The sequence below is a fragment of the Bos mutus genome, chromosome 9 (assembly GCF_027580195.1).
Source record: "Bos mutus isolate GX-2022 chromosome 9, NWIPB_WYAK_1.1, whole genome shotgun sequence".
Classification (NCBI taxonomy): domain Eukaryota; kingdom Metazoa; phylum Chordata; class Mammalia; order Artiodactyla; family Bovidae; genus Bos; species Bos mutus.
In genome coordinates, this window is record NC_091625.1 from 69,906,488 (window position 1) to 70,050,666 (window position 144,179).

The 144,179-nt window shown below is 39.2% G+C and overlaps 1 protein-coding gene across 1 annotated transcript; it reads left to right on the top strand.

Annotated features, from left to right (window-relative positions):
* The first annotated feature begins 14,470 nt into the window (after positions 1–14,470).
* ENPP1 (ectonucleotide pyrophosphatase/phosphodiesterase 1) lies at positions 14,471–88,392 on the top strand. Its single transcript, XM_005907293.3, has 25 exons — positions 14,471–14,729; positions 48,190–48,262; positions 50,908–51,024; positions 52,086–52,211; positions 53,092–53,152; positions 54,150–54,247; positions 56,110–56,189; positions 57,044–57,163; positions 59,574–59,683; positions 62,198–62,263; positions 62,568–62,640; positions 64,780–64,888; positions 66,084–66,215; positions 67,683–67,714; positions 68,484–68,611; positions 69,580–69,649; positions 70,584–70,671; positions 72,838–73,007; positions 73,836–73,887; positions 75,165–75,316; positions 77,809–77,938; positions 78,985–79,065; positions 79,968–80,100; positions 82,224–82,386; positions 84,591–88,392. Exons 1-25 carry the CDS (start codon positions 14,490–14,492, stop codon positions 84,759–84,761), a joined length of 2,775 nt encoding a protein of 924 aa, XP_005907355.2. The 5' UTR covers positions 14,471–14,489; the 3' UTR covers positions 84,762–88,392.
* The last annotated feature ends 55,787 nt before the right edge of the window (positions 88,393–144,179 follow it).

The following is a 144,179-nucleotide window of genomic DNA, read 5'->3' on the forward strand; positions in this document are numbered from 1 at the left end:
AGAAATGCAAACAAACACTACAATGAGGTACCCCTTTTCACCCAACAAATAGGCATTAGAAACCTGAATCACGAAATGCGGGAATTAAAAGTATGGGTCCTGGAAATCAAAGCTGACTGACTGACCTTGGGCAAATTTGTTAATTTTTGCCTGACTCAGTTTTCTTATCTATAAAATGGTTATGATAACAATCATACTTATAACTCATGGTTTGTGAGGATTAAGTGATTTAATGTATGTAAGCCATTTATGATCTCTGTTCGTTTCCAAGGCAAACCATTCAATATCACAGTAATCCAAGTCTATGCCCCAACCGGTAATGCTGAGGAAGCTGAAGTTGAATGGTTCTATGAAAATCTATAAGACCTTGTAGAACTAACACTCAAAAAAGATGTCCTTTTCATTATAGGGGACCGGAATGCAAAAGTAGGAAGTCAAGAAACACCTGGAGTAAAGGCAAATTTGGCCTTGGAGTACGGAATGAAGCAGGGCAAAGACTAATAGAGTTTTGCCAAGAGAACACACTGGTCATAGCAAACACCATCTTCCAACAACACAAGAGAAGACTCTACACATGGATATCACCACATGGTCAACACCGAAATCAGATTGATTACATTCTTTGCAGCCAAAGATGGAGAAGCTCTATACAGTCAGCAAAAACAAGACCGGGAGCTGACTGTGGCTCATGTCATGAACTCCTTATTGCCAAATTCAGACTTAAATTGAAGAAAGTAGGGAAAACCACTAGATTATTCAGGTCTGACCTAAATCAAATCCCTTATGATTATACAGTGGAAGTGAGAAATAGATTTAAGGGACTAGATCTGATAGATAGAGTGCCTGATGAACTATGGAATGAGGTTCGTGACATCGTACAGGAGACAGAGATCAACACCATCCCCATGGAAAAGAAATGCAAAAAAGCAAAATGGCTGTCTGGGGAGGCCTTACAAATAGCTGTGAAAAGAAGAGAAGCAAAAAGCAAAGGAGAAAAGGAAAGATATAAGCATCTGAATGCAGAGTTTCAAAGACTAGCAAGTAGAGATAAGAAAGCCTTCCTCAGCGATCAATGCAAAGAAATAGAGGAAAATAGCAGAATGGGAAAGATGGGAGATCTCTTCAAGAAAATTGGAGATACCAAGGGAACATTTCATGCAAAGATGGGCTTGATAAAGGACAGAAATGGTATGGACCTAACAGCAGCAGAAGATATTAAGAAGAGGTGCCAAGAATACACAGAACTGTATGAAAAGATCTTCATGACCAAGATAATCACGATGGTATGATCACACTCACCTAGAGCCAGACATCCTGGAATGTGAAGTCAAGTGGGCCTTAGAAAGCATCACTATGAACAAAGCTAGTGAAGGTGATGGAATTCCAGTTAAGCTCTTTCAAATCCTGAAAGATGATGCTGTGAAAGTGCTGCACTCAATATGCCAGCACATTTGGAAAACTCAGCAGTGGCCACAGGACTGGAAAAGGTCAGTTTTCATTCCAATTCCAAAGAAAGGCAATGCCAAAGAATGCTCAAACTACCGCACAATTGCACTCATCTCACACGCTAGTAAAGTAATGCTCAAAATTCTCCAAGCCAGGCTTCAGCAATACGTGAACCGTGAACTTCCTGTTGTTCAAGCTGGTTTTAGAAAAGGCAGAGGAACCAGAGATCAAATTGCCAACATCCGCTGGATCATGGAAAAAGCAAGAGAGTTCCAGAAAAGCATCTATTTCTGCTTTATTGACTATGCTAAAGCCTTTGATGTGTGGAACACAATAAACTGTGGAAAATTCTGAAAGAGATGGGAATACCAGACCACCTGATCTGCCTCTTGAGAAACATGTATGCAGGTCAGGAAGCAACAGTTAGAACTGGACATGGAACAACAGACTGGTTCCAAATAGGAAAAGGAGTACGTCAAGGCTGTATATTGTCACCCTGCTTATTTAACTTCTATGCAGAGTACATCATGAGAAACGCTGGACTGGAAGAAACACAAGCTGGAATCAAGATTGCCGGGAGAAATATCAATAACCTCAGATATGCAGATGACACCACCCTTATGGCAGAAAGTGAAGAGGAACTAAATAGCCTCTTGATGAAAGTGAAAGAGGAGAGTGAAAAAGTTGGCTTAAAGCTCAACATTCAGAAAACGAAGATCATGGCATCTGGTCCCATCACTTCATGGGAAATAGATGGGGAAACAGTGGAAACAGTGTCAGACTTCATTTTTTGGGGCTCCAAAATCAGTGCAGATGGTGATTGCAGCCATGAAATTAAAAGACGCTTACTCCTTGGAAGGAAGGTTATGACCAACCTAAACAGCATATTCAAAAGCAGAGACATTACTCTGCCAACAAAGGTCCGTCTAGTCAAGGCTATGGTTTTTCCAGTGGTCATGTATGGGTGCGAGAGTTGGACTGTAAAGAAAGCTGAGCACCAAAGAACTGATGTTTTTGAACTGTGGTGTTGGAGAAGACTCTTGAGAGTCCCTTGGACTTCCAGGAGATCCAACCAGTCCATTCTAAAGGAGATCAGTCCTGGGTGTTCTTTGGAAGGAATGATGCTAAAGCTGAAACTCCAGTACTTTGGCCACCTCATGCGAAATGTTGACTCATTGGAAAAAACTCTGATGCTGGGAGGGATTGGGGCAGGAGGAAAAGGGGACGACAGAGGATGAGATGGCTGGATGGCATCACCAACTCAATGGACGTGAGTTTGAGTGAACTCCGGGAGATGGTGATGGACAGGGAGGCCTGTCGTGCTGCTATTCATAGGGTCACAAAGAGTCGGACACGACTAAGCGACTGAACTGAACTGAAGCCATTTATGACAGTGTCCAGAATTATAGTAGGCTATTATTACTGTTAAATTGAGAGGTTAGGGTTGGGAACTGGGACACTTATGTACTGCTTAAGTCAGAGCAGATTCATTTACTCTAGGTAAAGGTCCGTTTGCCAGGATTTTTAGAAACTAAAGAGCTTCCCTGGTGTCTCAGATGGTGAAGAATCTGCCTGCAATGCAGGAGACCTTGGTTTGATCCCTGGGTTGGGAAGATCCCCTGGAGAAGGGAATGGCTACCCACTCTGGTATTCTTGCCTGGAGAATTCCATGGACAGAGGAACCTGGTGGGCTATAGTCCATGAGATTGCAAAGAGTCAGACACAACTGAGCAAATAACACTGGACTTGTATCTATGTCTATTAGAGATATCAGTAGCTTGAAGCTTTTGCTCAAACAAAGCATCTCTCAACTGTTTGCCAGACAGGTCTGTTACCAGCAGCTGTTTCCCAGCCAGTCCCAGTCATGGCTTACAGCCAGGGAGTGGGAGAGCATGCTTGAGTGAATCCTTAAAGTTCTTTTCATCTCTGCTTGCGAGTACTATCCCGTGTTTCCAGAACAGCACCTGCTACAGCACAGGGCCATCCATTCTGCTCACCTGGCAGCCTCTGCTCCAAGCTTCCCTGTGTATAGACAGACCAAGGCTAACCTTGTGACCCACAGAGTCCTCGTACCCCGTCTTGAAAGACATAACATTTACGGACATAAAATTATGATACATTTTATAATTTGTGACTTAAAAGGTTCAAATATCTCTACTCTGAAGAAAGTGTAAAAATAACCAGGATGAATATTTATGCAGTATTTTTTCGTTTTGTAAACTTGCATTCTGACAAAATGTCTTTGCAAGTGTAACTGTATATGATTGAGGAGAAAAGACATGACATTCATAAGCTATTATAGATCACTTGCTATTTACAGTGTCTCAGAAGTTAAAACAAAAAATATACTTCCTCAGCATCATTCTGTGACTTGCTTTCTTCTTGGCTATCCTTTCAGATGTATTCCTTCATATATAATGGGATATCCCTTATTTTCAAAAAATACATTGAATCTATTTCCTAATTTACCATTTCCTATGTTCAAAATGTACATACCTGAATTACATTTCAAATGTATATTATTGTTATTATCCCTTTTAAGCTTTTTTTTTTTAACCTTGTCAATTCCAGTGCTTCCCAAAAAGTTTCTGGCAATATTGGGGGATCTTGGTTTATTCTCATGTATAGAAGAGAATCCACAAAACTGGTGGATTAGGAACTGATGTCCAAATAGTTTCCAGTTTATGACTCATAGTCAATCTATCTCATTTTTTCCTATACACAGATCTTACACAACCAACAAAAGCCATGTTTCAAAGTCATCTAGATCTGTGGTCTCCTCTCTATTAATACCTCTTCCTTATCTTTCAAACCTTGGTGCAAGCATTTCTTCCTCAGGGAATCCTTTGCTGACTACAAGCTGCTACAGATTGATCCATTCCTACTGCAGACTGAGTCAGACATTCCAGTTATATATTCTGCCCTCTTATACTATATATTTTTTTTACCACAGTGTTTATTATCATTTTTTCTTCCAGTTCTCAGCACTAACTTGATTAATATCTATCTCCCTTCTCTAGACTCAAATTCTTTGAGAAGGCTGATAGACTCTTCCCCATATATCCTGAGCCTAGAATAACTCTTGACTCAGAGAGATTCAACAAATATTCTGTGGGTAAATGAATAAATAGGTAAAAAAGTGAATGAATGACTAAAGTCTCCAGAACTGTGACCAGTATGTGACAGCATTTAATAAAATGATAGTTAACATTATTATTGCTGGTTTCCATTCCAGAGCAGATCTATTTGCTGATTATTTCCAGTTTGTTGCAAACTTGATTGTGACTTAAGAAATTAAAAGTTACTTGCTCCTTCAAATATGTTCTTTCTTATAGTTGAATTCTTGCCTATAGTTGTGCAATATACAAATATGAAGATATAAAGATACATGTGTGTATGTGGACATGTGAATGTGTATCAATAAAGAATAAATCAACAAATTTTCAGATGCAAAAATATGTAAATAATCTTTCTAGTTAGTAATCATGCATATTAAACATATATTCACTTTGATTTTGTTAATAAAATTTTAGTATAAATTTTACCAATTCTTATCAGGGTTTCCAAAATTAAGAATATATGACTAGAAGTAAGCAAAGTTAATTATTCATACATTTTTGGGGAAAAGTTTGATTTTGTTCTTTTTAATTTGAACACTTTAATAGAAATTACAAGTTCAAGGCTTTCATTTTTCTTTAGAATAAAGTATGATAATCTCAATAATATAGGGATCTCTGGATAATTAATTATTTTTCTGCTAGAGTAAAGTTGATTTCCATTTTGATTCTCAATTTGGTAACCGCAAGGACTCAAATTACTTGATATTAGATCCACATAGAAAGTTTGAGATTTGTGACTGAATACCATTCCATTGTTACATTTAATTTCTTAAAATGAATTTGGACAATGAAGATTTTGAAAGCACCCTTTCCCCATTGAAATAATTTTCTAAACAGAATATTTACACACAACAATGCTTTTACAAATTTTTCTATTGGAACCATAATGTCACAGTTCATTCTGTCTTTTAATTGGCTTGTTAAACTTTCCAGTACGCTTATTTAGCATTCTTTGAGTTGCAGAAATACAGTTTGAAGATATGGCTGGACTTTTATTTCACCCCATCACTTTGTTTATTCAGTTCCTAGAAGCCAGCTGTACATCCCTGGTCTCTTTCTCTTTCGCTGCCATGGGCTTCAGTACATACTCCAGAGCTTGCATTGCAAGTACGCTTTCTTGTGCCTGTGGGTTTCATGTGGATGGTGCCTTAATCCTGAAATATCATCCTTCTCATTTTTTGTCTGACTAACTCTTTCCTTGGATGTTATAGACTAATAAAAGAAGTTTCCATGATCCCTGTTCTAGCCTTTATGTATGAGAGTAGAGGAACCCATTAAAATCAGATTATGGCCCAAACGAGGGGCATTCTTGAGAACAGAGCCACAGGTAAGATCCAAAGACAATATATAAAGTAAAGCTGGGTCACAGAGGTCATGGGAGGGGGTGCTGAAAATAAGGAAGTCACTTCATGGTTTTTCCTGACTCTGCTTCTTTCCAAGTGCCCACTCCATGCTTCCCTTTCTGTCTCTACCACAGTCCCCTGCTGACTCACCTTGCAGTGTTCAATGTGGTCGCTGTCAGCTGCTCTTTCAGCATCATGACTTTTCAGCTCTGATTGCAAAATTCTCAAGTGATAACAAACCTCAGCGCTCAAGACAGAGAAAGCCCCAGTCGCAGCAGAGTGAATGGACAGGCTGGATTTCTGTGAGGCATCTGGTCAAATCAGTTGTGACCACTTTCAGGTGAACAGGTTTTCTAAAGTGGACTACAGAACGTATAAGCGATAATAATCATTAGGACTATAACCCTTCAGTTTGGGATTGGTCTTTCTATGGGCTCCCAACTGACTGTGCCACCCTTTGGTAGCTCTCAACATACTATATTACAGTTACAGTTAGTGAATATTTCTGGCTTCCACACTTGGCTAGGAGCTTCTCATGAGGATGGACCATTCTTGTTTTTCTTCTTTATCCAATGCTTCTTGTACCGTCCTTAGTATACAGTAAGTAATCAGTAAATGCGTGTTCCAGGGGGTTGATGGATTAGCATTCAGTATGCACAGTTGCTCCAGTACTTTGGCCACCTGATGGGAATAGCTGACGTATTGGAAAAGACCCTGATGCTGGGAAAGATTGAAAAACAGGAGGAGAAGGAGACAGCAGAGGATGAGATGGTTGGATGGCATCACCCACTCAATGGACATGAGTTTGAGCAAACTCTGGGAGATGGTGAAGGATAGGGAGGCCTGGCGTGCTGCATTCCATGGGGTCGGGAAGAGTTGGACACGACTAAGCAACTGAACAGCAACAACACCAATGCACAGTGGCGATCTATCTTTCATACTAAGTATATTTTTTGTGATTAGTAATTAACCAAATATGTGAATATGGTAATTCCATGCCTTTTTGTTCTGGAGTCCTAGAGTCCAAAGGCTGTGTTTTATTTTCTCCACAGAACAAACCTCCGGTTTTCTGCTGACAAAGTGGAAAGAGATAGTCACCACTGCCTGAACTGGGGAGAGGATCTGGCCCTCTAACTATTCCTCAAACAGACTTTGAACCAATTCGTCCATTGTTTCAGTCCTACCTTCACATCCTCTAACAGAAGTACCTGGTGTAGCCCATTTTACATATAAATCTGCTTACGTCTTGGTTTTCTTTACTTCTGGTTTAAATTTTCCTTGGTCTGTTAAAGCATTTATCAAGTGTCCATCTGTGTTTCCATCCAATTATTGTATAATTCTAATCATGTCTTGCCAATTTTCTTTGTCCCTGAGGATGTATGCCTTAAAAAACAAACAAACAGATTCTCTTTTGGCTTAGTGTAGTTTTAGGAGAAAAGTGGAAGTAAATGTATATGTTTGACCCGTCATCTTTTTCCAGATGTCCCTGTTTGCATTATTTTTAAAAAGAAATTTTAAATATCAGCTTTATTGAGGTACACTTCATATAGTAGAACGCTTTGATTTTAGGTCTGTTGTTCAAAGAGTTTTGATAGATATTTGCAGTCAGGTAAGCCCCAAAATCATGACGGAGAGCACTTCTGTCACTCCAGAGAGCCCCTGTGTGCCTGTTTCTAGTCAGTTTCCTCCTCCCATCCTGATCCTGGCAGACACAGACCTGCTTTCTGTCACCACAGTTTAGCCCTTCTAGAATTTCCAGAAAACTGTTTATAATATTCTCTTATCATTTTGATACTTGTAGAATCTGTAGTATTCGTGTCATCTGCTTCCCAATATTGGGAATTTGTGACTTTTCTCTTTTTCCTTCTGATAAGTCTAACTAGAGGCTTATCAATTTTATTAAGCTTTTCAGAGACATCTTCTGGTATCATTGAGATTCTTCATTTATTTCTGGTTTTTATTTCATTAATTTCTATCCTTCACTTTGTTTCTCTTACTTATAACAGTCCTTAGCTGCCTGTTATCAATATGATGAAGAAACACTTTTAATATGTTTTGTCTAATTTTATTATATTGGTAATATAAGATTCCTTTGATTGCCAGTTCTCCTATTATTAGTTAGGGCATTGCTTTGAATGTTTTCTTGGTCATATGCTTTTTCATTTCTTGTAAGTAGCTGGTAACATTTTTTTTTTTTAATAGAAAGAATTGAGTTGTCATTTTTTAACTGTCTGCAATTTTCAAAATATCATTAACTTTAAATGATTATAAAGTTTCTTACAAATTAAGAAAGATCATACTTTATCTCTCATTTATTCAATCTTCTAAAAAATGTTTGTTTGAAAGACCAGGAGCTATGAGGTAATTTTTTACAATCACCTATATTTTTTCATATGCATTTATGAGGGTTTTTATACATGTGTGTATATTTACATTTTTATCTTTTAGAAGTTTATATTGGAATAAAATAAAATGCCCCATTTTTATACAGTTTTTCCAATATTTTGGTTTCAGGTATCTTAAGGTATAAAGAGGAAAAGCTTTTCCCTCTCACTGTTCTCCGTGAGAGTTAACGGATCTTTCCTTCACCGGGCCAGACCTAAGCATCTGACAAATTGGTTGATGTTACCAGCACAGTGAGGAAGAAAAGTGAAAGAAAAGAAAGTGAAGTCATTCAGTCATGTCCGACTCTTTGGGACCCCATGGACTGTAGCCCACCAGGCTCTTCCATCCATGGGATTCTCCAGGCAAGAATACTGGAGTGGGTTGCCATTTCCTCCAGGGGATCTTTCCGACCCAGGGATCAAACCCAGGTCTCCCGCACTGCAGGCAGACGCTTTAAGCTCTGAGCCACCAGGGAAGCCAGTGAGGAAGAGGACATTCTTATTCTTTGGGGCCCACAGCTACAACATTCCTCCTGTCTCCCAGATTTTAGGCTGTCCTTCAATGGTGGTATCTTTGTAGCAAATGTTCTCTCAGATGAAAGAGAAGGAAGGCCATGTGTTTGTCTCAGACTTAGTCCTCTGTTTTCCACAATCACACTTAAATAAGCTTTGCTGACCACATTAACAGAAAAAGTGAGATGCCCTTATTAATGAATCAAAAAAATGTCAATATCTTTCCTATATACATGTTATATGTGTTATATGACTTGTAGGGGTTAAAACGGATAATAGCTTTGAAAAGAATGATGAATTAAATGATTTTTTTCCCTCTGTGAAGGATCAGATACCTGGCCACTAAAATTCTCCACCTGCCTCAGAGATGGGAGAGGAAGATAAAGCCAAGCCAGGCAGCCTTGGCTTTATTATGCTAATATACAAATATATACATATTTTATACAAATAATATACAAAGATAAAGGATTTTTTTATCAGTTTTCAACTGCAAAAATATAGTTATAATACCTACTTCAAAGATATATATTGCAAAACCTATTTTAAAGACAGATATTGTTAAGAGAGAAAACAATTTCTAAATTTCTTAAGCTCCCACAAACAAATTAAGAATGAGGCCTGAAAGAATTGAAAGTTCAGTGTACTGTAAACTAGCGGAATATAGAACTCAGGAGATGATGCATAAAAAGTCCCTGCTATCCTGCAATGAGAGAAAGTTGACTCGGATTCTGTGAAGAATGGAAACAGAAGGGGGAGAGGGAAGTGCTCAGGTAGACACCTTCATGACATTTTGACCTTTTGGGAGCTGAAATCCTGGATGGGAAGATAAACATTAGGTAGGCTGAGTAGAATCCCGGAAGCAGAAATGCTTCCACCCTACTTTCTGATTGGGCCTCTGTTGGCAGAATGTTCCCCTCATCCACATGGAAAGGGCTTCTTCCAAATGAAAAACAGTTACACATCGTGGCCAGTCAGAATCTGAGGTAGCACTCTGAGCCTTCACTGGCTCTCCTGTAGGAAAGGAGCAATACTGAACGTCTCACATGCCTTTGGGGATGCTGAAGTTGCCTCAGTTGAGAGCCAGTAGAGTTACCCAGTGGGCGTTATAGTCAAAGACATTTACTTGTCACTTGTGCTCAGTCGTTCAGTTGTATCTGACTCTTTGCGACCCCATGGACTGTAGTCCACCAGGCTCCTCTGTTCATGAGATTTTTCAGGCAAGAATACTGGAGTGGGTTGCCATTTTCTTCTCTAGGGGATCTTCCTCACCCAGGGATTGAACCTGTGTCTCCTGTGTTGGCAGGTGGATTCATTACCACTGAGCCACCTGGGAAGCCCTAGTCAGAGATAAGATGACCCTAACTCAGAAAGCCAACTGTTTACATCATGTTTAGATGGAAGATGTGGCTGTACTCAGAAGTGGTTGCAGCCCTACTATGAGTTGAGGTAGAATTTAATCAACTCTGAAGGATTCCTGAGCCTTGTTGGAACAAGAAGATGAGTCAGGCATTTACCAACCGCACTCTAAAGCAGCAGTCTATTATAACCGCTAGAGCAACTGTCCACGCGTGCCTGCTCAGTCGCTTCAGTCAGTCATGTCCGACTCTTTGTGATCCTATGGACTGTAGCCCACTGGGCTCCTCTGTCCATGGGATTTCCCGGGCAAGAATACTGGAGTGGGTTGCCATGCCCTCCTTGAGGGGATCTTCCTGACCCAGAGATCGAACCTGCGTCTCCTGCATTGCAGGCAGATTCTTTACCCACTGAGCCACCTGGGAAGCCTCCCCTAGAGCAACTACCAAGAAAATAACTTTAGAAAAGCTAAAATTCAACAGAAGAATTACCATGATATAATAAAACACATTTAAAACAGAAGTTTAAAGAAGTGAAGAAGAAACAGAAAGACAAAAAAAAGATATGAGGCATAGAGAAAAGAAGTAGCAGAGTGCTGTTGCTGTTAAGTTGCTTCAGTCGTGTCCGACTCTGTGTCACCACCAGGCTCCACCGTCCCTGGGATTCTCCAGGCAAGAACACTGGAGTGGCAGGCATGAATTCAGATTATTTGGCAACCCCAGGTTTTGTTCAAAATGAGGTACAAAAGAGACAATGGAGTGGGGAACAGGGGTAGCAGAGACCGTAGACAACCAGAAAGTGAGGACTGTACTGCAGTTCCCTTTAGATGGGGTCTGCACTTGCCATTTTCCCACAGCTTCTATGACTTAATTGCATTCACTTTCTAATTTTGTTACCTGACTGACAATGAGGTGTTTTTCCTCCATCCCAGAGGAGTCAGTATCTCTTCCTGATACCCTGGGTTCTCCCTTCATAGATGCATATCCAGTAGGGGCTCTCAAATCTTCCCAGAAATTATGCTTAGATTATATTTAAATCATTTGCAGTTAAATCATATTTAAGTATTTTAATCATGCATAATTTATGTAAAATTAAAGCATTTAATTCTCTCTCTTACAGGGGTAGGGATTGGGTGATTTAAATATGGAAAGGATCCATTTAAATTTAATGTAAAGTTGGAGAAATGTAAAATATTTTATTGACATTTAGAGATACTGTGGTTTTATGTATTATTTGTAACTCCAGTTTATAAGTGAGGAAACCAAGGCACAGAGAGTTCTTGTACTCTGTACAATGTCATGTTGTCATCCAAGCTTCTTCCAGGGGGAATATTTTCACGTTTACAAAAAAGGAAGAGAAACCAGGATGTCACACAAAGCTTTAAAAATGAATTAATGTCATGGAAAAAAATTTTTTCTACATCTCATAAAGATGAAAGAGACTTGTGGGTTTTTTTCATTTTCGACTGGCCTAGATGTCTTCCATGTTTCCCCGGAGAACTGGAGGGATTTCAGCTGGAGAAGCTTTGGAGCAGCTGCTAAAATAATTACTCTATCGTATATTTCATTTTTGAAAAACTGAGAAAAGTTGCTCCTCAATTTCTAGAGGCCTTAGTTCCAAACACAGACAACAAGTTGGTTGTGCTAGGTGTTCTGGTCTTACTCACATCCCAGAGTTCCAGGCACCCAGGGGAGTGTTCACATATTTTTGTACAATACAACCTAAGGAATCATCAAATCTTACCCTCTCATCTCTACTGCCAGTCTAGACTAGAATCCTCAGTCATTCAAGGCAGAATGGTTTAGGACTAAGGACGACACATTGATTGCCCACCGTTACGCTAACTGGAGAAGTTTTGTTACAGTTTTATGTCTCTTGACCTTATTGTACTTCAGGCGTGTGGAGTGTTCACATATTTTTGTACAGTACAACCTGAGGAATCATCATATTTTATCCTCTCATCCTTACTGCCATCTTAGATTAGAGTCTTCATTCAAGGAAGAATGGTTTAGGACTAAGGATGACATATTGTTTGTTCACTTTCACACTAACTGGAGGCGTTTTGTTGCAGTTTTATGTCTCTTGACCTTATTGCACTTTGGTGTGTGAGGCTATCCCTCATATCATGTTGAATATAAACGAGATAGAGGCATGACTTGTCTATCGCTCAGTTTGTGGCTAAACAACATGAGTGGCCTGCTCAATCCAGTTTTATTCTGATTTTAGAGTTTCAATTGGATTTTTTATAGTTACCCATAAAAGTCCCAGTTGGCATTAGGCGAGGCCTGAGCATAAGGCAAAGGCCACATCCTGGTGGCCTGTGTGCCAGGCCCACCCTGCAGATGTGTTTTTACGTTTTGTTTGGCCTTGAAAGTGGTTGAAAGAAATTGTTTTTCTGAATTTCATAGACAAAATTTTGCAATCTGGAGAATTCACATAAACATCTAAATTTCCTGTTTCTCCTGAAAACTGACTATCTGGCCACAGTGGGCACTAGCCTGCTGAGTAAATGCCACCACCTTTAACAGGGCACAAACTCACATTCAGGGGGCTGCCTCACTCTTTTATGTTCCTGCTGGTCCTGGATGTTTGAATCCATGACCATGCAGTCCCCTCCACCAATGGGCCTAGTCTTTAAAATGATTTGTTGACTTGGGATGCAGACAATACACCTACTTCATTTGTTTTCCCAAGTTCAAAGCCACTGGGAATGTTTCTGTTGTGGTGCTTTTAGAAGATCTGAGACTCATTTGACCAGTCTCCATGGAGTAAATCTTTGACCTTGAATTTGACTTTTGGGAACAGTCAAAGGAAAATTTAGAGCCAAGTTTTTGGGGTGAAAAATATGTGTGACCATGTAATAGTGAAACCTGTTTCTCTTGGGTGGTTTGGTTTGTAAGCTGACTCAAAGGTAATTAAGGGAAAAAAAGAGCTCAATCATGCTTTGAGGGCTTTACTTCTTCCAGATGTCCATTACCCTTTCCACTGAGCTGTCATAATATCCTATGTGTGTCTCTATTATGCATCTATGATTTGAGTTTTAGTTTTTTGTTTACTGCCCTCTCCTCTTGGATCAGACTGGGAGCCACTTGGGAAAGATACACTTTTGTTCATCTTCGATCTTGTTGGAGGCCATCGGCACTGTTGAAAGCCAAGAGACTGAACTGAAGGATTCATTATTGAATGAATGAATGAATCAAAGGACCTAAATGGAAAGCGTCCCAAGATAATTATTTTAAAGGGGACAACAAACACTTTATATCGTAGGCATCCATTCTTATTTAAAAATATATTTGCATATATTCCTGAAATCAAAATGAATTGAAAAATTAATTGATATTGGATTGTATGACTTTCCTTGTTCCCTAACGTCAGCTCCGGTGTTGAAAGTCACTGTTTTCCACTTGACAAGCAAAACTCATTTGTCTGCACACTTGTTGTCTCCCTAACTGATGAGCAAGGAAGTGTAAAAGCTGTAGAATCAAAGGTGAATAAAAATCCACCAAGAATGATAGCCTACTGCTCGTGTCCTAGTTTGAAACAAAATATCAAAGTATTTCAGATATTAAATTTTTTGGTAGCAGCAGCAACCTCAGGATAGCGCAGCGCCGACACTTTGAAGCTTTCGATGTAGAAAGTCACCAATAAATATTTCACAAGAGCAGCAGCCCCACCCCCAATGCCGAAAATCCCAGAAAATTAAATCTCTTATATGTTGTTGCATTTGTAAAATCAGGTGTTTTAAGGTTGGATAGTCCTAAGCAGCGTTAAGTATTCAAGGAATTCTTGAGTGTTTCTACGTAGAAGTGTCTCTTCCCACCCCCCGCGCTGTACCCGATAGCCTCTCTGCTTGTCCATCCAGAAACAGAGGTCCGTCCCGACTCCACTCTCCCGCCTTTGAGAAGCCGCACAGGCTGGCCGCATCCTCCCTGTCCACCCGCTCTATTTTGGGGCCCCATGATCTCATGCCCTCTGCAGACCACACGCTGCAATTCCAGACCAGCCTGCGCCGCGAGGCCACGCAAGGCGATTCCTGCAAGTGTTCGGACGCTGCCTGAGGCGCGAGGTAGGCAAGGCTTGGAGGGGGAGGTTAAAGACACGCCCACGTAAAGGACCCAAAATAACCGACACGCTGAGTGCCCGAAATCAGACAGGAAGCCAAATAATCCGGGGCGTTGAGTTGCTTTCCCCTCACTCGCAGCGCTGGGCGGGCGCCCAGCCAAGGGTCTGGCGGCGAGGGCGGGCGCGGCGGCGGGCGGGATGGGGCGGGGCCGGCGCGGAGCCTATTAAAGGCGCGGCGGGGCGGCGGGGCCCGAGCGCCCGGGGCCACGATGGAGCGGGACAGTTGCGCTGGGGGCGGGAGCCGCGGCGGCGAGGGCGGGCGCGGCCCCCGAGAGGGCCTGGCGGGGAACGGCCGAGACCCGGGTCCGGGCCGCGCCGCCGAAGCGTCCGGGGAGCCGCAGGCGGCTGCGTCGCTGCTGGCCCCCATGGACCTGGGGGAGGAGCCGCTGGAGAGGGCGGCGCGCGCCCGCCCGGCCAAGGACCCTAACACCTATAAAGTGCTCTCGCTGGTAGGTCCCCGCTGGCCCAGCGCGCGGGAGGGCGGGGAGGGCGGCGCCCGCTCCTGCGCTGCGAGCTTGCGGTCAGCACCCGGGGCCCGGAGAGAGACAGTTGTGTGCCGCTCTTCGTCCCCTTTTGGCTCTCCTCTGCGGGTTTTTATCCGTGCTCATCACCACCGAGCCTTCTCTTCCTCTCGGGGAAATAGCTCACTCTCGCTGGTGTTAATGATGCTCCGAAGGAACCTGTTTATGAAACCAGGCTGTTAAAAATCGTGATCTTTGGAAATCCCACCGCTTTGCCCCAGAGAGTACAAGGCCGTTCGTGGGGAAAGATGACCAACCTGAAAGGTGTTGGTTTTAGGATGATCGACAAAGTTAGGGTTAGGGTTTTTTTTTTTTTTTTTTTTTTAATTTAATTTTCTACCTCTTTGGGGATATGCTTTCCTTGTATTAACCGATTTCACTTGAAAGATGTAACAGAGCTCTTTAAGTTGTATCAGGAACTTTAGAAAGTACGCACTTTTTCTCTTGGCTCTGCTTAGGAATTTCTTTGCAGCTGTTCAGAAACCCCATCAATATTCATGTTACGTGAATGTGAAGAGGTGTTTATGATTCGTCGTGCATTCTTCCAACCACGTTTTTTGTTGTTGCAAAAGTACCCACTCGCCCTCTGCCACTTCGCTGGTAAACTTGCAGGATCCACAATCAATTTCAGGAAATGTGGGGGTGGTTTTCCCTTCTACATCTATGGCAGGAAGTACTGGACCCAGAATTCTGGGTTCTTGCTTTCATGGCCTTTATTAATTGCTGGGGCCTCCTATAACGTTCCCCAAACCTCACTTTCTTTAATGTTAAAATGAGGACATCATCTCCATGTGCATCACGTAGGATTATTGTGAGGGTCAGGTGGAACAATGTATGTGGGGAAGTAAATTTGAAAACCACAAGGAGATGTAGTCATTTTATTGTATTATGTGGAAGTGACATTTCCACGTAGAGTGTGCCTTAAACTATATTGTCATTTAACGTTTTATGATTGGACAATGCAGTGTGGAGGACATCTTTTCTGATATTTGAAATCTTTCCTTTCATAAACTTTCCTTTTTCACTGTGTTTTGAGTGTCATGGAGATGATACAGTGCTTTGAGGAACCAACTTTCCTAAAGAGATAGTGTCATATAATTAGTACCTAAAAATAAGCCTAAGATTCAAAGAGTAAGTGTCCCAAACCACATAATGTTTGTATCTCAAGATATATTTTGCATCATATCTCACTATTTAAGAACACCTGATACTTACAAGAACTTAGTCTTTTGAGTCACCATTTTTGTTTTTGTCAGAGGGAAACCTTAGCTTTTGCAGCACTGTTACTTAATATTTTTCAGTTTGGCTCAGGCATTCAATAATTGTACATTGAATCTGTATGTAACTCCCATGTGAAATCACTTCTAAATGCCTATCTGCAGTCTTAAAAGTTTGCTAAATTTTCCAGTTGCTAAATTCAGTTTTAGAATCTTTCCTATTCATTTACCTATAAATCCATAGTAGGTATCAGCAGAGATCTACCTTTGGAACATGAATTTCAGTCTTTGACACCTGCAATCAGCTGGTCAAACAGCATTTGGTTTTACTCTGTTGATACAACTCTGGGCTTTGACATGGAAATTTCTTTAATATTGCTACAAGTAGGACAATCATGAGAATTTTTAACACCATTAGGTGGGGTATTTTGTTGTAACACGTATTGAATTGAAAATAATTCTTACTTCATGCCTTTTGATGAAATACAATGGGCCATTAATATATACCCAAACTCACTGATGTGTTTTTGAAACTCTTAATTAATGGTTTCAGGTGAAAATGAAACCCTGGTGGCTCAGTGGTAAAGAATCCACCTGCCAGTGCAGGAGACGGTTGTTTGATTCCTGGGTTGGGAGGATCCCCTGGAGGAGGGCATACGGCAACCCACTCCAGTATTCTTGCCTAGGAAATCCCGCAGACAGAAGAGCCTGGAGGGCTGCAGTCCATAGGGTCCCAAAGAGTCAGACACGACTGAAGTGACTTGGCACACATGCATGCACGCATCCATTCTTTCCCTTCCCTACTTCCATATCCTTCTTCCTCTAGACTTTCCCAAATGATGCACTTCTAAAGGGAAAAGTCTCCAAAAGGAGCTTGACAGTTGTCACCAAAGAGCTCTGGGGCATGTATTCTAGAGAGAAGCTGCAATTATATCAAGTGGAACATCTGCACACTTTTCATAAAGCTGAAGAAATGGGTTGACTAATTGCATCTGAGGTTGGGATTACGAGAGCCCAACCAGTGAAGGGGTCTTTGGTTTTCATCTAGCAGGATTAACATAAGAATTACCTTCCGGAGAGATAAGCAGGGGCCACGGGACTGTCACATTCTTTCTGAAAGTGCTTCAGATACACTTAAATGCTGGAGGGAAGAGGGAGTGAATGCAGAAGGCACAGTCCTGCCCTGCCTTGGCTTCTCCTCATATGATCCCTAGGCAGACCACAGGCTCTGCTCTGGAGACGCTGGCCCTGGTCTGTGGATGTCCTCATGCCTAGGCACTGAGCCAGGCTGTGGGAAACTCCAGGAGGTCAAACAAATATATGCTTCAGTAGATATGTTAGATCTGAATGCTTTTCCAGGTTCCACATTAAGTTCTGAACTGAAATGCCTGCTTCCACTAAGGTTGTTCCTGGACATTAATTTGAAATAGCTTTCCTGTTCTCTGGTAGGGTTTTCAACCACATTGCAATACACTTCTCTATTCTTCAGTTAGCTCTTCCACAGCATCATTTTGTGTTTGTCACCTTTTGCTGTCCTTATGAATACATATACCTGTGTGTGTTCGTAGGTGGCCTTGTGTGTGGGTGGTGGTGAATGAAGACAACTTTCACCTTTTGATGAAAGAGTTCTTTGTAAGTGGCAGAAGTTTCCCTTGTTTATCAGAAATTTGAGTGTGAAAGTTATTAATTCTGTTAGCTTCTCTCTCCCTTCTTGTAACACATCATCTTATTTCCAGACTACCACCTGGAGAAGAGCTCTGCTGTTAATCCAACTTGAAATTGACATTGCTTTTTGGTTTGTAAAATTTTATATCTGCCCAGCCATAGTTGAGCATTTTATTTCAGAAATGACCAGCACATCTTAGGGTCTAGAAATGTCTCCTGTTTTCCCTTTATGGTGTTTTGTTTCACATGTTCTAATAAAATGTACTCAAGGTTTCTAGGAACTCAGCAAGACATTTGTGTTTACTGCTGGGCCTACGGTACCTCACTGTCAGTGTAAGCTTTTGGTTGAATGAATGCAGTACGTTTTTACTTAGACTGAGTAACACTTTGACTTGGAAGAGGGTAAGCTAGGAAGACTGAACACACAACTATGTACTCATATAGTCAACTGAAAGTCAGGAATCCAAATATAAATGCACTAATTGGGCTTCCTGGTGGCTCAGATGGCAAACAGTCTGCCTGCAATACAGGAGACCTGGGTTTGATCTCTGGGTTGGAAACATCCCCTGGAGAAGGAAATAACTACCCACTCCAGTATTCTTGCCTATAGAATCTCATGGACAGAGGAGCCTGGCGAGCTGCCGTCTATGGGGTTACAAAGAGTCAGACACGACTGAGTGACTTCTGCTGCTAAGTCGCTTCAGTCATGTCTGACTCTGTGCACACCAGGCTCCCCCGTCCCTGGGATTCTCCAGGCAAGAACACTGGGGTGGGTTGCCATTTCCTTCTCCAATATATGAAAGTGAAAAGTGAAAGTGAAGTTGCTCAGTCGTGTCCTACTCTTAGTGACCCCATGGACTTCAGCCTACCAGGTTCCTCCGTCCATGGGATTTTCCAGGCAAGAGTACTGCAGTGGGTTGCCATTGCCTTCTCCAGACTGAGTGACTAAGCACGCAATAAGCACACAATAGAGATGACACTTATATCAATTCAGGGGTAGGATCAAAATGGGAATGTCATTATTTAGCGCATCGCAAGATGGAAGAAGCAGTGAATGAACCACAAACAAAAGTTCCCAACTAAAGTCAGCATACCTAAGAGGCCAGAGGGCCTTCATGATAACTTGGATTCAGAATCAAGATCTAGTCACTGGCCATGCCCTGAGAAAGAAACAGCCCAGGTATGGTGCTCCTGCAGGCACAAGTAAGGTCATCCTTCAGGTACAAATGAATCTCCTTTGCTTATGCCAAGGCCTCTTCTGTGACTTTGCTGTCACATCCCAAATTCCATTTTTGTGTGGTTCTTTTAGGGATCTGTTATCTTCAGCATTGCTTTATATGACTTCCTTTCCTTCTGATTTGAGTCAGATTCTAGTCTTACTCTCTCTCATCATTTATATTTCAGCTGTTTCTACTTCATGTGGCCTCTTAGGAATACACAGGTGCCCTTTCAACCTTTTTGTGTTTTTCCAATCTATTCCCTCTACTTTTTTGTTGCCTCTAGGCTCTCAGTTTTGCCATCTCCTGCCACATCACATCCTAATCATGACTCTGAAGAGAATCTCTGGAACTATATTGATAGACCTCATGCATTTTCTATAATAAAGAACTGGGGACCAATAACCTTTTTAGAATATTTATAGATTTTTTTTTAATCAGCTTCTTATCTTCCTCCAGGTAATTCTTTTTTTCCCCTCCGATTTAAGTATTAAAGGCAAATGAAAGTAGTTTTAAATTCAGTTTTGTTTTTGAGTCTGATAAATTTCATTGCCAACTATCTGTGTCACTGTTAAGACACAGAAAATGTATTTCATCTATATAATGGACATTTTAGAGAAGCCAAATAACTTATTCATGATTCACGGCTTTTTAGAGTAGAGAGAAGGGGGAAAGCCACTTCAACTTTTAAACAACTTAGGAACAAAAACCTTTTGAAATACAACTTGTAATTAGAGATCTGCCTGTGGTTAAGATAAACATGCTTCCATCAACCATGAACTATACCCCAAACAACAAAAAATAAACAAGAAACCTTTTAGCAAATGAGACCAAGCAGAACATAGATTACCCTTGTTAGTCTAAGCTCTGTGCAACAAGAACTGATATTCAGAAGGCTGACCAATATGAAAACCCTTTGACATCAAACAAAAGGTAAGTTATGTATTTACCAAGGAAAGAAAGCATCAGTTCAGTTCAATGGCTCAGTTGGATCTGACTCTTTGCAACCCAATGGACTGCAGCACCCCAGTCCTCCCTGTCCATCACCAACTCCTAGGGTTTACTCAAACTCATGTCCATTGAGTCGGTGATGCCATACAGCTATCTCATCCTCTTTTGTCCCCTTATCCACCCGCCTTCAATCTTTCCCAGCATTAGGGTCTTTTCCACTGAGGCAGTTCTTCGCATGAGGTGGCCAAAGTACTGGAGTTTCAGCTTCAACATCAGTCCTTCCAGTGAATATTCAGGACTGATTTCCTTTAGGATGGATTGGTTGGATCTCCTTGGAGTGCAAGGGACTCTCAATTGTCTTCTGCAACACCACAGTTCAAAAGCATCCATTCTTCGGCACTCAGCTTTCTTCATAGTCCAACTCTCACATCCATACATGACTACTAGAAAAACCATAGCTTTGACTAGATGGACCTTTGTTGGCAAAGTAATGTCTCTGCTTTTTAATGTTTTGTCTAGGTTGGTCATAACTTTTCTTCCAAGGAGTAAGCATTTTTAAATTTCATAGCTGCAGTCACCATCTGCAGTGATTTTGGAGTCCAAAAAAGTAAAGTCTGTCACTGTTTCCACTGTTTCCCCATCTCTTTGCCATGAAGTGATGGGACTGGATGCCATGATCTTAGTTTTCTGAATGTCGAGTTTTAAGCCAACTTTTTTACTCTTCTCTTTTACTTTCATCAAGAAGCTATTTAATTCTTCTTCTCTTTCTGCCATAGGGTGGTGTCATCTGCGTATCTGAGGTTATTGATATTTCTCCTGGCAATCTTGATTCCAGCTTGTGCTTCATCCAGCCCAATGTTTCTCATGATGTACTCTGCATTTAAGTTAAAAAAGCAGGGTGACAATATACAGCCTTGACCTACTCCTTTTCCTATTTGGAAGCTGTCTGTTGTTCCATGTCCAGTTACAACTTGCTTCCTGACCTACATATAGGTTTCTCAAGAGGCAGGTCAGGTGGTCTGGTATTCCCATCTCTTTCAGAATTTTCCACACTTTATTGTGATCCACACAGGCAAAGGCTTTGGCATAGTCGATAAAGCAGAAATAGATGTTTTTCTGGAACTCGCTTGCTTTTTAGATGATCCAGTGGATGTTGGCAATTGATCTCTAGTTCTCTGCCTTTTCTAAATCTAGCTTGAACGTTGGGATGTTCACAGTTCATGTACTATTGAAGCCTGGCTTGAAGAATTTTGAGCATTACTTTACCAGCATGTGAGATGAGTGCACTTGTGTGGTATTTAGAGCATTCTTTGACATTGCCTTTCTTTGGGACTGGAATGAAAACTGACCTTTTCCAGTTCTGTGGCCACAGCTGAGTTTTCCAATTTGCTGGCATGTTGAGTGCAGCACTTTCACAGCACCATTAAACTTTCAGGATTTGAAATAGCTCAACTGGAATTCTATCACCTCCACTAGATTTGTTCATAGTGATGCTTTCTAAGGCCCACTTGACTTCACATTCCAGGATGTCTGGCTCTAGGTGAGTGTATCTTGGTTGTGAAGATCTTTTTTGTACAGTTCTTCTGTGTATTCTTGACACCTTTTCTTAATATCTTCTGCTTCTGTTAGGTCCATACCATTTCTGTTCTTTATTGTGCCCATCTTTGCATGAAATGTTCCCTTGGTATCTCTAATTTTCTTGAAGAGATCCCTAGTCTTTCTAGGGATTCTATTGTTTTCCTCTATTTCTTTGCCTTGATCACTGAGGAAGGCTTTCTTATTTCTCCTTGCTTTTCTTTGGAACTCTGCATTCAAATGGATATATCTTTCCTTTTTTCCTTTGCCTTTCGCTTCTCTTCTTCTCACAGCTATTTGCAAGCCCTCCCCAGACAGCCATTTTTCTTTTTTGCCTTTCTTTTTCTTGGGGATGGTCTTGTTCCCTGCCTCCTGTACAATGTCATGAACCTCTGTCCATAGTTCTTCAGGCACTCTGTCTATCAGATCTAATCCCTTGAATCTATTTCTCACTTCCACTGTATAATCATAAGGGATTTGATTTAGATCATACCTGAATGGTCTAGTGGTTTTCCCTATTTTCTTCAATTTAAGTCTGAATTTGGCAATAATGAGTTCATGATCTGAGCCACAGTCAGCTCCCAGTCTTGTTTTTGCTGACTGTGTAGAGCTTTTCCATCTTTTATAATAATATATTTAAAAGAGCTTTTCAAAAGAATGACCAGAATGTTCTGATAAATTTTAACTGGAACATTCTGTTTCCTGAGTATTTTAGTTATTTCATATTCTGTGACAAGAATTAAGATAGCATCAATAGTACTTTTCCTTTTATCCTCCCGCTTTGGGAATAATGTTTGGTGGAAGAGTAGGTGGTAAAAGTTCAGATGATTATGTTCACATAGAACCTTGCACTTTCAGAAGCATTTTCTTGTTTCTTTTTAATTGACCCTTGTCATATCAGCCACTCTGAAATAGCAAAGTATGGTTACAGATAAGGAAACTGAGGCTCCCAGAAGTGAATGAATTCTTTATTAGGGTGCGTAGGTTCCAGCTGGGAAGTGTTAGGACCATAGACTCGTGGGCTGCATTCCCAGACATTGATTTTTATGAGGTCATGAGGGTGAAACTCTGATGATGGGATTAGTGGCCTTGTTAAAAGGGAGAGAGAAAGAGGAGATCTGAGCAAACATGCCCATCCATAGAGGAAAGACCGTGTGAAGACACAGTGAGAAGACAACCATCTGCAAGCCAGGAAAATAGCCCCACCAGCAAACTAATCTATCACCTCCTTAATCTTGGACTTCTGGTGCCGAAGAATTTATGCTTTTGAGCTGTGGTTTTGGAGAAGACTCTTGAGAGTCCCTTGGACTGCAAGGAGATCCAACCAGTCCATTCTGAAGGAGATCAGCCCTGGGATTTCTTTGGAAGGAATGATGCTAAAGCTGAAACTCCAGTACTTTGGCCACCTCATGCTAAGAGTTGACTCATCAGAAAAGACTCTGATGCTGGGAGGGATTGGGGGCAGGAGGAGAAGGGGACGACAGAGGATGAGATGGCTGGATGGCATCACTGACTCGATGGACGTGAGTCTGAGTGAACTCCGGGAGTTGGTGATGGACAGGGAGGCCTGGCGTGCTGCGATTCATGTGGTTGCAAAGAGTCGGATACGACTGAGCAACTGAACTGAACTGAACTGAGCCTCTACAGCTGTGAGAAGTGCATTTCTGTCACTTAAGGCACCCAACCTGTGGCACTTTGTTTTAGCAATTTGAACAGATTAAGATAGGAAGGGACCCAAGAAATCTTTTAGACAAGTACCTCAAGTTATTCAGATGTAGTTGGTTCATTTACTCCACGTATAGAAACAGTGGGTTACCTTTATAGGCAAAAGTCACATCATTTGTGAGTAGAGGACTATGATAACTGAAAGGACATTTAACCACAGATTTTTATGCTGGACTAATGACACACCCCCTCTCCCCCATTCATTTTCCTTTTATCAGTGGGAAGTCAATAATCATGTTATTGTGAGCCTCCAATGTATACCAATTTTGGGGAAAGTGACTTTCCTCTTCTTAATTTGAATTTTCTTCTTAATACATCTTTAGATGTGCTAGAACAGGGAAGTAGGGTCATGGTAGTCATTTTGGAGTGAGTGAATTTTCGCTAGCTCATCTCATTTTGGGTCAGTTATTTTCTCACCATTTCTTAGGAATTGACACAGCTTTAGGTGCAAATATCCTACCGCTGTGGTTTGAGTCCTAAAGATCATTCTATCTTGGTTTTCAGGAAATAGTCCTGAGAAAGTAGCTTGTTCTCAGAGCTGGTATCTTCTTTTGATACACTTTTTGGTGTTAATAAGCATCTGGAGCCTTTTGTCTCTCTGAAGACAGAGGGAGAACTGAAAAACTCAACAGCTTTGTAAATGATGCTGTGATACAATAAATAAATTTAACCATCATTATGAGACTTTTTTTCCCCAAATAGTTTCATATTACTCCAGATTACCTGTAAGTGATTTTGGATAAAATTTCGAGGCAAAAGGCAACACAGGTAGAACAGTTTCAGCCAAAATATTTCAAGCAGCAGTTCTCAAAATGTGGTCTGTAGATCTCTGAGGAGCCCTGAGAGTCTTTCAGAGGGACTGTGTGTCTAAACCATTTGAACAATGATGGACATTATTTGGGCTTCCCCGGTGGCTCAAATGGTAAAGAATCTGCCTGCGATGTGGGAGACCTGGGTTTGATCCCTGGGTCGGGAAGACCCCCCAGAGGAGGGCTTGGCCACCCAAGTACTATTGCCTGGAGAATTCCCATGGACAGAGGAGCCTGGCAGGCTGCAGTCCATGGGGTTGCGGAGAGTCGGACACGACTAAGCGACTAAGCACAGACATTATTTGCGCTTTGCACTGTGCTGCCGTTTACACCGCGTGAAAACCGCTTGCACCTCAGTGGGAATGAGGGCAGTGGCACCAATTGTACATGTCCTCTTGCATTTGCAACTAAAACCAGAAAAGCCAGTTTCATGTAATGAAGCCATAAAAATGTCCTCAATAGAGCAGATTTCATTATATCAACCTAAATTGCCTGCCTTGTTAGTATTCTGTGTGACACAATTGGAAGTCTGCCGTTAGCATGTCTGCTGCAGACTGAAGTATTGTTGTTTCTGGAGGAAAAGCAGTCGTGTTGTTATTTGAGTTGTGAGCTGAACCAGCTGCCTTTTTTGACGAGAGGGAAATATCATTTTTATTTGAAAGAGCAACTGACAAACTGGTTATTCAGACTTGGGTATTTGGCCCACATTTTCTCAAAAACGAATAGTGTCAGCTTGTCACTTCCAGGGAAACAAGGTACCTGCCACCTGTAATAAAATCCAGCCTTTTAGGTAAAAATTGAAATTTTGGAGAATTTGATTCTGCCATTGTAAGTTTGACAGCATCAAAATCCTTAAAGACTTTTCTGATGAAACCGATGGAGATAGTAAGGGATATGACTTTTTTCATAGGCTATAATGATATGTGTCAATGCTTGGAAGAATACATAGCTCAGTGGACCAATATTTTCCAAGGGACCAATGGATGATTTACAAAAATATGTATGGGTGTAATTTCTAATCAAAGTACAAGATAGTATAATGGGTTTTAATGTAACAATTAATATTATTTCAAGTTTGATGTTGCGTTTTTCCTTTAAGAAATTACAGCCCATCAATAGATGAACAGATACAGAAATTGTGGTACGTGTGTAAAATGGAATATTACTCAGCTATAAAAACGAACATATTTGAGTCAGTCCTAATGAGGTGGATCAACCTAGAGCCTATTATACAGAGTGTAGTAAGTCAGAAAGAGAAAGACAGTTATTGTATATTAATACATGCATGTGGACTCTAGAATCTAGAAAGATGGTACTGATGAATCTGTTTGTAGGGCAGTAGTGGAGACGCAAACATGGAGAATAGACTGTGGACACAGTGGGAGTAGGAGTGGGTGAGATGAGAGAATAGCATGGAAATATGCATTGCCATGTGTAAAATAGATAGGAGGTGGGGACTTGTTGTGTGACACAGGGAGCTCAACTCAGTGCTCTGTGACAGCCTAGATGGGAAAGGGATTCAGGAGGGAGGGGACATATGTATGCCTGTGGCTGATTCATGTTGATGTGTGGCAGAAACAAACACAATATTGTAAAGCAATTATCCTTCAATAAAAACAAATATATTCAAAAACAAGAAATTATAGGCCATAAAATTTTGGTGTCATTTTAAAGAAGGATGTGCACAATTATCTGAGAAGGCTTTTTAGGGTCCTCAGTAATTTGTAAGAATATAAAGTGATTCTGAGATCAAAAGTTTTGAGAATATTTACTTTAAGGAAAGGTGTACATTCAGTACTATTTTGAGAACTAGGGAAAGAGGGAAAGGAAATTAAGACATATAAAAAGAATCAGCTATGTACAATAATTTTATCTTTATTTAGGTAAGGTCCTTTATTGATTTCAAAATATTGATACTTTTTTATGTCTTTTTTTAAATTTTTTTTAATTTTATTTTATTTTTAAACTTTACATAATTGTAGTAGTTTTGCCAAATATCAAAATGAATCCATCACAGGTATACAGGTGCTCCCCATCCTGAACCCTCCTCCCTCCTCCCTCCTCCCTCCCCATACCATCCCTCTGGGTTGTCCCAGTGCACTAGCCCCAAGCATCCAGTATCGTGCATTGAACCTGGACTGGCATCTCGTTTCATACATGATATTTTACATGTTTCAGTGCCATTCTCCCAAATCTTCCCACCCTCTCCCTCTCCCACAGAGTCCATAAGACTGTTCCATACATCTGTGTCTCTTTTGCTGTCTCGTACACAGGGTTATTGTTATCATCTTTCTAAATTCCATATATATGCGTTAGTATACTGTATTGGTGTTTACTTTTTCATCTACTACCTGGTTTGGTCCAAACCACAGCTCTGTCATTATCTTCATGTTAGAGATGAAAAAGATCATACTTAGAGAAAGTTGGGGAGCTTTCCAAGATCACAAAACTAATAATTCTGTTAATCTCATTGCTATAGCTTATTGACAAATGAAGTTAGACAAAATTGGATTTAAAGTATTGTTATTAGCTGTTTGAAGGTATGGAAACAACTTAAATTTCCTGAATATCAGCTTCCATAATCATTAGGTAGACTTCATAAAACTCTGTTAGGTGTTAGGAGAATTAAGTTAGATACAGTTTACAAAGTGGCACATAGTATGACTTGAATAAATAGTCATTTTTCATGTTATTATTGAAAGCTGCAGTATTACTGATTTTTGTTTTCTTACTCAGAAGATACTTACATCTTTGCAAGTGTGGTCTGCAGACTAGCATATCAGAGTCATCTCCTTGGAACTTATACAAAATGCAGAATTTTGGGGCCCACCCTAGACCTACCATACTAGAATCTGCATTTTCACAACCTCCAGGGGTCTCTCTGCACATTGAAGTTTGAGGGGCTGAACTCCATAGGTATACCAACCTGAATTTCTTTAGCTGGGGGTTCCAAACAACCCTTGTCCTGCCATTGACTTCACACATAATGTTCTGATTAAAAAACAACTAAATGTTCTTTAATGACCTCAACTGTGTTGGCATTGGGTGGAAGTGGTGGTGCTGCTGGTGACATTTGTCCCTTTCCTTTTTTGAAGTTAAGAGGCACATTGATTAAAGTTGCCCCATTGCCTGTCATGCGTACAGAACATTGCATGCAGTCTCTTACTGTCCTTCCTGTGCGTGTTTTCCCTCTCCTAGGAGTCTACCTCTGCTCCTATTGGTTTCTTTAATTGTGTTTCCTTACTGTACCCTGGGCTTGTCCTTTAATTGTTCTTTAATTCTCTAAGCTACCAGTCTTCTGGCCTTGCTGTGGTCTGATAACATGCCCATGTTCTTTCCAGTTCAGCTCTTCATCTATCAGAATTTCAAGTAGATTTCACTTTACATTGCTCCATCAGTAGAACTCTTTAATTCAAAGTTTCCACTGCAGTGCCTTCTCAACAATCCACAATATACTTGACACAATACCAAAACAAAGGAATCTTAGATCAGGGCTTTTTCAGGTGGTGTTGAATCAGGTTCAACATTCTTGGCACAGAGTTTATTCCATAATACTTCATCTTTCAAACACATATGCTTTTTATAAAGTGCCACCCAACACCATTTAGATTAGAATCTTTTGGAGACCAGGAGAAACAGGTGAATGAAGTATATTCAGGTGGGAAGGTGGAAAGGGTGTGGATTAAGAGCATTGTAAATAGACTATGTTATTCTTATCTGTTTTTGGATTAACTAGAGAAATAAGTACAGAACAACTCTGCTTGTACGGTATTTATTTAAATACCTTACTGATCGGCTCACGGGAAGTAAATGTTAAGAATGTTGACAGAGGAAGGTGTAATTATGCCTGTGTCATTTTGGGGAAACTTTCAAAGAAAAAGAGAACATTGATTTTTCTGGGAAGACAGTCAAAGATCTTGAGAGACAGGCATCATGTAAAGAGTCCTAGACTCAGAGTCACGAGAATAATTTGCTGTGTGACCTTTGAGCAGTTGTTCTGCTCTCTCTGACCATAGCTGAGTGTTTTGGATTAGGTGGGTTTCTTCTAGGTTTAAAAATCTTTGTATGGACAGCTTATAATATTTTCCTTTTGTTATAAGGATACTACATACTGCAGGAAGTTCAGAAAGTACAAAAAAGTATAAAGGAGAAAATAAAAATTGTGTATGTGCTATTATCTGGTGTTAATGTTTTGTTCCCTCAGAACTTTTCTGTGTGTGTATTATTTTTTTTAAACAAAAATGGAATCATGCTGCTGCATATACTCTTCTATATGTGTTTTAAGCTTGTATTTCCCTTATGAGATTTTCCTATTGCTAGATAGCTTTTTACTGCACCTTTCATGAATGGAATTTTGAGAATTTTATCAACTTTAGTTCATGGGGTAATCTTTGAAAGCATCTCTGCTCATACCTCAGACATAATCATTCTGCAAGAATTTAAATATTTTTTAAGACACAGTTTTTTCTTTTTAATGAATTTATTTAGTTGGAGGCTAATTACTTTACAATATTGTAGTGTTTTTTTGCCATACATTGACATAAATCAACCATGGGTGTACATGTGTCACCCACCCTGAACCCCCTCCCACCTCCCTCCCCATGCCCTCCCTCTGGGTTGTCCCAGTGTGCTGGCTTTGAGTGCCCTGTTTCATGCATCGAATTTGGACTGGTGATCTATTTCACATATGGTAATATACATGTTTCAATGCTATTCTCTCAAATCATCCCACCCTTGCCTTCTCCCACAGAGTCCAAAAGTCTGTTCTTTATATCTGTGTCTCTTTCGCTGTCTTGCATATAGGGTCATTGTTACCATTTTTCTAAATTCCATATATATGCATTAATACACTGTATCGGTGTTTTTCTTTCTGACTTACTTCGCTCTGTATAATAGGCTCCAGTTTCATCCACCTAATTAGAACTGATACAAATGCATTCTTTTTAATAGCTGAGTAATATTCCATTGTGTATATGTACCACAACTTTCTTATCCTTTCCTCTGCCAATGGACATCTAGGTAGCTATTATAAACAGTGCTGCAGTGAACATTGGGGTACACGAGGACACGGTTTTTGTTTAATTCATCCCTCAACTCCATCTCCATTGTCTTTGTTTCTTCTTATGGTTTGATTATTAGTTTTCTGAAAATAATGACTTCTTTGAACTGTATTTCCACTCTGAATTTCCCAGGTACTGCCACAGCACATGTGGGAAAATGTGTGCTCCTAAATGCAGTGGTCTTTTTAGCCTTATTTTTCATTACTCCAGTAACAGTGTTACCACTCGAGGGTTTAGCTTATACCTTCATGGATTCAGAGCAGTCCTGTACAGACCTGAGACAAATGTATGTAGCCATTTATCAGTCAATATTTGTCGAGCATGCAGATCAGACTCATCACATGGTATGTGTTTGTTGAATTCCTGCATGACTTTACTGAGTTTACTCTTTGTCTGACCCTAGGTTAAGCCCTTTATCTCCTTACTTGGTGTAGTTGTGTAAGGCAGGAGGGAGCAAATGTGTTGGCTGGTGAGTGAGCCTAGTCTGGGACTCACATCTCAAGGGACTCTGTGTCTCATATGTTATTAGGGGACTTGCACATCTTATAGGCATAACTTGGATTTAGGGATTCAAAGGGTTCAGGTTATTTTTCAGCTTCTGCTCTGGTGGTATTTTACCAATTTTAAAGAATCATAGAGGACCTCAAGATGCCTATCTCATAAATGTCCAGCTCTGTTGCAAAAAAAAAAAAAAAAAAACCCAGAAACCTACATTACAGCTCAGACGTGTACTGTTCTCCAGATGCACTTTGTAGAGATCATTTCTGTTTTTCACCCCAGAAGTGGCCTTTCACCTGCTTTTTTCTCATCCAACACCAGGCACCCCCTGGAATCCAGCTCATCTTCCCAGAGGAAACACTCTTTTACTGCTCTTTGGCCTGTGTCCCTTGTCCCTGAATGACTCAATTTCCGTTCAAAGGGCCATAGAGCTTAGTGGTTAAGGCCCAGATTGCTGGAGTTGAATCGTTTCTCTGTCCATAACTGCTGTGTATGCCTGGGCATAGGGTTTCCCAGATGCCGCTAGTGGTAAAGAATCTGCCTGCTAGTGCAAGAGACATAAGAAACACGGGTTCAGTCTCTGGGTCGGGAAGATCCTCTGGAGGAGGAAATGGCAACCCACTCCAGTATTCTTGCCTGGAGAATCCCATGGTTAGAGGAGCCTGGCGGGCTACAGTCCATAGGGTTGCAGAGAGTCAGACGTGATTGAAATGACTTGGCATCCTTGGGCACAGTCCCTTAATTTCTTTGTGCTTTAGTCACCTCACCTGTAAATTGGAAATAGGAATTGTAGTTACCTTGCAGATTTGTTTTGAGGATTAAGTGAATTAACCTATGTAAACTAGTTAGAAAAGTGCCTGAAAGATAGTAGATGCTAGATTAGGGGTTATTATGATGACAGCTAATAACTTATTCAACAAATAATTAGAGTTCCTATTGTGTGAGCAGTAATGGTTAAAAGGCTAGGAGCTAATTGGTAGTGAGGGGAGAGGAGAGACTTACTCCTTGTTCTCAGGGCCATCCCCGTAGGACTGGATGTTTATGAAAGAATCCTCCAGGATTGTTTCTCACCGCACCTATGACTGGTGCTGCCTAGAATATGCAGGCCTGTGAAACGAGATAGTCAGAGAGGTGTAAGAAGGTGTCCAGGAGGAAGTGATGGGCAAACAGCAATGGGTTCTGAGAGGCAACGGCAGCATGTACAAAGGGGCTGAGGTAACAAGGATGTGGTGTGACCCAGAATCGGGAGCTGACCAGGTTGCTGGTGGACAGAAAGATATGTGGTGGATAAAGAGACAGGAAGGGTAGTCAGGGGCCAGGTCCAGGCAGGGCCTTGCAAACCATCTCAGGGCTTTGGAGTTTTGCTTTTAAGAGCAATTGGGAATCACTGAAATGTTTTTTTCTGTTTGGTTTTGTTTCTATTTTTGCTCATAGTAACAAAGTCTCATTTATGTTTTGGAAAGGTCATTTTAGCTTTAAGTGGCAGGAACAAATTAAAGAGAGTATGTTGCCTGTAGAAAGAGCACTATCTTCTTTTTTTACTTGGCTATTTCATAACTATTTACTTTCTCTTTCCTACTGGATTTTTAAGTTTTACATGTGGCTATGCAAGTTAAAATTTGCACAAATTAAAGTTAAATAGCGTAAAAAATAATTCAGTCCTTCGTCACACTGGCCACTTTTCAAGTGCTAGCAGTGATGTGCGGGTACCACCCTGAAGGTCAGCACAGACAAAGGCAACACTTTATCATCTTAAAAAATTATATTGCATAATGTTGACGATTGTAATATCATAGGGCTTCCCCCCGCCACTATTATGGTCTTTTCCCAGGAAGTAATAATGAAAATGTACATAGAACAAATGTTCTTTGCTGAAGAAATGTTTGTTAGAACAAAATTAATTGCTTAAGAGGGGTATGTTGTGAATGTTCTTACAAGTATAATTTTAAGATTCCTTATCCAATGAATGCATGTAATTGAGTTGACTTAAGCCAGGATATACATGTTAAAAGGCGACCTTTCTGAAATTCTGGTTGCCTCCGAAATTATAAGCCCATGTATCCATTACCAGATTTTAAGCTCTGCCTTTAATTTGTCACTGTAATTGCGATTGAGTGTGATTGTGATAGAGTGTTATGATTGAGTGCCACTGGGTCTTCACAGAAAGTGAGGGGTCACTTTTAAGCTCTCTGTTAACCCCATTCTCTGTCCTCAGGAGGAATGACCAAAAATCTTCTGGAAGTTATCTTTTTGTTATCTATTTCCACTGCTCATTTTTCAAGAATAAATGCAGGGAATGCTAGTCATTCCAAAAAATAGTTCCGAAAAAAGCTAGAAATAAATCACATAAACTGAACATGATGTTCTGTCTGCTTTATTTTATTTCTTCATCTCTGACCCACCACCTGAATTGGCAGGTACCTGCCTAGGCTATGGCACCCCACTCCAGTACTGTTGCCTGGAAAATCCCATGGACGGAGGAGCCTGGTAGGCTGCAGTCCATGGGGTCGCCAAGAGTCAGACACGACTGAGCGACTTCACTTTCACTTTTCACTCTCATGCATTGGAGAAGGAAATGGCAACCCACTCCAGTGTTCTTGCCTGGAGAATCCCAGGGACGGGGGAGCCTGGTGGGCTGCTGTCTATGGGGTCGCACAGAGTCGGACACGACTGAAGTGACTTAGCAGCAGCAGCAGCACAGCACTTCACCTCTTAGTCCATCCCCTGCCTAAGGGTGGGAGGGGCTGTCCTGTACCATTAATAAGCTAGTTTGTTCTCTTTCCTGTCTCATGAACTTAACAACACTAAAATCACTTAATACTACTTTTATTTAGTGAGTCATGTCTTTCTTGATTGTAAGTTCTAAAGAAACAAATCATTTTCAGGATTATTTTAACAATGCTTTTTTCCCCCCTGCCTCCTTGAATCCAGCTGAAGCAAGATCTAATTAAAATATGTTCTGCATCTAGGAAACTGAGAATTAAAAACAAGTGAACTGTCAAAATGGGAAGTTCTTTGCCTGTATTAAATGTAACTTCATTTATGCCTTGGGGTGTGTGTATGTGTGTGTCCGATGTCTAATTATTTACTATGCAGCTAGGGTCCAATTAGAAAAATTAAATCCATACCTGGTAATTGAATCTAGAGAATTTAGTATAAGAAACCAGTTACAGAGGTGTTGGAAGAGCTGAAAGCTGAGCAGGATGGTGTGGCAATGAGGCAACCCACGGAAGAGTAACAGAAGGAAGCTTATACTACCTTGAAGGCAAGAAAGACAAAGGGAAAAGCTGATGAAACATGGAGCTGGCAGCCAGGAGAGAATCGGAAACCCTGGAGAGATGAAGCCTCTGCTGAGCGGTCCTGTCTGAGGCAAGGAGAACAGGGAACGTGTATTCTGACTGTATTTCCAACCATCCCCTCTCCCCCGCACCCCACATCTTCTGTCGGTTTCCCTGGTGTGATGCTGGAGTCAGGGAGCCCAGGTAATATAATTAGTTAAGATGTCTTTTCTCTGAGGTAGAAGCACAGGAAAAAGGCAGGGTCAGAGTTTGGGTTTCTCAGGAAACAGAGATGGAGGCTTGCACACCAGGGGTTTCATCGGGTTTGCTCTTGAGATCAGCTCCTGGGGAAGGGAAGGGACTGTGGGGAAGGTGAGGTGAGCTGTGATGCGGTCTCTCCATGGAGGCAGTTCTTTCTGGCCTGAACCCTTAGAGCCATTGAAGAGGGAGCAGTCTTTCCTGGGGGAGGGGTGTGGCCTTGGGTAAATGCTCTCTTTAGCTGAGACAGTTCTTGTCCGGTGGTACCCCCAGCTCCCAGAGGAGTAATTCCTTCTTATTTGAAGGGGAATCCAGGCAGCTTATCACAGTCTCTGCTACTGACAGGGGGCAGATATGAAACCATGTTTGCACATTGTTTATTTTTTTAAATCATATGGTACTGAAATGTATGAAGTGGAAGTACAGCTTTCTCACTTAACAATATCATATATTGTTTAAATATTTCCATGTCCCAACCTATCACTCTATTAAAAAAAATATATACTTTAACGATTTATTGATAAAATAAGAAATGCTTATCAAATAGTATTACATGTGAAAGAAAAAGTCACTTTATATATAAAGTGACTTTTCAATTGAAAAAATTATAGAATAATTTCTCAAGTATGTAAATATATACATTTGTGTGTGTATATATATATAATATGTGCATATATATAAATACATGTGTAAAAATGCACGCATATATATATGTATATATACGTGCATTTTTTAAAAAGTAAAGGAAAATAGATCAATGTTTTTAAGTAGTGGAAATTTTGTAGTGGAATAATATGGATTCTTGCATATTTCTTTTTTCAATAAACTTTTTAGTTTTAGAATAGTTTTGGATTTACTTAAAAGTTGCAAAGCTAGTACAGAGTTTTCACATGTCACACACCAGTTTCCCTGTCTTTAGCATCTTATACTAGTATAGTGCATTTGTCACAACTACTGAACTAATATGGATGTGGCCCTATTAACTAAAGTACAAACTTTGTTCGTATTTCCTTAGTTTTTTTGTGATGTCCTTGTTTGTCGTTCCGGTGTCCCATCCAGGAATACCAGGTTATGTTTCGATGTTATGTCTAGTTAGGTTCCTTTTGGCTAGGTTTCTCAGACATTCTCAGACTTTCTTTGTTTTTGATTAACTGGACAGTTTCAAGGAGAACTGGTCATGTATTTTGGGGAATGTCTAATGTTTTTCTCATGATGAGATTGGGATTATGTGCTTTTGGGAGGCAGACCACAGAAGTGAAGTGTCATGCTGAACACATCATATCAAGATTCTATGCTATTAATATGACTTCATCGTTGATGATGTTAACTTTAATTACCTGACTGAGGTAGTGTTTATGAGAGTTTTCCACCTCAAAAATACTCTCTTGTGTCTTTCCGTTCTGTACTCTTTGGAAGGAAGTCACTATGTCCAGCCCACACTTAAAAAGTAGAGAGTTAGATTTCACTCTCAGGGTGGAGTATCTGCATAAATTGTTTGGAATTCTTCTGTACTGGAGATTTGTTTATTCTTCCCCACATATTTATCTATTCAATCATTTATTTGTATCAGTATGAACTCATTAATATTTATTTTATACTTTGTATCATAACCTAATAATGCAGTGGCTATACTTTTGCTCAAACTGTTCCAGCTTTGGCCTTTGAGAGTTGGCTTCCATGTCCCTCTGACACACCCACATGGTTGTGTGTGTGTGTCTTTAGTACTCCCTTACTTTCTGGTGCTAAAAGATGAGTCTAAAAGTCTGAAGCTTCATCACACATAGTTACAATTTTTTTTCTTGTGATGAGAATTTTCAAGACTGACTGTCTTAGCAACTTTCAAATATACATTTTAGTATTCTCAATTATGGTCATGATTTTTCTTTTTCTTTTCCAGCACTTATTACTTATTTTAGAAATGGAAGTTTATACCTTTTGTCATACCCAATGATTTGTGTGTGTGTGTGTGTGTATAGCCTTCCCTTACTTTCTAGTACAAGAGCCTGAGTTTTAGGCTCCTCTTGTCCTATTTTTTCCCCCTAAATGTTTACTAATCTCTTGATACTCTAAAACTCATGAATATAACCCACTTCTTCACCTGAAAATTAGAAGTGGACTTGTGTAACTGTGTATACCTGAGCTCTCTGTGCATTTACCAAAGGAAGAAAAGTATACATCATACCACTCACATCTCCATATCACTCTAGGGAGTAGTTTGTAGACATTTCTCTTCCTCTGCGAGGTGATGAAGACCCAGGTCACTACTTCTGAATGAAGCTGGCCAGTTGTGTACTTTTGGCAGAGTCAGCTCTTAGATTCCTTCACTGACCATTTTATTATGGGAATTTAGGCATAAAATCTGGGGGAAAGAAAAGCAAGCATTTTCCCTCAGATGGTCAGGAAGCCATATTGGTTAGTACTACCAACTTTGATAAATTCATCTCTGGTCAGCATCTGGTCATCAGCTCTATAGACTCAAAAGCACCTCATGGTTTTTGATGGATTAAGGATTCAGGAAAGGCTTGGCTTGGCAGGTGTGGCTCATAGTCACCCATTTGCAGTTAGCTGCAGCAGGAAGGAATGGAGTACCTTGATGTTGGCCAGGCATCTCCCACTTCAGGTAATTTCAGAACCTCCCAACTGGTCTCTGTGCTGAGATAGTCTGGGCTTACACCATGATAATCTGAGTATAATGCTTGCATTGGGGCTGATGGCTTTAAGAGTAAGTATTTCAGAAATAGATTTACATAATTTTAAAGTAATTAGATTGTGTTTTATATTATTTGGGTTTTAGTTCATTTCAGTTGCTCAGTCGTGTCCAACTCTTTGTGACCCCATGGACTGCAGCACGCCAGGCTTCCCTATCCATCACCAACTCCCAGAGCTTGATCAAACTCCTGTCCATCAAGTCAGTGATGCAATCCAACCATCTCATCCTCTGTTGTCCCCCTCTCCTCCCACCTTCAATCTTACCCAACATCAGGGTCTTTTCAAATGAGTCAGTTCTTTGCATCAGGTAGCCAAAATATTGGAGTTTCAGCTAATGTATTATATTAACTCAATTGTTTATTAACAGAAATTTATGTTATTTGCATATCTTTGCTATTACAAATAATGCTACAGTAAATAAATATCTGTGCAAATCCTTATCTGCTAATGTGAACCATTCTATCAGATAAATTAAGAGATTTGAAATTGCAAGAGTTAGTCAGTCAGTCAGTTCAGTCGTTCAGTGGTGTCTGACTCTTTGAGACACCATGGATTGTATAGTCCGTGGAATTCTCCAGGCCAGAATACTGGAATGGGTAGCCTTTTCCTTCTCCAGGGGATCTTCCCAACCCAGGGATCGAACCCAGGACTCCTATGTTGCAGGTGGATTCTTTATCAGCTGAACCACAAGGAAGCCCAAGAATACTGGAGTGGGTAGCCTATCTCTTCTCCAGCAGATCTTCCTGACCCAGGAATCGAACTGGGGTCTCCTGCATTGCAAGCAGATTCTTTACCAACTGAGCTATAAGGGAAGCCACTTTTCTTAAGAAGCTACAGTAATTCTGAAGATTAAAGAGAGGCCACAAAAGTGTATTCTTCAACATTGAAAGCAGAAGACAGTTAAATAAGCCATAGACCAAAATCAGTGTTGATATTTAATAATTTTGTGATTCCATGTGGGCATTACCCACTCTTGGATGTAAATAGAAACTCTGGTTACCTGCCAGGTTTTTAAGAGGATCCTGCTTTGTGTTGAGGTGTTTCCTGTTACTAATCTTGTTGATTAGGTGCTTACATCTCAAGATTCAGTGAGGGTATAGCAGTCATTGAGCGAAGGTGGCCATCAAAGCTGAATCTCTCCTGAGACCATTACTTTATACACCAGATGGACATTTTATGCTTTGACCTTTAACTTCAGAGGGAAATAGTCTGTGAAAGCTATCCCTGAAATCTGGGAGAAGTGATTTGCTCACTCAGGCAGAAGTTTAAAAAGTAGGGGGATATTATTTTCCTTTGAAAATGCTTGCTACTTTTAGAAACAAAAATAAATGATCATGTTTTTCTTTTTATTGTATCTATATGATAGGATGGATGTTAGCTGAGCCTATTGTAATCATTTCACTATGTATGCAAATCAGACCATCATACTGTATGCCTGAAACATACATAGTGATGTGATGTATGTCAGTTATTTCTTAATAAAACTGGGGAAAGAAATCAGTGAACATGATAGGAAAGGAGAATTACCAGCCTAGATAAATCAGTTCTCTGGAAACCTTGCAGGGTCCCAGGAAAAATTTCCAGTATGAAGAATATGGCTCAGGTGAGTGTCTGACTCCTCTTTTGCTCCACCTGGGGAAGTAAGGCTTCAGGGATACTGTTTCAGGTACTTCTCATGACAGGCCTAGGAGTTTATTCCAATGGCCTGCATTCAGGAAGAAATCTTAATATATGTATGGATTTGGAGTAGTAGTCCATAAGAGAGGAGGGTATAGGATATGGGGTTGGGGTGATCCAAATAAAGATAAGATCAAATATCAAGGGAAAGTAGACTCATAGATATTATATATTTATTAGGGAGCATAGAAAATATACAATCCAAACCAATAAAGGGACTGTAGATGACATGATTTTCTCAGTGTCACAAAACTCCCAAAGGCTGCAGCTTTGTTATAGTTATATGTTTAATTGAAAATGGATACAGTTTTAAAAATAATTTCCCTACAATTTATGGTATGGTAACAGACTAACCTTGTTTTTGTTTTCTTAAGCTAGGATTCTCATTTGATATTTCATCTTAACATGTTCTCCTAAAAAAAAATATTTTTCAGTTATCATTACTAGCTCTTGTAGGCTACTGATTTGAACTTTCCTTGAAACGTTTCTTCAAATGCTTATTTTACAGGCATAATTCATTGAAAATTAGGAAAATGATTAAATGACTATTTGCTTAAATATCAAAGGTATAAAATCCTTTTTTAGACTATTATAGTTTAGACAAGACTCTCACATTTTTATCTGACCAAGAGACTAGCGAAACCAAGTGTGTGCTGTGCTTATTCAAAAATAATTGTTTTGAAGTGTGCTTTCTATTATCAGTAACTCCTAACAGACTGTTGGTATCATCTTCTCTTTCATGTGTATAGTGTCACGTCTGAATGTTAAAACATATCTTCTATTATCTTTCTTTCTCACTTAGGAAAACAGTTAAAAGCTCAGAGTAAACATGGAGGGGGAGCCATTAAGAGTCAATATTTCATAATAATATAAATATTATATAAATATTTAAATATTTAGTTAATTAAATAACTCATATTTAATTAAATATCACCTTCTGACTTTATTTTTCCTTTATTATTTTTTAAAGGGGTATGAGAAAAAGAATCCCAAAGAAGAGTGTGTAGTTTTTTGATGTGAATATTATTTCTTTTTACTCATGACTAGAATTGACTTTGGTAAAAATCTGTTGTACTCAGCGTGCTACTGATTTCTCTTATTCACTAAATATGAAAAGTAGTTGGAATTTTAAGAAATGTACCAGATTTCATAGTAATATGTCTGAATAAATTAGAAGTGAGTGCTGTTGGGAATCATGGTATACATCCAGCAATTCTATTAATCCTTATTGTAAAAAAAATGCATTGATGGTACGTTCTTGGAAAGTCAACCAAAAATCTCTGTGATATGTCATTGAAGCTTGTTTTTGTGAACTCCTATCTTAGCATCTCTCATTTTAAAGGCAATATTTTCCCTTCTATGTTTGTGGAAATTGTTGGTATCCACAGAGCAGAGATTCTTTCTGTCCATAAAAGTAAGAGTCTCTCTGAGGGAACTGCTATGGCTGGTGATCTTAGATTGCTTGTAACTCATACAGAGGTCTTAGATGTGCTTTAGTAGCTGGGTTTGAGAAGGTAATGACACACCCTATCCACATCCTGGGCTTGAGCAGGTGATGACCCCACATGCAAGGATCTGTGCCGAGTCAAAGGAACCTACCATGGTGTTCCTTTCTGTTATACTCTCAGTAGCCTTCTGATTTGTCCTTCTGGTTATTCTTATAAGCAGTGGTTTGGTGGCCTTGATCACCAAGATATGTTTGGGGTTTTGCTGTCATTTTTTGTGTGTGTGTGTGTAGTATAGTTTAAGAAATTACAAGTTATTACTTGAAAGTTCATAAAGTAATTCTCCACTATACTTTTATTTTAGCACCTCTTCTCAGTCATCATAATCTTCAGCCTATGCTAGTCATAAGCTGATAGATATTGTGATAATGACTTCCGTGACTTCTAATTGAGACTTGTCAATGAGAGAATAAATACTGTCATTGTTTCCATAATTGCCAAAGCTGGCATAATGGTAAGGGTAAAGGACATTCAGTTTAATACAGTTATCATATGAGATGTTCCCTTGTATAGTACTGGCAGATACTAACATTTCTTAAATTGATTTTGATTAGGTTTAACATGGGTCAGAGAGACAGAGATATAAAAGATATGTTTTTGGAAGCTATCAGAAATTGAAATACAATTTTGAAGTCATAAACTTAATTTTATAAAGAAATTCTGCCTGTTTATATATTATATGCTGTGTGTTATATTATAAATATATTAAATTATGTTGTATTAAAGTTAGAACATCCTCTGAAGAACCATAGCTATTGTGTAATTTGTGGTGTATTTCCCATATGTAAAGATACATACAAGTTAATCTCCCTTCAGCTTCCCTGGTGGTTCAGCTGGTGAAGAATCCGCCTGCAATGAGGGTGACCTGGGTTCGATCCCTGGGTTGGGAAGATCCCCTTGAGAAGGGAATAGCTACCCACTCCAGTATTCTGGCCTAGAGAATTCCATGGACTGTATAGTCCATGGGGTCACAAAGAGTTGAACATGACTGAGTGACATTCACTTTCACTTCACTTAATCTTACTTTATCCACCTCAAGTGATCTCAAACTTGATGATTCTTCCATGTTTTTGGCAGAAGCAAACATAAATGCTTTCTTGAGGAAAACACCTTCATCCTAGGCTTCAAAGAATCCTGGAAATTTTTAACATAAGTGAACAGAATACATTTAGAAACAATCAAGCACACACCGGGAGCAAAAACCAGCAGAAACATCACACAGCAGAAGAAGACAAGCAACAACTTCAGATGATGGTGTTATCAGATGATAAAATTCTTGACCATTTTTTAAAGAAAATATGGGAGAAATAATAGGGAATTGAATTAGGGTATCTTGTGATCTTTCTTTGTGATGCTGCTGCTGCTGCTAAGTCGCTTCAGTCATGTCCAACTCTGTGCGACCCCATAGACGGCAGCCCACCAGGCTCCCCTGTCCCTGGGATTCTCCAGGCAAGAACACTGGGGTGGGGTTGCCATTTCCTTCTCCAATGCATGAAAGTGAAAAGTGAAAGTGAAGTCGCTCAGTCATGTCCGACTCTTAGCGACCCCATGGACTGCAGCCTACCAGGCTCCTCCATCCATGGGATTTTCCAGGCAAGAATACTGGAGTGGGTTGCCATTGCCTTCTTTGTGATACAAACTAGTTAATGTCTTCTGAACTACCTTTCAGCTCACAAATTCTGTCTTCCATACTCTACCTCTCTTCTAATGTGAAGCCTAATCCCTTAATTTTGTTCATTTTATTTTTAGAAATTTTATTTGGTTATTTAAAAAACTTTGTAGGTTTACTGATTTCTGATAACATTATCCATTTTCCTTTCATTTGGGGCACTATTTGAAGAAATGATAATTTTCTCAAACCAATGAAAGACCTAATCCATAAAAGAACTATATACCAAAAAAACAAACAGAATAACATGGCAGAATATAAAGGTCAAAATTAAAATCACTGAAGGTATAGAAGAAACATATCAGATTTTTCTTCAGTGTGACAACAACTGAACTCTCAATAGCAATGATTAAAAACATGAAATAGTGTAAAGAGATGAGATCTTCACTGTGCCAAAAGAAAATAGTTGCCAGGCTAGAATTGTGTACCCCTGCAGAAATATCTTTCAAGAATCAGAACAAAATAAAGACATGTTTATGCAAAAATTACTGACAGACTCTGCCATCAGGAAAATTTTAAAAGATTTTTTTAAGCAGAAGGTAACTGATTCCCCAGATGAAAGGTGTAAAGGAAAAAAAAATGCATTAAAATGCATAAAGTTGTAAATATTTGGGTATGCCTGAATAAACTTATAAAATAACAAGGTCTTAGGGGTTTAAAAGTTAGAATAAAAGTAATATTAAAAGAGAAGGAAGTCTAAAACCTATGAACTAGACATCCATATCAACAACTTAGCAAAAGAAAACCCACTAATATAGAAAAAAGGAAAACCCAGAAAATTAGACCTGGGACATGGAAGAAAAAAATAAGGAGACCAGAAATCAGTAAAATAAACAAATAAACATATTAAAGAGACTGACAAAGTAAAAGACAGTTTATTTGAAAAAGTAATATTACCCCTGCTGCTGCTGCTGCTAAGTCACTTCATTTGTGTCCGACTCTGTGCGACCCCATAGACGGCAGCCCATCAGGTTCCCCCGTCCCTGGGATTCTCCAGGCAAGAACACTGGAGTGGGTTGCCATTTCCTTCTCCAATGCAGGAAAGTGAACCCCTAGTGAACCTGCTTAAGCAAAAAAAAGAAAGCACAAATTATATCAGGAATGAAAAAAAGGAACACAAATCCAATGCTACAGATACTGAAAAGATAACAGTTTGTTATTGTAAATCATTTATATCAAAATATTCAAAAATGTAGATGAGATGAAAAATTCCAAGAAGAGAAGGCACTTTATCAAAACCGAGTCAAGAAAAATTAGAAAATCTAAATAATTCTGTAACCCATGAAGAAATTGAACTGAAAATCAATAAACTTACACAGATGTTTCTAGGTTCAGATCTCCCCATTAGTTCTATCCTCCAAGGAAGAACTAACTCTGATCTTACACATCTTTACTGCTTATTTTATGAAGTTGGCATGGCCTTTTACTTTAAGATCTTTTTATTGTTAGCATCCTGGTATTTTACAGTGATGTGATTAAGTACAAGCCTTTGATTTATTTTTATGGATGCTTGATATTAGGACCTTTTGATGTCAAGATTTGTTCATATCTTCTTAAATGCCATTATAACAGTACTATTTAGATGGGTTTGTTTGTTTTTTTAAATTTTATTTTATTTTTAAACTTTACATAATTGTATTAGTTTTGCCAAATATCAAAATGAATCCGCCACAGATGGGTTTGTTTTAAATATTTTTTTCCTCTTCTCCCTTTTTTTCCTTTGTTGTTTATCTTAGATCTTTTCTTTTTGTTCATTTTATACTGTAAATTTATCTCAAATGATGGGTGAATCACGGTGGTTCATTGATGTTTAGGATTGAGGGATTAGGTAGGTTGAATGGAAGCAGAATTTGTTGATTAGAGTTTGCTTAGAGTAAGTCGGCAGGGAGGAGCTTCCTGTTATGCTGAAGATCCCTAAAATGCCAGAATGAGGTAAACTTTACTCTGGATCACTGATATCCATGCTAGCTTCTGGGTTCTCCAGTATACTGATCCTAAATGTATATGGGTTTGTTGTGGAAGCTTTGAGCCCTTGCCATTTTGAAACTGAACCCCTTTCTGCCAGGCAGATGTCAACTTCTTCAGAGTTATAGGTTTCACTGAGTGGTTGGGTATGAGGTTTGCCCCTAAGTGATGTGCTTGCCCCAGGCTGAGTTAAGTCTTCTTTCCCCATTTTCGTTTGACCAGTTGTATAAGATCTCACTGCCATTTGGGGGAATCTTCATTGAGGTCAAAGGTAACTAAAATGATGCTGTGTGTAAGAGGCTATACAAAAGTTAGAACTTTGTCTTTAGAAAGCTCCTCCATCCACTCAAGCAGTTCTAACTTTTGTATTGAACTTTGTAACACTTGAAAGTTGTTCAAGAACAAGACATTATCTTTGAGTCTCCAGTGGGTGTTTCTTGGCACCAGATTTTTTGCATTAGGATCTAATCCTCATCCTCTAGGAAAGGAAATCCCCTGAAAACTCCAGCAGTGTCTTGGTCGGAGTTCTTTCAGAATGTTTTCCAGAAGTATGCAGCTTTGGTCAAAGGCCAGAAGACTGATAGGCAATGTGGTCAGATAATTAATTCATCTTCAAGTTGGGGGGGGGGTCTGTCACATTTGAATACCAAATCCAGCCATCTTCCATCTCCTTAAAAAAATTGCTTTTTGCCTTTATTCATTATAGGCGCCCTTTATGTAAAGCAGACACAAAGGCACTTAACAAACTGATTGACTTTGTCAACTCACATGAAAAAAAGGGGGGAGGTTTATAGTTTCCCTCCAAGTTGTGTTTAATTAGTTTGCTGATTTTTCAGGTCAGCAGTTATTGAACGTCTGTGTGTTAGGCCCTGTGCTAGGCCTGGAAAATACCAAGATGAGTAAATAAATCCAGGCCTTCCTGGAGCTCACAGTCCAGTCAGAGGCAGACAGATAAACAGATCTCTCAGAGCATGGTCAGGTTGCAGTAACTGGGAGTGAGGAAGGGACCAGAGGAGGACTCAGAGGATCTCCCGAGAGAAAGCAGGCAGATGAGTGACTTATAGCACAGACTTCCACAGTGTCGCCAGATCTTTCTAGAATTTATAAATCCAGTCATGTTACTTCCATGTTCAAATGCCTCAACAGCTTCTAACTGACTGCCCCAAAGGCCACCTTTCAGCCTCTCCATTGGCCTTCCCCCCCCGCCCCCACCAACTGCCCACTCCCTTTACAACCTGACTGCTTAAGTTCGAATCTTGCTCCTGTCAGTTATGAACTGTGATCCTTGGCAAGTTGCTAACCTCTCTGCAGCTATTTCTTTAAACTTAGTAAACACAATCATTTGTGTCTCAGTGTTACTGTAAGGATTAAATGATTTGATATAAAACTCTTAGAATAGTGCCTAGCACGTAGTAAGTACCACAGAAGGGATGATTACTACTGTTCTGTACAAGTGGTGGCTCTTACTGCCATCACTGTTGTTCCTCTTTCCCAGACTGGTATGATTTCCTTCCCTGGCATTGCACAAAGCACCATTGCATAGATCTGTTACCAAATTAGACACCAGGCCTCTCTGTTGGGGCTCTAGCTGAACCAAAGCTCTCCCCATGCCCCTGTTGCTCAAGGAGTTCTTTCCCACTCAGGTCTGTGCTGCTAATAATGAAACAGAGTTTGGTGCAGGCAAAACAGGCTTTTACTCAGTGACCAGAGAACTGAGAAGGGGTGTTCATGCTTTAAAGGTACGTTCTCCCCGAAGGAAGGGGAGTAAGGGAATTTTAAGGGTCAGGAGGCAGACAGGACATCAGGGCTCTAGGAAAGGGGTGGAGACTTCTGGGGCAGCAGGGGCATGCAGTCTCCCATGCTCCTTTGCACACAGCACCAATTGTGCCTAGCAGAGTACAAATCCCCCTCTTCCCGCCAGGTAGAGATGAAGCATGGTGATGAAGCAAAGGTAACTCTTGGACATCTCCAGGTTTCATCTACACAGGCGAGATCCTGTGGTCAAGTCAAGGCCAGTTCAGAGTGGTTGACCACTGTGTGTCTCTCAAAGCACATAGCTGTCTCAGTAAAACTTCAAAGCATCTGCCCAACATCAGGTGCTTTTGAAACACAGAGATGAGTCAAGGCCAGGCTCCAGCTCTCAAGGGTTGGTATGGAAACACAGAGATAAATCAAAGTATGGAAAGTGGTGACATTTATCCTACTTTATCTGCCATCTTGGAGCTGGCTGGTTCAGTCTAGTTTTGCTGCAGGACTTCGTGGCATCATGTTGATAAACCACAACTAGCCTGTACAGTTAAAAAATAGTTTCTGCACCTTTGCGTGGGTGACACATCATTATGTACGTTAATTCTTAGGCTGCTTTTCACTATCTCATGTCTTTATCATCAACAAATTCTAGAGTTGTTTCCCTGAGTAGATTATCAACTCAGATTAGAGATTTTACCACAAATTCTTTTTTGTTTTAATTTTGTACTTCTCCACAGAATTGAAATGCAATGCATATTGCAGGCACTCAGACATAGTTTATTGATTGAAAGGGAAATCCTTTTTTGTCCAGCTCTCTCTTCGTGATGTCTTTTTATAACCGTTCTCTCCACTATACTGTTAGCATGTTAACATTTTTTAAAATATAAATTTATTTATTTTATTTGGAGGCTAATTACTTTACAATATTGTATTGGTTTTGCCATACATCAACATGAATCTGCCACGGGTGTACACGTGTTCTCCATCCTGAACCCCCCTCCCATGTCCCTCCCTGTACCATCCTTCTGGGTCGTCCCAGTGCACCAGCCCCAAGCATCCTGTATTCTGCATCGAACCTGGACTGGTGCTTCATTTCATATGTGATATTATACATGTTTCAATGCCATTCTCCCAAATCATCCCCCTCTTCCTCTCCCACAGAGTCCAAAAGACTGTTCTAAACATCTGTGTCTCTTTTGCTGTCTCGCTTACAGGGTTATCGTTACCATCTTTCTAAATTCCATATATATGCGTTAGTATACTGTATTGGTGTTTTTCTTTCTGGCTTACTTCACTCTGTATAATAGGCTCCAGTTTCATCCACCTCATTAGAACTGATTCAAATGTATTCTTTTTAATGGCTGAGTAATACTCCATTGTGTATATGTACCACAGCTTTCTTTTTTTTACATATTTCTACTGTAGCTCTTGTCCAATTCTATTGTAATCTTTCATTTTAATGTCCACATGCTTTGTTTCTCTGGCAGGATAGGAATTGCTTTCATTTGCATCTCTAGCCTTTAGCAAAAGGATTTCACACAGTAGCCACATATTTAGATGAGCACTTGATAAAGAGAATAATATGCATTATGTTAATACCACTGTATTTGAGGGAATTGGTGAGAACAAAAAAAAGATGGAGTGATTTCTTTGTACCTATTTTGGTTCAATAAATATCTAAGAAATAATTCAGATCCTCTAAACAAGCAGGAAACTCCAAATAAATATTCTTCTAGCATAGAGGCAAAACATTCCAAAAACTTTTCTTATGTCTCCAAGCTTCATGGTTTTTAAGATAAAATGTAGATACGGCATTGTTCACACTATTCTTGATAGGTTTATTACAAAGAAATAAAACTTCAATTCTCATGGTTTAAGTTGTTGTCATTGTTTAGTTGCCAAGTTATGTCTGACTCTTTTGTAACCCCGTGAACTATAGCCCTTCAGGCTCTTCTGTCCATGGGATTTTATTACAGGATGCTAAATGTAGATTAGTTTGACTATTTTTTCATTCCCCTATATATTTAATGTTGACAATAAGAGAGTTTTTGTTGTTTTTGATAGATCCTTTAGAATCATCCCTCCATAAGCTTGTGTCGCTTTATAACATCAAGGCTTAAGAACACTTATTAGTATTCTCTATTGATACCTTGTTCTGTTTGCTATTCTTGTTCAAGCTCTTCTTCTGATGGCTATTTCTTTTAATGGACATATATACATTTAGGTTTTTGATTTCCCAAAAAGGAAACTGACCTAAACCCTGTTGCATTTTAGGCCTACTATTCTTTTACTCTTCTTTCCTTTACCCTCATTTTCTTTTGAAATGAGTTAGACCTGCTTCCTTAGTTTTCTTGCCACTCCGTTTCTCTTTAGTTCTGCAGGCCCTTGACAGTAGGCATCCTGAGGACAGAGGTCATGTGTCCTTTTTCAAAGTACCTAGTACTTAGTCTACAGACCAGCATATGGTCAATACACAGTATATTTTATTTGAGGGGATGAGTTCAGAAAACATAAAAGCCTTTGCCCACCATCCACCCTGTGCCATTCCCCCATTCCTCCTGGCTCTGTTATCTCTTCACTTTGGTTTTTGGGAAATGCCACACCACCTTTCCATACTACATCTCTTCCCCTTTTCATATTCTTGTTCCTGCAAAAGGAGGCTACTCATTATTCATCTGCTGCCTCCCATATACCTTCCATCCTGAAGGCCTTGCTTTATACTAGGTTCCTCTACTCTGTCCTCTCTAACCTTCCATCAGCTCTGCCTGGCAGTAACACACCATCATTTCCCCTTTGCAGAGCCCAGCTGAGAGGCTTCTTTGGTGAAACCTTTTCTGATCCCCTTCTCACTAAACACCTTAGCCTTTCTTCTTTAAACACTATAGAATTCTGCAACCAAACATGAGCCATTTGTGACTTTGCTTTTTCCCAAAAAAGCAGAAGCTCCCTGGGGTATCTCTTACTCTTTTTTTCAGTGCATAACATAATCTTTACACATAGTTGGTGCTCAGTGAAGAATTTGTTGGATTGTCCAGAAATGTAACATTCCAGAGAACTGCCACGGGAGCTCCATTCCACTGAGAAATATTGAAGACAATTTTGTAGATTTTTCTGCTCCTTTTTTTTTTTTTTCTAACTCACAAACTTCTGTCATTGTTCTTGGGAGTTATATGGTGTAACCACTTATATTAAAATGTTAAAGTCCAGAGTATTGGAGAATGAGAAGGTAGCAAAATATTAGAACTGGAAAGATTTTTAGGGATCCAGGGAGTCCAGCCCTTTAATTTTATAAGTGAATAAATTGGTGTCTGGAATGTTAAAGTCACCTGCCCCAAATCTATACATAGTTTATGGTAACATTTGGGTCTTGGATGTAATCTTTCAACCCTGTCTGTTGCTCATTCTTACAAGCTGTCACAGTGTACATGAGGATACTGTTTAGGTTTGTGTAACACAACTGTTAAAAGAGGCATCTGATATTATCATATTACCTTTTATGGATTAAAAAGTAGAAAATTGAATCTCTTTTTAGGTTTTCCTTTCCTCTTCTTTAATTATAAGTTTTTGGATTGAATTCACTTGCATCAACTGGGAAATTCCTGACTATATTAACCTAGGAGGGCATTGATTTGTTTGCTAATCTTTAAGTAATCTTTTGTTTGAAGTAGAACATACATACAGAAAAGTACATGAAGCGTAAATGTGCAGTTTCAGTTTTTACAAAGCGTACACGTCGTGTGACCAACACCCAGATCAGGAAACAGAGCAGCATCGACATGTTTGGAAGCATTTAAAGAAATGAAACATTTGAAGAAATAAAAGGGCTTTGAAACTACATCATTTTCTTTTTTCTCCTGACAGGTATTGTCAGTCTGTGTGTTAACAACAATCCTTGGTTGTATATTTGGGTTGAAACCAAGCTGTGCCAAAGAAAGTAAGTAGTATACTAATTCATGTGTGCATGGGTGTGATGTATGTGCCCCGCGCAGGTGTGGGTAATGGCCTTCTTGAGAATGTGATTGAGACAATAGTTACGTCCTCATCCCTTGAGTACTCCATGCATATGTGTGCATGCTCAGTTGTGTCCAACCTTTTGGCGATCCCATGGACTGTAGCCCACCAGGCTCCTCTGTCCATGGGATTTTCCTGGCAAGAATACTGGAGTGGGTTGCCATTTCTACCTCTAGAGGTGAGTGCTCCATAGATATTGCAAATTTGATGCCAGTTTGAACATTTATCTTGAAGATCTTTTATTATTTTAGCTGTATACTATCTACTTGCAAAACTTCATCCCAAAACAACAGAGAGGGGCTATGACCAAAAAAAAAAAAAAAAAAAGTAAAAAACCTCAAAACAACAAAAAAGAACAAAGATACAAACAAGAAGACATGGATGACAGGTTCTTGTGCTGGGCTCTGTGAGCCTCTCTCCCTGACTTCCTCCAGGGACTCCTACTTTTTGTCCCTAAGGCATTAGGTGCTGGAGCAGTCCTGAGGTTACTAGGTAAACAGCATGCCTGGGCAGCTGGAAACATCCTTACATGCTTGTAAGTCTTTTAGAAGTGCAGTCATTTCAAAACAATAGTGATATTTTTAAGCTGTTACTTACATTTTTCATTTTATGAAGTTCAGAAATCTCGCCAGCATGGAAAGATCACTATAAATAATAAAACTTTGAATCATAATACATTGTAGCAGTCATATTTTGGATTTGAAGTAGTTTTTTATTTTTGCTCCTTTTAAATCATTGATGGTCTTCCTTTTAAATCACTGATGAATTCCTAAGGAATTCAGTTTTGAAAACTGAACAAATCCTTCTATTCAGTTATTCCATAATTATACTATTAGTCATTTTTTGAAAAAATTTAGTGATTGTTAAGCTGTCATTTATTTTTAAAATGAATGAAATGTAGTAATTTTATATATTTAGTCAGCAACAATTCAGAGCAAGCATATCAGCATTTAGTAAAATTAAGAAGCTACATATTGTAGTGTTCACCTATGTAGCCTTTAAGCAGTAATTCATTCACTTTGAGTTTAGTTTGGCACATAAAAATAAAACTGAGTGATTGAAAACAGCAATTTTAATCTAAACTCAAGGTGAAATACATTTTCTTTTTTAAGTTAATGGAAGCATACTAATGATCTCTAAGTAATAGCTATTATTATAATAGTTTTCCCTCCTGGGATCAGGAAAGTTCGTGTTTTTGACCCTAGAAATTATTATTGTCATTTCATGTTTTTAAAATTGCTTCATTTCCTGGTATCAAATGAGTTAAATTCTGTGACGGTGTCTTCTTGGGTCAGAGGAGCATTACAACCAAGAGCAAGGATTATTCCTTTTTTTTTTTTTTTTCTTTTGGACTTCATTATTCTACAAGTGGATTGTTTTTCTTACCATCCTGATTTATTTTTTATTCAATCTAGATGATTCTTGATAGCTAGTAAAGAGTTACAGTGTAAATTTTTAAAATTAATTTTTATTGGAGTATAGTTGCTTTGCAGTGTTGTGTTTGTTTCTACTGTACAGCAAAGTAAGTCAGCTATACATATGCCCCCTCTTTTTTGGATTTCCGTTCCATTTAGGTCACCACAGACTCAGTAGAGTTCCCTGAGCTATACAGTGGGTTCTCATTAGTTATCTATTTTATTCATAGTTAATAGTGTATGTCAGTCCCAATCTCCCAGTTCATCTCAGCCCTCCTCCCCCTCTTGGTGTCCATACATTCGTTCTCCTTGTCTTGTAAAGTTGTTTTTAGTGCAAAGTGTTTTCCTTCCACGTCTGACATTTGTCCATTTAACTAAAACTTATTAGTACCAACTGTAGTCAAGGCTCTTGCTGGATACCCGGGTACAGTGTGCCGGGCAGCATCCAGGTGTGGTCTTTGTTCCTAAGAAGTTTGTGGTCCAGGTTGAGACTGGGTTATTAACCAAATGATCTAGTTACAAATGAAATTAAGTGACTGAAAGGGAGGATAAGGTTTCATATAAACTTTAAAAAAATGGAAAAAGCATCTAGACTGGGGAGTTTGGGAAAGCTTCTCAGAGGGAGCCAGGCTGGATCTGAAGGTGCACTGGACAAATCCAGTGTGGTGGGAAATGAGTCTTGCAGAACATGTTCTGCACAAACACGTTACTTCTTTACACCAGACTGAGGGTGACCTAAGTCAGGTATTCTTTTCCATCACGAAGTTTTCAGAGATTATCAGTTTTTAGAGAACCTCACATAAAATATTCAGAACATGCTCTTCTTATTTTTCCTTTATTTAATATTCTATATGTAATTTTAAGTTTCATTAGCCCCTGTAGGATTTATACTATATAAAAGAAAAAAATTATCTTTTGTTTCTATGGCAAGAGATAAAATTGCAAACTCGATACGTAAGGTTACTGCCTTCTGTTTGCATCACTTTCTATAGGTATTTGAGAAAAGATTCTTGGTTAACTTTTTGCCCATCCCATCTGTATTTTCTAAAATAATATTTAAACCTACTCAATACCAAACTTAGGATATATTAGTTGATATTTGCTTTGTAATTATATAATGATTAGAAACATCTAACTCATTCGATATTTTCAGTTAAAAGTTGCAAGGGTCGCTGTTTTGAGAGAACATTTGGAAACTGCCGCTGTGATGCTGCTTGTGTTGACCTTGGAAATTGCTGTCTAGATTACCAGGAAACGTGTATAGAACCAGGTAAAAATCTGCAGGTAAAAAGATGGGGTAAAAGAGCAAAGGAAAGTTCTGCATGTTTTAGGTATGTGATTTACCTAACCCACTTGAGATTTTAAAAAATTTGTCCTTTATATTTCCTGACACAAACAAAATTTACATACCTTGCCTTTGTTAAAAATTTTATGGATGGCAGCACCATGCTGGATTTCAATGTTTGCTGACAACCTATATAGTCTAATTTGCATTTCACCTAAGTTCAAAAGGCTGATTAAAAATATATGACTCTTTCTGTTATGGGCTTATTAAAGAGAGAGTTATTAAGATGTCCACTTAAACTTTAAAATAAAACTATCAGACTGTGAAAAGTTTGATTTGATCTTCTTTACCTATGAAAGTGAAAGTGTTTGTCACTCAGTCATATCCAACTCTTTGGACTTTAACCTGCCAGGCTTCTCAGTCCATGGAATTTTCCAGGCAAGAATACTGGAGTGGGTTGCCATTCCCTTCTTCAGGGGATCTTCCTGACCCAGCGATTGAACCCAGGTTTCCTGCATTGCAGGCAGATTCTTTACCTTCTGAACCACCAGGGAAGCCCATGCAATAATAACATTTAAATGAGAGTGAACCAGATTTAGATAAATTTGGAGAACTCTGGCAATGACTGGTGGAATAAGCCAAGATTGACATGGGAGTTGTATAATAAAAGTTATGTCTGTTTACATTTTATTTTTTATTTTCTGAATTAATTTTTATTGGAGTATAATTGCTTTACAATGTTTTGTTAGTTTCTACCTTACAGCAAAATGATCAGCCATACGTATATTAATACATATAGTCCTTCTCATTCAGCATTTACATTTTAAAATGCTGAGATTCTGGATTTTTAGTGAAATAATAATTGTTGCCTGCATATTTTCTGTTAGTTCACATTGACCACTGTGGTGGAAAGTTCTATGAGTCACTGAGGGTTAAGAAATGGTCCATCATCTCTCATAGATCACATTCTAGAAGACAATTCTGTGTTCATTTTGGACATGTTGAATTTGGACCATAAAACGTGTTATGTTGACATTTGTTTCTAGAACGGATATGGACTTGCACCAAATTCAGGTGTGGTGAGAAAAGGTTGTCCCGAAGCCTTTGCTCCTGTTCAGATGACTGCAAGGACAAGGGAGACTGTTGTATCAACCACGGATCCGTGTGCCGAGGTCAGGAGGTTGTGCCGTCACCAGGTTCAGACACAGGCTGACATCTTCCTAGGTCTCAGAGGGGGTTAGCATGGGTGTACTTTTTACAGTAGAAGTCATAGTTATTGACAAACCATATTGGCTGAAAAAATATTTTAAAAGCATTTTATTGGAGAAAGTTTCAAACATATATACCTGAATAGAGAGACTATGTAATAAAGCTTGTATCACCCAGCCTAATAATCATGATTGTCTACACACGGCTAGTCTTTTTTATCCATAGTCATACACTCTGCTGCTACTACACCCTCATGTTATTTTGATATTAGCTGCATATTTAATGCTGTATTTGTGGAACAATCACTTCACTGTCTTGGCTGACTATGTAGCAGGTTCTTTCATAGTAAACGAGGACAGTGTCTGCCTGATGTTGAGAGAAGTTAGTGCCTAAGATTCTGTGTAAGCTGGTGTTACTATGATGTCTTGCCTAGGTGTTGCAGGGTTCCTTGAAATTCTTTGACAGAACTTGACTGTATGAGAGGAACTAAGGCAGAAGATTCTGTCAGTGGATAGAAGTAGGGTTATAAATTTTGGTTGAAAATATTATTAATGACAATTTGAAAATGGGAAATGTGCCTTCAAGTTCTCACAAATACAGCAATGTGTTTTAGTCTTGCAATTATAAACTCATTCTTTAATTCGTGATATCAACTAACTCTTATTTTGAAATAGAATAACTTCTATTTGTTCTATTCCCTGAGAATCACACCCAACATGATCTATGTATCTGTTAACTTTTTTGTTTTTTGGGGGGAACGTGTCCTAATGTGTCTCACAAACATCATGACCATTGTTTCTGTTGAATGTGTTCAACTCACTGTACTTCTTGAAAATATTTTAGGGGAGAAAAGTTGGGCTGAAGAAGAATGTGACAGCATTGATGAACCACAGTGTCCAGCAGGGTAAGATTATACTCTGAGATACTCATGTTTTCTTTTATAGAAGTATCATTCTTTCTTTCCAAATTGAAAAAATAAAAATAATAATAATTATTCATTGGTTCAATATTATTTTTAGTTAGGCCTTCTTTTGGCCTTGGTGGTATAGAAGTGATTATGACATGACCCTCACCCCCCACTTCCCACTCCTGGTCTAGAAACTGGAAAAAAAAAAAAGAGAGGTTATGAATATTTAATGTTCATGAGTGTTGGGTGGAAGAATTTGTTTTCCTTCTTAGGAAAAAAGGATCTTTACTTTCATTTGAAGTTTTTCAAGTTGAACTTATAACAAATTACAACTTTTTAAAAAAAATTTTTGATTAACTTATATATTTTCAGGATAACATGTCTATGAGATGTTACATAGTTTTTATAATTTGTATTTTATATTTTTTGTCTAAAGTGTTTTATACAATACCTTATGTTTCTAAGGTCATCAGGAATGGTTTGTGTAGAATTCGAAAAGTGGAAATTTGATGACAGTTAGACATGTTTATCTTTGTTCCACTTGAGACATATAATTTGAATTATTAATCTTCAGAAATATATGTTTAAAATAATGATTTTTCCAAACTGTTAAACATTATAAAGCTGTCCTGGTAGAAACGAACACAATTTAGAATATGCTGTTTGTTAATATTTATTCTCTTGCAAGTTGGAGAAATATTGCATTTTGGTTGCATTTCATCTAGCTTTTGGACTAGCAGGGACCATAAATGATGGTCTCTGTATGGTACCTCACAATGGTGTGAGTGCTCAATCAGGACTATTTGATAATGTACATGATGAAATACAAAATCATAATATGAATATAGACACTTCTAAAATATTCTTTATAAAGATGCTTGTTGAGCTTGTTAGTTTACCTTAGATTACATCCCTATCTCAGTGGAAAATGTTCACTGGATCTGTGTCTTCTTTCTTCTTTACACATTTTTTTTCTTTCTTTCTCATTACCCAGGTTTGAAACACCTCCTACCCTCTTATTTTCTTTGGATGGTTTCAGGGCAGAATATTTGCACACTTGGGGTGGACTTCTTCCTGTTATTAGCAAGCTGAGTGAGTAACTTCAGAGTATACTATTGGAGTGTCACAGTGTCAGTAGACTGAGGAGGCAGTCTCTTTTTTGAAAAATACAGCAGAATCTGTTTTACCAAACTTCTCTGTTGTAAAAGAGTTAAACCCTAGTGATAAGGACCTAGTCTTTAATATTATAATTGTTCTAAAACTGCCTTTTAAACAACTCTAAGATAATAATGATTATCTTAGGATTTTTATCCCTTGGTTACAGATGTTAAGGATAAGGCATACTTTTTTTTTTCTTAGACTTTTGGATTCATTTTGTGGACAAACTATTTATATATTTATTTATCTAATATGACTACATCTTAAAGTAGAATTTCAAAGACTGAAGGTATTTCTTATATGAATCTAGTAGTGCAGACATAGAATATTTACTTGTTATTTATCCTTTAGTATCATGAGGCATCCTTCCAATTTCTTTATCTCAATTAAAGCCTTAATTAAATGATTATTATATGTTAGTAATGCAGTAGTAGAATAGTCTTCTCTTAGTACGAATGCAAAAGTTTTAAATCACATTAACCACCAGTAATATGGTTATCACTCGTATCGTTGTTATTGAAAAAATAAAAAATTAAATATGGGTATAAAAGCTGAAGAACATTGCTTGTTATCAGTGATCAGTATTTAAATAGCCACAGTGTAATACTGGACTGAAATGGAGATAAGTAAATTCACTATTTTAGTGTTCTTCTGGAGTTCTGGGACATTATTTACTGGACTTGAATATTTGAATGTCAAAATCACTCTCCATAATCACATAGGTACATTTATTGTACTTCTTTTGTAAGAAACTGATATTTGGGGAACTTCTAAAAATTTCAATTTTTAATTTCTACTGGGAAGAAAGTTTTTATAAATAATCATTTGACATAAAAGTCTTTAGGAAAGAGCTTACATGGACAAGAAAGACTCTGTTTTATCAGCTAGGCTCATGGGCTTTGAAGCTTGCGTCTGGCCCTTTGTTATCATCAGGAGGAAAGTTGGTTTCCATAGCATCAAATACAATATCCTGAGTTCAGAATTAAGGAGCCTTAGGTACCTATATGTGAAGTTGAAAGGAACTCAATGCATAGTTAACTTAAGTCCTTGCTTTGGGTAATTAGGAAGTGTAGCCTGTAATTCTGAACTGTTTGGAATGCAGTGAGATAGAGAGACATGTACCAGCCTGAGGAACACTTTCAGGTATGAGGTATTGAAATGCTAGAATCATTAGTTATATATTCCCTCCATCGTAGAGGCAGACAAAGGATGTGACACTAGGGCTAAATCAGGAACAGTTTGACTCTGTCCTTCTTGTATTAATACTTGAAGCCAGAAGATACCTTTAATCATTAAAGCAGTGTTGAATTTGTCTAGAGTTAACTGGTTTGGACTTTGGGGTGGGACACTGTCCTCCTAGCTACTGCTTCATTCTTGTTTTCATTTTGCTGAGTTAGCTACTGTGGATGTTTGTAGTTTTGTTTTGGCTGTTTGTTTTTTTTAAAAACTACATCTTGTATTTAGATATGTTATCACCAAGTAATAGCAAAGATCTAGCAAGCATCATTATGGTCCATCTGGACCATAATATTATTAGTATTGTTATTAGTAAGTATGGGGTAAATATTCCATTGGATTAATTATTTTAATTTTTTTTAACTAAGAAGAAAAACTAGCTTTCAGCATTGAGTTTGAATCTACAATGTTGCTTTGTAATTCACCCTGAATTTTTATATGGTTGTAAATCCCTTCTGGATTCATGTTTTAGTACTACTCAGAAGTCTGTGGTACCAACACTAAATGAAGGAAACAGATTGTCAGTTGTATTTAATAACAATCTTTTTTTCCCCTTGTAGAAACCTGTGGGACATATACTAAAAACATGAGACCAGTATATCCAACAAAAACTTTCCCCAATCACTACAGCATTGTCACAGTAAGCTCTGCATTTCAATTTTTATATGTTCACAAAAGTGAGATGTAAATATAACATTTTTCAAGAGAATAATCAGATTTCAGATCAGAAAAAAATAACTTCTTTTTCATGTATAGTTAAGCAGGAAAACTGAGGTTCTGGTTCTTATTCTTCTACTAACGCGTTGTGACCTTGGAAAGTCACCTTACCTTCTGGGTCTCCATTTCCCATATGTGAAAAGAGGTGATTGAAGACCCCAAGAAATGATTTCTTAATTCCCTTTAAGATTCTTAAGTTCTGTTCTTTCTGATTAGTTTTTAACTTACTTTATTTGAGCCCCAGATTGCACTCACAGGTCCTCAGCCGTCTTTCCAATCATTTCAATGTTTGAGTCTAAGCAAACCACTTTACCTGACTCTAGATGTGATTACACCTCTCTTTTTGCTTCACTTTCAGATTTAATTTGGATCCAGAAAAAAAAAATGTAGAATTCATTAGGCCTCAAGGCCACAGAATTAATACTTTGACTTATATTGGTACAAGCTATTCTTGAACCCAATCAAAAAGGATTCTGTTATGCAGAAATTTTTCACTGAGCAATCCAAAAGGACATCTCAGTACTTTTTTCAAAATTAAGAGGCTGCTACCATTCCTAATGTATTTTCTCCTATTACATAAATTAAAACACAAGTACTACATAAAACCTTAAGCAGTTGGTTGTATTTTGATCATATGCAGTGTTTTGTTCTTCTCTTCTTAAGCTAGGTTAAGTTCCTTGTAGCTTCAGTTGTGTATTTCTCTCTGATGATTTTGTTCTGTAACCTTAACATTAAAAACTCACAACTTGCATAAAACTTGTATTTTATATATTTTAGGGACTTTATCCGGAATCCCATGGCATCATTGACAATAATATATATGATCCCCAAATGAACGCTAACTTTGCACTTAAAAACAAAGAGAAATTTAACCCAGAGTGGTACAAAGGAGAACCAGTGAGTTGTTTATTTAATTTAGCTATTAAAATTATTTTTTATTATTCTCATCTGTTTCTATCAGAGTAAAATGACAGATCCCCTGGAGTTTTTAAGAACCTATTTACTCTACTGTGTTTGTGTAATCCTTATGCAAATAAAGGTAAATGCAGATAACTCTAAATATAGTTTATATCTTTGTATATTTTATTCCAGAGTAGGGTTCAGGTTATTCTGAGCCAGTTTTATTTTCTGCTTAAGGATACCTTTTTGTCCTAGTAGCAAAGAGCAGTAATCTGGGGGTAATATTTTGATCTACACAAAGCTAATTGTTTCTTCAGGAGTAAACTATGACTGTCTGCATTTGCTGACTTAGAAGATTCTCCCTGATTGTGATTTAGATGTGTTCTCCTTTTCAATTTTTAAAAATAGCCGCAACAATTCTAAAAGGTCTATTTGAATAGTCTTGATATCTCGAAAAGGTCAGTTTTCATTCCAATCCCAAAGAAAGGCAATGCCAAAGAATGCTCAAACTACCGCACAATTGCACTCATCTCATACGCTAGTAAAGTAATGCTCAAAATTCTCCAAGCCAGGCTTCAGCAATATGTGAACCGTGAACTTCCTGATGTTCAAGCTGGTTTTAGAAAAGGCAGAGGAACCAGAGATCAAATTGCCAACATCCGCTGGATCATGGAAAAAGCAAGAGAGTTCCAGAAAAACATCTATTTCTGCTTTATTGACTATGCCAAAGCCTTGGACTGTGTGGATCACAATAAACTGTGGAAAATTCTGAAAGAGATGGAAATACCAGAACACCTGATCTGCCTCTTGAGAAATTTGTATGCAGGTCAGGAAGCAACAGTTAGAACTGGACATGGAACAACAGACTGGTTCCAAATAGAAAAAGGAGTTCGTCAAGGCTGTATATTGTCACCCTGTTTATTTAACTTATATGCAGAGTACATCATGAGAAACGCTGGGCTGAAAGAAACACAAGCTGGAATCAAGATTGCCGGGAGAAATATCAATAACCTCAGATATGCAGATGACATCACCCTTATGGCAGAAGGTGAAGAGGAATTCAAAAGCCTCTTGATGAAGGTGAAAGTGGAGAGTGAAAAAGTTGGCCTAAAGCTCAACATTCAGAAAACAAAGATCATGGCATCCAGTCCCATCACTTCATGGGAAATAGATGGGGAAACAGTGGAAACAGTGTCAGACTTTATTTTTCTGGGCTCCAAAATCAGTGCAGATGGTGACTGCAGCCATGAAATTAAAAGACGCTTACTCCTTGGAAGGAAAGTTATGACCAACCTAGATAGCATATTCAAAAGCAGAGACATTACTTTGCCAACAAAGGTCCGTCTAGTCAAGGCTATGGTTTTTCCTGTGGTCATGTGTGAATGTGAGAGTTGGACTGTGAAGAAGGCTGAGTGCCGAAGAATTGATGCTTTTGAACTGTGGTGTTGGAGAAGACTCTTGAGAGTCCCTTGGACTGCAAGGAGATCCAACCAGTCCATTCTAAAGGAGATCATCCCTGGGATTTCTTTGGAAGGTATGATGCTAAAGCTGAAACTCCAGTACTTTGGCCACCTCATGTGAAGAATTGACTCATTGGAAAAGACTCTGATGCTGGGAGGGATTGGGGGCAGGAGGAGAAGGGGATGACAGAGGATGAGATGGCTGGATGGCATCACTGACTCGATAGACGTGAGTCTGAGTGAACTCTGGGAGCTGGTGATGGACAGGGAGGCCTGGCATGCTGCGATTCATGGGGTCACAAAGAGTCGGACACGACTGAGCAACTGATCTGATCTGATCTGATATCTCTTTAGGAGGAAAAGAGAATGATGTTAATTTGCAAGTTATAATTTCAGATTTTTAGCTCTGACATTTAAAATCATGAATTTTGGGCAAAGTAATCTTTCTGTGCCTAAGTTTTCTGTACTGTATATAATTCTGTTAACTACCTCATAGAATTATTGTGATGATTATTAATAATCTAAGTTGCTTATACGAGTACCATTTAGAACTGTAACTGGCAATAATAAGTGCTCAATAAATATTAAGTTACATAAGCAAAATATGTCAATAAGTTAAAGATATGTATATTTGTGAATTTTTCTTTTCTTGTGATTTTTTTTTTCTTTTAACAGAAGCGTATTAAGTAGAAGCAAGTCTATAAAAGTTGCAGGAGTTACCAATTGTTTATATTCTTTAAGTTAATTTAATTTCTGATTATTTAATTTCTTTTTGCTGCTGTTCAAAGTCACATTTCATGGTTGTTTTGTAGTCTTAACTGCTGGAGCTTATTGACATCAAAACTTTCTAGCATTTGAGACGAAAGCATTGGCAGTTGTGTGAACACAGTTTCCTAAGAAATCAGTGCTTACATAGTTTCCTAATTTTCCTTCTCTGTCTTCTCCAGATTTGGCTGACAGCTAAATATCAAGGCCTGAAGACAGGCACATTTTTTTGGCCAGGATCAGATGTGAAAATCAATGGAATTTTCCCGGACATCTATAAAATCTATAATGTGTATGTATAACTGTACTTTTTCTAGGACCTATAACACAGAACAGTTTATTTTCTTATCACAGCCTGAGTTCTAGCATTTGAATGATATGTTATCTGAAAAATGAGACCTATCAAAATAAGAACTCTATTTCAAAGAGTTTTAAATGGATGGTAGATAGTAAAACTAGATGAGGTGTTTTTTTTTTTTTTTTCTGGAGTTTTTCTAGAAAGCACTGGTGGTAACATGTTGGAGTTTGTGTTCAGATCTTTGGATAGGAATAAGAATTGAAGTCCTGGTGAAAGTAGGGGTCCTGAATATTTTCACTCCAGGAAGAAAGAACTAGGAGAAGGAGCTGAAAGTATTAAAGGGACATAGGTAGGAGTGACCCTTTGGTGTCCAGAAATACTATTTGAAAGAAGATATTAATGGCACCTCTAGATTTGCATTTTCAAATTACTTTTTTAAACATTCCATCTATAGTGGAACTGATTAGAGTAATCTCCCTGTGATATCAAAATCCGTGTGGTATTGTGGGGCAAAAAAAACCAAAACACACGACTTTTTTCCTGGAAGACTCCCTTCGGATTCTTTTAGTGAGACTAGCAAAATAATTTGGCTTATACTTGGGGAATTTATGTCATAAAACCAATACGATAGTGTATTTGAGGGACGAAAGGGAAAGTTCATAAATTCCAAACAAGAAATGCGTATTTTCTTTTGTAACCTTAGGCTACTGTTGATTCTCTGTGGTTCATGTGAGCACCTTGTTATTTGCCATTAATTTCATTCCATAGGTGGTAATTGAGATTCTCTGCACCAGGCACTGTCTTAGACCTGGAGAATTTTGCAGACTAGTGGTACATGTTCTCTGGCCTCTCAAGTTCTGATAGAAACCTTCTCAAGGAACAACCTAGCGTACTTGGGGTTGGGCAAGCACTTTGATGGAGACCTATAAACAAAATTCTGTGCCCAGAGGAAGATGTCATTAATTCTACCCAAAAACTGTTGCCTGGAGAACTGTCTGCCCAACAAGTGTCCATTTCCCAATTTTACTGAGAGTCATCAATGAGTGAGTTCATCTTCATGAAAAGAAAGTGAAGTCACTCAGTCGTGTCCGACTCTTTGCGACCCCATGGACTGTGGCCTACCAGGCTCCTCTGTCCATGGGATTTTCCAGGCAAGAGTACTGGAGTGGGGTGCCATTTCCTTCTCCAGGGGATCTTCCCAACCCAGGGATCGAGCCCGGGTCTACCGCATTGTACACAGACGCTTTACCATCTGAGCCACCAGAGAGGTCCCCTTTAAAGAGTATATTGATTGACAGTTGGGTTATTCATGACATGGCAGTTCCTATTCTGAGGTACAGGAATAAAATCCTCAGGTAGAAAATGGGAAGCAAATTTTTAGACCCAACTACAACTTTCATTTTTGTTTTTTACAAACTTTCTGTTTGTTTAACCTATACTCTGAGAATATCATGAGTCATGCCGGGCTAGTTAAGTTACAAGCTGGAATCAAGATATGCGGGAAAAACAACAACATCAGATATGCAGATGATACCACTCCAGTGGCAGAAAGTGAACAGGAACTAAAGAGCCTCTTGATGAGGGTGAAGGATAAAAGTGAAAGAGCCAGTTTAAAGCTAAATGTTAAAAAAAAAAAAAAAAAAAGACTTAAGATCATGGCATCTAGCCCCATTACTTCATGGCAAATAGAAGAGGGAGTGGAAATAGTGACATATTTCCTCTTCTTGGGCTCTAAAAATCACTGCAGATGGTGACTGCAGCCATGAAATCAGAAGATGATTGCTTCTTGGCAGGAAAGCTGTTACAAACCTGGACAGTGTGTTGAAAAGCAGAGACATCACTGCCGAAAAAAGGTCCAATATAGTTAAGACTGTGGTCTTCCCAGTGGTCATGAGACCGTAAAGAAGGCAGAATGCCAAAGAATTGATGCCTTCAAACTGTGGTGCTGGAAAAGACTCCTGAAAGTCCCTTAACAGCAAGGAGATCAAACCAGTAAATCTTAAGGGAAATCAATCCTGAATACTCATTGGAAGGATTGATGCTGAAGCTGAAGCTCCAGTATTTTGGTCATCTGATGCAAACAGCTGACTCATTGATGTCCTTGATGCTGGGAAAGATTGAGGGCAGAAGGAGAAGAGGACATCAGAGGATGAGGTGGCTGGATGGCATCACCAATGCAGTGGACATGAACTTGGGCAAACTTTGGGGGATGGTGAGGGGCAGGGAGGCTTGGTGTGCTGTAGTCTGTGGTGTTGCAGAGTCAGACATGACTGGGTAACTGAATAATAATGAACAACAACAACTTTCATATGTGTAAAAACTTAATATTTGTTCCTAGGTCGGGAAAACAATTTTAAGTTTTCAGATGAAACTCTTACATTACTTCAAACATATTTGATGTCTTGAATTGTTTTAATCTCTCTGAATGCAGTTTTCAGTAAGACACACATTGATATTTTAAACCCTGACACTCGTCACATATTTGTTTCATTTTATCTTTCATTTTAGTTCAGTACCATTTGAAGAAAGAATTTTAGCCATTCTTAAGTGGCTACAGCTTCCTAAAGATGAAAGGTATGTAGATGATTAATTTCTACCGTAAAATACTCATTTGTTTTATAAAAATGTCTGAATATTTTAAATAGAAGATAGAAAAATTTGCTATTGGCTATGATGTTTTACATCCAAATGAACTTTTTAGTGACTATTATAGCCGCGTTTCGAAGAATTCTAAACATGTAAATTATTTCTCAGCACTTTTAGAAATGTTACCCCAGTGCTGTATAACTTTTATTCACTATCATTTGTTGAATTATTCTTTCTATTCTGTTTTACAATGTGTTCATAAAATATTACATTTTGATACTGTTTGATTTAGACCACACTTTTACACTCTGTATTTAGAAGAACCAGATTCTTCGGGTCACTCTTATGGACCAGTCAGCAGTGAAGTAAGTACATTTTTATCAGTGGTTTTTTCATTAAACCTGGTAGCATCTAACTGAACCTTGCTTTGAAGCAGATTTCTTGATTATTCTATAAGAATCCATGATTTCTGGAAAGAGTATTAAGGACATTTCTATTAAACTACAATGATGCACTTTAATCAAAAGGAACTGGGAGCACTGTTTGATTTTACACTATCTATGGTGCTGAATTGAACAAATGATGAGTTAAATTCTGCATTTTTAATTTCAAATGAGACCTGTCACACTCCACCCTTTGTACTCTTTCTAGCAAAACCTATCTCCAGTGACTTCAATGTAGTTAACAATGCTGTGTGCCCTGGCTTTGATTTTGTCCATCAGCTCAGCAGAGATGCTCTTTCTTAGAGGTGGGAGATGCATGGCTGACAGTGCGGTCCTGCCATCACTAGACTGAGGGAAGTTTCCCGTACCTCTTATGTTAGTCTAAACAATTGGCCAGATGCTAATATAAGTTTTATTCTTTCACTATCAAGATCCATCTCTAGGTAAGTTTGGCTACAAGTAACTCTAAGGATCATTTTGTAAAGGATCAGATCATATAAATTTTAAGACCAGTATTACTTTTCTGTTCACTAAAGATTTCCCTCTTGAGAAACCTGTATGCAGGTCAGGAAGCAACAGTTAGAACTGGACATGGAACAACAGACTGGTTCCAAATAGGAAAAGGAGTACGTCAAGGCTGTATATTGTCACCCTGCTTATTTAACTTATATGCAGAGTACATCATGAGAAACACTGGGCTGGATGAAGCACAAGCTGGAATCAAGATTGCCGGGAGAAATACCAATAACCTCAGATATGCAGATGACACCACCCTTATGGCAGAAAGTGAAGAAGAACTAAAAAGCCTCTTGATGAAAGTGAAAGAGGAAAGTGAAAAAGTTGGCTTAAAGCTCAACATTCAGAAAACGAAGATCATGGCATCCGGTCCCATCACTTCATGGCAAATAGATGGGGAAAGAGTGGAAACAGTGGCTGACTTTATTTTGGGTGCTCCAAAATCACTGCAGATGGTGATTGCAGCCATGAAAATAAAAGATGCTTACTCCTTGGAAGGAAAGTTATGACCAACCTAGATAGCATATTCAAAAGCAGAGACATTACTTTGTCAACAAAGGTCCATGTAGTGAAGGCTATGGTTTTTCCAGTAGTCATGTATGGATGTGAGAGTTGGACAATAAAGAAAGCTGAGTGCAGAAGAATTGATGCTTTTGAACTGTGTTGTTGGAGAAGACTCTTGAGAGTCCCTTGGACTGCAAGGAGATCCAACCAGTCCATCCTAAAGGAGATCAGTCCTGGGTGTTCATTGGAAGGACTGATGTTGAAGCTGAAACTCTAATATTTTGGTCACCTGATGCAAAGAGCTGACTCATTTGAAAAGACCCTGATGCTGGGAAAGATTGAGGGCAGGAGGAGAAGGGGATGACAGAGGCTGAGATGGTTGGATGGCATCACTGACTCAATGGACATAAGTTTGGATGAACTGTGGGAGTTGATGATGGACAGGGAGGCCTGGCATCCTGCGGTTCATGGGGTCACAGGGAGTTGGACACGACTGAGCGAATGAACTGAACTGAATTGAAAGATTTCCCAACATAACTGCTTTTCTGATTTATCTTCATTCAGGGTTCAGTCCATTACTTTTCAAATCATATTCATTAATTTATAAACTTGGTTAAACGCTAGTATTATTGGCTCATCAAAACTTACTTTATCTTAATTCTTAAAAATTCCAGTCCATGTTACTTGGATATCTTTCAGTCAATGTGAGATCATGTTGAAAGAGCGTGTTTCGTAATAGAGTAAAATATACAGACTATAAGTAAAGATTAGACTGGTTTGCTATAGGCAAAGCTGCACAAGAATTTCCCTCAGGTGATTTTGCTGGGAGAGAGGAGGAGAGAAATACCAAAGGCAGTTTGCCAAAACCATATGCCATTCTGTGTCCTTGTGACATTCGTATGCAAAATAATGCAGTTTGTTTGGAAATAATGGGTTTTATTCTTAGAAGTTCTAGTTTTAAAAAATTAAATACACAGAACTCTAAGAAGCATTCCATGAATACTTTTAACTGCATGACATGAGATTGTTTCCCTTTCTTAGGTCATCAGAGCTTTGCAGAGGGTTGACAACATGGTTGGCATGCTGATGGATGGTCTGAAGGAGCTGAACTTGCATAGATGCTTGAACCTCATCCTTATTTCAGATCATGGTAACCTGGGTTTATATCCTTTATCTTTCAGGTTAAATGGAGCTTCCAAAAGTTTACTTGATTGATTAATGTTTTATTATTTCCTCTGACTTTTATAGCTAATTATTCCTTGTGGAGAATCTTTAGAAATCATTACATTAAATATAACATACAAATAAAACACAGAACTCACAGACACCTATGAGCTTATTAACCACAACGCACTTATCTCCTGATTTGGGGAAGACTTACATTAGAAACTTGGAGAGTTATTTTTTCAATATTAAATTTTGGTAAATCTACTCTAAACATTTTAGGCATACTTTGAACAGATTATTATGTGCTTCTTCTATTTTCTCTAGAATGATAAATCTGACTTTTAAAGGGAGTATGTGTTAATTTTGGCAGTATTTTGATCTAACTCTTATTTACTGTGACCTTTAAAACATGTTTGTATGCAGACTTGGGACTGTAAAAGCCATGTGTATACAGGAAAATCAGAAAAAGCTTCTTTTTGTTTGCTCTTGTTGTTATTATTGTTTGCTTCAGAAATAATTATTGAAAACTATTTCTAGAAACAGTCCTAAGAAGATGTATTCTAAAGAAGCCTCCAGTCTGAAAATGAGATGAGTGTTTTATACTCCTAGTTAATATACTAGTTGATTCTGAGAAAATAACTGTGCTTTCATACTCAGGCTAAAACTGTGATATTCTTCCTCATTCACATAAAAATATTGTAATACATAAATAAGAAACACTGAACTAATTTTAGATGGAGAGAAGGGAAAATATTTTTTTTAAGCGAAGTGGTAGATATATGTGAAACTCTGTGTCTTACCTGTTAGATGTTCAACTATCATAAATGCTGCCTGCATGTGTGCTAAGTCACTTCAGTCATGTTCTACTCTTTGTGACCCCATGGACTGGTAGCCCACCAGGCTCCTCTGTCCATGGGTTTCTCCAAGCAGGAATACTAGAGCGAGTTGCCATGCCCTCCTCCAGGGAATCTTCCTGACCCAGGGATCGAACCCACATCTTTTAAGTATTCTGCACTGACAGGCAGGTTCTTTACCACTAGCACCACCTAGGAAGCCCATCATGAGTGCTGACCTCATGTTTATTGATTTTAATTCTGAAAGTGAAAGAAATTCTGTCCTACATGTTAAAGTTTTTTATTAAGGTTGCGACATGTTTGGGGATTTTTTTTTTCTCCTAGGCATGGAACAAGGCAGTTGTAAGAAATATGTGTATCTGAATAAATACTTGGGAGATACTAAAGATTATAAAGTTGTATATGGACCCGCAGCTCGACTGAGACCCTCTGATGTTCCAGATAAATACTATTCATGTAAGTATATCTCTGTGCTAATTTTGAATATGATTATATTTACAACTAGTGTGTACGTGCTCAGTTGTGTCTGACTCTTTGTAACCCCATAGACTGTAGCCTGCCAGGCTCCTCTGTCCATAGGATTCTTCAGGAAGGAATACTGGAGTGGGTTGCCATTTCCTACTGTAGGGGATCTTCTTCCCAGGGATTGAACCTGCATCTCTTGCATCTCCTGCATTAGCAGGTGAATTCTTTACCCCTGCAGTACCTGGGAAAGCTCTATATTTACAATACATTCCTCTGAATCATATCTTTAAATTAAAGGTGATCAATTAATTTCTTTTTCATGATTAAATATCCAGGACTGGCCTTCTGCACCCAAAGGGATTTTATGGGACTGGATATGAGGACATAAGTCTAACCACTTACCTGTTATTCATGACTAAGAATATTATTTGATGAGCTTGGTACAGTTTTATGTTATGTGTATTTTTCTTGGGCTTCCCTGGTGGCTCAGATGGTAAAGCATCTGCCTGCAATGCAGGGGACCTAGGTTCGATTCCTGGGTTGGGAGGATCTCCTAGAGAAGGGAATGGCAACCCATTCCAGTATTCTTGCCTGGAGAATTCCATGGACAGAGGAGCCTGGCGGGCTACAGTCTATGGCATCGCAAAGAGTCTCAGAGACACAACTGAGCGAGTAACACTTTCACTTTCATATTTTGCTTTTGTTGGATTCAAGATTACTTATAAGGAAAAAAACTCAAAATTTCAGCTACATTTATTCAACTTTAATTAATATCATTTCATTAAACTAACTTACAGGTGTTATAGGATAATATTCCATTATGAGGAGGAATGCTGGCTGAGATGATTAATTCTATAAGCAACTAATTTCTGTTCTCAGAAATGACTTTCTTAAACTATTCCAAAAAACAATGAGAATGTGTTTTGTGAGCAGAGAAGAAGAAATTTCACATTCTCTCTTGACCACATGTCATACCCAAACTGCCAGGAAATTTTAAATATTCATTCTTTTGAAAATCAAGCCTGGTTAAGAATTGATTGTTATACCCTTCTTTTCGATTACCATCCTTGGTAATTCTAAAATACTAAGAGCAGTTTTGTTTATCATTCTGTTATAATTACCTTTGAAATGGAAAGAGAAAAGAGATTTTTCTGACAGTCATCACTGTTGGATTAGGTTTGGGTATATGCAGTGCTATATGTTTCAGTAGATATGGTTGAGTATTTGTGAGGAGAAGTAGATTTCCCTCCAGGAAAATTGTTATACACATATATTGACATAGTAACCCAAAGCATAGACTCTAACTTGTATAATAACAAGTTTTAATTAGTACTTAAGAAAAACTATTAAAGTAGTATGTGATTGTTTTAAATGGATTTGTGTCTGATGTGCTATATTTTTGTATTATTTTTAATGGTAGCATACCATTCAACTATTCTTATCTTTACCTCTCTTCAGTTGATTATGAAGGCATTGCCAAAAATCTTTCTGTGAGTATCTTTTTTTTCCCTATTACTGTTTTGTTGCTAGTTTTGTATAAAATATATTTAGAAGAAAGTTTTAGTATTTGATTGGGAGATTATAGGATTTTAACCTAATCTATTTTCTTTTTTGGGGGGATATCTGGGCCAACATTTAAATGCCCTGTAGTTTTTAAAGGTCTTTAAGGACGTATCTCAATAATGTAGGTTTTTAAAATTTTAAGAATTTATTTATTGACATTATTAAATTTATATGACAGTACAAGAAATAATTGAAAACAATAGGAAGGGAAAGCCTGTAGCCATACTACCACAAACACTTAGCATTATAATATATTTCCTACCAGTTTTTCTTAGGTTGATTTCTTAAACTTTTGTCCTAGTGCTGATTTACCTATATTCCATTTTTTTACTTGGTGAAAATTCTTACAATTTTAAAGAAAGTTCTTAAAATTATTATAAGAGTATTTGAAAATAGATTATCAGTAGTAGCACAGATATAAACTAGTGACTCAATCTAAGGACTAAATTGAGGACTAGGACTCTTATGCAATAATTATGATTTCTTATAAAATAAGAAAATACAATAGTTGAGAATATGCAAATTATACATTATGTAAGTAGTGAAAACTCAGTTATTTTTGCATCTATGACTTATTGGGCATACTGATTAAACATTCGGGAGAAAAAAATTCATATGGACTTAGGAAGCAATTTCAAGAGCAGTTTACACTTAGAAAATGTGGAAATGGTTTTTCTTTGTCTCTTACAATTTCAGTGCCAGGAACCAAACCAGCACTTCAAACCTTACCTGAAACATTTCTTACCCAAGCGTTTGCATTTTGCCAAAAATGACAGAATTGAGCACTTGACGTTCTATTTGGATCCTCAGTGGCAACTTGCATTGTAAGTTCTGACAGTCTCCCAGGTAAACCTAGTCATTCAAGGTCCTTGAAAGGACCATTGGGTCCTTTCCAATGGTGTTATAATATGAAGACTTCAAGTATGATTCTCTTTGTCCCAGTTTCTCTCAGCCTTGGACTATTGACATTTGGGATCAGATAATTCTTTGTGGTGGGGAGCTGTCCTGTGTGTTTTGGGGTATTTGAAAACATCCCTGGCTTCTACTGACTAGATGAAAAAGTACTGTCTATAGTTGTGACAACAAAAAATATCTGCAGGCATTGCTGCAATTCCCTGGTGAGAGGGGGCCACCTCCAGCTAACAACCACTGCTCTGTCCCCTCACATCCATCTTGATTATTTCTTATGTTCCACTTGCCTTGTGTCTTTTCTACATGTTATGGTTATGCCTAATAATAGCTTCAAAGTCTAACAAATGATTGGCAAAAGCTCTTTATGTTATAATAATGAGCAATTACCATCTTCATTAGACAGAGCTGTTTTTTTCATTCTTGTTATACTAAATCCATCAATAAACCTCAGTTTATTGGTATGTTCAGCAAATTATTTGGATTGTGCATATTGTTAATGTCTCAAACTTGATCATTAACTCCTGGAAGCCAGGAAGCCAGAGATGATAAATACATACCTCTGTCCAGCAAAACCTAAACAGTAAACCAGAATTCAGTCAACAGAATTACAAGGTCTCTCCCTTATTAGAGAACTGTGCTTTCAGTGTTTAGAAAAAGAATATGAAAGAAGAGAAGGTCCTTATCCTCATGAGAGAACTAATATTTAGTGAACATCTACTATGTTCCAAGCATTTCTTTAGGCTAAATGGTATACTTTTTACAAATAAATTGTTAACTATCAAAAAATAGTTGCTCTTTATTAATGGAAATAATGTCATGGGTGTCGATTTTGCTTTATGAGTGGACTTTGCATTATTAATTCGTATTATGTGACAATTAGGAATCCTTCAGAAAGGAAATATTGTGGAGGTGGATTCCATGGCTCTGATAATACATTTTTGAATATGCAAGTGAGTAAACCTATTCTACTTTAAAAATTATAGTTTATATCTAAAGAAAAAACTGATATATAAAGTTTTAGACTTAAAGATGTAGACTGTTCTTATGAGTCTTTAAAGAGAATTAATGAGGCACATACTTTCATATAGCTGTTTTACTTTGAACATTAATAGAATTTTAAAAAGTTACATTTCCTGAATGTGTGACTTACACTTTGTGTGTGTGTGTGTGTGTGTCTGTGCACGCGCACACACACACACTCAGTTGTGTCCAACTCTTTATGACCCTATGGACTGTAGCCCACTAGGCTCCTCTTTCCATGGGATTTTCTAGGCAAGAACTCTGGAATGGGCTGCCATTTCCTCCTCTAGGAGATCTTCCCAACCCAGGGATCAAACCTGTGTCTGCTACATTGGCAGGCAGATTCTTTCCCACTGAGCCACCAGGGAAGCCCACATTTCATACTATATTTCTAATAATTATTTTTTCATCTATTTGTACTTCATTGAGAATGTTGATTCACAGTAAACAAAAGGCAGTAATTAATAGGTGGAAAGATAACATACTTATGTTCTAAATAAAGATAATCCCTTCCATTTGCCTAGCACTGTAAAAATTTCAAAATACACTCATATCATTATCCCTACAGCATGGTGTATGGTGGGCAGAGTAAGATTTAGATCCCATTTCACAGTTTAAAAAAAATTTCATCATCATTTTGTTCTGATTGTCAGGTTCAGAATTGTAATAAAGTTAAGAAAGATATCTTAGATGTCTTTAGATTAAATGTGCAACAGGGATTAAAATAATATCCTAGAAGGGCCACTGGGCACAGTATTTTTCCACTTATCTTAATATAACCAGTTTGTATATGTACAATGGGCAAAAAAATACCTTTTTAGTGACCAACTCTTTAGTGACCAGTTTCTTTTCTGGCCAACGTAGGCCCTCTTTATTGGCTATGGACCTGGATTCAAGCACAGCACTGAAGTTGACTCCTTTGAAAATATTGAAGTCTATAACTTAATGTGTGGTAAGTGTGAACAGGTAGCTCTTCTCCCTTCTGAACACAGACCTGGAATAGATTATCAAAAGTAGGTCACATATTGGGCACCTTTCAGGAAATGATGATAAGGCAAGATCCTCATATTTCCACCTTTCTTCTTCCTGACCCAGAGTCATTGAAAACATATGCAAAACATAGCTATCTGATGTTTCCACTAGGCTGCACAGTGGCAAAATATAACAGTCAGAGCAGATGGTCTATAAATTGTAAGTGCCTGATACTTTGCTAGGCCCTAGACTTAATGAGATGACAATTGAACCAGATCAGGGTGGAAGCCAGAGAAAAGAGTTTGGAGGTTGTGAAAGGTAGAAAAAACAGGTGGATCCTCTAGTAGCAATAATAGTTGAATGGACGGCAATGTCAAGGTTGCAGAAATGGAGGAGAACGCATTGGCTATATTCTTAGTTTACTCCATACCTTCTAAATTAGAGCTTTTATGGTTGAATATTGCATTTTAAATATTGCTTCCTTTTTCTGATAACAGTACTAGAATTTATAAAACCTTAAATGTGTCCTAAGTATTGACATAATTCTTTTAGTGGGAGACTGAATACTTAAATGAGTTAATATATCCTAAAGCGTCTAAACAGTGCCTGGCATATAATAAGTGCTTTACTGTGTAAGTGTTTGCTATTATTATTATTAACAGCATGAGTCTTAGACTTGGACTGAGCTGATTTTGAATCCAGGTCTACTATATTAGTAACTTGAGACCTTGAGCTAAGTAAGCATGCTGATTCCAGTCGTGCATATGTACCAAGTCGCTTCAGTCAAGTCCAACTCTTTGCGACACTGTGGACTGTAGCCCAACAGGCCCCTCTGTCCATGGGATTCTCCAGGCAAGAATACTGGAGTGGGTTGCCATTTCCTCCTCCAGGGCATCTTCCTGACCCAGGGATTGAACCCACATCTCCTAATTCTCCTGCATTGGCAGGTAGCTTCTTTACCACTAGTGCCAACTGGGAAGCCCACCTTGGAGAAATTGAAATTCAGTTCTAGACCATTGCAATAAAGTGAATACTCTAATAAAGCAAGTACATGAATTTTTTTGATTTTCAGTGCATATAAAAGCTATTTTTACACTATACTGTAGTCCATTAAGTGTGCAGTAGCTTATGTTTAGAAAAATATACATACTTTAATTAAAAAGTACTTTATTGCTAAAACATGCTAAGCATCATCTCACAATGTGGGACTGTCATAGACCTTCAACTGTAAAAAAAATCTCTGGAGTGTAATAAAATGAAGTACAATGAAATGCTTGCTCCTTTGAAGAAAAGCTATGGCAAATCTAAACAGCGTATTCAAAAGTAGAGACATCACTTTGCCAACAAAGTTCCATCAAGTCAAAGCTATGGTTTTTCCAGTAGTCATGTACAGATATGAGAGTTGGACCATAAAGAAGGTTGAGTGCTAAAGAATTGATTCTTTGGAACTGTGGTGTTGGAGAAGACTCTTGAGAGTCCCTTGGGCAGCAAGCAGATCAAACTAGTCAATCATAAAGGAAATCAACCCTGAATACTCACTGGAAGGACTGATGCTAAAGCTCCAATATTTTGGCCACCTGATGCAAAGAGCCAACTCATTGGACAAGACCCTAATGCTGGGAAAGATTGAGGGCAAAAGGAGAAGGGATGACAGGATGAAATGGTTGGATGGCATCATCGACTCAATGGACATGAATTTGAGCAAACTCTGGGAGATAGTGAAGGATAGGGAAGCCTGGCGTACTGCAGTCCATGGGGTTGCGAAGAGTCAGACATGACTTAATGACTGAATAATGATGAAATGATGTCTCTCTGTATTCATCTACCAAATATTGACAACAAATATATTTAGCACGATTGGCATATAATAAACATTGAATAGGGGATAACTATAGTTACTGTTTACATTAAAATTTAGAGATTTTTATAGAGAAGTACAGTGTGCATATCAATATTTCCATCAAGAATAGCCTGATCATAAATATTCTACAACCTGAGAAAGAGAGATTTTTAGTTTTATTTTAGGTAAAGAGTTAAGGACTCATATAGATTTGGATTTAAAAAATAAAATTCATAGTGCAAAACTACTATTTAGTTTTGAAATTTCTTAAGTAAATCTTTATTTACCATTCTTGGAATTATGCAGATTTACTGAATTTGACACCAGCTCCTAATAATGGGACTCATGGAAGCCTTAATCATCTTCTAAGCAATCCTGTTTACACTCCAAAGCATCCCAAAGAAGTCCGGCCCCTGGTCCAGTGCCCCTTCACAAGAGCCCCCAGGGAGAGCCTTGACTGCTCGTGTGATCCCTCAGTAAGTATTCTGAAAATATTTAGCCCAGTGGCTATGATTTTATAGCACCTTCTGCATAGCGTATGCTGCAGAAATACATGATGATTAAATTAAAATTTGTGAGTGGGAGCAAATGTACGTATTTTCAACTCTAGTGACATATGCCAACCTTTTTATTTTTTATTTTCCCCCCTCTTAGTTTTTACACTCGCTGTATTTTTAATCCCCTTGTATTGAGACTTGATTTGGCTGCAGGCTGCAAGAATTCTAGCTGAATTCTGAAATATACTGAGTCCCAGAATCCGGGCTGCCCTCCTAGCAGTGAAGTCTTTTATGAACCAATCTCAGTATTTCCTCTCTAAAATACATCCAACCTGTTTTAAATTTAGGAGGAAAATATTTTGAGGGATGAAATGAATTTATTACACTTCATTTTTATTCCTATCTTAATATGTAATTGTTGTAAGGAGATGAAAATATATGACAAATTATAAACAAAACTGATCATGTCCATAAAAGCAGACATTTGAGTAGCTCATCTTATGCTCTGTTTTGTTTTAGGCTTAATTTATGCTTGTAAAAGACCATAAGAGTAGAGATAAGAATTATAAACAGTAGTTATATTCTTATTTTTAAATGACTTGTGTTCTGCTGTGCTAATAATTTTGTCTTTTTGCAACTACTATCCCTATGTTTTTATCCTCTTCTTCAAAAAAATAATTTCACTTGTACAGAATGGTTATAATTTTATCTTTGTTCTATGGTGGAATACTTAAGCTATAAAAGTCATTTGTTACAAAATTAAGGCACATTTTTCAACCCTCAAAAATTGTATCATTAATTTTTTAGATTTTGCCAATTGTGGATTTTCAGACACAGTTGAATCTGACTATGGCAGAAGGTAAGCAGGATTTTTCTCAACAATGTGAAGCTCAAAATTAGTTTGGGGTCATTGTTTGAGAATAACCAATAGAATAAGGTAGTGGTGGAGGACCACCTGATGAACTGGGTGAACTTTTTAGCTTGACAATCCAAACTGTTAGTCATAAGGAAGGAAGGGGTGTTTACAGTGGAAGCAGTACGTAATGTAGTTACTGGAAGCTGAATCACTCTTTATGGACTCAGTGGAGTATTTTGAGATTTTGAAGATATGTATAGGTTTATATTATAATAATAGATCCTCAGATTCCATTTAAAATACCTAAATTTCTGTTTCACTTAGTTCTTAATTATAAGGTAGTATAAACTGATTTATCTAAAGTCACTTCTTCATAACTCTTGAATGAAAATTAAGCATATGCAGACAACTGATGAAGTGTGGGTATTTAGTATCCCTTTGATGGTCCTTGACACAGTCTCAGATCCTTAAGTTACTTGGCTAACAGTTTTTTTCTTGCTGGAATAAAAAAGTGAATTCTGCATGCTCTTGACTTGGACTTCTCTCTATAAAATCTCTATAAATGCACAGATTATAGAAATTTTAGATGACCCCAAGGTGGCAAAGTGTCATGGTGAAAAATGACAACCTTTGGAACTGAGTAGATATGGGTTTGAATATGAGCTTAGAAACCGTATGTCCATGGAAAAAGTATTTGTTCCCTATAAGTTGCTCTTTTCTCATCTGTAAAATAAGTATATAGCCTCAATTTATAGGGGTCCATATGAATTAAATTCAATGATACATACAGAGAATTCTATAAAGCATCTGATGCTTGAGAAAAGGGCAATAAATGGTATATGTGCTATTATTCCATTTGGGGTAGTCTCATAATTTCAGTTTAAAATTTTTGCTTTCTGAGTATACACATCATCCAGAAAACTTTCTTTTGATATTATGTCTTGGAAAATAGGTAATAAAGATAATATTAAAGAATTTTAGTAACATAAGTCCTAATTACTGAAATCCTTAGCAATCTCATGTAGTATCTTCTTGTGATATCTTAATATCACATTGATAGTTCAGGATCTACATAGGCACACACTCTTGTGAACCCTTTTGTTCTTTTAAATTACTTATGGTTCTGTTCTTTGTAAGTAGTTTTATTTTGCAGTTACAAATAATTTTTCAATAGGATTAAGTAGAGAAAGGAATCAGATGAGGGTGTATCATTATATCTTACCATACAAAGCACACTAAGTGTGTTTGAACGGTGGTTTCACTTCCCCCTATGACCCAAGAGAAGACCATTAAGCGTGGCGCTCTACCCTATGGAAGACCCAGAGTTCTCCAGAACAGCACTGTCTGTCTGCTTTACCAGCACCAGTTTGTGAGTGGTTACAGCCGTGACATCCTGATGCCCCTTTGGGCATCCTACACCATCGGCAGAAATGCAAGTATTTGTCATCTCTGTACCTCTGCGTGGCTATTGTATATTATTACTAAGATCTCTGTACCTCTGCGTGGCTATTTTATATTATTACTAAGATCTCTGTACCTCTGCGTGGCTATTGTATATTATTACTAAGATCTCTGTACCTCTGCGTGGCTATTTTATATTATTACTAAGATCTCTGTACCTCTGCGTGGCTATTTTATATTATTACTAAGATCTCTTTACCTCTGTGGCTATTTTATATTATTACTAAGATCTCTTTACCTCTCATGTGGCTATTGTATATTATTACTAAGATCTCTTTACCTCTGCGTGGCTATTTTATATTATTACTAAGATCTCTGTACATCATGTGGCTATTTTATATTATTACTAAGATCTCTTTACCTCTGCGTGGCTATTTTATATTATTACTAAGATCTCTTTACCTCTCGTGGCTATTTTATATTATTACTAAGATCTCTTTACCTAGCTATTTTATATTATTACTAAGATCTCTTTCTCTGGCTATTTTATATTATTACTAAGATCTCTTTACCTCTGCGTGGCTATTTTATATTATTACTAAGATCTCTTTACCTCTGCGTGGCTATTTTATATTATTACTAAGATCTCTTTACCTCTGCGTGGCTATTTTATATTATTACTAAGATCTCTGTACCTCTGCGTGGCTATTTTATATTATTACTAAGATCTCTGTACCTCTGCGTGGCTATTTTATATTATTACTAAGCAAAACTTCGTCAGCATCATTTCTCACTGTCCATCTCGGCTCTGTAACCAGCTCCCAAATTAGATCACTGAGCCGAGAGTCAGAAAATTTAGGTCCCGGTTCTAGCTTGGCCACTGACTAGCTATGTGACTTTGACATTCAGAGCAAACCTTTGTGAAATGAAGGTATGCAGTGAAGGTTTCTTGCATGCTTTGGTTTTTTTCTTGGTTTTAATATTTGATGATGCTAATTTCTAATTTCATGAAATCACTTTCACAATCAATTACAGTTATTATTTCTAAATACACAGCTGTGTAAGTACAAGGATTTCCCTCAGCTGCCCAAATCTTGGGCCCTCAGGGATGGAGGAGGACATTGAAGCTCAGTAACCTCAGTACATATACCACCTACAGGGAGACCTCCCAGACCAAACCAGGGAGAGGCCTGGGGTCCTGTCCACCACCCAGACTAGAGGAGTTCAGCCTTGAAAGGAGTAGGGGAAGATATTCCAGAATAAGACCACCATTCTCCTTCACCCTCACCCCCTGGATGCTTTGGTAGCAAGATAAATGAGGAAAGAAATAGAGCTTGAGAAAGAGATTAGAGGCAGGAGATGAGATTTAGATCTTACCTGGAAATAAAGTTTTAAACTAGTTGTTGTTCAGTCCCTAAGTCGTGTCCGACTCTTTGTGACCCCATGGACTGCAGCACACCAGGCTTCCCTGTCCTTCACTATCTCTTGGAGTTTCTTCAAACTCAAGTCCATTGAGTAAGTGATGGCCATCAACCATCTCATCCTCTGTTGCCCTCTTCCCCTCCTGCCCTCATTCTTTCCCAGCATCAGGGTCTAAACTAGACTGACCAGATTTTCAGAAATTGAAAATGTCTGGTAAGATATAGGATGCTCTTAAGGGATAGAAAGGGGATTTGAGAGAGCTTAGTTGACTATAGCAGTTAGATTTTAAAAACAGAGTTATTGTTACTACTCACTAAGATTGTTCATATATATGTAATTTTTGTATCTGTATGTAGAGAGAATACACACACACATTCACATATGTACATAAAGTTTCTACCTTAATTTGATTTTTAATTTTTGAAGAACATCTTCAAACATTTCAAACACTTTTTAATTGACTTTGTAATATTGAGTTTGCCAAAAACTTGACTTGTGTTTTTCCATAACATCTTCAAAAAACCCAAACAAACTTTTTGGACCACTCAGTATACAGCAGTTTACCCAGTTTTTTGTAGGTCCCCATCCTATTTATTATAGTTTAATACCTTAATTATAATGTCCTAGGACTCTGTTTGAATTTTCAGTTTTCTTATATAATGAAAGCTGCAAAAATTGAGTCATCACTACTCATGAGGTTTTCATATTGAATTGCTGTTCCATGGCTTTCCCCCACCGCCCCCCACCATTTTTGGCTGTATTGTAATATGGAAAAGTCTGATCTCTAAAAATCAGCAATTCACTGCACAAAAGTTTGAAACTGAATAGACAAAAATATTATAAACAAAGGTAGCACAACATGGTAGGAAAAATTTGCACATATATGACAAGTGATTAATATCTTTAATATTATAAAGAGTTTCTACACGTTGGTTAGAAACAAGATGAATACACTAATAGAAAAGTGAAAAGTGCAGGGCATGAACAGACAAGCAGACCCACATGATTTTATGACGTGGTTCACCTTTAATTATTTGTAAAGCTCTAGCGTTCTGTTCTATATGCCTCATCCCTGATTGTCCTTTTCATTTTGTTCTTCAGGACAGTTTCTCTACAGAAGACTTTTCCAACTGTCTTTACCAGGATCTCCGAATCCCTCTTAGTCCTGTCCATAAATGTTCATTTTATAAAAATAACGCTAAACTGAGCTATGGGTTCCTCTCCCCACCACGTAAGTCTCTTCCTCGCTGATGTTCCCTTTCCCTTATGTTCTTTCTTTCTACCATTTCCTTTCCTTTCTTATGGGGACGTGTACATCTTGTTTATTTATTGATGAAAACTGTGAGTGGAAAATGGAACTATTAGGGAAATTTTTCAAGTATCTAAAACTTAAGTTTTGGAAACCTGTTTACTTTTGTTTGGAGAGTGATGGATTTAGGGTAACCACAGTAGATAGAACATTCTTCACTTTTCTGCATTTCTTTTAAACAGAATTTGAGAAACTCAGGTCAAAAGGATGCATCAGTGTTCTTAGGAAGGAGATAGCATTTTGTTGTTTAAAAAGAAAACTCTGATTTGTCAAAGAATGAGGTAAAAGGAGAGCCTGAGTTTGCTTGCTCTTGCACTGATACAGAGCCCCTGGGGAATGGCTTTTTTTTTTTTTTTCTGAAATCTTATTCTGTTTTTTCAAGTGGCAGATCTGTATGTTAATGAGAAGACATTTTGAGGCCAGCCTAAAAAGGAAAAAAGTCAGAAGACTCCAGTCAATATGCTCAATATCCAGTTCAGTCCCCAGAGCAAGCTTCTGAAGTCAGAACTTGGCTTTTGCGTTATAAAAATAGGTCCAAGCCAGAAGTCCATACAAAGAAGCCTTGTACAGCACATTTCAGGAAAGACATCCCTTGTGATGTTTTTTCTGGTTAGTAGGTGTTCTGAAGCCAGATGTTCTCATTTTTACTTTTCTCTGTGAAAGAGTTCAGGGAAAGATTGTTGACACAATGTACTTTAGTTGAAAATAAGGCAAATGAGGTAAAATTTGAATATGTTTAATTTAGGCCCTTCGTATTAAAGATTTTGTTTCTTCATCTTGAAGAAGAAAAGATCCAATGTTTTTTTAAGGGACCTGATCACATTGCATTACCCGCCTTGATCTAGTACTTGGGAAAGTGTTACGAGTTTAAGATGATAGCCCATTTTTTAAATACCCCCATGAGAAAGTATAATTCTTACTGTGATTTGTGAAGAATGAAATAGTTGTTCTTGTTATTTTCTTTGTAGAATTACATAAAGGTTCAAGTCAAGTATATTCTGAAGCATTACTTACAACTAATATAGTGCCCATGTACCAGAGTTTTCAAGGTAAAATTTTTAATCTTACAAACACTTTTGGTGGGAAAAGAATGTAATGTTACTCCTAACTTGTCTAGCTAATGTAATCTACTAATAGATATTAAATTTCAGTCTGTTGCCTTATTTAACTATTTGGAAGTTCTTGATAATTGTTTTTAATTTAAAATGAATAGATTTTACATCATTATTAATTATTGTAACTATTGGCTTTTTTAAGAATAAATACACATTTATACTTTAAGTAATTTACAGAGCATACAAGGAAAATTTTATTGTAGTTTACCTCTAGAATGCTTTTGAATAGTTAAAAATTCTCTGCTGCTGCTGCTGCTAAGTCGCTTCAGTCGTGTCCGACTCTGTGCGATCCCATAGACGGCAGCCCACCAGGCTCCCCCGTCCCTGGGATTCTCCAGGCAAGAACACTGGAGTGGGTTGCCATTTCCTTCTTCAATGCATGAAAGGGAAAAGTGAAAGTGAAGTCGCTCAGTCGTGTCCGACTCTTAGCGACCCTGTGAACTGCAGCCTACCAGGCTCCTCCATCCATGGGATTTTCCAGGCAAGAGTACTGGAGTGGGGTGCCATTGCTCTAGAATATTTCAAAAAAAATACAGATGTTAACAATAAATTTGAATAGCTTGCCTTGTTTGTGTTCTTATATTTTTTATGCTTAATGATAATATGTGATCTCAGCTTCATTGATAATACATATGTTTAGGGATGCCTGAAGTAGAATTGACTTCAGCATTTGCTCGTTAGTCTTTCAAAGAGCAAAAGCTGAACAATGGATTTTTGGCCAGACTTCACTTTATCCCTAATTATGACAAATGCTAATTTTGATTCATAATTTGGTTCGTAGTTGATTTACGTCATCTTGTTCTTTTGACACTGTGGCGTCTTCCTTCTTGTTTCAGTTATATGGCACTACTTGCATGGCACCTTACTGCAGAGATATGCTGAAGAAAGAAACGGTCTCAATGTTGTTAGCGGTCCTGTGTTTGATTCTGATTATGACGGACGTTATGATTCCTTGGAGACTCTGAAGCAGTAAGAACATATTTCATTTACTCTTAAATACAGCTCTCCAATGGGACTACCATCCAGTTGAGTCAGCAGAACCTCTTCTATCTAACTATTCGTATTTGTATAGCTGACATTTCTGATTATGCAGGAAGCCCCTTGAAATAGCTGATTAATTTTGATATTTTGATGTTCAGTAAAATATTTTTTTAGATGAAAGTAGTGTTTATCCCCCACTCAGCTTAGATGAATAATTCTATAGCTCATATTAAATACTGACTCTGCCTTTTGTTAAGAAGATAACAACAGTGTTTAAAATCTCTTTCTGTGGCTATTGCGAAGATGCTGTTTTAACTAGCAAACTGCCAGTTTCGAGACAAAGAATGATACAGCGTGGCTGGAGGCATCCTGCGTCAAAGGAGCAGAAGACAGAAAGCCATAGTGCCGCAGCGTTCCGTAGCTTGAATGTCACAGCTTTCAGTTTTATCCAACTCTGCTGCAAGGGGAATTTGTTGCAGGAGCGAAAGTGGGGTGGACGAGGATGGCCATGTCCCAGATCGCTTCTGAGTCCCTGAGATGGCCACCAAGTGTGGGTTGCTGGCTCCATACAGGAAAGACTTCAAGAGCGAGACATAGTAAAGAGAAAGAGGGTTTATTCCGGGAGAGACACACTCCATAGATGGAATGTGGGCCATCTCAGAAGGCAAGAGGCGCCAGGGTATGGAGTGTCAGTTTTTATAGGGGTGGGTGATTTCACAGGCTAATGAGTGGGAGGGGTATTCCAGCTCTTTTGAGGAAGGGGAGGGTATTTCCAGAAATTGGGCATTGCCCACTCTCTGGTCTTTATGGTCAGCCTTGGAACTGTCATGGTGCCTGTGGGGGTGTCAATTAGGATGCTGATGTGTTACTGTAAGTGTATATTGGCCCCCAAGGTCTAGTGGAATTTGAATCGTCTGCCACCTTGGACCTAGTTTGTTCTAACCAATTTATGTCCTGTCCTTGGGCTATATTATGTTTTTAAAGGTTGTTCCCTGCCCCCTTCCAGTCTCTGAATGATACAGTGACCTTCTTGAGAAACCATCAGTGGTGCTTTCATAAAGGAAAAAGGAAGAACATTTTAGAGATTGGTTGATCTTTATTAAAACAATTGCAAAATCTTTGGAAGCAATTTTGGTTCTTCAGTCTATGAGAAAAGTGGAGTGAAGCATCCACTGGGATTCAGCCCCTGTCTGAGAACTACTCCCTCAGGCTGACTTAGAGATTACTGTTTACACATATACACCTGTGACCACATCATTTGTGAAATTATATTTTTATTATATTCTTTAAGGCATAAGGATCCTATGGAAATGCCTCAGAGGTGGCAGCAGGAGAATGGGTAAAGAAGAGAACTTATACCTTTTCCATTCACAGCTTCAACTGGAACACATTTTAATATGCTTTATGTATCATGGTTCCACATAAGATTGTGGTTTTTTTTTTTTTAATGATACCACCACTACCTTAAATTTTGAAAGATAACTAAAAAACCAAATGAATCTTCTTTTTTTTTCCCAAACAAATCTAGTCTTGAGGCCTAAGGAAATAGAATTAAGATGAGGTAAAGGTGTTACTTGGGACATCTTTGAGAATATGCTTTAATTAAAAAAAAAAAAAGTAAAAACAAAGTTATAGAATAGGAAAGAAGATCCAGTTAAAACAACAGCTTCTCTGAATGAGCCAGAATGAAAAAAATCTCAAACCAGTTCTCTCTCTTTGACTTTCTGTTCATAACTGCCTGGAATTTAAAAGATTCTCAGTAATGCTTTAGAGTCCTGGTTGTACATATTCAAAATTGACGATTTTTTCCCTTAGTGTCTCAATTCCAATTTATTAAGGTGGAATTACAAAAAAAAAAAAAATACAAAGTTTTAATAAATTTCTGTAAAAAGTAACATTATTTGGATTGTGTTTCTATGTCTTCTAATTCTTCTTCTTCTCCATCTGGTAGAAAATGTGAGGTATTATGATGACTAACTTCTTACAATATGTTTAATTATTTGACTGAACTTTATTTGGAGATGTATTGTATTAAAAATATACTTGAGTGAAATAGTCATTAAAGGGAATAGTTATTTTTTTCTTAAAGTGAATATTACCATATTTTACAGAAACAGCAAAATCATCCGTAATTTGGAAGTTCTGATTCCAACTCACTTCTTCCTTGTGCTAACAAGTTGTAAAAACACATCCCAGACTCCCTTACAGTGTGAAAATTTAGATGCCATGGCTTTCATTTTGCCTCACAGGACTGACAATAGTGAAAGCTGTGCGGTAAGTGGCCTTTGTTAATTTATCTTTAAGCATTGATATATAAATATGTTTGTGCATGTCTTACATCTGACATTACTGTGGGAAAAGAAGAGATAACTAGAAGATACATGTTTGAGATTATAGAATGGTTTTAAACTTGATCCTCTTAGTTTATTCAAAGAAGATTACTCTTGTCTGTTAAAAGCACTAACAGTAAGATCAAAACGTAAAAACTTTGTTGACGTCATATGGCTTAGTCACTTAATCTGTGTATAAATTCTGGGCCCTCCCCTGGAAAAAAAAGGGCTGCAATAGATTTATACTTACATTTTACTAACCAAAATGATGTTAAGTGCCTTGAATTAGGTGTTAAGTTACTTTTCTATCTGTACCATTCCAAAAGCTATCATACCGATAACTTAAATATAAGCATTTAACAAATTCTATAATGGCAGTGTAACAAGAAGACACTGAATATTGGATTTGAACCAGAAAGTGAATTGTTTGAAGGTGTATCAGATATACTTGGTCTTCCCTGGTGGCTCAGATGGTAACAAATCCACCTTCAATGAGAGAGACCTGGGTTCGATCCCTGGGTTGAGAAGATCCCCTGGAGAAGGGCATGCCAACCCACTCCAGTATTCTTGCCTAGATAATCCCCATGGACAGAGGAGCCTGGTGGGCTACAGTCCATGGGGTCACAAAGAGTTGGACATGACTGACCAACTAAGTACATAGCACATATACTTACTGACCCCTTCTGTTTCATGTCTGAAATAGTGACTAAGGATTAGCTGGATTTGGCTTGAGAGAACAGATGTCTTTTATTTATTCATGTAAATGCTGAAACAGATGGCCAATATCTACTGGCCAAGTAGTCTACTGAGTCAGGCTCTTTCCTTGCAAGCCAGAGAGAGGGTTGCTGGAGTGGAGGAGACTGAGTATAACAGTAGTACTGGGTGGTGGATGCTGGAAGCTAATGGAAATTATTGATCTTTTATGTGAAAAGTCTGTATTTATTATTTGCAACTAATAATATCATCAGGGCACATGAACCTTTATTGAAGTATGTCTTTAAAGTATAATCATAGCACACCAGCCCGTGGATATGTTCTTCATCTGACTTTCTCCAGTCTCCATTTTCAGAAAAATTTACACCAACATATGGATGTATGATTTCCATCTCTGCCTCCATGCGCCAGAGCATAAGCCTTTAATTCTTTTTTGATCTCATATTAGCTAGAACTTCACTACTTCACCAGAAGTGAAAGTGTATTTTTCCACTTCCCCTAACCCTTTCTTCATTGCAGCTGTGTAGATAACTGATTCTGATAAGAACTAGCATTTGTACAGCTCATTTGCACACATCATTGTGTTTGATCTTTAGAGCAACCCTGTGAGGAGGGCGCAGGTAAGAGAATTCGTATTCAGATACTAAATAACTTGCCTCAGTTTACCTGGTAGGATGATGGTAGAAGTAGAACTTGAATCCAAGTTGTTGTTCAGTCACCCAATCATTCTGACTCTTTGCAGCTCCATGGACTGCAGGATGCCAGGCCTCTCTGCCCCTCACCATCTCCCAAAGTTCACCCAAGTTCATGTCCACTGCATCAGTGATGCCATCCGGCCATCTCATCCTCTGATGCTCTCTTCTTTTTCTGACCTCAATCTTTCCCAGCATCAGGGACTTTTCCAATGAGTTTGCTGTCTGCATCAGATAACCAAAATACTGGAGTTTCAACTTCAGCATCAGTGCTTCCAGCCAGTATTCAGGGTTGATTTCCCTTAAGATTGACTAGTTTGATTTTGCTGTCTGAGGGGCTCTCAGGAGTCTTTTCCAGCACTGTTGTTTGAAGGCATCAGTTCTTTGGCATCATTCCAAGTTCCTTTCTGCTAATTCCCATATTCTTTCTACTATGGCATGTTACTTTTGTTTTCCAACATTTTTAACCCCATACTTTGGTGTTTCTTGCACCAAGGCACTGTAGGTACATCTGTTCCACATATACTTTCCTCAGATTTGATACATCTACTAAACAAACATGAATGGTATGTATTGGATGGTGAACTGCTCAAGAGCAGGGATTATGCCTAACAATTCTCATGGCATCTGCCATTTAAGAGACAGGGTGTCATGGCTGATTACAACGAGGGAGATGCAGAGAGTGTGGGGAAGGTGGACTGACTATTGTCCAGTGACTTTTCTTCCTTTCCCACCCTCATAGCACGGGAAGCATGAATCCTTATGGGTTGAAGAACTGTTGAAGCTACACACAGCTCGGATCACAGATGTTGAACACATCACCGGACTCAGCTTCTATCAAGAAAGAAAAGAGCCAATTTCAGACATTTTAAAGTTGAAAACACATTTGCCAACCTTTAACCAAGAAGACTGAAACTTTTTTTATTCCAAAAACACAGCAGTAAATCTTTGTGAAAGAGCCTTCTGTTTTATACATCCTCTATTTACACTGTTGCATTGTTTGGAGACTGTCGACCAGAGTTAGAACTGGGAATCCTCTGTGATACACGACCTTCTCAGGGAAACTTGTGGCCTCCGCATGACAGTAGGAAGGTGTTCCTACTGGGTCTCACACATGTTTGAATGTGTAAGAATTGTTCAAAAAGAAAAAGAAAAAAAAAAGAATTGTTCAGATTTGGGAATAAAGACAGATCATACCTAAAACTGCTCTTCTACTTCTCTTAAGGGCAGAAGGAGCTGTGAACATTCTCTGGACACCAGATGTTTGAATCATATTATCATTAATAAATTTCTGTGATGCTGACAAACACCAGACTAATGAATAGGATTGGAGTAGACCATGTTTCATTAGTTCATTCACAGGAATTTAAAAGTGATTCTGGATTCTTTTTAACTTGGATATTCATTTATTTTCATTTTAATCAGAAAAGTTAATGGGAGCAGAAATATTTGAAGCCCTATTTTTATCTCTTCTGTACACCCCCTCAAAAGCTAACTATTTTTAAATTGTAACTGGGTTTCTTCCGATTTAATGATTCTTTCAGGTTAAACTTTGAGGGACCATCTGTACTGAGTGTATCTACCCTTTATAAAATTTAGTCTACATTTGTACCAAAAAATAAAAATATTCCCAATCTGATCACTGATAATATAGGTTGAAAATAACTCCAATAATGGTTATTTTATACGGTTAAAAGTGTGTCTTGTCTTAGTGAAACTTCATGGGGCTTGTCAACTCATGCAAGATAGCATTTTTAATCCAAGTAATAGAAATGTTTTCCTCTATACACAAAAATCACTCTATTAGCAACAGAGCTGTACTGTTCTGAGATGTTCATTTTGAAGTTCCATTGATTTGAAGAGAATGTATTACCATCGTTTTATATCTTCTTAATACTCATGATAAATGAACTTGATTTTCTTCACTTCACAGACCATATATATATATATATATATATATATATATATATACACACCCTTCAGTACCAACCTGTGAATGTTCAAAAGCTACATTCATTTTTTAGGCTACTTGAGTCTGATTTAAGTGTTATATTATTAATAACACAAAGGTCTGTATTTGTCCTTCACATTCCACTTGTTCTTCAATAGCATAGGGGCCCCAAAACCTTTAGATAATACACTTTGCATCTGAAAATTATTTACTTATTTAGAAAGTTTCATTGATTTTATTTTAGTCCCACAGGTCCCTGAAGTTCTATAAATTTATTCTTTTCCCCCAGTCTCTTTTTTCTCTGTTATTCAGATTGGGTAGTTTCTATTGTTCATTTCTATTGCTCTGTCTTCAATTTCACAGATTCCTTCCTCTAATTTCATTTTGCTGTTGAGCCCATTCATTGATTTTTATATTTCAGTATTGTGGATTTTTTGTTTCTAAAATTTCCATTTGATTCTTTGTAGCTTTTATTTCCTTGCTGAGAATTTTTATCTCCTTGCTGAGACTTTCCAGTTTTGCATTTGTTTCAAACATGTTCATAATTGCTTATTGAAGCATTATGATGGATGTTGTAAAATCCTTGTCAGATAATTCCTACATGTGTTGTCTTTATGTTGGCATCTGTTATCTTTTTTTATTCAAAAATATTTTTCTGGTTCTTGTTGTAATAAATGATTTTCAGCTGAAACCTGGACATTTTAGGGGTTATGTTTGAGACTGTGGATCTCATTTACCCTTTCTGCTTTAGCTGACTTTAGCAGGAGAATGGGGGGCACTATCCTATTAATGCCAGTTGTGTTAGAGTCCAGGAATTTTTACCCTCTATTGACACTCGGAGTGAGGAGAAACCCTTGTTGCTGGACAGAGTGGGAATTCAATATCCTACTCTATCTCCATTGCTGCCTCCCTGCCTGGGATGTGCTGCTGCTGCTAAGTCACTTCAGTCATGTCCAACCCTGTGCGACCCCATAGACAGCAGCCCACCAGCCCACCTTCTCCCGTCCCTGGGATTCTCCAGGCAAGAACACTGGAGTGGGTTGCCATTGGATGTGCTGGGTTCCTCATTGGTGCTCCCATGTCGTCTTCACTGATGCTATGGACAGGGGTGGCAAGGAAAGTGTTTTTGTTTTGTTTTGTTTTTTTTTAATCACTATTGGGAATAAAATTACCAGTTTCCTACTCAGCCTTCTCTGATGCTATTCTGGCAGAGAACTTGGGGCAACTCTTCACAGCCTGGCAAGCCCCTGTCTTTCCTGACATGGTGATGTTTAGTTGGAGTGGAGTGGTTACTGTTTTCTTTCTTGCTAGGCCACTCCTCTTCTGGTCCTTTGGCTGGAAAGATAGCAGGCCTTTCTTGGGGCTTCTTTTTGTCCTTACTTGTTGGAATTTCCAGGTTTCTGACTTTTTCAGCAACAAGTCTGGGGTATATGAACTAAAAGAAAACCCAGGGAAACTCATTGCAGTGTTGCTCCTTGGGTCTTGAGGTCCCTAGCCTGTCTGCCTTCTCCTCTCCACCTTTTAGAATCTTCCTATGTTTCTTTTATATATAATAACAAAGCTTTTTATCTGCACTTTGCAGAAGGATATCTACTTCTTTATAGAAGTATCTTACTGATTTTTATATGTCCTTCACATACAGACACAGTTGCCTCTACATAGAAGATCTTAGCAGATCTTAATTAAGTGGATAGACGCCTTTCCCCTTTGCCAGACACCAGGAATAACAGAAAAAAAATAAGTTATAGTCTTTTGGGGGCTTCCCTGGTAGCTCAGAGGTTAAAGCGTCTGCCTGGAATGCGGGAGACCCGGGTTCGATCCCTGGGTCAGGAAGATCCCCTGGAGAAGGAAATGGTAACCCACTCCAGTACTCTTGCCTGGAGAATCCCATGGAGGGAGGAGACTGGTAGTTTACAGTCCATGGGGTCGCAAAGAGTCAGACATGACTGAGCAACTTCACTCACTCACTCACTCATAGTCTTATTAGTCTTGAAGAAAGGGAAGAGACATAATAAGTGTAAATGATCCCAAAAGTGTGGCAAATGTTATAATGGAGCCATGGGCGGAGTGCCAGGGAGCACGAAGGAGGCACTGGGTGCTGCTTGGCAGTGAGAGTGGTGATTTGCCAGAAGTGGTGATGATTGGGCTAGAACTTGAAGGATGAATTTGAGCTCTTTAGGCGAATAGGTGAGGAAAGGGCATTTTAGCCTCCCTTGGATTCATACATTTTGGGCATTTTTCCATTTACTGTTACTTCTGATATTTTCCACAAGTGTCACTGTGACCAGTTTACAATATGCAACTATTTCATTTTTCTTTTGTTGACCTGTTCTTAAAGGAAATGTCAGAATATAAATTCTGTGCTAACTCTTTAAAGGGAAAGGCATGCACATCTGTTCCTACTTAGTTTTCAGTTGCTCTTATACAGCATTCTTTTTTTGTCCCCTCTTGTCTTGAAAGAGACCCTTTCTTTTACTCTTTAATCAACTTAAAACATATGATTAATTTCCATTTTGAATGCTATTTCACATGATCATGTATGGAAATGTTTTTATCTTACTTTTCTCAATAAAGGCCATTTTTTCCTTTCAAATGAACAGCAAAACTTTTATTTATCCCTAATTTTACTGCCCTGTCTCTAGTCAGTACTTCTTAAATGAGGTAAGTAATTCTCATGCAAAATTTTCTACTTGGTTAGTCTAGTGATGGCAGAGCAAAAAGTCAGGTGAAACCTAAAAACATTTCCAGGAATCAGAGAAAAGAGGGCAAGTCTTAGGGAGAATAAGGTGAATGCTCAGGTTCCAGTGGGATAAGGAGAGCCATAGGTCAGTTGGCCTGATTGGTCCTATTTAAGGAGATAAGAGAGACCAGACTGGGAGAGAGCTGAACCACCGAGTCCTGCAGGAGGCTCTGACCCCCTCTTGACTATTTTCTGCCACTAGCTGCAATCTGTCCTGCCTGGATCTGTGGGTACGTGTTTATCTATAATTGAAACTGTTGAACTTTGAAACTAAATGTGATCACACTTCCTACTGAAGCCTAGCACAGGAATTTAGTATGTAGGTGCTTTCATAAGCACCAAGTTAAATTTCTTTATGACTATAGTTCAAAGACATTTTCCCTGATTTTTGGCCAGTCTAAATATTGTAAGATAGAAAAAAATTCTATAGAATTAGTGCCTCTAAGCTAAGAGATGTGGATTTACAAATAAAAATTGTGTATCCAGAAGACTGGCTGCTTTCCTGTGTGGATGTGTATGTGTGTATGGAGGGTAGGGGCAGGGAATGGGTGGAGCTATATCTCTAGGGACTGCTACTGAGTACAAGGGGTGTAGACGATTAACCACAGCTGTGTTGTCCGAAGGAGAGACAAGATCCAAAGTTCATTTCAGTTTCACAAAGTGAACAGCCATTTCTGACGCGTGACTGATTATTCTTGTTTTTTGGTATTTTAATTACATTTAGCTATACTTCAAAGTAAAAAGAACATATAAATGCAAGGCATATAGAAATATCTTTCCAGTATTTAAAATGATCTGAAACCAGAAGGAAAGACTCCAACTTGTAACATATAAATTTTTTCAACATGAAATTTTCCTATTTATCTTCTCCATAATATATAGTGACTGGAAAAAAAAAAAAAAGATGTTTACTAGAAATCATATCTATACCAGGAACGAAAGATGTATAAAATACATTTAGTTTACTAGGAATGAGTATTACACCTATGGGATGGTAAAAGGAAGCAATATAATCCGACCCCAATGCAATTGTTTTAAATTTAACTTCATACTTGCCCCCAAGCACTCAATTCAGGGGATGATTTGAGGATTTTAATAAAAATATCTAACATATTATTTTAAAAACTCATATCCAATTTCACTATATATCAGAAATTCAGAATTCAGAATAGACTTCAGCTTTCACAGAAGAGAGATACAAAACAATTTAATAAAGATACAGGAAATGAGATTTTTACATCTTTTGATAATTTTGTCCAATGCTGTCCAGGTATTTTTCACTATCAAAGGTCATTTCTGCCTACACTTAAATGCAGTGGTTTTGGGTTTAAATAAAGGAGGAAAAACAGGGGTTTCAATGCAAAGTTTATAAGTTAACGAAAGCTTGAAATGATTTTAAATAAATGAGAACAAAATATTCTCAGTCCAATGAATAGATCTCATTGCTCCAATTTTCACAATTAAAATCTCAGATAAAACCTACAATTTTGAGTTCTCTGTCATAAACTATTCTATACCTTGTCACAATTTCACTGTCTTGAGTTACTCAGTTTTGTTAAAGTCTAAACAGAAACAAGCTGGTAAATCTATGGGGCTTTTATTTGTGTACTATCTTGTTTTTCAGGTAACACCACTGATTATCTCAGTAGCACACTTTAAGACTGCAACTAGATTAGATTCAATTAGAGCAAAACTGACAATAAGTTTCAAAGCTGTGCTTACTCTGTTAAGGAATTAGGCATTAGGGACAAATTGGGGAACAGGGCAGATGGGATGCCTGTCTGCTTCCTTGGTACTTATTTTAAGTTCTAGCCCAAGGCACACTGGGGCTTCCCTGGTGGCTCTGCAATGCAGGAGACCTGGGTTTGATCCCTAGGTCAGGAAGATCCCCTGGAGAAAGGAATGGCAACCCATACTCCTGGTATCCTTGCCTGGATAATTCCATGGATAGAGGCTACAATCTATGGAGTCACAAAGGGTCAGACATGACTGAGCTACTAACACTTCACTTCCTTATAAGTCCTTTTCTCTATTCCCATAAGGGATTGATCATGTGATCATACCCTCCTAGACCTTGCATCTCCCCTCAAGACTAGACATTCTGCAGTTGTCCCAACTGCCTGTGTTCCATGACCTGAGCACAATGTTGCTAGATGGCGTTGAGACCTAAGAGATTGTCCCCAAACTCCTTAACCCACTCCCATGCTAGATCTAAGTACATGGCTTGCAAAAGGCAGGCTGCAACCATAAAAGATAATAAAATAGTTTCAGGGTAATATGGTTATAGGTATAAGAGGATTTTTAGCTTCCATCTGGGGTTTCCAGGGAAAGACCTGGCAGGATCATCTCCTAAAGAGAAAACATTACCATAAACTGTGTAAGGAAAACGAGAAGTCCCAAGAAGGTGCATCATCTATACGTCTCTCAGCCTGTGATCTTCTGTTAACTTTGCTGACTGTATCCTTTGAGCTTATTCTAGAATACTGTAATTTTGATAAGATGTGTTTTGAATGAAATTGAGTTCGCTGTTTCACCAGGAGTACAACTCAATACTGTAGGATATTACCCCCTCTTCCCACCTCCCCACCCCTGTGGTTTGAATTATCAACAAAAAATTAATCAATCAAAGAAGGGATTGGGAAATTTTAACTGAGTCAAATCCGAGGACTATAATCCGGGAAGAGCATCTCAGAAAGCTCTAAGAATTGTTCCGCCCATTAGAAGTCAAGGCACAGTTTACATAAGTTTTTTGAGGCAGAGTGCAAGTCGCTCAGTTGTGTCTGACTCCTTGCGACCCCACAGATTATACAGTCCGTGGAATTCTCCAGGTCAGAATACTGGAGTGGGTCGCCTTTCCCTTCTCCAGGGGATCTTCCCAACCCAGGGATCGAACCCAGGTCTCCCGCATTGCAGGTGGATTCTTTACCAGCTGAACCACAAGGGAAGCCCTTGAGGCAGAAGGCTGTATATTAAATGATGCATTATTGATTATATAAACCAGATTTCAGCACCATGATGGTGGGTCATGTGATCCTTTACAAAATCAACAGTATTATCTTCTAAGGAGTTATCTTGTTGGCACTAGGAGAATGTTGCTGTTTATGGTTGAATAGGCATTCCTGCTGATGGGGGAAGTTTGGTCAATTCATAATGTAGCTACCCAATGCATGGTGCAGGGAGAGGGGAGGCCAAAGAATTTTTTTGTTTACAATTTTCTTATCTTGCCATAAGGATGAATTTCATTTACATAACTCTCATTTGGTATTTATCATGTATTTCTTAAATTGATAGAGGATTTTCACGTATTTATTGTCTTGTCTCCAAAGTTATTTCTTGAGAACAGAAATTAGCTTTATATTCTCTGTTTATAGCGCAGCACCTTGCATGCAGTAGCTGTTCGGTCTGAAAAATGACCAAGTGAATAATAACCAGTGAGATGATCCTAGCAAAGCATCCATTTAAGATTGCCAAGACATCACAGGTTACAGAAATGCAGCTGAAGGACAATCCCACTGAAATGAATCATTCTTTGCATCCCTATTTTTAAGTTCCAGATGGAATTTTCAATGGAATATTTTTTAAAAAGAGTTCATTTGTAGATATATTTCTAGTGCATAAAGCAGATTTTTTTTTAAATAATAAGAGATCAAGAATGCCTTTCAAGGGCCATTCACAGTTGTTTCATTGACTGTATATCCTGTGGAAAGTATGATGCCTGATGAACTGAAAGCACAAGAGGAAATTTTTCAGTTTTGACATGTCAAGTGGAAACCCCTCCACAAAGCACTTAGTGTTTCTCCAATAACAAGTTGTCATAGATACTCACTAGCAAAGGTGGAGGTGCATGTCAGTGTCATGCATGCTACGTAGCCCACACTCCAGGAGCAAAAACTTTCTTTTTTTTAAACCAAAGAAGCTACTTGTGTTTTATCAACAGGATACCACAAAGGCGTGGGCAAAATCAAACTGAACTGGTTTAACCCAAGACGGACAAAGAAAGCTAAAGGTCACTACTTTCCGTATCTTGATTTCTGTCTGTTTCCATACCAACCCCTCAAAGCTGACGGACACTGGCCCTGACTCATTTCTGTGTTTATTTCAAAAGTACCTGGTGTTGAGCAGAGACGCTTTGCAGCTGTACTGGGAGAGACACCTGCTTTGAGAGAGACACAGCAATCAGCTGCCCCAACTGGGCTCTTACTTGACCACAATATCGTGCTTGCACAGATGAAACCTGGGGGAGTGTAGAGTTACCTCTGCTGTATCACCATGCTAAGATCTCCCCACAAGGAGGGATTTGCACTATGCTTGGCACTATGCTGTGTACAAAGGAATTTGGAAGACTGCACGTTCCTGGGCTGCCCCTTGAAATCCCCACCCCTTTCCTGGAGCCCTGTCGATCTGTCTACCTCTTGATCCTTAAAATTCCCTTACTCCCTTCCCCTGGGAAACTGTTGCTTTCGGTGCTCAAGCGCCTCTTCTCTATTCTCTGGCCATTGAATTTTCATTCAATGGTTTGGTGTAAGTCTATCTTGCTTGCTCCAAACTCTGTGTTGTTATTGGCAGTGCAAACCTGAGCGAGAAAGAACCTCCTGACTGAGCTCAGGATGGGAATGGAAGTGAAGGGAGTTCAGTTCAGGTAGGGCCCCAAGAGGGGCCCTCACATTTGATCTAGTTCTTATGTTCATCAACTCCAGTAACACATTCTGCAGTGGGAGAAAACAGATCAGCCTGGAAAGAAATAAGTAGGTGGTAAGAACCACCCCGGAGCAACTGGAACAAAGAGATTTCAGGCGACTTCCCTTTACCAAAAAAGAGAGATTTTCCCCTTTCCTAACTCTTCCTCCTATTTTTGAAATTTAGGGCAATTGTATCTAGCATTGCCTATGATGGTAGTGAACTAAGAAGTGTTAGAGGTGGGTTAAGTCACCTCATCCCTCTCTGATGGAAGGTTGACAAAAAACTTAATAACCAGTGCATCAATAATATTATTATGACAACAAAAGTCTTTGAAATGAGATCAAATATGATGATAATTATAATAAATACCCATTACTGGATGCTTATCTTGTTCCAGACATTGCGTTAAATGGTTTACATATATTTCCTGAACAATCCTATAATGTGAAAATACTCAGCTAACTGTGGCTAGTGGGTTATCCCTGGCAGGGACTTGAACTCAGATCCTGGCAAAGTTCATATGTTTAAGGAGTATATCATGTTGCCTTCTTAATAAACACATGGAAAATGTTCAAGTCATCAAGTTCTACTCTGTCAGTAATTGAACTGTAAAACAGTTCTTGAAATACATTTATTAATAGTGTAATATTAATAGTAGGACATATCACTAATTTTTCAAAAAGCTTTTTAAAAACATAACCAAGATACATTAACCCTCTATTGAAAAATGGGCAACAGTTTGGATTAAGGCATTTGTAGGAAAAAAATGCAAAGAGCAAACCTAAGTGCATAAAAATATTTTACTTCATTAATTAACATTTTTGTGCTTACCACATGGGGAAAAAACTAAAAAGATGCAAATCTCCACTGTTTCGAAGTTAGTAGGCAGTGAGACCTCGAGAAGGGCATCACAAGGCAAGATACTCTGACATCTCTGACAGTGATTTGATGATTGTGTTCTGAAGTCTAAAAATTGTCCATAAACACTTCAGTCTTCAGTTTGAAGAACTTTCAGTTCTTCAAATTTGTTCTAAAGAAACCATTATCCAACTGTCAGAAGATACAAAGTAATATTTGATCTAAATGGTTGGCTATTATTAGAGAAACAGTAATGATATAGTATATTCATTGAATACACTCTTAAAATGTGATGCTTATCTAAATTTATTAAAGTAGAAAACTTCACTTTCAATTTCAATAAGAATTGAAAATGACAGCTTCTAAAATAGCATATGATAATGTATCCATTTTGGTGAAAGGAAAAAGAAGATCCCTTTTCTTCCTCTTTCCCCTTCCTTTTCTTCCTTCTCTTTCTCTCTATTGTTCCCTCTGGAAGTAAACACCTTAAAATATTAGCAGTAATTATATCTGAGTGGCGGGATTTGGGATGATCTTCACTTTCTTGTTCCTCTATAATGCATTAATTTCATAATCTGAAAAGAAACAGTAAAATTCAATTAGGCAAAAGGTATTTTAAAAATTCATAAAGTACCTGAAGTGTCTTTCCCCATATCTATGTAGGTGGTAAAAAGTCCAAAGAGCACAAAGTACCCAGTACCGAGGGATATTGACTAGATACAGATTAATAGTTTATACATGCCATTCACTCATTACACTGCTGGTTGCCGTGGCAATGCTAACGCAGTTCCAGAAGGCACATTCTGACTTGAATTCTGCCATACTGCACAAGACATTTGTCTTTTATCATCTTCCTTTCCATTTTCTGCATACACACACACCTGATCCAACTTCCTTCTGATCCTACTTCCTTCTAATGTATCAGAGAGGAAGTGTGGTTCTTTTCTTCCCCAGACCTGACTCCTCACTGCCTGGAGGACTTTGTTTTCTTAATGATTAACCTTCTTTCTCACACACACATCTCTGATTCCTACCTCTGAATGATCCCATGTCTCTGCTTTGACTATGCATGTGTCCTTCTATTTATCTAAAGAATTAACCCTGCTGCGTTTGCCCCTCTGACTCCCTCACAATCTTCTCTCACTATGGGAGAGAACAAAAAAGTGACTGGTTTTTATTTCCTGACTTTATTTCTTCACGAATCTCTTCCCTTTGTTTGAAACTCCGGTTTCAGATCACCTCCCCAAACTTCCTTACTTCCTATAACCTGTCTTAAAAATGTAATAATTCCTGGGACTCCCTGGTGGTGCAGAAGTTAACACTTCCAGTGCAGGGGGTGTGGGCTCAGTCCCTGGTCGGGGAGTTAAGATGCCTCATATGTCATGGCCAAAAACCAAAACATAAAACAGAAGCAATATTGTAACAAATTCAATAAAGAATTTTAAAATGGTCCATATCAAAAAAAATTTTTTAATAAATTTTCCTAATTGATAGTTTTCTTTTTTATTTTAGAAATTTAAAAATATGTTGTAAAATATACAACATATTTTTAAATTTCTAAAATAAAAAGAAATATACACAATGGAGTATTACTCAGCCATTAAAAAGAATACATTTGAATCAGTTCTAATGAGGTGGATGAAACTGGAGCCTATTATTCAGAGAGAAGTAAGCCAGAAGGAAAAACACCAATACAGTATACTAACGCATATATATGGAATTTAGAAAGATGGTAACAATAACCCGGTGTACGAGACAGCAAAAGAGACACTGATGTATAGAACAGTCTTATGGACTCTGTGGGAGAGGGAGAGGGTGGGAAGATTTGGGAGAATGACATTGAAACATGTAAAATATCATGTAAGAAACGAGTTGCCAGTCCAGGTTCGATGCACGATACTGGATGCTTGGGGCTAGTGCACTGGGACGACCCAGAAGGATGGTATGGGGAGGGAGGAGGGAGGAGGGTTCAGGATGGGGAACACATGTATACCTGTGGCAGATTCATTTTGATATTTGGCAAAACTAATATAATTATGTAAAGTTTAAAAATAAAATAAAATTTTAAAAAATATATATTGTAAAATATAAGGAGGAAAATAGCACTCATCAATGCAGGGTCCCAGTGACAACATTCTTTCTAGTTTATTAATTTCTTGATCGTTGCATTAATCTTTTAGTTTTGTATTTTCAAACATTATGAGTATTTCAAGCATCTTTACATGATCCTGATCCCATTTTTTCAGCAATATTTTTCTTCTTTATTTGTAATTTATTTTTTCTATATTATTACTTCTTTGAGCCTGTTATCCCCTCTTTTAAAAATCCTTCTATTGTTCTACTATGTCTTCCTTAAGTTTATTTTCTGGATTCATATTTCTATTAACCTGTTCTGTAATGTGAAACATTTCTTCCCGCTTTTTTGACCTCTGTGTTTTTCTTCTAGATGAAATAGAAGAAATGAACCCTCCCTTCCTCCCTTTCTACAATCCTTCCTTCCTAACCCTAACCCCCCTCCCTTCCTTCACCCTTCCTCCTTTTTTATCCTGCAGTAATTTGCTGAGTTTAATGCCATTTAGTTTTATATTACTCATTGTATATTATTCTAAGATGAAGCAGTCATCTAGTTGCATCTGAGAATTGTTTGTGTTTTCCTTTAAACTACTGTGTCAGGGAGGACTAATTTTGTATCCTATTCAATTGTCTGATGCTCAAGGGCAGGGTAGAGATGGATTGAGGTTGTCTTAGACTTTCTATGATATTTGGGATCTTTCCTTCTTCAGAGATTGGGTCTCAGAGAACTGTACACTTCATCTTTGGTTAAAAAATCCTATGTTGGATAATTTTGGACTTTGACTTATTTCTCCAGTTTAGTGCAGACCAAGGAGATTTCATATATCTGTCAACTATATTTTCTCTTTCTCTGTTTCACTGGTTTTCCTCCTATTATGTCCTTATTTAACCATTGGAGTAGATTGTTGGTTTTTTCCACTCTGAATGCCTCTTTTCAATATGACTTTGCTGCTCAATCCTTTGAGTGTGGGCTAGACTTGTGACTTATTTTGACCAACCGAATGTGGCAGAAGTGATTTTTTTCCACTAGTGAGGTTGTCCACTGATGTGGTCACCATGCGGCTTATGGTTTCAGCTCTGAAAATGCTCCTACCACCATGTAAGGAGGTCAGTGCTTAACTTTTAAGTGATGAAAGACTACATAGGAGAGAGGCTGAACTCACAGCCTGTTCTAAGGGCCCAAACAAGAATGTGAGGCCATCTGGTGGTCTAACTCCAGTGGAGCTGCCAGATAACTGCAGCTGTATGATCAGCCCCAAAGGAGACCATCAAAAGAAACACCCAGCTGAGCATACCCAAGGAGTAATGAGAAATATTAAATCATTATTTTAAGCTACTATGTCTTAGGTTTTAATGCAAAAATGTATCATGGGGAAACTCAGCAGTGACCACCAGACTGGAAAACGTCAGTTTTCATTCCAATACCAAAGAAGGGCAATGCCAAAGAATGTTAAAACTACAGTACAGTTGCACTCATTTCACATGCTAGTGAGGTTATGCTCAGTCCTTCAAGCTAGGATTCAGCAGTATGTGAACCAAGAACTTCCAGATGTTCAAGCTGGATTTCAAAGCAGAGGAACCAGATATTAAGTTGCCAACATTCATTGGATCATGGAGAAAGAAAGGGTTCCAGAAAAACATCTACTTGGGCTTCATTGACTATGCTAAAGCTTTTGACTGTGTGGATCACAACAAACTGTGGAAATTCTTAAAGAGATGGGAATACCAGACCACCTCACCTGTCTCCAGAGAAAGCTGTATGTGGTTCAAGAAGCAACAGTTAGAACCGGACATAGAACAACTGACTGGTTCAAAATTGGGAAAGGAGGCTGACAAGGCTGTATATTGTCTCCCTACTTATTTAACTTATATGCAGAGTGTGTGTGAAAGTTGCTCAGTTGTGTCCAACTCTTTTCGACCCCATGGACTATACAGTCCATGGAATTCTCTAGGCCAGAATACTGGAGTGGGTAGCCTTTCCCTTCTCCAGGGGATCTTCCCAACTCAGGGATTGAATCCTGATCTTCTGCATTTCAGGTGGATTCTTTAACAACTGAGCCACAAGGGAAGCCCAAGAATACCGAAGTGGGTAGCCTATCCCTTCTCCAGGGGATCCTCCCAACCCACGAATCGAACTGGGGTCTTCTGCATTGCAGGTGGATTCTTTACCAACTGAATTATCAGGGAAGCACATATACAGAGTACTTCATGAGAAATGCCAGGCTGAATGACTCACAAGCTGGAATAAAGACTGCTGGGAGAAATATCAATAACCTCAGATATGCAGATGATATACCATTCTAATGACAAGAAGTGAAGAAGAACTAAAGAGTCTCTTGATGACGGTGAAAGATGAAAGTGAGAAAGCTGACTTAAAACTCAACATTCAAAAAACTAAGATCCTGGCGTCCAGTCCCATCACTTAATGGCAAATAGAAGAGGGGAAAGTGGAAGCAGTGACAGATTTTATATTCTTGGGCTTTGAAATCACTGCAGATGGTAACTGCAGCCAAGAAATTAAAAGACGCTTGCTCCTTGGAAGGAAAGCTATGACAAACCTGCTGCTGCTAAGTCGCTTCAGTCGTGTCTGACTCTGTGCGACCCCAGAGACGGCAGCCCACCAGGCTCCCCAGTCCCCGGGATTCTCCAGGCAAGAACACTGGAGTGGGTTGCCATTTCCTTCTCCAATGCATGAAAGTGAAAAGTGAAAGTGAAGTCGCTCAGTCGTGTCCGACTCTTTGCGACCGCATGGACTGCAGCCTACCAGGCTCCTCCATCCATGGGATTTTCCAGGTAAGAGTACTGGAGTGGGGTGCCATTGCCTTCTCCTGGATAGTATAAAATTGAATCTAGAAAACTGCAGCCGCTGCACTTCAGATTCCAACACTAAAGAGGAGTTCGCCCCCTGCTGGCCATATTAGAACTGTTCGGTTCAGTTCAGTCACTCCGTCGTGTCCGACTCTGCTACCCCATGGTCTGCAGCACGCCAGGTTTCCCTGTCTTTCACCATCTTCCAGAGTTTGCTCAAACTCATGTCCATTGAGCAGATGGTGTCATCCAAACATCTCATCCTCTGTCGTCCCCTTCTCCTCCCTTCTGTCTTCAATCTTTCCCGGCATCAGGGTCTTTTCAAATGAGTCAGTTCTTTGCATCAGGTGGCCAACATATTGGAGTTTCAGCTTCAGCATCAGTCCTTCCAATGAATAGTCAGGACTGATTCCTTTAGGATTGACTGGTTGGATCTCCTTGCAGTCCAAAAGACTCTCAGGAGCCTTCACCAACACCACAGTTCACAAGCATCCATTCTTTGGCTCTCAGCTTGCTTTATAGTCCAGTTCTCACATCCATACATGACTACTGGAAAAACCATAGCGTTGACTAGATGGACCTTTGTTGGCAAAGTCGTGTCATGGAATAAGCTGGACATGGAATGAGCTGATCATGGAATAAACACGTTCCATGTAAGATTTGTTGATCAGTTGCTCAAGCCTGTCTGACTCTTTTGTGACCCAATGGACTGTAGCCCACCAGGCTACTCTGTTCATGAGATTTCCTAGCAAGAATACTGGAGTAGATTGCCATTCCCTCTTCCAGGGAATCTTCCTCACCCAGGGATTGAACTTATTTCTCCTGAATTGCAGGCGGATTCTTTACTGCTGAGCCACCAGGAAAGTTCCATGTAAGATTGCTGCTGCTGCCAAGTCGCTTCAGTCGTGTCTGACTCTGTGTGACCCCATAGATGGCAGCCCACCAGGCTCCCCCGTCCCTAGGATTCTCCAGGCAAGAACACTGGAGTGGGTTGCCATTTCTTTCTCCAATGAATGAAAGTGGAAAGTGAAAGTGAAGTTGCTCAGTCGTGTCCGACTCTTAGCGACCCCACGGACTGCAGCCTACCAGGCTCCTCCGTCCATGGGATTTTCCAGGCAAGAGTACTGGAGTGGGGTGCCATTGCCTTCTCCCCATGTAAGATTAAGTGCTTTTATTTACCAAAATATTTTCTATAGAGACACTAAACTCCCAGAGCCATTATCTATAATTATTCACTTATCATTTTTCCATTTCTTAAAATGAATGCACAGTTCATTTGGGTATGGCTCACTCATCCTCCAACTTTCAGTTAACCCTAGCAGGTGCCAGGAGCTGTGCTAAACAGTTTTCAAAGATGACATTGGTGTGGATCTAAGTTTGGCATCTAATAGAGTAACATATGGAGAAGACACGACTGAAGCGACTTAGCAACAGCAGAAGCAGATTAACATAGACGTGTAAATTATTAAATGAAATTTAATGTTCATTGAGCCTAGAAGACTGCAGCCGCTGCACTTGTTAGATTCCAGCACTAAAGAGCAGTTAAAGTTTACATCAAAAAGCAGTTGAGTTTGCATCAGTAAAGTGTTATCAGTGTGATGGAAGTGGTCTGTGTACTAGCGAATAAGAATGAGGACATAAAGGAGGCAGTAAAGAGGTTTAGCAGAAGTGCAATTAGTAAATTGGATTCCTATCCTTAGAATTCTCTAAGACGAAGTGATATGATCGTACAGATACATTAGTTATATATTTTAATATATTCTCCATTTTTTTTCTAGTTGAATTTTTTTAAGAACAGTTTTTTACTTAGAAATAATTACAGAAGTTGCATAAGTAGTATAGTTAGTCCCCTGCCTCTGTCACCCAGTTTTCCCAGTGATTGTGGCTCCAAAACAGGAAGTTGATAATGTTATAAAGTGTGTGCATAGTTCTGTGTCAGTTTATCGTATGTTTAGATTTGGTAAGCACCACTGGAGAAGGAAATGGCAACCCACTCCAGTACTCTTGCCTGGAAAATCCCGTGGATGGAGGAGCCTGGTAGGCTACAGTCCATGGGGTCCGAAAGAGTCAGACACAACTGAGCGACTTCACTTCACGGCAATCAAGATAGGGAAGTATTCCATCACCACAGACCTCCCAGCGCAGTATATTCTCAGAGAGTCACCCCCACCTCCTCCAGCATCCCTAACACCTGACATTGTTAATCTGTAAAAGATGGCATTGTCCTCTACATAATGTCTAATAGCAAGACACAGACATGTAAATCATGGAAATCAAATGAAGGAAATATACTAAGGTATTTTGTCATTTCAAGAATGTTATAAATGAATTCATATAGTATGTAATTTTTTGATGTTACCTTTTTTCCCCACGCAGTACAATATCCTTGGGGTCCATCCAAGTTGTTCAAGTTGTTGCATAAATCACTAGTTTGTCCTTTTTAATTGATAACTGGTGTTCTTATTATGAATGTTCAAGAGTCTACCTTACTCATCTATGATAGGACATTTCAGATCAGATCAGATCAGTCGCTCAGTTGTGTCCGACTCTTTGCGACACCATGAATCGCAGCACACCAGGCCTCCCTGTCCATCACCAACTCCAGGAGTCCACTCAGACTCATGTCCATTGAGTCAGTGATGCCATCCAGCCATCTCATCCTCTGTTGTCCCCTTCTCCTCCTGCCCCCAATCCCTCCCAGCATCAGAGTCTTTTCCAATGAGTCAACTCTTCGCATGAGGTGGCCAAAGTACTGGAGTTTCAGCTTCAGCATCAGTCCTTCCAAAGAAATCCCAGGGATGATCTCCTTCAGAATGGACTGGTTGGATCTCCTGGCAGTCCAAGGAATTCTCAAGAGTCTTCTCCAATACCACAGTTCAAAATCATCAATTCTTCGGTGCTCAGCCTTCTTCACAGTCCAACTCTCACATCCATACATGACCACAGGAAAAACCATAGCCTTGACTAGACGGACCTTTGTTGGCAAAGTAATGTCTCTGCTTTTGAATATGCTGTCTAGGTTGGTCATAACTTTCCTTCCAAGGAGTAAGCGTCTTTTGATTTCATGGCTGCAGTCACCATCTGTAGTGATTTTGGAGCCCAAAAATAAAGTCTGACACTGTTTCCACTGTTTCCCCATCTATTTCCCATGAAGTGATGGGACCGGATGCCATGATCTTCGTTTTCTGAATGTTGAGCTTTAAGCCAACTTTTTCACTCTCCACTTTTACCTTCATCAAGAGGCTTTTTAGTTCCTCTTCACTTTCTGCCATAAGGGTGGTGTCATCTGCATATCTGAGGTTATTGATATTTCTCCCGGCAATCTTGATTCCAGCTTGTGTTTCTTCCAGTCCAGCGTTTCTCATGATGTACTCTGCATAGAAGTTAAATAAGCAGGGTGACAATATACAGCCTTGACGTACTCCTTTTCCTATTTGGAACCAGTCTGTTGTTCCATGTCCAATTCTAACTGTTGCTTCCTGACCTGCATACAAATTTCTCAAGAGGCAGATCAGGTGGTCTGGTATTCCCATCTCTTGAAGAATTTTCCACAGTTTATTGTGATCCACACAGTCAAAGGCTTTGGCATAGTCAATAAAGCAGAAATAGAGGTTTTTCTGGAACTCTCTTGCTTTTTTGATGATCCAGAGGATGTTGGAAATTTGATCTCTGGTTCCTCTGCCTTTTCTAAAACAAGCTTGAACATCAGGAAGTTCATGGTTCACATATAGCTGAAGCATGTCTTGGAGAATTTTAAGCATTACTTTACTAGCGTGTGAGATGAGTGCAATTGTGCAGTAGTTTGAGCATTCTTTGGCATTGCCTTTCTTTGGGATTGGAATGAAAACTGACCTTTTCCAGTCCTGTGGCCACTGCTGAGTTTTCCAAATGTGCTGGCATATTGAGTGCAGCACTTTCACAGCATCATCTTTCAGGATTTGAAAGAGCTCAACTGGAATTCCATCACCTCCACTAGCTTTGTTGTAGGACATTTGGTTATTTCCAATTTTTAGTTAGTACATGTAAAACTGCTATGAAGAATCATGCATGGGTTTTTGTTTAGACATAAGTTTTGATTTTTCTGGGATAAATTTCCAGGAAGACAATTATTGAGTTATATTGTAAGTGTATGTTTAGAGGCTTTTTGTTTGTTTTGAGAAATTGCCAAACTATTTTCTAGGGTGGCCATACCATTTTACATAGCCACCTGTGACGTATGAAAGATCCAGTTTTCCTTCATCCTTGCCAACAAACTGGGTGTTAATATTTCATTTGTCCTGTTTTAACAGATGTGCAATATCTCATAGTGATCTTAACTTGCATTTCCTTATTTGCTAATATTTTTAATATGTTTTAATGTCTTTATTTGCCACCTGTAAGTCCTCTAGTGAAATATCCTTCATGTCTTTTGTTTATTTTTTGATTGAATGGTTTATTATTTTTTTTTACTATTGTATTTTGAGAATTCCTTTAACATTCTGGATATGAATTCTTCATCAGATATGTAGGCTTGGAAATATTTTCTCTCCATCTGTAGATTGTCTTTTCCACTTCTTAACAGGGATTTGTTAAGAAATTTTGATGCATTTACTTAGCAAAATTAAAATGCTTTTAGTGTCAATAAAGTCTGATTTATCCTACTTTTTAAAAAAATGAATCATGCTTTTGATGTCAAGTCTAAGACCCCTTCACTAAACATTTAGGTCTTGAAGATTTTCTCCTGTGATTTCTTTGAAAAAGCATTACCATTTCATGTTTTACATATAAACCTATGATCCAAAACTTTGAATTAATTTTTGTACAAAATGTGAGTTTCAGATCAGATCAGATCAGTCGCTCAGTCGTGTCCAACTCTTTGCGACCCCATGAATCACAGCACGCCAGGCCTCCCTGTCCATCACCAACTCCCAGAGTTCACCCAAACTCATGTCCATCGAGAAGGTGATGCCATCCAGCCATCTCATCCTCTGTCGTCCCCTTCTCCTCTTGCCCCCAATCCCTCCCAGCATTAGAGTCTTTTCCAATGAGTCAACTCTTCACATGAGGTGGCCAAAGTACTGGAGTTTCAGCTTTAGCATCATTCCTTTCAAAGAACACCCAGGACTGATCTCCTTTAGGATGGACTGGTTGGATCTCCTTGCAGTCCAAGGGACTCTCAAGAGTCTTCTCCAACACCACAGTTCAAAAGCATCAATTCTTCGGTGCTCAGCCTTCTTCACAGTCCAACTCTCACATCCATATATGACCACAGGAAAAACCATAGCCTTGACTAGACAGACCTTTGTTGGCAAAGTAATGTCTCTGCTTTTGAATATGCTATCTAGGTTGGTCATAATGTGAGTTGAGGTTAGGGTTAATACTTTTGCCTACAAGTATTCAGTTGCTCCAGCATTATATGTTGAGAAGTGTATCCTTCTTCCGTTGCATCCCCTTCATACCTTTGTCAAAAGCCAATCTGGTGGATCTTTATGGCTCTGTTTCTGGGTTCTCTGTTCTCTTCCATTGATCTAGGTGTCTCTCTCTGCATCGACACAGCACAGTCTGTTTACTGAACCTAAATAGTAAGACTTAAAATCGGTAGGGTGAGTCCTCCCATGTGATTATATTTTTTCTTCAAAATTGTTTTAACTACTCTAATTACTTCACTTTTCCAAATCATTTTAAAATAACCTTGACCTTACCAATAAAATATCTTCTGGAACTTTTACAAAAATTGCAATGAACGTATGGTAGCACTAGTGTTAAAGAACCTGTCTGCCAATGCAGGAGACATAAGAGATGCAGGTTCAATTCCTGGGTCAGGACGATCCTCTGGAGTAGGAGACGGCCACCTGCTCGAATATTCTTGGCTGGAAAATTCTATAGACAGAGGAGCCTGGTGGGTTACAGTCCATGGGGTTACAAAGCATAGGAGGCAACTGAACACACACACACACACACACACACACACACACATCAATCTGGAGAGAATTGACATATTTTCCAATCCATGACCACAATATGCCTCTTCATTTATTTACATCTTCTGTTTTTTGGTTTTTTTTAAATTATATATTCATTTTTATCATGTCCCTTGTAGCTCATTTGATAAAGAATCTGCCTGCAGTGCAGAAGACCTCAGTTTGATCCCTGGGTTGGGAAGATCCCCTGGAGAAGGGAATGGAAACCCACTTCAGTATCCCTGCCTGGAAAATCTCATGAACAGAGGAGCCTGGTAGGCTGCAGTCCATGGGGTCGCAAAGAGTTGGGCAAGACTGAGCGTCTACCACTAACTTATTAGATTTACACTCAGATTTTTTTCCCGCCATCTGTAAATAGTATTGTATTTAAGATTTTGATCTACAAATGTTCATTGCTAATGTATAGAAATACAATTTGTTTTTGTATACTGATCTTGTATCATGCAATTTTTCTGAACTCTTTTACTAGTTCTAGGATTTTTTCAAATAGATTTCTTAGAATTTTTTATGTAGATAATCATACCATCTATAAATGAGAACAGTAATATTTCTTCCTTTCCAACCTATATTCCTTCTAATTTCCTTTTTTGTTTTATTTCTCTGACTAGAACTTACAGTATTATGTTGAATAGCAGTGGTGAATGGGTATCCTTACCTTGTTCCCAATTCTAACAAGGAAACATTATTTTTTCATCCTTAAAAATAATGCTAACTGTAGGTTTTTTGACAAATATTGGTTGGTAGAAATGCCATTTTGTTTAATTTTTCTCAGTCAAATTAAATCTGAACCTTAGTTGCTATGTTTATGATGAGGATCCATTTTGTGTGTGTGTAAAAACAGTAGGTTTATATAAAACAATTAGAAAAATAATAAACAATACTGTTATGAAGAATTTTCCTCTACTCTTCAAAGTTTCTTTCAGCTCATCTAATAGTCAAATTGACATGAAACTTAAACAGATAAACAGGAGAAAAAGTGGAAAGTGAAGTAGCTCAGTTGTGTCCGACTCTTTGTTGACCCCATGGACTATAGCCTACCAGGTTCCTCCGTCCATGGGATCTTCCAGGCAAGAGTACTGGAGTGGGTTGCCATTTTCTTCTCCAGGGGATCTTCCCGACCCAGGGATTAAACCCAGGTCTCCCACATTGTAGGCAGATGTTTCAGCATCTGAGCCACCAGGGAAGTCCTAAAATAGGAGAAAAGCAAAATTTAATTTTGAACTTATGGGGGCTCCTCGAACATGAGCAATTCAAAGACAGAAAGGTGAAATGAAATCTGTATGCCATTCCGAGTTAGGGTCAGGGCCTTCCAAGGACAGGAAGGTCATTACAGGACAATAAGAAGAGCAGATGTTGGGTAATTGTATGTTTTCCCTGCCACATAGATGGGCCACTTAAATAAAATTGATCCCTGGCAATAATTCTAATTCTGAGAAAGACTCCTAATTTAAATTCTTCTAACCTACAGAAGGGGCAAAATTTCTCTTGAATCCACAGAGTCTCCATCGCTTTTAGTACAAAATAATCTACCCACCAGAGTGGAGGGATTCATTGTGAGGAGAGTCATTCTGAACCCCTTCAGTACAAAGAAAACACACTATTGTGTGTTTTAATATAGTGAGTATATGAAAAGTCATTTAGTGACTATATGAAAAGTAGTGATCACATTAACAATTACTTGACCAATTGCTTTAAAAATATCTTTTGTATTTTCTCTCGGTTATTGTTTTTCTTCTTATCACAAAGTCTTCATCCTTATGAATTAAAGTAAGAAAAAAAAAAAACCAAATCACCAACTACAGTTGGCCCTTGCCATTGTGTTTATGTAGAATTGACAAGCTGTAATCACTTTGCCAAAAAAAAAAAAATGAGGTGACTCTCATTTTATTGATAGGATGAAGTGGAAAATCAAAACCTTTACAATATTATTAGATCTCTTAGTCAAATAGAGTGAAATATCATCATAGGATCTCTTCACTTTAGGAAATATTAGGGTCATAGAATGCACATGAACTAGGTATACAGATGCCATGGGAATTCCTTGGGGAGCATTGTCTGGCATTTTGAGTATCTGTAAGAGCACTGAACACTGAAAGGAGCTGTTCGCAAGAGTATCCTAAAGACGTGCCTTCTCCAGTATCACAAGAGTCACTGAAGTCTTGATCAATCAGTGGAGACCTTCCCCAGGCAAGTGGAAGCTCTCTAAACGGCTAGGGTGGCTGCCGATTCCATTGGCATATTTCTCTGAACGGTTTCTACTATTTTTTTCTGCTGGCGTTTGCTTTAACAACAACAGTGATAAACACAGGACAAACAGCCCAGAAACGATAGCTGCTGCTGCTGCTGAGTCACTTCAGTCGTGTCCGACTCTGTGCGACCCCATAGACAGCAGCCCACAAGGCTCCGCCGTCCCTGGGATTCTCCAGGCAAGAACACTGGAGTGGGTTGCCATTCCTTCTCCAGTGCATGAGAGTGAAACGTGAAAGTGAAGTCGCTCAAATGTGTCTGACTCTTAGCGACCCCATGGACTGCGGCCTACCAGGCTCCTCCGTCCGTGGGATTTTCCAAGCAAGAGTACTGGAGTAGGGTGCCATTGCCTTCTCCAGAAACGATAGCTACATAGAGTTTATTTGGTTCTTGCTATACAATTTGCCCATCAACAGTGCTTCTCTTCGGAGAAGGCGGTGGCACCCCACTCCAGTACTCTTGCCTGGAAAATCCCACGGACGGAGGAGCCTGGTAGGCTGCAGTCCATGGGGTCGCTAAGAATCGGACACGACTGAGTGACTTCACTTTCACTTTTCACTTTCATGCATTGGAGAAGGAAATGGCAACCCACTCCAGTGTTCTTGCCTGGAGAATCCCAGGGACTGGGGAGCCTGGTGGGCTGTGTCTATGGGGTCACACAGAGTCAGACACGACTGAAGTGACTTAGCAGCAGCAGCAGTGCTTCTCTTTAACCAGCAGGTGGCAGTAAGTGATTATGAGAAATACTATAATCGCCCTGAAGAACCTAGAAGTTTGCCTTAGGCTGTTTGGAAAAGTAATTCTAAGGATGTATTGGACAACGTGCTTTTCTGAAGTTATCTTTTAATTTGAATATTTCCTGAAATATTTTTATTTGGTGCCTCTAAACTAGTGAAGTGGTACCTTTAAAGCATAAAGCAGATTTTCAGCTGAGCTACTTTAGTTGAAGAGGGGCATGAAGCTACTCTCCCCTAGATACAGCAAAACTTTGGGGCTTCGAAGACCCTTTGGCTCAGCTTCTCCTTGGAACAACTGACCAGTAATTCTTTTTTTTTTTTTTTTGAGTTTTTTTTTCAGATTTATTGAAGTGTGATTGCCAAATAAAATTGTAATATATTTAAAGTACACAGTGTGATAATTTGATATCCTGGTGGCTCAGTGGTAAAGAATCTGCCTGCCAATGTAGGAGATCCAGGTTCGATTCTTGGGTTGGGAAGATCCCCTGGAGAAGGAAATGGCAACCCACTCCAGTATTCTTTTTTTTTTTTTTTAGTATAAATTTGTTTATTTTAATTGGAGACTAATTACTTTACAATAATGTATTGGTTTTGCCATATATTGACATGAATCCGCCACAGGTGTACACATGTTCCCCATCATGAACCCCCCTCCTGCCTCCCTCCCCATATCATCCCTCTGGGTCATCCCAGTGCACCAGCCCTTAGCATCCTGTATCATGCATCAAACCTGGACTGGCGATTCATTTCACGTATGATAATATACATGTTTCAATGCCATTCTCCCAAATCATCCCACCCTCACCCTCTCCCACAGAGTCCAAAAGACTGTTCTATACATCTGTATCTCTTTTGCTGTCTTGCATACAGGGTTATCGTTACCATATTTCTAAATTCCATATCTATATGCATTAGTATACTATATTGGTGTTTTTCTTTCTGGCTTAGTTCACTCTGTATAATAGGCTCCAGTTTCATCCACCTCATTAGAACTGATTCAAATGTATTCTTTTTAATGGCTGAGTAAAACTCCATTGTGTATATGTACCACAGCTTTCTTATCCAGTTGTCTGCTGATGGACATCAAGGTTGCTTCCATGTCCTGGCTATTATAAACAGTGCTGCGATGAACATTGGGGTACACGTGTCTCTTTCAATTCTGGTTTCCTCAGTGCGTATGCCCAGCAGTGGGATTGCTGGGTCATAAGGCAGTTCTATTTCCAGTTTTTTAAGGAATCTCCACACTGTTCTCCATAGTGGCTGTACTAGTTTGCATTCCCACCAACAGTGTAAGAGGGTTCCCTTTTCTCCACACCCTCTCCAGCATTTATTGCTTGTAGACTTTTGGATCGCAGCCATTCTGACTGGCGTGAAATGGTACCTCATTGTGGTTTTGATTTGCATTTCTCTGATGATGAGTGATGTTGAGCATCTTTTCATGTGTGTGTTAGCCATCTGTATGTCTTCTTTGGAGAAATGTCTGTTTCGTTCTTTGGCCCATGTTTTGATTGGATCGTTTATTTTTCTGGAATTGAGCTGCAGGAGTTGCTTGTATATTTTTAAGATTAATTCTTTGTCCATTGCTTAGTTTGCTATTATTTTCTCCCATTCTGAAGGCTGTCTTTTCACCTTGCTTATAGTTTACTTTGTTTTGCAGGTTTTAATTTAATTAGGTCCCATTTATTTATTTTTGCTTTTGTTTTCAATATTCTGGGAGGTGGGTCATAGAGGATCCTGCTGTGATTTATGTCGGAGAGTGTTTTGCCTATGTTCTCCTCTAGGAGTTTTATCATTTCTGGTCTTATGTTTAGATCTTTAATCCATTTTGAGTTTATTTTTGTGTATGGACTGTGGCTCAGATCATGAACTCCTTATTGCCAAATTCAGACTTAAATTGAAGAAAGTAGGGAAAACCACTAGACTATTCAGGTATGACCTAAATCAAATCACTTATGATTATACCGTAGAAGTGAGAAATAGATTTAAGGGACTAGATCTGATAGATAGAGTACCTGATGAACTATGGATGGAGGTTCATGACATTGTATAGGAGACAGGGATCAACACCATCCCCATGGAAAAGAAATGCAAAAAAGCAAAATGGCTGTCTGAAGAGGTCTTACAAATAGTTCTGAGAGGAAGAGATGTGAAAACCAAAGGAGAAAAGGAAAGATATACGCATCTAAATGCAGAGTTCCAAAGAATAGCAAGAAGACATAAGAAAACCTTCCTCAGCGATCAATGCAAAGAAATAGAGGAAAATAACAGAATGGGAAAGACTAGAGATCTCTTCAAGACAATTAGAGATACCAAGGGAACATTTCATGCAAAGATGGGCTCGATAAGGGACAGAAATGGTATGGACCTAACAGCAGCAGCAGATATTAAGAAGAGGTGGCAAGAATACACAGAAGAACTGTACAAGAAAGATCTTCACAACCAAGATAATCACGATGGTGTGATCACTGACCTAGAGCCAGACATCCTGGAATGTGAAGTCAAGTGGGCCTTAGAAAGCATCACTATGAACAAAGCTAGTGGAGGTGATGGAATTCCAGTTGAGCTCTTTCGAATCCTGAAAGATGATGCTGTGAAAGTGCTACACTCAATATGCCAGCAAATTTGGGAAAACTCAGCAGTGGCCACAGGACTGGAAAAGGTCAGTTTTCATTCCAATCCCAAAGAAAGGCAATGCCAAAGAATGCTCAAACTACCACACAATTGCACTCATCTCACATGCTAGTAAAGTAATACTCAAAATTCTCCAAGCCAGGCTTCAGCAATATGTGAACCGTGAACTTCCAGACGTTCAAGCTGGTTTTAGAAAAGGCAGAAGAACCAGAGATCAAATTGCCAACATCCTCTGGATCATTGAAAAGCAAGCGAGTTCCAAAAAAACATCTATATCTGCTTTATTGACTATGCAAAAACCTTTGACTGTGTGGATCACAATAAACTGTGGAAAATTCTTCAAGAGATGGGAATACCAGACCACCTGACCTACCTCTTGAGACACCTATATGCAGGTCAGGAAGCAACAGTTAGAACTGGACATGAAACAACAGACTGGTTCCAAATAGGAAAAGGAGTATGTCAAGGCTGTATATTGTCACCCTGCTTATTTAACTTCTATGCAGAGTATATCATGAGAAACGCTGGGCTGGAAGAAGCACAAGCTGGAATCAACATTGCTGGGAGAAACAACAATAACCTCAGATATGCAGATGACACCACCATTATGGCAGAAAGTGAAGAGGAACTAGAAAGCCTCTTGATGAAAGTGAAAGAGGAGAGGGAAAAAGTTGACTTAAAGCTCAACATTCAGAAAACGAAGATCATGGCATCTGGTCCCATCACTTCATGGGAAATAGATGGGGAAACAGTGTCAGACTTTATTTTTGGGGGCTCCCAAATCACTGCAAATGGTGATAGCAGCCATGAAATAAAAAAACGCTTATTCCTTGGAAGGAAAGTTATGACCAACCTAGATAGCATATTCAAAAGCAGAGGCATTACTTTGCCAACAAAGGTCTGTCTAGTCAAGGCTATGGTTTTTCCAGTAGTCATGTATGGATGTGAGAGTTGGACTGTGAAGAAAGCTGAGCACCGAAGAATTGATGCTTTTGAACTGTGGTGTTGGAGAAGACTCTTGAGAGTCTCATGGACTGCAAGGAGATCCAACCAGTCCATTCTAAAGTATATCAATCCTGGGTGTTCATTGGAAGGAATGATGCTAAAGCTGAAACTCCAGTACTTTGGCCACCTCATGTGAAGAGTTGACTCATTGGAAAAGACTCTGATGCTGGGAGGGATTGGGGGCAGGAGGAGAAGGGGACAACAGAGGATGAGATGGCTGGATGGCATCACTGACTCGATGGACTTGAATTTGGGTGAACTCCAGGAGTTGGTGACGGACAGGGAGGCCTGGCGTGCTGTGATTCATGGGGTTGCAAAGCGTCAGACATGACTGAGCATCTGAACTGAACTGAACTGGGGTTTTCACCTTGGGTTTATCCTGTTTGGGACTTTCTGGGTTTCTTCGACTTGGGTGATTATTTCCTTCCTCATTTTAGGGAAGTTTTCACCTATTATCTCCTCAAGTATTTTCTCGTGGTCTTTCTTTTTGTCTTCTTCTGGGACTCCTATGATTCGAATGTTGGGGCACTTAACATTGTCCCAGAGGTCTCTGAGATTGACCTCATTTCTCTTAATTCGTTTTTCTTTTTTCCTGTGTTACATTTATTTCTACCATTCTATCTTCCACCTCACTTATCCTATCTTCTGCCTCCATTATTCTACTGTTGTTTCCCTCCAGAGTGTTTTTTATCTCATTTATTGCATTATTCATTATATATTGACTCTTTTTTATTTCTTCTAGGTCCATGTTAAACCTTTCTTTCATCTTCTCAATCCTTGTCTCCAGGCTATTTATCTGTAACTCCATTTTGTTTTCAAGAGTTTGGATAATTTTCACTATCATTATTCGGAATCCTTTGTCAGGTAGATTCCCTATCTCTTCCTCTTTTGTTTGGTTTGGTGGGCATTTATCATGTTCCTTTACTTGCTGGGTATTTCTCTGCCTCTTCATCTTGTTTATATTGCTGTGTTTGGGGTGGCCTTTCCGTATTCTGGCAGTTGGTGGAGTTCTTTTTATTGTGGAGTTTCCTCGCTGTGGGTGGGATTGGACAGGTGGCTTGTCAATGTTTCCTGGTTAGAGAAGCTTGTATCGGTATTCTGGTGGGTGGAGCTGGATTTCTTCTCTCTGGAGTGCAATGAAGTGTCCAGTAATGAGTTATGAGATGTCAGTGGGTTTGGAGTGACTTTGGGCAGCCTGTATATTGAAGCTCAGGGCTATGTTCCTGTGTTGCTGGAGAATTTGCATGGTATGTCTTACTCTGGAGCTTGTTGGCCCTTGGGTAGAGCTTGGTTTCAGTGTAGGTGTGGAGGCTTTTGGATAAGCTCTTGTAAATTAATGTTCCCTGGAGTCAGGAGTTCCCTAGTGTTCTTAGGATTTGGACTTAAGCCTCCTGCGTCTCGTTTTCAGTCTTATTCTTACAGTAGCCTCAAGACTTCTCCATCTATACAGCATCAATGATAAAACATCTAGGTTAAAAATGAAAAGTTTCTCCACAGTGAGGGACACCCAGAGAGGTTCACAGAGTTACATGGAGAAGAGAAGAGGGAGGAGGGAGATAGAGGTGACCAGGAGGAGAAGAGGGGGAATCAAAAGAGGAGAGAGCAAGCTAGCCAGTAATCACTTCCTTATGTGTTCTCCACAGTCTGGACCGTTCAGAGATGTTCATGGAGTTACACAGAGAAGAGAAGAGGAAGAAAGGAGACCGAGGTGGCCAGGAAGATAAAAGAGGGGAACCAAAAGGAGACAGATCCAGTCAGTAATCAGTTCCCTAAGTGTTCTCTACAGTCCGGAACACACAAAGAGATTCACAGAGTTGGGTAGAGATGAGAAGGGGGAAAGAGGAGATAGAGGCAACCTGGTTGAGAAAAAGGAGAATCCAAAGGGGGAGAGAGCAGTCAAGCCAGTGATTGCACTCCCAAATAAAAATGGGTACTGAAGATTGGGTTCTTAAAGATACAAAATTGATAACAAATGCCAAAAAGCAAAGATTAAAAATCTAGAGTAGATGTTTGATTCTCAAAAATACAATATTAAAGAAAAAAAAACAAAGTCACAAAAATTATAATATATATATATATATGAAGTTTGCTTTAAAAAATAGGGTCTTTTTTTTTTGCAAAGTAATAGTAGGTGATAAAAATGGAAATTAAAGGATCAATAGAGGACTTAAAACTAACAATTCTTTTTTTAAATTTAAAGAATGATAATAGTAAAAATATATCTTGGACTTTCTCTGGTGTTGTTGTGGGCAGTGTGGGGTCAGTTCATTTTCAGATAGTTCCTTGATCCAGCTTACATTTCTCAAGATCTATAGGCCCATTCCTATGTAGTCGGTGCTAACTACAGGGATTTAATCTATTGCACCTGTCACTTCCAAGGTAGTTCCCTGTTTGTTTTAGCTTCTTCTGTTTGCTGGTCTCTTCAGTGTCTAATTTCTGCCCTGACCCAAGGGGGCGGTGGTGGACACTTTTTTAGGCTCGCTTGTTCAGTCGTGCTGTGGGGAGGGAGGAACACTGCAAACAAATAACACTGGCGTGTGCTCGCACTGTCTCAGCCACATTGGGTTTGCCCCCACTCACGGCGTGTGTGCTTTCCCTGTCTACACTGCTTAAGCTCTAGCTTAAGTTCCTGCTCTACTAGGAACTGTCTGAGGCCGGCCCTGGGTTGTATGCACTTCCCAGGTCTAAGCCGCTCAGGTTCAGGTACTCGGGTACTCCACAAAGGCACAGACTTGGTTGGGCCTGTGTTTGTGCCCTTCCCAGGTCTGAGCAGCTCAGGTGACCAGGTGTTTGTCGAGCAAAGTTGCTGCAACTTATCGCCTGCCCCGTCCCTGCCACTAGGTTTTCTGGGTGTACAACAGGCGCACCTTCTCAGGTGGATGTTGACCATCCAGAATCCCAAGAAGTCTTGGATAACAACAAAGCCTGCTTGCAGTTTGGTAGATGATGCCTATCTGGGGCCGCGATTGCCCCCTTCTGGCTCTGGCTGCCCTCACCTGACTGTCTCCGGTGGGGAAAGGGCCTGTCTGCAGCCAGCTAGCTCTAGTCAGTCCTTTGTTCTATGAGCAGGCCTGGTGGTGTCTTCAGTTCAGTTCAGTTCAGTTGCTCAGTCGTGTCCGACTCTTGAGACCCCATGAATCATAGCACATCAGGCCTCCCTGTCTATCACCAACTCCCGGAGTTCACCCAAACTCATATACATCGAGAAGGTGATGCCATCCAGCCATCTCATCCTCTGTCATCCCCTTCTCCTCCTGCCCCCAATCCCTCCCAGAATCAGGGTCTTTTCCAATGAGTCAACTCTTCACACGAGGTGGCCAAAGTATTGGAGTTTCAGCTTTAGCATCAGTCCTTCCAATGAACACCTAGGATTGATCTCCTTTAGGATGGACTGGTTGGATATCCTTGCAGTCCAAGGGACTCTCAAGAGTCTTCTCCAACACCACAGTTCAAAAGCATCAATTCTTCAGTGCTCAGCTTTCTTCACAATCCAACTCTCACATCCATACATGACTACTGGAAAAACCATAGCCTTGACTAGATGGACCTTTGTTGGCAAGGGAATATCTCTGCTTTTGAATATGCCATCTAGGTTGGTCATAACTTTCCTTCCAAGGAGTAAGCATCTTTTAATTTCATGGCTGCAATCATCATCTGCAGTGATTTTGGAGCCCCCCAAAAATAAAGTCTGACACTGTTTCCATTGTTTCCCCATCTATTTCCCATGAAGTGATGGGACCAGATGCCATGATCTTCGTTTTCTGAATGTTGAGCTTTAAGCCAACTTTTTCACTCTCTTCTTTTACTTTCATCAAGAGGCTTTTTGTTTCTCTTCACATTCTGCCATAAGGGTGGTGTCATCTGCATATCTGAGGTTATTGATGTTTCTCCCAGCAATGTTGATTCCAGCTTGTGCTTCTTCCAGCCCAGCGTTTCTCATGATATACTCTGCATAGAAGTTAAATAAACAGGGTGACAATATACAGCCTTGACATACTCCTTTTCCTATTTGGAACCAGTCTGTTGTTCCATGTCCAATTCTAACTGTTGCTTCCTGACCCGTATATAGGTTTCTCAAGAGGCAAGTCAGGTGGTCTAGTATTCCCATCTCTTGAAGAATTTTCCACAGTTTATTGTGATCCACACAGTCAAAGGTTTTTGCATAGTCAATAAAGCAGATATAGATGTTTTTCTGGAACTTTCTTGCTTTTTTTATGATCCATCGGATATTGGCAATTTGATCTCTGGTTCCTCTGCCTTTTCTAAAACCAGCTTGAACATCTGGAAGTTCACAGTTCACGTACTGCTGAAGCCTGGCTTGGAGAATTTTGAGCATTACTTTACTAGCATGTGAGATGAGTGCAATTGTGTGGTAGTTTGAGCATTCTTTGGCATTGCCTTTCATTGGGATTGAAATGAAAATTGACCTTTTCCAGTCCTGTGGCCACTGCTGAGTTTTCCAAATTTGCTGGCATATTGAGTGCAGCACTTTCACAGCATCATCTTTCAGGATTTGAAATAGCTCAGCTGGAATTCCATCACCTCCACTAGCTTTGTTCATAGTGATGCTTTCTAAGGCCCACTTGACTTCACACTCCAGGATGTCTGGCTCTAGGTCAGTGATCACACCATCGTGATTATCTTGGTTGTGAAGATCTTTCTTGTACAGTTCTTCTGTGTATTCTTGCCACCTCTTCTTAATATCTGCTGCTGCTGTTAGGTCCATACCATTTCTGTCCTTTATTGAGCCCATCTTTGCATGAAATGTTCCCTTGGTATCTCTAATTTTCTTGAGATCTCTAGTCTTTCCCATTCTATTTTCCTCTATTTCTTTGCATTGATCGCTGAGGAAGGCTTTCTTATCTCTCCTTACTATTCTTTGGAACTCTGCATTCAGATGCTTATATCTTTCCTTTTCTCCTTTGGTTTTCACGTCTCTTCTTTTCAGAGCTATTTGTAAGACCTCTTCAGACAGCCATTTTGCTTTTTTTGCATTTCTTTTCCATGGGGATGGTGTTGATCCCTGTCTCCTATACGATGTCATGAACCTCTGTCCATAGTTCATCAGGTACTCTATCTATCAGATATAGTCCCTTGAATCTATTTCTCACTTCCACTGTATAATCATAAGGGATTTGATTTAGGTCATACCTGAATGGTCTAGTGGTTTTCCTTACTTTCTTCAATTTAAGTCTGAATTTGGCAATAAGGAGTTCATGATCTGAGCCACAGTCAGCTCCTGGTCTTATTTTTGCTGACTGTATAGAGCTTCTCCATCTTTGGCTGCAAAGAATATAATCAATCTGATTTCGGTTGACCATCTGATGATGTCCTGTGTTGTTGGAAGAGGGTGTTTGCTATGACCAGTACATTCTCTTTGCAAAACTCTATTAGCCTTTGCCCTGCTTCATTCCATACTCCAAGGCCATATTTGCCTGTTACTCCAGGTGTTTCTTGTCTTTCTACTTTTTCATTCCAGTCCCCTATAATGCAAAGGACATCTTTTTTGGGTGTTAGTTCTAAAAGGTCTTGTAGGTCTTCATAGAACCATTCAACTTCAGCTTCAGCATTACTGGTTGGGGCATAGGCTTGGATTACCGTGATATTGAATGGTTTGCCTTGGAAATGAACAGAGATCATTCTGTCATTTTTGAGATTGCATCCAAGTACTGCATTTCAGACTCTTTTGTTGACCATGATGGCTACTCCATTTCTTCTGAGGGATTCCTGCCCACAGTAGTAGATATGATGGTCATCTGGGTTAAATTTACCCATTCCAGTCCATTTTAGTTCGCTGATCCCTAGAATGTTGATGTTCACTCTTGCCATCTCCTGTTTGACCACTTCCAATTTGCCTTGATTCATGGACCTGACATTCCAGGTTCCTAGGCAATATTGCTCTTTACAGCATCGGACCTTGCTTCTATCACCAGTCACACCCACAGCTGGGTATTGTTTTTGCTTTGGTTCCATCCCTTCATTCTTTCTGGAGTTATATCTCCACTTATCTCCAGTAGCATATTGGGCACCTACTGACCTGGGGAGTTCCTCTTTCAGTATCCTATCATTTTGCCTTTTCATACTGTTCATGGGGTTCTCAAAGCAAGAATACTTAAGTGGTTTGCCATTCCCTTCTCCAGTGGACCACATTCTGTCAGACCTCTCCACCATGACCCTCCCATCTTGGGTGGCCCCACATGGCATAGCTTAGTTTCATTGAGTTAGACAAGGCTGTGGCTCATGTGATCAGATTGGCTAGTTTTCTGTGATTATGATTTCAGTGTGTCTGCCCTCTGATGCCCTCTCGCAACACCTACCTTCTTACTTGGGTTTCTCTTACCTTGGATGAGGGGTATATCCTCACGGGCACCCCTCCTCACCTTGAACGTGGAGTAGCTCCTCTTGGCCCTCCTGCACCCGTGTGGTGTTTTAGGTTAGGGCTTTTCGCAAAGCTCTAGTCAGTCCTTTGTTCTGTGAGCAGGCCTGACAGTGTCTTAGGTTAGGCCTTTTTACGTGGTAGCTATCCCACAGTCTGGTTTGCTATCTCAAGTTAGTTCCCTCACATTGCCCTCGGGGCATTCAGGCCTGGTCCTTACTCTAAGCAATGCAGCCCCCGCCTCCCTGCCCAGCCCCCGCTTGCTAGTGGTGGATGCGGGTGTCTGTGCTGCTTCTCCACTGGGAGTTACCATTGGGCACATAATCTGTGGGTTTTAATTATTTATTTATTTTTCCTCCTGGTTATATTGTCCTCTAGGGTTCCAAGGCTTGCCACAGACTCGCCAGTGAGAGTGTTTCCTGGTGTTTGGAAACTTCTCTCTTTTTTAAGACTCCCTTCCTGGGATGAATCTCCATCCCTACCTCTTTTGTCTCTCTTTTTATCTTTTATATTTTTTCCTACCTCCTTTCAAAGACTATGGGCTGCTTTTCTGGGTGCCTGATGTCCTCTGCCAACATTCAGAAGTTGTTTTATGGAATTTACTCAGCGTTCAAATGTTCTGTTGATGAATTTGTGGGGGAGAAAGTGGTCTCCCCATCCTATTCCTCCACCATCTTAGGACCACCCCTGACCAGTAATTCTAATAACTATGTGACTAACCTCCATCTGAGATGTCTGACAGTCATCTGAAATTTAATATGTTCAAACCAAGCAGTTGTGCCCTGGGTCCAACCTCAATAGGCTCATAAACGCTGATTGATCATTTGTCAGAGATTTTGCGTTGACTTTACATTGGTAGCTTGAAATTGACTATCATGGAAACATTTACAATAGAAACTTTCTATTGCTATAAATCACTGCCTTCCAGCTGGTTGTCAAATATTTACCAATATCGCACTTTTCCAAACATGCTTGCTTTGTTCCTTAACCATACCTCTTCTCTTACTCACACATCCTATCAATTCCCAAACCTCTGATTATTTCATTCTCCAAAGTCCAATTTAAATTCACTTCCTCCCATGCTCAACTAATATTTGACAAGGAAACTAAAACTATCCAATGGAGAAAAGATATTTTCTTCAATTAATGGTGCTGGGAAAATTGGACATTCATATTGAAAAAATGAAACTGGACCCCTGTTCTACAAAAAACCCTGTTCTACTCACAAAAATTAACTCCATATGGATTAAAGACTTAAATATGAGACATGACACCATAAAACTCCTAGAAGAAAACATGGAGAAAGAGCTTCTTGACATTGGTCTTCACAATGATTTTTATTAGATGTGATTTCTAAAGTACAAAATAACAAAAGCAAAAATAAGTCAGTAGGATTCCATGAAATTAAAAAGCTTTGGCACAGCAAGAGAAATAGTCAGCAGAATGAAAAGATAACCTACAGAATGGGAGAAAATATTTGCAAACCACATATCTGATAAGGGATAAATATTCAACATATATAAGGAACACATACAATTCAATAGTGATAGGAATGAATCATAAAATATTAAAATCCAATTTTTAAAATAGGCCAAGGACCTGAATAGACATTTTCCAATGATCAACAGGTACATGAGAAGGTGCTTAGTATCACTAATTATCAGGGAAAGGCAAGTCAAAAACACAATGAGCATGGCTATCATCAACAAGGCAAGAGATAACAAGTGTTGATGATGTACAGCCACTATAGAAAACAGTACGGAAGTTCCTCAAAATAAAACTACCACATGATCCAGATATCCCTCTTCTGGGTATGTATGCAAACGAAATGAAACAACTGTCTGGAAGAGTTATCTGCATCCTCATGATTATTACAGCATTATCTACCATAGTCAAAACATTGAAACAACCTTTCCAGTGGATTGATGGATAACATGGTGTAAATGTACAATAGAATGTTCAGTTCAGTTCAGTCGCTCAGTCGTGTCTGACTCTTTGCAACTCCATGAATTGCAATATGCAATCCCTGTCCATCACCAACTCCTGGAGTTCACTCAAACTCATGTCCATCGAGTTGGTGATGCCATCCAGCCATCTCATCCTCTGTCGTCCCCTTCTCCTCCTGCTCCCAATCCCTCCCAGCATCGGAGTCTTTTCCAGTGGGTCAGGTCTTCGCATGAGGTGGCCAAAGTACTGGAGTTTCAGCTTTAGCATCATTCCTTCCAAAGAAATCCCAGGGCTGGTCTCCTTCAGAATGTACTGGTTGGATCTCCTTGCAGTCCAAGGGACTCTCAAGAGTCTTCTCCAACGCCACAGTTCAAAAGCATCAATTCTTTGGCCCTCAGCTTTCTTCACAGTCCAACTCTCACATCCATACATGACCACTGGAAAAGCCATAGCCTTGACTAGACGGACCTTAGTTGTTATTTGACCACAAAAAAGGAGGAAATCTTACCACTTACAACAACATGGAAGGATGTTGAGGGCATTATGTTAAGTGAAGTACTTCAGACATAAAAAGACAAACACTGTATGATCTCATTAATATACTGGGGAGAGGGGGGAACCTGAACTCACAGAAAGAGAACAGTTGGTGGTTGACAGAGTTAGAAACTAGGGGAAATAGGTGAACAGATTCAAAAGCTAAAAACAGAAAAAAAGGATTCACCTCCTCCAGCAATGACACTGAGCTAGCTTCTCCACCCCTGTCACTCCCCTTTACCCTTAACCCCACGCCTCTGGCTTCCACCCCTGTCACTCCCCTTCACCCTTAACCCCAAGCCTCTTGGTTTCCACCCCTGTCACTCCCCTTCATCCTTAACCCCAAACTCTGGCTTCCACCCCTGTCACTCCCCTTCACCCTAACCCCATGCCTCTGGAAGATTCTGACTTGGTTAATGGCACAGGGTAAATTAGCCTTATTTTATAATATGTGTTTCTCAGGAGTCTAGTGAGTAGATATTACACTGTGGGTTTCTAGAGGGGCCCTTGAGCCCGTGTCTGAGACATCATGGTAACCTCAGTGGCTATGGTTGAACTTGGCACATCGTATATACTCAAAGGGCTGTGGTTTTGGTTATTGCCACAGAGTAAGTTTGCAGTTCTTTTACACTGATCATTTAACCCCAACCAAATTATTAACATCACTTGTTATTTCTCGTCTTCAGTCACCCTATTATATTTGTTACATTTTACTCAAACCAGGACTCATGATGCACCCCATGGCCACCTCCCACCATCCCCATCTTTGTGTATGCTCTTCCCTGTCCCCCTGGAATGTCTTTACCCATCTCCCTCAAGGTTTTACTCAGATGCCCTTTCTTATGTGGCGCTTTTTTCTCTCCTTATTCTTTCAATTCTGCCACTCTAAGTAATCTGATCTCTCCACAGCATGTCTCCAAATTTGTCCACTAATTCCTAAAATTCCATGAAAAGGGGAAACTGAACTAATCCACTGTGGTTGACTGGACCGCACGGGGGAATGCCAGAGTTCATGAAGGATATTCTGAGAGTCTTGCCAAAGTCACTCCCTTGTCCAGACCAAACAGGAGTGTGAGTGATGGATAGAGATTTCGGATGTGGGGTATAATGAAGGGGAGGAGGGCAAGGCTGGCAGGACTTGAGTTCTGTCTATTTAAAGCGGCTGCCCATTTGGCAGCCCTCCTTGGAGGGGAGAAGGCCATCTGTGCTCTCATCCATATCAAAAGGACTGTTAACACCCTCTGGGCCAGGTCTGTTAGCCTTCCTCATAAAACCATGTTTGGAGAGATATCTCTGGGGAGGGAATTTGGGGTTGAAACTGGAAGAAAGCAAGCCTGAAACTTAATTGGGAAGTAAGAGATATATCAAGGGGGAAAAGGCAACAATTTTGAAGTGGAAAATATCTCGTGAGGAGTAAAAATAGTAGCTTTTAGGTGCATATGAGGCAGCTGGGCTGCTGACCCTCTCATCAGTTGACTTCCTGTGCCCCCCTGGGACTGTCCTCTGAAGCCTGATTGTTGTCTTCAGTGCTTCTAACCAGCTGGTATCACTACTTTGGCCATGGATTCTGACATTGCAGGAAGACAGATAGCTTAGCAAAGAGTTAAAGAAGCTTTGTTTTGAAAAAGCTGATTTACCAATCATTTATCAAGAATTTGTTGGGTATCTGCTAAGAACAGATACCAAGTATCTGTCAAGAGTATATGCTAAGAGTATCTACCAAGAACAGTGACAGGTGCTAGGAGAGGGAGAGATACAAAAATAAACACGTGATTCAAATTTTGTTTTGTTTTGTTTTGTTTTCCCCCTTTGGTGCTTTGGATAAAGTGAATGGTTTTCATCTGGGAAGACAATATAAAGAATAAAGTGATTGCTTATGCTAAAAATGATTCTGCTGCTGCTGCTGCTAAGTCGCTTCAGTCGTGTCCAACTCTGTGCAACTCCATAGATGGCAGCCCACCAGGCTCCGCCATCCCTGGGATTCTCCAGGCAAGAACACTGGAGTGGGTTGCCATTTCCTTCTCCAATGCATGAAAGTGAAAAAATCAAAGTGAAGTAGCTCAGTTGTGTCTGACTCTTCACGACCCCATGGACTGCAGCCTACCAGGCTCCTCTGTCCATGGGTTCCTCCAGGCAAGAGTACTGGAGTGGGGTGCCATTGCCTTCTCCGAAAAATGATTCTACCTAGTGATTTTTTTTTTTTTTCTGGCCTCACTGTGAGGCATGTGGGATCTTAGTTCCCAAGCCAGGGATTGAACTCATGCCCCCTGCACTGGGAGGATGGAGGCTTACCCAAGGACCACCAGGGAAGTCCCTACCTTGTGACTGTTGACTCTCAGAGCTCACTCCTCTTCTTCATTTCAATTTAGTACACTTTTAGTAAACCCATACCCTGTGCTAAATACTTTGATGGGCCCGAGGAATATATATTTGAATAAAATATCATCTATTTTTTTCTTTAAGAAGCTCACTGCCTAGTGCTGGAGGAAGATTCATAAACTTTTAATATTATCCCCAGATAAATTATAATTAATGGAGGTACAAAGTGCAATGGAGACATGTAAGAAAAAGTTGAAGGAGGCATTATGGAGGACTTAGAACAGTTTGCTGCTATTTTTTTTTTCTTTCAGTCATATGCTTTTTCATCACAAACTACTTGCTAGGTCCTGGCATCGCTGATCCAGAGAGTTAAGTTAGACAAAATTTTCCAGTAGGAAGAGAACACTACCTGTGACAATTTGGCTTTTCCACGGAGCCTCAAGTGTCCTCTCAACACACCAGCCCAGGAAGCCATTCATAGCCATTGCCATTTGCACAGGACAGACCTATTTTTCACCTCAGCCTCCCTCCTGAAATGATGTTCTGCTCCTCCATTCCTTTAATTCTTATGGGTCTAAAATTCCTGTTTTTGTGCCCTAACATTCCCTGATGAAAGATTATTTCAGGTTTTGTAATTTTAAATTGTGAACTTATCTTCATCCATGGAAATTCTCCACAGCCTGGCTTGGGAATGTGCCATTCTAAAAAGGTTTCCAATTTGCTTTAGTCAGGCACACTGAAGATATTAGCATTTTGGGACTAACTTTTGTGTTAATCTCCTAGCTTGAGGGTTCCCAGACTAAATAATTTTCATCCTGTTTCAAACCTCAAACTACTTATGGAAAGACCTACAACTTTCTTTTTTTTTTTTTTCTTTGACCTACAACTTTCAAAGTCAGAAGAGAGGTTTTTTCCTATTCAGGTAGACAAAACCATTTATCCTTTCTAGCAGCTTGATATTTTTTCTAGACCATCCTTTCAAGTGTTCTTGCTTTACTGGATGGGGAGCTTAGGGTGGTGATCTTATTTTCATTTCTATCTCTTGGTATCAGAGCTTCACACTCTCTGTTCACATGGATGCTAAGACCCCAGACTTATGGTTACTGGGACTAGAAACCCTCCTCCCTCCTGGACAGCCTCAGTGTTATTTTGTATTTATAGCTTTAGTTTTTAATATCTTATTATTTGAAGACACTATAGAATTCCTTTTTTTTCCCCCCTTGAGAGCTCAACCATGCATTTTAAAGATTTTTGGTTACATTTTACCCAGAATTTCTAGGTTTAGACATGGTAGAAGAATGTTCAAGTTGTTTACTGCCCAGAAAGAGAAACCATCCAGCAAACCCTTAATCAGATCAGATCAGTCACTCAGTCGTGTCCGATTCCTTGCGACCCCATGAATCGCAGCACGCCAGGCCTCCCTGTCCATCACCAACTCCCGGAGTTCACCCAGACTCATGTCCATCGAGTCAGTGATGCCATCCAGCCATCTCATTCTCTGTCGTCACCTTCTCCTCCTGCCCCCAGTCCCTCCCAGCATCAGAGTCTTTTCCAATGAGTCAACTCTTCATATGAGGTGGCCAAAGTACTGGAGTTTCAGCTTTAGCATCATTCCTTCTGAAGAAATCCCAGGGCTGATCTCCTTTAGAATTGGACTGGTTGGATCTCCCTGCAGTCCAAGGGACTCTCAAGAGTCTTCTCCAACACCACAGTTCAAAAGCATCAATTCTTCGGCGCTCAGCCTTCTTCACAGTCCAACTCTCACATCCATACATGACCACAGGAAAAATCATAGCCTTGACTAGACGAACCTTTGTTGGCAAAGTAATGTCTCTGCTTTTGAATATGCTATTTAGGTTGGTCATAACTTTCCTTCCAAGGAGTAAGCGTCTTTTAATTTCATGGCTGCAGTCACCATCTGCACTGATTTTGGAGCCCCCCAAAATAAAGTCTGACACTGTTTCCACTGTTTCCCCATCTATTTCCCATGAAGTGATGGGACCAGATGCCATGATCTTCGTTTTCTGAATGTTGAGCTTTAAGCCAACTTTTAACTCTCCACTTTCACTTTCATCAAGAGGCTTTTGAGTTCCTCTTCACTTTCTGCCACAAGGGTGGTGTCATCTGCATATCTGAGGTTATTGATATTTCTCCCGGCAATCTTGATTCCAGCTTGTGTTTCTTCCAGTCCAGCGTTTCTCATGATGTACTCTGCATAGAAGTTAAATAAGCGGGGTGACAATATACAGCCTTGACGTACTCCTTAATACCTAACATCATTCCAGCCATCCTTAGCATCCATAGACACACATGAAAACAGAGTGAGGCCTGCGACAATGTCTGATTATTTTGGCCTCTACAGGTTCTAGATATAGAAGGCTGTGTCCTGCCTTCTACTCCTTATGGCAGAAACAAATAATATATTAATAGTTCAGGCATGAATCAAATCAACAATTTTTAGTGTACAAATATGGTCACATTTATTTATTTTTTCTAGAATAACTTTAAATCCAACTGCCTTTGATGAAGGAGTCTAATGTCTCTCTGTTAAGGCTTCACTCTCTCCAGAAAATTATTCAAGAACTCCTAGGAATTATTCACTACAAAGGGAGTCAGTCCTCTTTAAGACCCAGACAGAGAACTACCCAGTCCCTCAGCGCAGCTATTGTCAGTCTTTGACACATGGTGTCGCTGTTGAGCAGGAGTCCTGCTGTGTCCAGGGTTGGTTGGTTACTGCTTCCTTGCTGGTACCCTCATTTGGACAGCAAGGTTACAGTACAACTCTTTTAGTTCATTCCCAGATTTTCAGCAACTGTTTTCTAAAGTTGCGACCGAGTAGTTGGGCCTGAGGGCCTTTTTGCCTCAGCCAACTGCTGTGCCCCATGGCTCATCTCACTCATTCTTGCCCTCCTGTTTTGTAACAGTGCTTATACTGTGTATATTTTCCTCAAGAACATTAGTTAAGCTCCCATTCTTTTCACTTCTCCCTTATACTAAAAAAACAAATTTTATTAGTATGGTGATTTACAATTTCATAGTTTACCAATATTCAAAACTCACCTTATACAGGTAATACTGAGACCCAGAAAAAAAAAAAAAGTGACTTTCCCAAGAGAATTATACCAATTAATGGAAAAACTGGAGCACAACTGTTCTCTGTACAAATAGCATATGTTTCAGACACTAACTCTTGCTATACAGTAAGCAGTTTGAGGTAAAAATCAAGCAACTCCTGTATATCTTCAAAAATCTTTTCTTATTTAAGTATGCATGCTAAGTTGCTAGACTCAGCGACTCTATGGACTGTAGCCCACCAGGCTCCTCAGTCCATGGGATTCTCCAGGCAAGAATACTGGCGTGGGTTGCCACACCCTCCTCCAGGGAGTCTTCTCAACATAGGGATCAAAACTTCTGCTGCTCCTACACTGCAGGTGGATTCTTTACTGCTGAGCTACCAGGGAAGCCTCGTTTGTGTAGTTCCCTTCACTAACTGTCTGTTCTTGATTGCCGTTAGTGCAGGAGTTGCAAAGTGAAAGTGAAAGTCACTCGGTCATGTCCAACTCTTTGCGACCCCATGACCTATACAGTCCATGAAACTGTCTAGGCCAGAATACTGGAGTGGGTAGCCTTTCTTTTCTCCAGGGCATCTTCCCAACCCAGGGATCGAACCCAGGTCTCCTGCATTGCAGGTGGATTCTTTACCAGCTGAGCCACCAGGGAAGCCACAATACTAATGTTTCTCAAAGTGCGGTCCTTAGACTAATAGGATCAACATCACCAGGGAACTTGTCAGAAAAACAGATTCCGAGATCTCATCCAGACATGCTGAGACCAAAACTCTGGGTGTGGGGACCAACAGTCTGTTTTCACTACCTTAAAGGAAACCCTGTCATACAACGCATAGCCTTTTATCTGTTAGATACTCTGATACAGTGCTTGACCAAGCACCTAAGATTTTGAAGGTCTTAAAAAATGTTTGCAACTTGAAAAACAAAGTTTAATCTCCAAGTCACAGAAAGAAAATACCCAACTGTAAATCAAATTTAACAAATAGGTCACTTTCTACAACACAAAACAGTATGTCAGTCAACTAAACCTGAATTCTTAAAACTACTTATATGTTCAATTAGGAATGTAGGTGTCTTTTAATACGATATGTGTATCTTCAAAATAGGTGCATACTTTGGTCTTGTTTTGTTGTTTAATTCTTGAATGTAGAGATTCAATTTCTCATATGGCATCTTTGTAGATGAACATTAAATATGCAGGAGAGACATCATGAATTTCCAGACATGTGTTCAGATGACCACAAATATTGGCGTAATTAAAGGAAAAATAAAATTACTATGCTGCAGTAAACTCCCACTGAAATGGCTTCTTTAAATTATTGCAGACAAATGAAATGAGAAAAAAAAGAAAAACCCAAACTATATAGCCCTAAAAGTTTGTTGTGGGAGGGTATCATGCTTGATTTCTATTTTCTTCTTCTCTCTGCTCTTTTACCTGTATATTCTCTAATGTAATGACATGAGATGTTTAAGTAACATGAGGTAGAAAAAAAGGAATATTTATTGATTGCTTACCGTATATCAGCTTTTGTTGCATGAGTGCTCAGTCATGTCCAACTCTGCAACCTCATGAACTGTAGCCCACCAGGCTCCTCTGTCCATGGGATTTCCTAGGCAAGAGTACTGGAGTGGGTTGCCATTTCTTCCTCCGGGGGATCTTTTCAACCCTGGGATGGAACCTGCATCTCCTGTATCTCCTACATTGTAGGTGGATTCTCTAGCACTGAGCCATGGGGGAAGCCCATATATCAACTACTATGTGCCTATTACATAACAAATGATTGAGAGAATTCACTGAATGCAATACTAAATTCAGTATTCACATTAAAGAAGAAGGCATTGACTATCGTTTCTTTTTACAAATGGGAAATCTGAAGTTTCAGTTTAGTTCAGTCACTCAGTCGTGTCCGACTCTGCGACCCCATGAATTGCAGCACACCCGGTCTCCCTGTCCATCACCAACTCCCGGAGTTCACTCAAACTCACGTCCATCGAGTCAGTGATGCCATTCAGCAATCTCATCCTCTGTCGTCCCCTTCGCCTGCTGCCCCCAATCCCTCCCAGCATCAGTCTTTTCCAATGAGTCAATTCTTTGCATGAGGTGGCCAAAGTATTGGCGTTTCAGCTTTAGCATCTTTCCTTCCAAACAACACCCAGAACTGATCTCATTTAGGATGGACTGGTTGGATAGGAAGTTTAAATTACGTTCTAAGGCTGTGCAACCATAAATGTGGATCCAGGATTTAAATATCTTTGAGACACTAGACATTGATGACTTTTCCACCTAGCATGCTACCTCTCTGAGGAGTAGTGTTAATAGTGAATATCAACTCTGGACAATTTTTATTATACAAGACATATGGGTGCCATTTATTATTGTTTCAGGATCTGAAAATTTGTGAAGTAACTAAGCCTTTCTATGCCAGTATATGTAGGCATATGTACAAAATAATTATTCTTTATGAGAAGTCCATATTTGCTATATTTGAATTGAACTTCAAAAGTCGACATTTAGGGGGAAAGTTTGTTATAATAAAGTCTATTTTGAGACTTTATTACTCCCCATTCTCTTATAAGACTTTAAACACAGCAAGTTCCATCAATCTGTTTTGTACTGGTTGCTTAGAGGCAGTCTGGCTACATCATGATTTGTCAGCTCTACAGAGTCATCTCCTAAAAATAGTACTATTGCTTGGTTATAAGGTTGTAAGAGAATAGCCCATAGCTACTATGGACAGACAATATAGTGTTATTCTTACTGGGACCAGGGCAAGTGTAATATGAAAGGCTTAGCTCTCAAACACTCCTTTCATCCAAGACTCTACTCTGATTCCTAAAAGACATATTTCATTGAATGTTCAGAGCTCCCCCACCTGCTAGCTCTCTGTCATCAATAGTTTAAGAAAGAAGTCTAATTAAGGAATGGAGATTCAACTCATATAATTTGCTCAGCAATAAGCTCACCCAGCAAACAAGGATCTCATTTATTTTAGTCCCAATGAGATTGCAGATGAACATCTATTCGTATGACAAAATGTTCTTGACATTGAGAAGTGGAAAAAACACTATTAAAAAGTTTACATAATATTTGATCATTAAAAATTATGTTTATTCATCAATCCAGAGCAGGGGTCCCCAGCTTCTGGAATCTAATGCCTTATGATCTGAGGTGGGGCTTATGTAATAATAATAGAAATAAAGTCCACAATGAACGTAAAGTGCTGGAATCATCTGGAAGCCACCCCACCTTCCACCCCCACAACCCTGGTCCAAGGAAAAATTATCTTCTATGAAACCAGGCCTGGATGCCAAATGGTTGGGGACCTTTGATCTAAGGATTCACATAAATATGTAGTAGAGAAGCACTGTTCAATATAAATATGAGTCACATATGTAATTTAAAATTTTCTAGAATCACATTTAAAAAGTAAAAAAAAATAAGTAAAATGAATTGTAATGACATTTTAACTGTCCTAAAATATATTCATTTTACATGTATATATTTAAGTAATTATATATTTTATATACACATATAACCATCTAGCAAATGTATATTTAAATATATTAATTTAACATATTAATATATTTTAACAATACATTAATCTATATAACAAAATATAGTAATAATGATATATTTATTTAACCAATAAAATATATGTGTGAAATCAATATAAAATTATATACAGGTAGATAGATTTTACATTTTTTTTCATAGTCTTTGAAGTCTGCTATTTTACTCTTTTAACCCATCTCAGTTTGGACACTAAATTTGGGGTGGGGAAATATTTGATGTGTTTTGATTTCATACACTTTATAAAAATAGGTTCATATACTAAGGTATTCCATGTAACAAGTTGTACACAAAAGTTTTCCAATAAGTGAATTGTGAATGTCAATTTTAAACTTAAATTAATTAAAATTAAAATAAAGTTCAGGAAGTAGTTCCTCTGTTATACTAGACTCATTTCAAGTGCTCAGTGGCCTCATGTGTCTAGTGGCTGGTATGGTTGTGATGTTTTCTCATGAAGTCTCAAATTGCATGATCACTTCCAGACTCAGAGGATGATCTTCCTATTCTGATACCTGGACAGTTGAGGCTGCGCTTATGTTTCATAATGAAGAAGAGATGAGATTAGACCTGGGAGTCAAACTCATAATCTCGGTCCTCATCAACCAATGTACTAAAGGTGAAAAAACATTTTTATAAATATATGAAGCAGTGGCTAGATTCCAGAAGTTTTCTTGCTGGAATTAGGGGAAAAATCACCTGATTTATCATTAAGGAGAAACCATGGAAACAATTTTACTAATTGTATACTAATTATTTTTGCTTAAGAAATCAAGTGGAAACCTAGTGATATCTTCTTCAGACTGGAAACATGAATTCAGTGGGAAATAAAATACATCAGAGGTCTGAGATGCTCCATCATAGTCCCAGAGAAATCCATTCATCATTGAGGTCACATGACTCTAAGAGTAATAGAATTTATGTTGCAGAGTAATACAATGAGAGTAGGATATGGAAATCACTGAATCTTGAGAGCAGAAGTGCAGCTTTACCCCTGAAGGAAATTGCCTCAACAACTGAACAGACAGTTTCCATTAGACAAGTTAAATTGAGAGGCATCAAGACAAGTTAAGTCAAGAAGAGGAAATAGGTTTTTCAGGGATCAGAATCAGTGACCCTTCACTGAAAGTACAGGACACCCAAATGCCCAACGGAGGAACCCTGGGGACCATTCAGGAAGAAGGCTTCTTGAAAGGAGCCCAGAAAGGGAGCTACAGACCTTTTGGAAAAACAGACAGGGTGAGAATGGTATCAGTTCAGGAGTTCTGGATCAGGGAAGGGGCAGTCATTTGGGGCCAGAAAGTTGAAGGCACAATTTTGCCCTGGGTCAACCACAAAACTGTCCTAAACTTAAAAGCCAGCTTTTCAGCAGCTCCCATCTCCCCAGAGGCCAGTGTCTGCAGCCATCAAACTGTGAAGGCATCTCTTTCTGTTCTTCTCCCACTCAATCCTGTTCCTCAGGTTTAATCTCAAGTCGCTTGCTTTTGTCCTGCCGTCTTACACACAGATTCTCTTCTTTAATCTTTCAACATTATCTGACTTTTAATTTCTTCTCAAAACTGTCTCTGGATTCCACGTTTTGAGGTTGTGTTTTTCCTCACCCAGAATCGTTTTAGGATAAAGCATTTAATCCATTGGGTAGTATATGCACAAATCCTGGAATCTATGAGCATTTTAGAGATTACCTGCCCCCTACCCTGGCTAAATATTTTAGTCCTGGAAAAAATACTTATGGCTCCAAATAATATAAGAAGACTGAAAAATTGAAAGTAATAAGTGCACAGGGAGCTCAGCTCAGTGCTCTGTGATGACTTAGAAGAGTGGATAGGGAAGGTGGATGGGGATGGAGGATGGGAGGGAGGCCCAACAGGGAGGAGAAATATGTATATATATATATATACATAACTGCTTTATGTTCCTGTACAACAAAAAAACACAATATTGTAAAGAAATTATATTTCAATGAAATAAATATATTTTTAAAATGAAATTTACAAATATAACACTATGTCAATTGTGTTGTCAAATGTAGTATTTATACCAATTTCAATACCTTTGAATATAATTTTGGAAGTTGGAATTTCTTACTCTAAAATATTCCCTAAGCATACACGATGATAGTTGACAGACCATCAGTTCAGTTCAGTCGCTCAGTCATGTCCGACTCTTTGTGATCCCATGAATTGCAGCACGCCAGGCCTCCCTGTCCATCACCATCTCCCAGAGTTCACCCAAACTCAAGTCCATCGAGACAGTGATGCCATTCAGTCATCTCATTCTCTGTCATCCCCTTCTCTTCCTGTCCCCAATCCCTCCCAGAATCAGGGTCTTTTCCAATGAGTCAACTCTTCACATGATGTGACCAAAGTATTGGAGTTTCAGCTTTAGCATCAGTTCTTCCAATGAACACCCAGGACTCATCTCCTTTAGGATGGATTGGTTGGATCTCCTTGCAGTTCAAGGGACTCTCAAGAGTCCTCTCCAACACCATAGTTCAAAACCATCAATTCTTTGATGCTCAGCTTTCTTCACAGTCCAACTCTCACATCCATACACGACCACTGGAAAAACCATAGCCTTGACTAGACGGACCTTTGTTGGCAAAGTAATGTCTCTGCTTTTGAATATGCTATCTAGGTTGGTCAAAACTTTCCTTCCAAGGAATAGCATCTTTTAATTTCATGGCTGCAATCACCATTAGCAGTGATTTTGGAGCCTCCCCCAAAAAAAGTCTGACACTGTTTCCACTGTTTCCCCATCTATTTGCCATGAAATAATGGGACTGGATGCCATGATCTTCATTTTCTGAATGTTGAGCTTTAAGCCAACTTTTTCACTCTCCTCTTTTACTTTCATCAAGAGGCTTTTTAGTTCCTCTTCACTTTCTGCATCTGAGGTTATTGGTATTTCTCCCGGCAATCTTGATTCCAGCTTGTGCTTCTTCCAGTCCAGTATTTCTCATGATGTACTCTGCATAGAAGTTAAATAAGCAGGGTGACAACATACAACCTTAATGTACTCCTTTTCCTATTTGGAACCAATCTGTTTTTCCATGTCCAGTTCTAACTGTTGCTTCCTGACCTGCATACAGGTTTCTCAAGAGGCAAGTCAGGTGGTCTGGTATTCCCATCTCTTTCAGAATTTTCCACAGTTTATTGTGATCCACAAAGTCAAAAGCTTTGGCATAGTCAATAAAGCAGAAATAGATGTTTTGCTGGAACTCTCTTGCTTTTTTGATGATCCATCATATGTTGGCAATTTGATCTCTGGTTCCTCTGCCTTTTCTAAAACCAGCTTGAACATCTGGAAGTTCACAGTTTATGAACTACTTAAACCTGGCTTGGAGAATTTTAAGCATTACTTCATTAGCGTGTGAGATGAGTGCAATTGTGTGGTAGTTTGAGCATTCTTTGGCATTGCCTTTCTTTGGGATTGGAATGAAAACTGACCTTTTCCAGTCCTGTGGCCACTGCTGAGTTTTCCAAATTTGCTGGCATATTGAGTGTAGCACTTTCACAGCATCATCTTTCAGGATTTGAAATAGCTGCACTGGAATTCCATCACCTCCACTAGCTTTGTTCGTAGTGATGCTTTCTAAGGCCCATTTGACTTCACATTCCAGGATGTCTGGCTCTAGGTTAATCACACTATCGTGATTAACTTGGTCATGAAGATCTTTTTTGTACAGTTCTTCTGTGTATTTTTGCCACCTCTTCTTAGTGTCTTCTGCTTCTGTTAGGTCCATACCATTTCTGTCCTTTATTGAGCCCATCTTTGCATGAAATGTTCCTTTGGTATCTCTAATTTTCTTGAAGAGATCTCTAGTCTTTCCCATTCTGTTGTTTTCCTCTATTTCTTTGCACTGTTGGTTGAGAAAGGCTTTCTTATCTCTCCTTGCTATTCTTTGGAACTCTGCATTCAGATGCTTATACTTTCCTTTTCTCCTTTGTTTTTCACTTCTCTTCTTTTCAGAGCTATTTGTAAGGCCTCCCCAGACAGCCATTTTGCTTTTTTGCATTTATTTTCCATGGGGATGGTGTAGATCCCTATCTCCTGTACAATGTCACGAACCTCCATCCATAGTTCATCAGGTACTCTATCATATCTAGTCCCTTGAATCTATTTCTCACTTCCACTGTATAATCGTAAGGGATTTGATTTAGGTCATACCTGAATGGTCTAGTGGTTTTCCCTACTTTCTTCAATTTAAGTCTGAATTTGGCAATAAGGAATTCATGATCTGAGCCACAGTCAGCTCCTGGTCTTGTTTTTGCTGACTGTATACAGCTTCTCCATCTTTGGCTACAAAGAATATAATCTATCTGATTTCAATGTTGACCATCTGGTGATGTCCATGTGTAAAGTCTTCTCTTGTGTTGTTGGAAGAGGGTGTTTGCTATGACCAGTGTGTTCTCTTGGCAAAACTCTATCAGCCTTTGCCTTGCTTCATTCTGTACTCCAAGGCCAAATTTTCCTGTTACTCCAGGTGTTTCTTGACTTCCTACTTTTGCATTCCAGTCTCCTGACAGACCATAGTCAACCACAAATCAAATGCTGTCTGTAGCAAAATGGTTTCAAAGGTAAAATTATAAGCATCCTTTCAAAAACTGTTTGCCTGAAAATTGTATTTGGTGTGGGATGGGGGTTTGTTTTGATATGTTTTATTTGAACTGTGGTGTTGGAGAAGACTCTTGAGAGTCCCATTGACTTCAAGGAGATCCAACCAGTCCATTCTAAAGGAGATCAGTCCTGGGTATTCTTTGGAAGGAATGATACTAAAGCTGAAACTCCAGTACTTTGGCCACCTCATGTGAAGAGTTAACTCATTGGAAAAGACTCTGATGCTGGGAGGGATTGGGGACAGGAGGAAAAGGGGACGACAGAGGATGAGATGGCTGGATGGCATCACCGACTCGATGGACGTGGGTTTGGGTGAACTCCGGGAGTTGGTGATGGACAAGGAGGCCTGGCATGCTGCAATTCTTGGGGTCGCAAAGAGTTGGACATGACTGAACGACTGAACTAAACTGAATTGATATGATGCAGAGTGAAAGAACTCAACATCTATCAAGGCCTTGAAATGATCTTGCGAATCCCTCTCCAACCAGCCCATTCCTGGCCTTTCCTGTTCCTGGATAAGGCAAGTCCATATAGCAGGTAGTATGATGTGTCCACGGGGTCACAAAGAGTTGGACGCAACTGAGCAACTGAACTGACTAATGACGTGTCAGAAAGTCTGTGAAATTCACATCCTGGACACATTAATTTCTAGCAGTGAGAAAGCTGACAACTTCTTTAGCCTCTCAGACCTTCCATTTATGTGAATATTCAGAGATTTCTGGGAGAATTACATAAAATGACAATTGGGCTCAATATCTAGTAGGTCAGTAGGTCAGTCTAGAAAGAGAAAAGATGGATTAAATTCCTGTGTCCTACAGGCGAACAGAAACAGAGGGATAAAATTGAACTCATTAACAAGGACTTAACTTAGGAGTTAAAAACTACAGGCTTCAGAACTGCAAACCTTACAAAATTCAGCATTATTTACTGGGAGAAAGAGAGACTTAAGATAATAGTGCTAAGTGGCTTTTGTGGTCATTGCATCATGGTTCCCATGACTCATTCCCTTCCCTGTAGGATAATTATGCTTTCTCACCCATTGTCATGAAACTTGTTGAGCTACCCTAGAGGCTGAAGGCTCTTGGCCACCGGGTCAACTTGGTCACCTGGCTTGTTTTAGCCAATGCAGTGCAAATGCCACATGCAGATAATAGCTTTAAGGGCAGTGGAATGATATGGCTCTGCCTCTTAGCCTTTTCCCTTGTCTACAATAATGATGTAGTGTCCCACGGAAGGGCTGCTGTTCTTGATTAGTTCCTGGTATGAGAAAGCACATGGAGCAAAGCCACAGCCCACAGCCATGGTGGAGCTGCTAACATGGGACTGTGGGAGAAATAAACATTTGTTGTTACAAGTCACTGAGATTTGGGACTTGTTTGACACCACAGGAAAGCTGATTAATATAGGAATTTAAGAGGTAGACACCCCCAAGTGAGAGCATTATTCTCCTTGATCTTTTATGGATTAATTTGAAAAAGATGATTTTTGCATTAACCAGCAGTAAAGAAAACCAGCAGGTTCCACTCTTCCCAGAACAATGCTGTGCATACTTTATGGTAATTAGCACTTTAACAGAATTAGTACATTAACATTAAGGTAGAATCCCTGAACCACCCATGTCACACACCACACGGTCCACATGAAGAGTTTAGGAGTGGAGTCACAGAGATATTTGAACACCAGTGAAGTTACTGATTTGTCCCTAATGACATCTTCTGGGATTTACTGACGTAGGCATTTTACATTTTTTAGTTATAAGTGTGAACTATTCTTTCTTGCCAATTTTGCTAGTGTTAGGAATACTTCGCAAGGTTCTTTCTGTACTTAGAAAATCAGCATTAATTAAATCAACTCATTTCCTAAGTGCTTAATATAGCACACTACTTTTTCCTTTGTAGTGTGAATCTGTTGTTTCTTCTCTGAGTTCTAGATAAATAAAAGTACCTTGACTCAGAAGAACATAACCTTTCATTAATTAAAGCAGTGTTGGGGGAGTGTGTAATTTCCTCAGTTCTGTTTCGGCAGCAAAAATTTGAAGTGATGGATGCAGCACCGTCTCAATGGACATGAGTTTGAGTCAACTCCAGGAGTTGATGATGGTCAGGGAGGCTTGGTGTGCTGCAGTCCATGGGGTCACAAGGAGTCGGACACGACTGAGCAATTGAACTGAACTGAACTGACAGACCATTGTTACAGCTCCGTGTTACAGCTCAGTTTTTAAAAAGCAAAGGAATATACATCCTCTAGGCATGAGGCTGGCTGGACCCAAAAGACATGAAGAGAAGAGATGCCTCCTCCCTTCTCCCCCCACTCAATTTTGGCTCCTCTTTTTATATGTTTTTTCTCCTCCCCCTGAGCCTACCCTATGTAAATTGGGCTAGCCAGGAGGGCTGTTTATTTTACCTGAGGTCTTCACTCCGGTCCTTGGACCTTCCTTTGTTCTATCTTCACGGTCTTTTCCCTTCTTTGTCTTTTAGCTACCACCATTTTAGACTCATTTTTCTTATTCTAACTACCTAACAGTAGCAACTACTAAGATTTTTTGGAGTAAACTTTTAAAATACTAAATATAAAAATAGTGTTACACACAAAAATGCTTTCCTGGTGGCTCAGTGGTAAAGAAACTGCCTGCATTGCAGGAGACCCAGGTTCAATCCCTGGGTTGCGATGATCCCCTGAAGAAAGGAATGGCTCCCCACTCCTGTACTCTTGCCTGGAGAATTCCATGGACAGAGGAGCCTGGCAGCCTATAGTCCATGGGATCACAAAGAATTAGAAACGACTGAGAGACTTTCACTCATAGTCAAAAATAACCCCAAAGCTCTGGGATCTACCCAAAATGCAAAGAAATAGGATACAAAATACCTTCCAAAAATGTCTAATGTCTAGGGGTTGGAGGATGGGTGAGAAATTAAACTAAATCTTAAGTGTACTCTTCTGAATTCAATCCATTCCATAAGCTATTTGCACATTTCATGGTTGATTTGTTCTGCATTGTAGCTTTGGGATTTAAATGCAATGTCAACTCTTTAAAAAGATATTAAATTTTTAAAAATTATCAACAAATAAACATTAGACTTGATTAATTTATTTTAAAGATATGACCCAGAAAAAATCTATTTCTGCTTTATTGACTATGCCAAAGCCTTTGACTGTGTGGATCACAATAAACTGCGGAAAATTCTTCAGGAGATGGGAATACCAGACCACCTGACCTGCCTCTTGAGAAACCTGTATGCAGTTCAGGAAGCAACAGTTAGAACTGGACATGGAACAACAGACTGGTTCCAAAAAGGAAAAGGAATATTTCAAGGTTGTATACTGTCACCCTGCTTATATGACTTATATGCAGAGTATATCATGAGAAACGCTGGGCTAGAAGAAGCACAAGCTGGAATCAAGATTGCCGGGAGAAATATCAGTAACCTCAGATATGCAGATGACACCACCCTTACGGCAGAGTGAACTAGAAGAGTGAAAAAGTTGGCTTAAAGCTCAACATTCAGAAAACTAAGATCATGGCATCTAGTCCCATCATTTCATGGGAAATAGATGGGGAAACAGTGGAAACAGTGGCTGACTTTATTTTGGGGGGCTCCAAAATCACTGCAGATGGTGATTACAACCATGAAATTAAAAGATGCTTACTCCTTGGAAGGAAAGTTATGACCAACCTGTCAGGGAACGTTTAAGGAATCCTATATGTTATTTTCTGTTTCTCAAAGGCCCGCTGTTCCTTATCAGTTCCTGGAAAACAGGAACAAGCAGAGCTGCACGTAGTTCTCAGGACTGAGGCCATGAGGTGGAACGCATACATGGATTCCTTTCAGTAACTTTTTAACTTTTTTGTAAAACTACTTAGTCATGTTCCTATTTCCAATACATGGATTGTCTTCTGGCCCTGTGATGATTGTTATTCCCCTAGTTACTGTTGTTATGGACCTATGACTATTGTTACTCCCTTAGTTGCTGTTGTTATGTGTCTGGTTTCGGTGTTTTTTACTCAACTTTATTTTTCAGCCTAAAGCTTCCTTGTATAACAATATATAAACACACGCTGCCATGAATAAAGCACACTTGTTCTACTAGAGACTTTCATCCCCCATGTCCTTCTTTTCGTTGACTCCTGTCCCCAGTTTCCGGTCTGTCAAGAAGACCATAACACCAACCTAAACAAGCATATTAAAATGCAGAGACATTACTTTGCCAACAAAGGTCCATCTAGTCAAGGCTATGGTTTTTCCAGTAGTCATGTATGGATGTGAGAGCTGGACTGTAAAGAAAGCTGAGTGCCTAAGAATTGATGCTTTTGAACTGTGGTGTTGGAGAAGACTCTTGAGAGACCCTTGGACTGCAAGGAGATCCAACCAATCCATTCTGAAGGAGATCAGTCTTGGGTGTTCATTAGTAGGACTGATTTTGAAGCTGAAACTCCAATACTTTGGCCACCTGACGCAAAGAGCTAACTCATTGAAAAAGACCCTGATGCTGGGAAAGATTGAGGGCAGGAGGATAATGGGACGACAGTTGATAAGATGGTTGTATGGCATCACTGACTCAATGGACATGAGTTAGGGTGGACTCCGGGAGTTGGTGATGGACAGGGAGGCCTGGCGTGCTGCGGTCACGGGGTCGCGAAGAGTCTGACACGACTGAGCTACTGAACTGAACTGATAATTAAATAACCCACTTAATTCAACCCATGTTTACTGAAACTCTTCCATGTCAAAGCTGAGCTTCTGAGCACAAGAACTTTGGAGCATATAGGATCTACTAATATCCTGTAAAGCAAATCTAAATTACACAATTAGAATGATGCTTTTAAGTATAACTTTCTGTGATGATGAAAGTGTTCTACATCTATGCTGTCCAATATAGAAGCCACAAGCTTCTGATCATTTGAAATAATGCTCAAGTGAAAGAAAAGTTGAATTTTGCACATTATTTAATTTTAATTCATGCAAATTTAATAGCTACACCTGTCTGTTGGTTTCCATCTGGACAGCAAAGAACTAGAAAATGGGTAAAACTGACATAAGTGACAAAAGAGGTTATAAACATTATGTTTGCTAGAATGTTTTAGAAAAAAACCACTACTGACAGGTCAGGGGAATCAGGAAAGCATTTGTGCAAGTGACTTCTGGGAAGAGTTTTAAAGATGTGTAGTATTGGTTTATATATAAATGTGTGTATGCATACACACACACACACATACACATTATAAAAGAATCAGGGGAAGAATTTTGCAGGGAGAGGGACTCGAGTGAATAAAACAATGTGTGGAAACTATTTGGAAACTGGTAAGGCCAGCTTGGTTTTGGCATAAAAGTATGTACAATAGTAATATGAAATTATTCTGAGTAGATTTTTTGATGTTATTTTGTATATCTTGATTACCATTCTGAAAAGGTGGTATTTACCTTGGTAATAACTTTTGCATCTTTTCTGGAGCACCAAATTAATGTGACCAGAGATGACAATCTGATGGCAGTAATTAAGAATTGTGGAGGGACAGGAAAACTAAAACTCGTATTAGCAGACTCATACAAGTATCACTGGCAAGATAGTGAAATATGTAATAAGAATGATGGAAATGGAAATTTTGAGATGGTTTGGAATTTTCTGTGTTTGGAGGCATGTGAATAGAAACTGGTACCTATCATTTTGCTTTGGAGATTTGTGATGATAGCATAGCATGCAGTAACACCTTTCACCATCAAAGGGAGAAGGGATTTTGGCACCTGGGAATAAGATGGAGGGAACTGCAACCTGATAACAGCTTTACGAAGCTTTCAAAGAGAAAGAAAAGAGGACTTCAGTTTCCACTGGTCACCAAAGCATCTGAGAATTTAGAGAAGGGGCAAAAGTAATAGAACTGCCCAGTGACTGCTTGAGCCCCCTTAGGAAGCCCTCCTTAGAGAACCATCCAGTTGAAAATATTTAAGAATTTCTCTTGAGAGTCCTTCTTTGACTCATGTGTTATGGAGAAATGTGTTATTTAATCTCCAGGTATTTGGGGATTTTCCAGCTATCTTTCTGTTTTTGATTTCTAGTTTTATTGTAGAGCAGACATTATGTGATTTCAATTCTTTTAAACTTGTTGAATTACATTTTATGGCCCAGAAGGTGAATATATACTGGTGGATGTCCCATGTGAACTTGAGAATAATGTTTAATATACTGTTGTTGGATGAAGTAGCTTGTAGTTGCCAATTATGTCCTGCTGATCAATGGTGCTTCGAGTTCAGTTGTACCCTTACTGATTTTCTGCCTGCTGGATCTGTCCATTTCTGATAGACAGGTGTCAAAATCTCCCTCCAAGAATAACAGTGGGCTCATTTATTTATTTTCATAGTTCTGTAAGCTTTTGCCTCATGTATTTCAATGTTCTATTGTTTAGGTACATGCACATTAAAGATGGTTATGTCTTCTTGGACTACTGACCCCTTTATTACATACATACACAGTGCCCCTCTGTATCCTTAACTTACCTTATTCTAAAGTCTGCTCTTTCCAAAATCAATATGGTTACTCCCACTTTCATTTGATTAGCGTTACCACGGCATACCTTTCTCCATCCCTTTCCTTTTAATGTACATATGTCTATAAAGTGGGATAATTGTAGACAACCTATAGTTGAGTCTTGTTTTTTGATTCATTCTAATAATCTGTCTTTTAATTGGTTAGAACACAGACTTTTAAAGTGACTATACTGTGTGATTCCATTTTTTTTGTCCTTTCTTAGCACATCAGTTATATTTCTTTTTAAACTTTTGTTTTAGTATTTGCCCTAGAGGACACTATATATTTAAAATAATTCAAGTCTGTTTTCATATAACACTCTATTACTTCATAGGTGAAAGTGTATTAGTCACTCAGTTGTGTCTGACTCTTTGTGACCCCCTGGACTGTAGCCCACCAGGCTCTTCTGTCCATGAAATTCTCCAGGCAAGAATACTGGAGTGGGAGGCCATTCTCTTCTCCAGGGGATCTACTCAACCCAGAAATAGAACCTGGGTCTTCTGCATTGTAGGAAGATTCTTTACCATCTGAAACACCAGAGAAGCACTTGATGGGCAGTACTTTAATAATAGCAAAAGAGATCCTAATTCCTCCCTCAATCTTTTGGTGAACTTGTATCCCTGTGAACATCAGCAATACTTCTCAGTGTCCCCATCTTTAGTGTGACCACATAGCTAGAGAGAGCTGAAATTAAATATTTTCCTTCCTCCAGACAGGCTGTTCTCAGTCACTCAGTAATGTCTGACTTTCTGTGGCCCCATGGACTATAGCCCATCAGGCTCCTCTGTCCTTCGGATTTTGCAGCCAAGCATACTGGAGCAGGTTGCCATTTCCTGCTCCAAGGGATCTTCCCCACCCAGAGATTGAACCAGCATCTATTTCTTCTCCTGCATTGGCAGGAGGATTCTTTACCACTAGCACCACCTAGGAAACCCTCCAGACAGGTTTCTGCTAAATCACTTGAGTTGTGTCCGACTCTGTGCAACCCCATAGATGGCAGCCCACCAGGCTCCCCCATCCCTGGGATTCTCCAGGCAAGAACACTGGAGTGGGTTGCCATTTCCTTCTCTAATGCAGGAAAGTGAAAAGTGAAAGTGAAGTCGCTCAGTTGTGTCCAACTCTTAGCGACCCCATGGACTGCATCCTACCAGGCTGCTCCATCCATGGGATTTTCCAGGCAACAGTACTGGATGGGGTGCCATTAGGCTCTAACAAAACCCCAATAGGTTAGGCTCTAGTAAAATAACTTCTTCTTGGGCTTGGCCTTGTTAAGAATGGAGTGCTCTGGTATATTTTTAAATGGTCACTTTTGCCTTTCCCCTGCTTGAAGCAAGAGACAATTTTCCTCCAATATACATAGAGGTCCTGGAGATGAATCACAAAAGCATGGGACTCCCCTTAGGACTGGGTTTGGGGCTACTTTCTCTGTAAATGAATCTCTAAGTTGAAGTTAAAATATTTGAGGGTGGGTAAGAAGAAAGTGGAGGATTCCATGACAATGGAGAATTCCCATGTTGGTAACAAGTAGATTAATAGTGCTATTAATAGAAATGCAGAGTCACATGGAAAAGCTGATTTTGAAGGAAATTGTGATGTTCTTTTAGTGAGAAGCATAATAAAACCAATAGTATTTCTCTTTTTTTCCTAACATCAAGGATGATTCACCAAACCATGTTTATACAAAACAAACAACCACCTCCTTCAAAAAAATCTTCAAGTAGATGATCCCCAGACCTAGCTCTCTATTAAATACACCCAATGGTGCCTCCAGTCAACATCTCCCAGGGGAGCCTCTTGGCTGTTGTTCTTGGCCATGACCACTTCTTGGCCACTACTTCCAACAGCGGTCAGCATGAATTTCCATAGCTGTACCTTCCAGTGGCCACCCATATTGTCACAGATCCTAACCAGCAGCAACACCTCTGGGCAGGTCTTCCTTCTGGTGAATAAGACTGCCAGAGATTGTCAGCAGCTCTTGACCCCTGTATCCCTGGAATCCCTTTAAATTCTAAAAGGTTTAATTTTAAAGGATCTCAATCCCAAATGTCTTAAAAGGCTTATGGTTTCCCTCAGTGACTACTGGGCACATTAGACTTTCAGCATCACTCCCCAAGGCCAGCTCTCAAGAGGCTCCGTATTAAGCCCTTAAGGGGCCGTTAAGATGCCACATTATTCTTTTAAAGTTCTTTATATTTCCATTGGCTATTCTACATACCTCTAGCAGAAAAGTCCCATGGGCAGAGATGTTTGGATTCTGGCTTGAAAGACTGATGGGTGTTTTCTCATTGTGGGATCCTCTGGGTACTCCAGAGAACTGAGCAACCTGTGTATAGGAAAGAAGTCACTGGACAATCAGGTTTTAAGCAGAGCAGAAGAAAGACTACGATGAAAAGATTGTTAGAAAATTGACAAAGACTCAAACCCAAAAGAATGAAAGACATCAGAAACTGTATGAGTGAACTGAGAATGTGTATAATATTCTCAGGAAACCATTTTAGTTGCTTTTCCCACATTCTTTCACTGTTCACTAATGCAGATACATGAATTGGCATCTCTGCAGCTTGAGCAAAGCTCCTGTCTTCTTTAAAAGGTATCTCTCTGGGTCGGGAAGGTCCCCTGGAGAAGAGAATGGCTACCCACTCCAGTATTCTTGCCTGGAGAATTCCATGGACAGAGGAGCCTGGTGGACCACAGTCCATGGGGTCACAAAGAATTGAACACAACTGAGTGACTAACACTTTCACTTTCGCTTTTACCAGAGGCCACCTTATAAAACCCACAACTCCCTCCCCACATCTAGGAAATTTTAGTGTTTGGCTCATGGTCCACACACCTCCCTTCTCTCTCCACATCCCTCTATCAAGATGTCTACGCAAAGGGAATTCTGAGAATTGCTTCAAACTTTTCAGAGCTCCTTAATGTAAACATGGAAATGCCTTGAGGTACAAATTATCAAGACATGAAATAAATTTCACACTGAGATTCATCAGCTCAAATTATGGGTAAAGGTTAAAAATCAGCAAATAAGTAAAATACAAAACAAACAACAACAACAAACTCAGTCATGTAGAAAATATTTCCCAAGTCCCTGCTTTTAATGTGATTTTCAGCACTCTATAATAGCTCACTAGAGAGGATACAACAAATACTGACCACAGATCAGAATGAATTTAGGTAGAGAGAATTCAGATTGAGGAGAAAAATAAGGAGTTGAATCTATTCTTATTAAAAACAAAACAAAAATCCCTCTGGAATGATATAAAAGAACATTTGAAAAAGAGTAAAACTACAATAGTTTGTCTTTTTTTTTTAATGCTAAGGGTTTCAGTATTAGAGGATTTCAATCACAAACCTAGAATAAATCAATATACATTGGATTGAAAAATAGTTTATATTGTTAGCAGTGAATGCAGAAGTATAAATTTAAATTTTGACCTCTATTTCCCAATTTAAATAGCTCTACAGATAATAAAGAATTTTCCTGCAGTGTGGGAGACCCCGGTTTGATTCCTGGGTCAGGAAGACTCCTGCAGAAGGAACTGGCAACTTATTCTTTTACTCTTGCCTGGAGAATCCCACGGACAGAGGAGCCTGATGGGCTGCAGTCCATGAGGACGCAAAGAGTTGGACATGACTAACATACACTGATTCTTGGATTTCATATGGTTTGTTTTAAATCTATCTGTA

What these genes read in the sequence shown, in the direction of transcription:
- ENPP1 (XM_005907293.3), top strand. Translation starts at nt 14,490, where the DNA reads ATGGAGCGGGACAGTTGCGCTGGGGGCGGGAGCCGCGGCGGCGAGGGC. An exon ending in ATGGACCAGTCAGCAGTGAA is followed by an intron (nt 62,641 to 64,779) that starts GTAAGTACATTT and finishes TCCCTTTCTTAG; the next exon opens with GTCATCAGAGCTTTGCAGAG. An exon ending in ACAATAGTGAAAGCTGTGCG is followed by an intron (nt 82,387 to 84,590) that starts GTAAGTGGCCTT and finishes CCACCCTCATAG; the next exon opens with CACGGGAAGCATGAATCCTT.